At 39.1% G+C, this 144,179-nt stretch overlaps 5 protein-coding genes across 5 annotated transcripts in view; 4 read left to right on the top strand and 1 right to left on the bottom strand.

Annotated features, from left to right (window-relative positions):
- foxp3b (forkhead box P3b) overlaps positions 1 to 29,506 on the top strand; it is a 30,640-nt gene extending 1,134 nt beyond the window's left edge. Inside the window, exons 2-13 of the mRNA XM_053317169.1 lie at positions 4,057 to 4,147; positions 9,138 to 9,198; positions 22,394 to 22,484; positions 23,719 to 23,881; positions 24,407 to 24,499; positions 25,335 to 25,422; positions 26,182 to 26,256; positions 26,430 to 26,583; positions 27,265 to 27,341; positions 27,438 to 27,539; positions 28,591 to 28,712; positions 29,216 to 29,506. Coding sequence (XP_053173144.1) covers positions 4,057 to 4,147; positions 9,138 to 9,198; positions 22,394 to 22,484; positions 23,719 to 23,881; positions 24,407 to 24,499; positions 25,335 to 25,422; positions 26,182 to 26,256; positions 26,430 to 26,583; positions 27,265 to 27,341; positions 27,438 to 27,539; positions 28,591 to 28,712; positions 29,216 to 29,252 — 1,154 coding nt within the window. The 3' untranslated portion in view covers positions 29,253 to 29,506. The remainder of the gene's footprint in view (positions 1 to 4,056; positions 4,148 to 9,137; positions 9,199 to 22,393; positions 22,485 to 23,718; positions 23,882 to 24,406; positions 24,500 to 25,334; positions 25,423 to 26,181; positions 26,257 to 26,429; positions 26,584 to 27,264; positions 27,342 to 27,437; positions 27,540 to 28,590; positions 28,713 to 29,215) is intronic.
- A 1,656-nt stretch (positions 29,507 to 31,162) lies between these two features.
- Positions 31,163 to 36,034, top strand: trappc6b (trafficking protein particle complex subunit 6B). The gene is made up of 6 exons (XM_053317061.1): positions 31,163 to 31,335; positions 31,423 to 31,490; positions 32,622 to 32,739; positions 33,210 to 33,293; positions 34,584 to 34,677; positions 35,623 to 36,034. The coding sequence occupies exons 1-6, from the start codon at positions 31,255 to 31,257 to the stop codon at positions 35,652 to 35,654; spliced, it is 477 nt and encodes a 158-aa protein (XP_053173036.1). The 5' UTR covers positions 31,163 to 31,254; the 3' UTR covers positions 35,655 to 36,034.
- A 2,170-nt stretch (positions 36,035 to 38,204) lies between these two features.
- lactbl1a (lactamase, beta-like 1a) lies at positions 38,205 to 45,810 on the bottom strand. The gene is made up of 6 exons (XM_053317048.1): positions 45,705 to 45,810; positions 43,504 to 43,607; positions 43,261 to 43,418; positions 42,642 to 42,853; positions 39,339 to 39,444; positions 38,205 to 39,183 (listed from the first exon to the last, which is right to left on the bottom strand). The coding sequence occupies exons 1-6, from the start codon at positions 45,808 to 45,810 to the stop codon at positions 38,205 to 38,207; spliced, it is 1,665 nt and encodes a 554-aa protein (XP_053173023.1).
- Positions 45,811 to 57,781: 11,971 nt separating this feature from the next.
- On the top strand, positions 57,782 to 118,676 carry ephb2a (eph receptor B2a). The gene is made up of 16 exons (XM_053317041.1): positions 57,782 to 57,881; positions 88,412 to 88,476; positions 97,516 to 98,200; positions 108,265 to 108,420; positions 110,440 to 110,775; positions 110,864 to 110,988; positions 111,118 to 111,280; positions 111,697 to 111,805; positions 113,137 to 113,204; positions 113,399 to 113,521; positions 114,082 to 114,329; positions 115,489 to 115,704; positions 115,924 to 116,073; positions 117,731 to 117,924; positions 118,018 to 118,173; positions 118,568 to 118,676. Exons 1-16 carry the CDS (start codon positions 57,782 to 57,784, stop codon positions 118,674 to 118,676), a joined length of 3,003 nt encoding a protein of 1,000 aa, XP_053173016.1.
- Positions 118,677 to 134,912: 16,236 nt separating this feature from the next.
- Positions 134,913 to 142,609, top strand: lrrc38a (leucine rich repeat containing 38a). The gene is made up of 2 exons (XM_053317057.1): positions 134,913 to 135,540; positions 142,362 to 142,609. Exons 1-2 carry the CDS (start codon positions 134,913 to 134,915, stop codon positions 142,607 to 142,609), a joined length of 876 nt encoding a protein of 291 aa, XP_053173032.1.
- Positions 142,610 to 144,179: the final 1,570 nt, after the last annotated feature.

Genomic DNA, 144,179 nt, shown 5'->3' with positions numbered 1-144,179 from the left:
TTCCTCACACCAGGATCCTGATTAGCATTCATATACACTGTACAAGAAAAATGAGGCGTCTTGAGGCGATAATTTGAACAAGAATAATATAAATATCTAAAAGTAACTAAACTTAACAACTTCTACGTACCTTAAAGTAAATAACTCAAAGTATGCTCATAAGTTAAAAACTCTTTTTTCATTCATAAGATGACCTGAGTAAAAAAGTGCATGTCTAATACTAGTGAATTAATGCAAACAGCTGAGTTGATACACTATAATGAATAGAGATTGTACAGTGTGTTGATGTTGTATGGTAATTGGGTGTTGACACAGACTAAAATCAGAAGCTGTATTAGATTGCACATGATATACATGTACACTGGTTATTATGTTCCAGCTCTATGTATAATGAATAATCAATATAATGAAATCTATTTCATAAAAATATTATTTAGAAATCATTCATTGTACTTTCACAAAACATGGAATTTAGATCAAAAAAACTCAATTTAACATATGTGTCATGAGCAATATAGCTGTTACTAAGGTTCAATGATGAAAGGATGAAAAAATGATGAAATATGTAAATCGTGATTTTATCTCGTGTTTCCATGATTCATCATTCAAATGAGACGATTTGAAAACCACCGAATCTGATGTAGAAGTGGGGAGCACTTAACATACTACGATGCCACATTTCTTTTACACCGTATCACCCTATACGTTTCATTACTGTATCCAAACACTTTACAAAGACAGCGTTTGGACACTTTTCAAAATCGTAAAACAGAGATGCAAAAGAAGAAGTGAAGCAGAAACAACAAAAAAAGGAAAAAAGAGTTTCAAGCAAGTGAAACTGAATATTAACGGCCGCATGAAATGTATAAAAATCTTTTTTTTGGATGCAAAGATGTCAGCAGCAAAACTGAGTAAAGCACAACAAAGATAAATAGAATATGACTGAACCACATGTTGAATATAAATATAATAACGTTTATGTCACAAGTGTTTTGGCTCAGTTTTCAAAACGCTGAACTCATTTTATGCATTCAAATCTCACACAGCACAGAAAATGAAAACATCTGTATTAAATGAAAAATAGTCACTGAATTGTAATTATTGAAGCACTTCAAAATAAATGTTTTGAATAATGCTGTCAAACATAAAATGACGTATAAACACATCAGCATGTCCTGTTCTGACTGTTAAAATCAGATTATTTTAACTTTGTTTCTGAGTAATTTTTTTCTGATGATTTCAGTATAGTAAATCCATGAGTTTAAGCCAGTGTAACTATGGAGAAGAGGCTGGTCAGAGGAGAAGACAATTCAAAGGAGCCATAGTTGCAGAACTGATTCTCAATCGACCCAGAATCAGGTAGAGAATGAATTTAAATTGCAGGTTGTAAAATCTGTTCAATAGTGACACAAAATGAACACAGGCCTGAGTCTTTGACATTTCATCAAACCAGATGTTTTCTAACCTACTTTTTCATCTTTTATGCTGATGATTCAACAAGGAGAGTTTTGTTCATGTCATAAAAGAGTATAAGTCATCCATATTAATAAATATTCATGATGAAGCAAAGAGTCTGACTGGATTACTGGGAATCCTGCCATACATTTGAGTTTATTTCCTTTCAATCTAATTAAACATATGCTATTATAGTATAATAACTTATATATAATATATTGATATAATGTTAAAAACATACATTCCTTTAATATAATTTAGTTGATAAATGTATCTGAATCAATTCAATATATTAATTTATTACAAATTAATTAATTGTGGGACAGACTTTTCATTTAACTCAATTTTCTAAAATATATGTGTTGGCACCATTAAGAACTGTATGTCATTGTCTAAAGTGAAACATGTTGTCTGACCAGCAGAGCAACTGCTTACAACAACTTGTCATGTGACTTTTTAGCCCAGCAAGCAGCCCCTCTATGCTGTTGCTATTGGACTGGACTGTCAGCTAGACTCCAGCTGTGTTAAGACTCCAGCTGTGTAATGGTCCACCTCTGAATCATTTTAGTTTCAGTAGTGGATTGACAGAAAGAAGCTGTTTCACACTGCTGACAACAATCCAAACCAGATCCAAAGCTAAGATAAAAAAAAAAAAAGAAAAGGAAAAAAAGAAGAGCCCTAGATGCAACTTTTTTCTTGAGTTTTTTTTCTAGCTGATTTGGTTATAAAAAGTCACCTGTTATATATGATCATTCCCAATCATCTTAAAAAGTAGCTAATTGTGTTATTTTCTAATGTACTTTTTTTGTTGTTGTTTAAATGTGCACAAAGAAAAATATGCTTCTTAAAACAAAGCTCACACTGAAGTGTTAAAAATGGCATCTGTGACCATCACCTATCAAAAGTTGATAGTAGTCATTCTTCTGGCAAACGTTTTCCACGCTTGATTTCCTCAGAAATTGAAAGTTGCACTTAGTAACGGGTTGCAAACACCTCCACATAAGGGTTAGGGTTACTGTATAACCCTGGTCGAAACAAATGCTTAGTGTGTTAACCACGAATCAGCTTAAAGCTAAATACATATTCCGCCTCGTGCATTCATATTCACCTTTCCAGAAACTCCAAAAAGTGTCAACTAGTAAAGAAAATGAGTCTGCTGTCTGAGCATAAACACAGAGAGGACGTGCAGGAATCGTTTGCCACTGAGCAGAAACAGTTTCAGATGATGAACAGATGAGCTAACACACAGCAGGCACTCACTTCTCAACTGAACTGGATTATCAGAGGGAACGATAACGAGGATGGACTTCTGTGTGAAGGTTATTACAGCAGGAAGTCACATTTTATTAGATGAGTCATCGAGTGAGATATTCAGTATATAACACAATAAAACTTTTCCTCAGATGAGTTTCACTGACATATTCAAATAGTTTAATTACATGCACCCAGTTACTGTTATAACGTGTATAAAGACATCTCATATACAGAAAAAAGAACAGAAAGTGCAGGCCATTTGATAAAGTCCCCAAAACACAGGTTACCTAATAAGGTTAATAATAATTGCAGAACTTTCTAGAGGAAATTGACATTCGAAAAGGACTCAGGGCTTCCGCTCGGTGGCATTCTATGTGTGAGATGACCTTTGACAACACAGAAAATAACCTCAGAACAAGATGTTTACACCTTAGAATGTCATACAGCATGTTACTGGGCTTCCCCCCGCTCACTGCTTTTAATGCTTCCTCTTCAAAATTGCATTGGTGTACCATTTGAGGTTGTTGATACTGAAAATTACTGACATGATGAGTATACACAGAACAATCATTCTGACACCAGGAAATAATAATTGTCAAGAGTTTCAAATAAAAAATGAGACATTTATTGTCAAAAAGCATCAATTCTCATAATGCTTAATAAAGCTTAGCATACAGCTTCCACTACTTTTTTTAACTGAAAGCTTAACGACAGTGTTTGGAGTGAATTTTTAGACCTCATTGTTAAAGTAGTGTATATTACCAGCTCATCACTAATAGTGCAAGTGAATTGTGTTACTTGTATGTATTAAAAATGCAGAGCACACAGATAGTGATAGCTGATGTAGCTGCTTAAGCAGTGCTGTCATCACTGATTAATAGCTGTGATGTGTTAACACAGTGACAGGGCAGGGCAGAAGATAAGCAGTCAGATGATCAGACATGTTTTAACCTCTTAATCCCTAGGAATCGATCAGATATGCTAGTTTACTAGCCAAGCTTCTCCTGAACACAAAAGTATGTCATGTGTCTATGTCTCTGACTGTTTAAATGCACTGTGATGTGTTTACTTATGGAGAGACGGTCTTGCCTCGGCCGATGGGGGCTCTAGTGATGAACAGTTTAAAGGACGGAAAACAACTTGAGTCTTTAATCTTTATTTAATGAGGTAGTCTTACTGAGATCAATATCTCTTCTGCAAGAGATATGAGTACAGCTGGAAAGACAGAAATGATTACAGAGCCAGTATCACGTCTGTAATGATGTTTAAATTCATCACATAGAATGAGACTTTCATGTTTTATTTTTCTTCATAATTCATAACATGTGTATGTGTATGTTAAAAAAGGACTGAAGGGCAGTCTGTCCAAGATCACTTTTTACTGGTGTGGTATTAAGAGTGAGCCAGATCTGGGATCTGCTCTGACGTTCGTCTACATGTAAATGTAGATTTACATGTGAGGAAATATGTGATCTAGTGAAGCAGCTTTAGAAACAACAGTGAGAGTGTGTAGTTCTCTCTTGTTACAGTGATGAACGAGATATATTTTCTCTCCTGTAATGAAAGGCAGGGCCCAGTGGTAAACTGCATCAGGCTTTTTCGAGATGAAGGCAGCAAATTATATCTACATACTCAAGCACAGACATGATGGACTATGTGTGGTTTTCTGTCCTCAAGAGAAAAACATGAGCAACTCATTTTCATAGGACGGAACAATCTCAATTTCACTACCATTGTATTGGCGGCAGGGAGATGTGAGATAAAGGCATGTGTTCATTTTGTCGAATTAGCGGAAGGTCTCTGAAGAACATTAAAGGCACACATGGCTTGAATTGGAGAAGAGAGTATGAACAATACTGTATTATCAGCATAGCTAGAGCAAGACAGGTAAGATGTCAGTTATGACTTTATGACTGCATGTGTGTGTCATTGAGACCTATGAGTTGTATCACTTATCAGTTCATTTAATATGGTTGTTGTAGTAGATGATAATTGTTGTGACCTCATGGTAGCGATGGTGATTTATCTTAAGCTAGTTAGCATACTTTGCTAGACTCTGCACCTGATAGCTTGAGTGTCTGAATGCCCATTCTCTACGTTTGTATTAATTAGTGCATTGTTTACATGTCAGGGTAGATACACTGTGATAAGATTATGCAATGAATAGCGTTTTAAGATTTAGTGCATATACAGTATGATGCTGTATGATAGCTTGAATAATATTATTAGAACCATACACGTATAAGCTCACCCATGTTTTAAGCTGTTCCTCAAGTTCATTAAAGTCTTAAAGGGAGAAAAATCTTCTGTGTCCCTGTTTTAATAGATCAGAACAATCAGAACTAGCCCTACAGAAGAGATTTATACAGTTCTTTGCATTAACATATCCCATAAAACAGATGGCTAGTGCTAAGAAAGTAAAAGTCACGTGGTTTCTCTTAGTAACTGATCTCTGGGGAACACAGGAACATTACTCTTAACAAGTCAGTCATACTGAATTGGAAGAGAAAGTGTAGCTAACTGCAACTGTTTTGTTAGTGGGTATGAGTATGATACCTATACTCATCTGTCAGTTTGCCATGGAGACCTGGGGCTGTTTTGCTTGATAGGTATTGTAGAATAAAGTGACGCTGTGGAAATCCTGGCCTCTGACGGCTAGCTAGCTTTCCCAAAGCTCCTGCAAACTACTTACTGTCAGCTACCACCACACGACTGCAAGCACACAGTTTCTGTCATACAGATTGCCTCACTTTCAGTTTTACCCTTATTTTCTGTTTAGATCATCTGGATAAACTGTTGGCTTGTTTCCAATAATGTCTGATCATCTGACTGGTCTTACACATCTTCTCTCAGGTGTCCAAGCTTGCACACCCAGGGACCCTGCATGGCCCTCGCAAGTGCAAAAAAGAGAAAAGCAATTTGATTGGGAAAGTCCCGTTACTAACGCACTGCCGTACAGATCCAGCAGCGCACAACACTCACCGCATGTGCTTTTCACTGGTACTTTAAACACAGAAAAAACCACAAAACTTGAAAGTTCGTGACAAACAAGACAAAGGTGATTGGTTTATTGGTTAATAAGGTTTCAGAGGAAAGCACACCCAATGAAACAGGACACCTTTTTACCATATTTAGACAACAGATGGAATTATTGTATGAAGCGAAAGCTGACGTCGCCTCAAGCCTCAAAAAGACGAATTTCTTAGAAATAATTGAACTTTCACCACAGAACATTAATGGCACCGGTATAAGTCAACGTCTAATGACACAAATTCTCATCCCCACCCTGGGCTGAATCAGCAGAGTAAGCCTCCACATCCACACCTTTAGTGGAGGAAGGAGTGAATCACTGGCACATCGACAATATGATTTTCACTCTGAATCATTCAGTGAGAGGGTAACATCCTTTACTGTATAACATGCACAGCTCCAAGAACCTCGTCAGCAAAAGCAAAAGATAATTGTCGCCTCATCATTGCTGTGACATATTGCGGGATCAGAAAGTCAAAAGCTTTTCTCACACTGTCAATATTCACACGAGAACACAGTTGGAAGATCGTGCTGCACGTGCAAAAATGATGAACTGTTTCCAGCACGCATCCGAAATCCGTTATGTTTGATTGCAAACTGAAGCTATTTAAAGGAAGCGCTTACAAGTTTAAAATGGGCTTCATTAGTGAGCCGTGACATTGCTGCCACCTGCCTGGTTAAAAACGTTTACAGTATCTCCAAAATTGTCAGACATTGATAAAAAATGGGCTCACATTCAACTTAAGTGAATAGAACGAGGGATAAACAGACAGGATCATTTTGACACAGATGGGAATAATAAGTCACTTTAAAAGGTAAAATTCTTTCTTTTTCGCAGTTAGTTTTATTTAGCTACTACTAATTTGACTATGTTTTGACGAAATACAACTGGATTTGACCTGTTTTATGGTTCTGTTGAGGCAAATCAGAGCAACGAAGTTAGTAACGGTGGTGGATTTAGATTTGGGCGACATGGGCATCTTGCCTGGAGTGGCATGGGGCGCATGCACCAACAGCAAAACAAACAAAGAAACCATCGGTTTTCAATCACTTTTTGGTACGTCATGTCTCTTTATAATGTAACCATGTAGGTCAAGTAACCCTCGTTCTAGCTTGGGAACTAGAACGAGGGCCCTGCTGAGAAGATCTCACAGCAGCAGTAGGAGATGAAGAGAGGGGGAGAGGGGCAGGTGCACGTTGACCTCAGGTCGCTATACTGAAAGCCTGATGTAGGAGGAGCGCAGAGAATCTAGCGCACCTACTTTTGTATGGTAGGCTACTGATGCAAAAATCTAAATGAGTCACACTTCTAAACAAACCACAATTTATAAGTTTGTTGTTCTATTTGTGTGATATAGGATTTGTGCAATTTACTTTTATTCCTGTTTTTTATTAGCAGTATATTATAATTCATGACAATTTGATTCTTTATTTCATTTATATGTGTATTTATATTTACATACTAGAATTGTTTCCAGGGCGCCATACAAGCTGGAAGCACCACTGGTTAGTAACTTGTTACAGGATCTTTTCAATAGTTAAAAAAACTGGCTTCTTTTTCTGACATGAATTTCGATGTGTTTTGTAGTCTTACGCCCGTCCACACTCACAACACATGAATGACCACTTAATCCAGGCAGCAGTTACATTTCCACCTAAATGTATTCAACAAAACCATTTATACATTGCTGTCAGTAGAGTGACAGACCACACTGCTACTCTAAAAAACAACATGACAAAATTTCATTTTAGACATTTTTTGTATATATACTGTATATATATAATTGTATTCATATGTTACAATACTTTTGTAAACCTAATACCTTGGTAAAGCCATTTGAAGCACAAAAGCAATTTGTCCACAAAAGTAAAGGAATGTTTTCACATTAAATTTGAAACATTTCTAAAATTAGAATTCAGGTTTTTTTGACTAAATGATGTGTTGACACAGTGCTGTAGGCTGACATTGTGCCCAATATCGCAGAAAACAGAGATTGTTCTGAACATTTTGATACGAAGCACTTTATTTATTTCAAGTGCCTTTTAAAGGGCAAATTTAAGAAAATATATAATATTGAACTACACACACACACACACACACACACGCACACACACACACACACACACACACACACACACACACACACACACACACACACACACGCACGCACGCACACACACACACACACACACACACACACACGCACACACACACACACACACACACACACACACACACACACGCACACACACACCCCTCGGAGACCTCTGAGGATACCTGGCCAACACATTGGTCCCTTTGACAAACTCTTCTTCTCTCTTCTTCTTCTTTTGTTAACAGAAAACTTTACAGTGAGGTGTTGAGATGTTATGTGTGTATTCGCCTGTGCTGTACTGCAGTGGTCCTAAAAGTCTGTTAAAAAATCTAAATGAATTGATATGGATTCATCAGAACAACAAGAATGTTTAGAAATAGTTTAGTTACTTTGGTGAACCAACCTACCAACAGCTACACTCACAATGAACATGAATTAAAATGTTCCACAGCGGATTGAATGTCTGCAAACTGATTTAAATGCAGAAATCAATCTGGAAGGCAGGGGGACAAAAAGAGAGAAGTCATTCTCATTAAAAACCAATGTTGCTTCTCCTCATTTGATGAGAAATAGCAATAGTGAGAACTGTAACGCTGATGGAGACAAACTGAACAAATAGATGTTTACCAGAGAGCACAGCAGCGTTACTGATGTAAGAACACGTGGAGCGAGCAGACTAAACATGCACGCAGATGGAAAAAAAGCGGTTATTTTCTGTGCATAAAGCAAACTGAACTTTAGCTCAGAAACAACCTGTTCTTTTTTTTCTTATTGTTGTTGCTCTGGTACAAAACATTCATTTTCCTACAAACTTTTTTTTTTTTTCAGGTTGTCAGAGCAACATTTGGAAAGTTTTTTTTTGTGTGTGTGTGTTTTGATTTGCTGAAGGACAATCATGGTCTGCTCCGTCTCCTGCTGCCAGTATAAATGCTGAGTAGATAGATGACAGCTCTGATGTGAGAGTCTGCTGTCACCAGGTGAGTCTGAGCCTACCTTCACTCTACTGTCAGCACTAACTGCTGCTAAGACACCTTGATCCAAATAGATTCCTATTACATTTTTATAGTTTTTTTCTTTTAAACAACTGAGCTAAATCTAATCCTAAATCTGCACATTTTACTGCTCTTTTTTTCTTCATTTATTAGTTTTTTTGTTATTTTTTAAAACTTTTTTTCATGTGTTTCCAACCTGAAATCTCTCTGATTGTGAGCTCTGTCTGTCATTCTTTTCTTTTTTTTTTATTTAAATTTGCTAAAAAACATATTTCCTGTGGAATAACTCCCCCTCTGTGTCGTTTTAAAGTATCTCCCTTGAAGAAAAGGAAGACAGAGGCAAGCAGGAGTTTGTGCACGGCGGCAACACGGTAAGCGCTCGTCTTACTTTCACACCTCCAACTAGAACTGGGATCATTACTGAGTGATTAGCTCACACTGAAGAGATGAGACTTATATGTGTGGGATTATATTAATTGAGAGCAGAATAAGGTCTGTGCTGGTTTGTGTGTGTGTGTGTGTGTGTGTGTGTGTGTGTGTGTGTGTGTGTGTGTGTGTGTGTGTGTGAGAGAATGTGGTTTACAGGTCACACATATCCTAATATTTCAAATCATTCATTAACATAATGCACAAAAACAACAACGCCTTGTTCGGTTAAGGGAACCAAAACTCTATATTGATATGATATTTAAATCATGATCTCATTGTTTTCTGCTTCATTAAAAGGTGATTAATGATTCTAAACTCTTGCTGAATAGCTTCACGCATGTTAGCAGATTTTTTTGATCAAAAAGTTCGGATTAAATTTCAGCAGCAGAGCTAAAATTCTTTCACACATTCACACCCAAATGATCATGTAGCTCTATTTAAATAAGCAGAGTATTATTAAGTTGATCTATATGCTTAGGGACACTTTAGATATTATTCATCTTGTGAGAACACCCAAATTAAAGCAGGAGAGGGTGATGTTACATTTTGTGAATGCAGTAAAAAATCTTTAATTGAGATCGAATGGTATTTTATACAATGCAAAATAACATATGTAAATATGCTCTACTGTATATTTTTATATCTGTAAGGATGTTGGTAAGGAATATCCAGCATAGCAGAATCATCGGCGTCCACTTTGACTCTGATTTTCCTCATGTTTAAAAAGACAGGAAGGAGTCACATGATACATACGAGGGACAGGAAAGCATAAATTATATATAAACACATTTTTTCTTGTGCATTACAACAGAATTATGGGATTCTGTTCCCCTCCAAACTTATTCTAATGATGTGGTTGAACTGGTCACAGCTGGTGATGACAGATGTTTTGTTTTAAGCCACAAATACTGTAAAGTCTTTACTTCACTAAATTCAACTAAATAGCTCTGAAGCTTTCTTTTTTTTCAAATGCTCCATTAATGAAATCATGAGTATTCTAACATATTTGAATTTTTAAAAGCTTGCGTGTTCATATAAGAGCGAGGACATCCTGATGTCCCGCCCAGAGCAAGGTGAGAAAACTGATATTAATTTCCATCTCTACATCTCTATGTGCAGTGTGTATGTAGCTTAGCTTAGCTTCCACGAAGACTGGAAGCAAAAGGAAACTGCAACTCGAGCGATTTATATTAAGATTGTATTTCTTTGAATCTGGAGCCGCTCGTGCATTTTCTGGTGCACGACAGCATAAGATGCCATGAGTGAAATGCTGCTTTTTAAAAGTGAGAAAAACAACAGAGACAGATCAACCAGCAGGAACGGTTTTGTTTCTCTTTTACACTCAACACGTACAGCTCGTTACACTTTGTCGACCAAAAATCAACCTAAAGACGTCATAGCGTACGTTTGTTCTACAGCTAGGTGAAATACTCAATCCCTTTCTTGATGCGACCGTGTGAGCTATCTGAATGTTAAAAGTGCCTCATAGGAACATAAGAACAGCTGTGTACAGATGTGTGTATTCCTGTGCAGACTGTGTAACACCTCAGGAAGCTTCTCTAAAAGTTTGCAGCCATCTTCTGAGCACAGAGCAGGAAATGGGTCTGCAGAGGTAAACAGCAGCCCATCACCACTAAAGAAGCAGACATTCACCTCTCTAGTTCTAGTATCCTGCTAAAACCTCCAAACACAACACTTTCACATCTCCCAGCAGCAGTGAACTTCTCGCTCTACATTCCTATTGTGTCATATTAATAGTAGTAGTAGTAATGTGTTTATTGGGACCATGAGCGGTGTTAAACATACATTTTTAAAATTTGACGTTTTGTAGCAGAGTTAGATTATTGCTCGTTTTCTTCTGTAGTCCCTTCAGTAGGTCAACATTAACCCTTACATACTGTTCAGGGTCTCATTTGACCCATTTTTACATTAGAGAGAAGAAAAAGACACCTTCAAAACTCTAACCCTAAACCCAATCCTCCTCATGTAATTCAGAATATACACAATCAAAATATTTCAACTTTCTAAAAATGTTTTTGTGCAGCTGATACACTTTTTTTGTCGAGTGTTTGACTGGTATTTATTCATAAATACTGTTGATTCACTTGTGGTATCATTTATTGAAAGCATTATGTTCTTCACTTGTTATGTAACATCGGATCATTCAATCGTGTGATTATAAATATTTTTTCGCCATCAACAAAAAATGTAAAAACTAAAAGAATACACTCTCTCATTAAGGATTAACTACCAGTTTATTAATGACTGATGAGGTATTAATGAGGTGCAGAAATGATGTATAGAGATTAATTTGGAGTTATACTGTTATACGCCTGAATACACGGTCGCACATACAGTTGGAATAAAATATTTTATACCTCTTTCCATGAAATGATTGTGAAAATGTGATTTATTCTTGATTTATTCTTGATAGATAAAGTGTATATATTCTCAAAATTGTATTGATTGATCTCATTGCACCTGGTCAAAGGTGATTATTGATGTGTATAAATAGAAAATAAAAAGAGGAATGTGTCTGAAAACAAAATTATTCCAACTTTATGAACAGCATGTAATTAAAACACAATAACAAACAGTACAAAGCAACAAAAAACCCCCCACACAGGACACATACAAAATACAAATCTACACACAATAGCACATCACATACAATATATATAGTCAGTGGTTACAGAGCAGGCTTTTTAATTTGGTTTTAAATGTAGTAGTGACAGTATTATTCACTTTTCGTGTTTGAAACCAAAAGTGGTGTGTACATCTCAATGAAAGAGAAATTCAAGTGGAAAACTGTAAATCTGATAGAAGCTCGACAAGGCTGTGTGGTCACACAGCCTTTAAATGAAATCCCCGAAACTCAGATATGTCTCACCGCCATTTGTAAATCCACATTTAAACATTTAGAGCATCAGAACTGCAGCTGACAGCTGTGAATCACTGCTCAAAAACACAGTGATGTTTGCCCGTTAAGATACACTATGATAGCAGGGAGAGGTTTAAGTACATTTACTTAAACCTCTAAGTACTGTTTTTAACCCTTTATTGGGCCAATAACTGTATTTGGTAACCTCTGTAAACATCCAAAATAGCCCCCTCCCCCCCACCTCTCTGTAAGGTAACTATGTAGTTTTTATATATACCGTAGACTTGGATGTTTTACCCTAGACCAGCGAGGAACCATATATAGTAACTTCATTGACCTTGATTTGCAACATAACAATGAAAAGTGTAATATCTCCCAATAACTCCCAATGCTCCTCTACATTTATTCAATTCAATTCAATTCAATGCCTTTATTGTCATTGCACAGCAGTCCAATGGAATTGTGTGATCTCTGTAGATGATACACATTAAAACAGCAACAGACAATAAACATAAACCAGCAAACAATGACACACATAAAATACACTATGGGTAGAAAAAGAGAATATAAAAATGGCAGTAATGAATAAATGAATATAAATACAGATGCAGTGATAAATCAGAGCAGCAGTTCAGACTTAATTGCATGGTTGGCTCAGCTGAGGTGCATACACAGTACACACTAATGCAAATTTATAGTTATATAGTAACTAACAGCTTTAGTTACTTTTCAGATTCAAATCTTAGGACGATGCAGCATTATTTAAGATGAAACCAGCTGTTCCTAAACTTCACATTACAATGTCAAGATGAGAAAAAAAGTTCTCGACAATCAATCCAAATGTATGTATTATAACTTATGTATTGTATTTCATTCTTACACAATCTATTATCTGACATTCTCAGATTTATCTTATGACTCTCCTCAAGATCAAATAATAACCACAACGATTCATCAGTATTAATAACGTACTTTATGAAATATATATAATATCATCATAGCCTGACAACTTCTTTTACTTTTAATGCTTTAAGTAAATGTAGCTGCTGATACATTTTAAATGCAAGACTTTTTCACACCAGCATTGTGTCAGACTGTTCAAATACCCTATCCCATATCCATATCCATATCCCTTTCTTTCTGTTTAGTGCTTATCAGTGAACGTTAGCATTCTAACACATCAAACTTGGATGATGAACATTATAAAAATTAATGCAGTCAGCAAGTTAGCATTATCACTGTGAGAATGTACAGAATGTACAAATGCACAGCTGTATACAGATGTATCTGATGTAATAATGTAGCTAATGAACTTTCCCCCTGTCCCAGCTTGCGTGTGAACGGCCTGTTTCTCAATCTCACCTTAATTTAAGCCTTGAAAATCATTGAGGTTTCCTTTATTTGCGATGATGTCGAGAGGACGATACTATTAAAAAAAACACTGAGGTAAAGTGGTTTGAGATCATTGTCTTGAATTGTGCAGGGGAAGCGAGAGTGTTGATCTGGAGGATGTGTTGAAGATAATTTCATGTGTTTGGTCCATAAAACCAAAGGTAGACAGTTAGCAGAGCAAGTATGGTAGAGTCCTGTGGTGAAGTCTAGTATGGATGTTATATAAGAACCCTAACCCTAACCCTCTCTATACTGATCTCTTTATGGGCTGACTACACTTTAAGAGATACAGTACACATTGTGATATTAGCCAGACTGATTGGGTTTCGTAGGTTTAGTGTTGGTGCGTTGTCTTGGCAACAATCCTACATGTAACTACCGTAATGAATCTTTCTGCCGAACCTCAAGGGACAAGTAAGTAAAAAAACACTGTCCGTCAACACGGAGAGGCAACTGAAAGGACGGTAACGTCGGAAGATAATCACTAACTCATAACTTCAAACTGAAATCAAGAATACATTTGTAGAATGGGGACTGTCCTCCATCACTTACAGCATAGTCTATGAAGGCTGTGTGGTATTTGTAATGATTATAGTGACCAAGAATGAAACAAACCTACTCTGTCATTGGTGATACCTAACTACATCTCAGCAATAGAGCAAAATCTCTCATGGTAGACAAAGTTCAGTTGTCTCATATTCCATATAATTATCTATTATCATATAATCCTTCAGAATGAAGCAACCTCACCATTACAGACATGAGCTGTACAGTAGAAGTAGATTTACTTGTACGCTGTGTTGTCTGATGTCTCAAGGCATTAGTGTTGATAGCTTGCCATGTCAGAGGGGATGTAGTATGCAGTATTATAGTGATGTAGTATGCAGTATTACAGTAAAAGTACTGCAGTATTATGAGTGATGTAGTATGCAGTATTACAGTAAAAGTACTGCAGTATTATGGGTGATGTAGTATGCAGTATTACAGTAAAAATAGTGCAGTATTATGGGTGATGTAGTATGCAGTATTACAGTAAAAGTACTGCAGTATTATGAGTGATGTAGTATGCAGTATTACAGTAAAAGTACTGCAGTATTATGAGTGATGTAGTATGCAGTATTACAGTAAAAGTACTGCAGTATTATGAGTGATGTAGTATGCAGTATTACAGTAAAAGTAGTGCAGTATTATGGGTGATGTAGTATGCAGTATTACAGTAAAAGTAGTGCAGTATTATGGGTGATGTAGTATGCAGTATTACAGTAAAAGTAGTGTAGTATTATGAGTGATGAAGTATGCAGTATTGCAGTATTATGAGTGATGTGGTATGCAGTATTGCAGTAAAAGTACTGCAGTATTATGAGTAATGTAGTATGCAGTATTACAGTAAAAGTAGTGCAGTATTATGGTGATGTAGTATGCAGTATTACAGTAAAAGTACTGCAGTATTATGAGTGATGTAATATTCAGTATTACAGTAAAAGTAGTGATATATTATTATATATGACATCATTAGATTATTAATAGTGAAGCATCAGCGTTAGAGCAGCATGTTACTGTTGTAGCTGCTGGAGGTGGAGCTAGTTTATACTACTTTATATACAGTTAGCTAGTTTATACTACTTTATATACAGTTAGCTAGTTTATACTACTTTATATACAGTTAGCTAGTTTACACTACTTTATATACAGTTAGCTAGTTTACACTACTTTATATACAGTTAGCTAGTTTATACTACTTTATATACAGTTAGCTAGTTTACACTACTTTATATACAGTTAGCTAGTTTATACTACTTTATATACAGTTAGCTAGTTTATACTACTTTATATACAGTTAGCTAGTTTACACTACTTTATATACAGTTAGCTAGTTTATACTACTTTATATACAGTTAGCTAGTTTATACTACTTTATATACAGTTAGCTAGTTTACACTACTTTATATACAGTTAGCTAGTTTATACTACTTTATATACAGTTAGCTAGTTTATACTACTTTATATAGGCCTACAGTTAGCTGGTTTACACTACTTTATATACAGTTAGCTAGTTTATACTACTTTATATACAGTTAGCTAGTTTACACTACTTTATATACAGTTAGCTAGTTTATACTACTTTATGTACAGTTAGCTAGTTTATACTACTTTATATACAGTTAGCTAGTTTACACTACTTTATATACAGTTAGCTAGTTTATACTACTTTATGTACAGTTAGCTAGTTTATACTACTTTATATACAGTTAGCTAGTTTACACTACTTTATATACAGTTAGCTAGTTTATACTACTTTATATACAGTTAGCTAGTTTATACTACTTTATATACAGTTAGTTGGTTTACACTACTTTATATAGGCTACAGTTAGCTAGTTTACACTACTTTATATACAGTTAGCTAGTTTACACTACTTTATATACAGTTAGCTAGTTTATACTACTTTATATACATTTAGCTAGTTTATACTACTTTATATACAGTTAGCTAGTTTACACTTCTTTACATACAGTTAGCTAGTTTATACTACTTTATATACAGTTAGCTAGTTTAGTCCAGTGGTTCCCAACCTAGGGTTGGGGCCCCTCCAAAGGGTCAGCAGATAAATGTGAGGGCTGGTGAGATGATTAATGGGAGAGGAAAGAAGAAGAAACAAAGTTCTGATACACAAATGTGTTTCCAGGTTTTGGACTTTTTCTCTAATCTTTAATTTTTGCTTGAAATGAAAGCATGTGAGAAGTTTAGAGGGAAAAATCAGTATTTGGTGGAGCTGTTAACAACTTATAGACATCTGAAATGTGAGCTGACTACACACTGTTTTTTGGTTTCATGTTTAACAATGTGTTAAAGATAAAACCTTCTTATATTAACCATTATGTCAAATCTACATCTGACAAATATCTAAAACCGTCAGATGAACGTAGTGGAGTACTTGAGTAAATGTACTTAGTTACTTTCCACCTCTGGTAAAGTAGGCGTGCTTGTTGGATTGTTTGAAAAGATTTTCAGCGACACTTCCGTTGGAAATATGAGGGTTCAGGTGCTGTTTGAAGATCTTTTTATGCATTCTGACACCTTTAATGTTCACCTTTTATGATGTATGACACATTCTTCTTCACAACAGTAACACAAGTTTGAAAAGTAGAAAAAAAGACATTTTCAGATCCACTGCAGTCAGGATGAATGAAGCTAATAACAACTGTGGCTGTCAATCATTCTTTTAGGTCCATTACCTCAAAATCATAATATCATTATTCTCCCCAGATAAACCATGACATTGATTTTATGTTTCTTTGTTCTTCTTTATAAAAGCAGTATTGAAATGTAAAAATAATAATAATTGTACTTAAGTACAGAATTTAAGTTCCTCCAATGTAATGCTATACTTTAATGCTATTTTACTTTTTTTTTTACTTTTCTGATCAGCATTTTATACATAAAATATGATCAGTTTATAAAATATGCATTTTTATTCATTTGACATTAACATTTAACACTAGATTTACCTTGACAACATTCAGAATTGAGTTAGTTGTTAAAAGTCTAGTAATATACATAAATATTATATATGATAACCAGAACAAACTGAGCCATTTTGCATAAGTACTTTTACTTTTAATACTTTAAAGATGCAGTGTGTATAATTTCGTAACAAAAAGTATTTTTAATTTCACAATAACGGGGCTAAAATAATGAGATACCTACTTTTCTTTTTGGCCTATTCTCTGTTTTCATCTGTTTCTGTCTGCTCAATAAAACTAAATTTAAGCAATATTCTAATTTCAGCATTAAAATGTGTTACTCACCGCTAAATGCCAGTAAATCCTGCTGCCAATACTTCTGTACTGTAACTTCAGTTAGATTTTAAATGCAGGACTTCTACATGTAATGGAGTATGATTTCATTGTGGTATTGTGACTTTTACTGACGTAAAAGATCTGAACACTTCTTTCCCCACTGTGACTGTCCCTATGTCACTCATCTAATGATCTCATGAAGATATTATGCTCTATCTTGTAATCTTTCTTTCTTCAGAAGATAAGCGAAGGTGTCGTGACAATAACATTCTGTGTAGGCCCACTTCCTTTTCCTCCATTTATTTGAAGTATGTGCAGTTTTGATTTTGGTTTCTTGACAACATCCAAATAATTAATGTAATTAATAAGATACAACACATCAGAATTTCTCAGTTCTGGAGTAATGTCAACATTAATCTATCAAAGATGGAGACTGACATTAAGTTACAAGATTTATTTTCAGCTGCAGTGTTTCAAAAAGATTTATCTGACTTCAAAATAATTAGTTATTTAGATTCAAAATAGAAGATAAAATCAGTAGAACATACGGATTACACATTATGCCCTGCGTATTCAATTTAATTAAGTTCAGTTTTAAATATTCAGCTGAATTTTTGTGTATATTAAGATTTTATAACCGCAAGCACAAACTCGGATTAGCCAAATTCAGACTGACTCGTTGGCACGTACATCTACCCACATATTTAACACACACACACACACACACACACACACACACACACACACATTCTTCAGCAGCCTGCAGCCCTGCTTCCTGGACTCTGGTAATACATCAAGATTCAATACTTTCCTACCTAAAAAGTTGTTTTTATATGTCATTTAAGTTTTTGAAGTGTTCAACAACAGATAAATGACAGAAAATATGACATGATAATATCTTTTTATTTGAATGATTAAGCACTGAACACTTGGTTGAGTCATTTTAGATCAAATATCTGAAAACGTCTCCTACACACAAGTATCAGTGTGATTGGGATGTGTGATGTGAGATATGGAAGTATGTGAGTAATGAACCCACACATTTATAGTACCCGAATGAGGCATCTGTGCAACTTTCCACACTGTAATGTGGCTGATTACAATAAACAGGAAATACTTCTCCTAACCTATGTGTGGCTGACAGATGTTGACTCACAGAAACACCAACCAAATATCAACCATCGTGTAGAATCACTTCCAGTGCGAGTAGCGTTGTGACCAAAGATCTCCTCTTTTCTCACAGGTTAGATAAAGATGATGAGGAAAGCCAGAATCAGAGGTGACAGGTAGAAGCCACGAACATTTTTGAGCGCTCTCACTTTCTTCTGAATTCCTGTCTGTGGGTGTGCATTTGCGTGTTGTCAGCTGTTTGGTTGATTGTACAGAGTGTGCTTCCCTCCAGCCGTAAAGACATGTCTGATATGAAATGACACTGCTGTTACATAAGGTGTAATGTAATGTAAAAGTGATGGCTCTTTATTACTTTCTTAGAGAGATATATCATGTTCCATTAGAGCTTCTGAGTGCACCCATCACATTGTGACTACATAAGACTAACCAATACTGGAGGAAATGAACCTAAAGTATACAGGGGGTGGAATGCGGGGGCTGTCAGTCTCACTAGAAAGTAAAAAATGTCAGGATGTAAAGAGAGAGCAAACTGCTGTGGTGATGATCCTTTGAAAAAAAGATGTAAACATTTCTTTCATTGTTACATTCATTACATGAAATAGTCTGAAGTTCAACAGTATGAGAAATATGCCCGTTTGTTTCATTTTCAGAGTGAGATGTGATAGATTTTGCTCTCATGTCTTTTGTATAGAGCTGGAGTCTAGATGGGGTTAGCCCACTTAGCTCACCTGGCTCAGTCCAAAAGCTCCAAATTGCACCCACCACCACAATTCTACTGCTCATTGATTAACACGATGTAACCATGTTTCTGAAGCAGTGGTTCCTAAGCTTTTTATTTTTTAGGCCATGGCTCCGCTTCATAAGAAATATCGTGTCATGAAACTCCTCCTCACTGCTGGAAGACTCACAACAAATCGTGTTGTGTTACTATGACAACCATGATTGAGGCATTACTGCATATTTAGCATTTTTAATACAGTGATTTGAATATTTTTATTCAACTGCATGATGAATGTAGAATGATATGAAGAACTTTGTCGTCACTGTGGCCCTATCTCAAGGTATCCCAGGGTGCTGTGGCCCCCACTTTGGAAGCTGTTGTACTAAAGGGTACTAACAAATAACATATTATGTTGTTTAATTTGTCTTTTACTTTTACTCAAGCAAAGGATCCTAATTCAAAACAGTCATTTTTTCCAGTGGGACGTTCAGGGAGGGCAGTGAGTGTTTGGCATATACTGAACATATATATGGACAGTGTTTTGGCACTTTACTATGAGTACATAATCAGCTGTGAATAAGGATAAATCCCTCGGCAGAGATGGTATCCCACCAGAATTGTATTTATTGTCATGTGATCACTGTCTTCCAACTCAAATATTGCTACTTTCTTTGTTATAGAAAGAAAATGATTCTTTAAATTGTGTAAAGCAGTCTTTCTCTGAAACGTAGACACCAAGGTTTATAATAAAGTCCCTCCACTAGATTGGAGTTAATACATGCAGATCAAACTGGATACTATATGTCCACTCTAGCATAACATTAAAAAAAGCAACACTATGACTAACCAGACCTTAACCACAGCGTTATTATCACATCAGAAAACATTATTATTGTTCAACAGTGATGTGTGGCGGTTTTGGGAAAACACAGACACATAATGTTCTCATGCAAATGACTGCTGATGGGGGCCTCAGATAAGCCAACGCGTCTATGTGTCATTCTGGAGTCACATGGTTAAACAACATATTAGGTCTATATTAAGACTTGTTGATATGAGATCTTCTACAGCAAACCCACTGCTTCTGTTTTGACTAGCTGTCCTTGGTTTAGTCCTTTTAAAAGCTCAAAGACATGGCTGCCTCTGACATTCTTTTTTGTTTGCTGTCGCTCTGGAACCTGTGCCTCAGACTGTCTGCCAATTCATCATGCTACATATTATTGCTATTTAAGTTTATCTTATGTCTGGATTTAAAATGAAATGGCCAAAATCCATATTGAAGCCAATTTAAAGAGTACAGTCTAGACCTGCTCTATGTGTGCCTTGAGATGACTTTTGTTGTGATTTGGCGCTATACAAATAAAGATTGATTGATTGATTGATTGATTGATTGATTGATTGATTGATTATTTCAACATTCAGAATCTTACATCTCTTAAAGATCTTGAGCTGAAGTTAATGAAACACATTAAATATTAGGGTAATGGTGTTTTTTTCAACCCTACATAGCCATTTAAAATGAAATAAGTCACACACACAGGGTCAATTAGCTGTGTTCTTGCACATCTATTTTTATATGTATAAATATATATATATATATACATCACTGGTGTGACTATGTACTGTAGCCGATCAAAGCAAGACATGCTGCTGACCCATGTTAAATTCTGTTTTAAGACATAAAACAATTCATCAAATTCACCAAAAAAATTAAATACAAATTAATTAATATGACAGCTTTGTGCAACTGATACAAACAGAGTATCCCATACTGAAACACTACTCCAGGGACAATATAATCACATTTGGAAAAAAACCATCCAGGACCTTCGACAAACATTCCCAGTGGTTACAGGTGGTGTAGTACCATGCTGCACAAAAGTGGAGCAGCTTCATCTCCCACTCATTGTGCGAGACGAGACTGCTCTGTTGATGCTATCAGGGTGTGTGTGTGTGTGTGTGTGTGTGTGTGTGTTTTGTGTGTGCCAGGGCCTCCTGACAGACATGTTGTGGTTGCTCACAGGTGCATTGCTTGCTCTGGTGCAGGAAAGTCTTCACATTTAAATGTTTCAACCACTGAAGAGTTTAATGTGTTCAGTAAATTCTGGATTGTTCATCGCTCTTCCATTGTTCTCTTAAGCTAATAATCAGTTTTCATCACCAAAGTAACAAGAAGCTACCTGTACATGTTATGGACCATGGTGGAGATATTTCCCCTTGATATTAGTTAACTGGAAGTATAAATTAGCATAAAATTGTTACAATAATAATGTACCTGCCTGCACTGCAAATGTTACTTTCCACCTCCCTGCTGCAGGGACAAATTCTACATGGAATTCAAGAGAAATGCCACGTAATTTGAATGAATCCTCCGACATAATGAGACATCACATACTCATTTATTGCCTTCTCGTCTAGATCTAGAAGATCATCTCTCATCTCTGTGATTGTATCAGAAGATTAGTTGAGCTCAGCAGAATCAGATTTACCCTGAATTGTTTTATGTGTGGGTGACTCTATATCCACGATATAGTGCCCTGGAAAACAATGTGTTGCATTTTACATATATAAAAATGACTACGCCTGACAATGATGATTACAAAGAATCCAAAATCTCAGTTTACTGCTCATAGGTGTGTCGGTTAAATATGGAGGAATGAATGAATGAATGAAGAAGGGAGTAATATTTTTCTCCTAGATGTATCACACTGCCCTTCTGATATTATGTGTATTTTTGTAGTGTGGATGTGATGAGTTGTACATATGGGGTTTAACAGTTCATACTTTCAGTCTCTCCTCAAAGGCATTAACATGAAAAGTGAAAAAGCGAGCGTGAGAAGTTCAAACCCTGTCAACGTTTTTCTCTCCACACCTGCCAATCACTGTGTAATGTGAACATTTGTTGGATTGTCAGCTTTTGAAAATCTTGTCAGACCCCCCCACACACACCTGATGTGGTAAAGGGTTTTAAGGCTATGTTAAGACAAGCGCTCCTTTTGAGTACAGAGGCCTTGTATACTGTATTGGCAGGACTCAAAGACCCTTTGACTAGGGTTTACTGACTGTCCCTCCATCAAAATTCAAAACCAGTGTAACCAAGTGATGTGGAAAGTTGTAAAGTGGCTTTAAAAGAGATGCTTGCTGTATAAACACAGTGTACGACCTTATAGCACCTATAGAATAACGTATGATTTGTTTTTTTGTTTTCTCAGTGTTGGACCAGTATGGACAGCATGAAGCAGAAGCAGCAGAGACCATCAGTGCTGCGTCAGGTTTCCCTAATGACCTCCAGACAACAACGTGGTACGGTCCTCATGAAAGTCATTTTTGTGTGTACTGACATTTTAAGCTATTTTTTTCCAGTGTGCAAAACATGACTGGTGTACACATTTTGCAACTGGGCTTTAGAGACACCACAGTGTTTTATGGTGTTTTATCTGGTACTTACCAACCTAGAATTCAACTTGTAGCTGATGTCCTTTGCTGTGTCTCAAATCACATACTTCTGTTAGTACACTTTTGTGTACACTGTGTACACTGTGTACACTATGCACTTACTTGTGTAGTGCGCAAATATCAACAGGTTAGCATTGTCTCAAATCAAACAGGGCCATTGCGCACTTGCTGGAAATGAGCTAGTTAGCATGCTAGTGTTAGCATTCGTGTTATCATTTCAGTATCAAATCATTACAGACTGCTAAATTAACCCAAGAAACCTACTGATGGCTTATGTGACAACAGTATAGCAGTGCTTAGTGATAAAAACACATGTATAATTTACATTTGTATAATGCAGCGATGTTCACCATAGTTACAACGTCCTCGGCCGCCATTAGTCCCTCTCTTTCTGCTACATAGCCAAGATGGCAACCGTTGAGGGTGAGAAGTGTACATAGGAAATAAGGACTCAACTTTTTGACCGTTTTGAGTGTGAAGTGTGAATGCACTTATGACCTCAAAATATTATGTGTAAGTACAGAAGTACAAGATTTGAGACACACCACTTGTTATTATTGCTTATGGAGAAAAGTTCCTGAAGCTACATTTCAGCAGCTTTCATGAGATGGCACCAAATCAAGTACTTCCAGGGCTGTTACACACAATTGGGCAAGTAGATGTGTCATCATATGTCAACTACAACATACACAACAACATAGCAGTAACCACCATGTCACCATTTCACTTCCATGGGTACCCTGGTGAGAACTTTTGAAACTTTCGTAATGCTGAAAACTGGATAGCATATTTTGGATAGTGACATATGTTTTAGATGTGTTGTCTTTTCAGTGATGTATATTTGTAACACTTGCGGTTTTAATAACACAGTGGAAAAGCCTCCAACATTCTCAAAGGTTCAGGTTGTAGGAAGCTCCAGGTTACAGATCTTTAAGTCTCCGAAATGGAAAAAACAACCTTAGATTACCCAAAAGCCCTATGTTGTTAAATCTATAGTCTTAGTAGTGGCAGCTTCTTATATCTGCATGTATTTGAAACAGACCTCAAACCTAAATCAATACTCATTTTCTCCACTCTGAAGAAAACAGCACATCTCATGCCAACGCCATCTGCAAGGAGGAGGCAAATGCGACCCGGTCCTCTTCACCACACATGGGCTCCTCTCCCAGCCAAAGCCACCACTTGCTGCCCTCGAGGAGAGATGGTCCAAAGCAGAGCTCCATAGAGGCCAGGCTTCATGATAGGTGACTGAATGACTTATTATGCTAAAAATATGTTGAAATGAAAAACTGAAATATGTTTGCATACTGGAATTAAGTTTAAATGACTGCAGATTGTATCCTGGTGGAACAGTGGTCCAGTTATTTGGAAAACTAAAGGGGGCACGGCATCCATCCAGTGTACATGTTTTATGGGTTTGGACAAGGAGACTCATGACTGTAGTTTGGGATATCTTGTGAGGTGGTGTTTTGTTAGTACGGTACTGGTGTTGCTACTATGAGTTGCGATATTCGCAGCAGGACTCCGCCTGGCTTGATTGACAGGTGGAATGGTGCTGTGTCAGCACTAATGATTATGTGGATGCTGCACCAGGCTTTAGCAGTGAAGAAGGAGCTGAGCCCAACGGCCAACTTCTGTTACGTTTATAAATTTTACAATTGTTGACCTCAACAGCCAACTTGCACACAGCCCTCAACAACATAGAAGTCGTTCGGCTCTTACCAATGGTTCATGATATCACTGAGATATTTCTGTTCTGTTCCCTCCAGCATTTCAGAGGGCACCAGTGCTCTGTTTGTGAGTGGCCTCTGCCGCTGGCCTGGCTGTGATGCAGCGTCTGAAGATTTCCCGAGTTTCTTAAAGTAAGTACAGTGATGAACCCTTCTTTCACTGAATTAATCGTTCATGTGTTGTTGGGAATGATTATTTTTAAACTGCCATGAGCTATAGATGACTGAGGAACCACTATTAAACTGTGATCAGTTATATAATGTAATAAAGATGTACCATATATGAAACAATAATTAATTAAATGTATACCAAGTAGTGTTTTTGTTGCTGATCTACAGCAAGTATGTATATTTTTCTATAGTTATATAGATATGAGATTTTGTTTTGTTCTCAGACAGTTAAATTATATTTTAAAGTCAGATCAGTTCTGAAGGTGTAATCAGGGTCTCCTGGCATAATTCTGAATTTCATTGTCTTAAAAATTAACATTTACACAGTATTGTTTATGGGTTTGTAATGTTCTGAGATTTTCCCAGGAGGTTTTCAATAATGACGTTTCTAATAAGTATAAATGTAATTAGGTTATAATAACTTACTAGGAATTTCTTAGGTAATTATTCACCTGTAAAATAAAGTACCAAACCAGTAGGCCTACCAGTGCCAGCTATTTTACATTTAATTCATGGAAAATGTTGCACATACGTTTGAGTATACAGTATACAGTGAAAAGCTGTACACTGTATACTGTACTCTCTTATTAGTTGTATGCTCATAATAGAGAAACACTTGAGTAGCAATCCTTCAAATCTTTCAGTAAAATCCTAAAATGATTCACAGGAGAAGAAAACAAGCTCTAAAATACTCACAGAAAGCCAGTGTAAAGAGGTCACAACTGGATCATATGATGTTTTTTCCATAGTTTCTGTAGATGTTTTTCCTTTAACCTTGATCTATTCTGTCTTCTAGGCATCTTCATTCTGAACACAGTCATGGTGAAAGAAGCATTGCTCAGTGGAGGATCCAGCAGGATATTGTTCAGTGCATGGAGAGTCAGGTGAGGTCTAGAAAAACCTCAACTGTCTAATCCACCATGAATATTCTAATAACGAATAATGGCTGTCTTCTCCAAACACTAAACAATGGCTTTTAAGACTTCTGTTACTTTGTATATAATGTGGGCAAGAAACAATCAGTATAAAAAGCAGTTGAATAGTAAAAATGAAGAATAAGTAGCAGCAGAGATTGCATAAAGTGTTTCTACAGTGTAAACAACAGTTTTGGGGTTTAAGGTTCGTTACATGCTTGGACTATTTCATGGTGAACAGCTGGGTGCAGTAACTGTGTGCAGCTTCCTGAAGTCTTGTCATCAAAGCATGTACAGAGAACAAATCTAAAGACTATGCTCGCTCACTGTATCTGACGAGATGCTGCACAAACATGCTGGGTGGAGGAATAAGTTGTTCCAGGTGGTGCAGCTATGTACTTTAACCTGGTCTGTACTGAACACACTGACACTGAACATCTATGCAGTGATTTTCCAAAATGTTGAACTATATAACTTGAAGAATAACAGGTTCTGTGTGTATAGGCAGCTTTGAGCATTACTATTACTATTTATTAGTAGAATGTACAGTATATACGTTTGTTAGTTAGTTCCTTATATGAGCCATCACACTGTAACAGTACACTATGAAGCTAGTACAACAGAAACTAACTTTAACTAACTACTAACTTTATTAACTCAAGTCTCAAGTTGAAGAATTTGGTGTAAATCAAACATAGGCATTCTCTCTTTTTTTTCTTTTTTTTTTAGCTCATCCTCGAAAAACAGAAACTCATTGCGATGCAACTCCATCTGCGCCTCTCTGAACACAAATACACTGATTTGGTAGGTTAACCATGATCCCACTCAACTTCTTTTTCATTTGTTTCATCTAGCTTAACGTTTTTTTTTTCCCTTTTTGACCAAACTTAAACATTTATCATTATGCTTGAATCTTTTCAGCCTGTAGAAAAATCAAATGAAACTGTGTTCATGTCCCCCTCCATCACTCCATGCAGAAGGCAGCTGCTGATTGGCCATACAGCCTTCCTCTGTTCCTGCCCCAGGCACCTGTAGCAGAGGGAGACAGAGTGCAACAGTGGGGCATTAAACATCTGGAGGAGTTGACCCAGCATGGCTTCAGAGCTGCTGCTTCTTCCCACATTCTGCCAGGTAACACTGTCATGGCTTGTTTGAAGGGTGAGCTTTCACATACAGTTCATATCAACCAGCAGCAACCCATTTAGATTTTACCAGGACCTCTGACATCTCTATAGCATTTAAACACAAGATAACACTTCTTTTGGAAGATAAAATTCGGCATCAGGGTGGAAATTTAATGTTTGTTGCTGTTAATTAAAATTTAAGATAAAATTTGTGGTTCATGTTTTTATTGTACAACATCAGCCTCTGTGCACTATAGGCCCCTTGTACAGACCTCACCACACATGTTAATGCAATGGATGAAAAGGGTATTATTAGAAGTATCTGCTCACTAGATTTTGCAGTAGGAGAGAAAGATTCTTCTTCTTCTTCTTCTTCTTCTTATTATTATTATTATTGGGCATTAAGTTTTTTTCTCCAGTAATCTGATCAATTGAATCAGTTTTCTAATAATCTGTAATCTCAGTCTTTAAACTGTAATAGTCTGTCTATATGTCCTGTTTATACAGATTCTGAGTTGCCTGAACATTGTACTCTCCATACTGTCCTCACATGCTCTCAAAACACGTCTGTGCTGCTGAATTTGTCCCTATAGTTTCCTGCCAGCATGCTGTGGTGTTCGCAGACATGTAGCTCAATAGATCTGCTTAATAATCCTAATCTGATGGAAGTATCATGGTTGTTGTACAGATTTGGTTCCCAGTATGGAGTGTTACAAATACAATAACATCAGGCCTCCCTACACCTATGCCTACCTGATAAGATGGGTGAGTTTTTAAATGATTTATTGGTGATAAAAATGTATATTTATTTAATGTGAATTTCTCTGTTCATTATTTCTAATTGTGTCTGATTGTCTGCAGTCTATTCTGGAGTCTCCAGACAAACAGCGCACTCTGAATGAGATTTACAACTGGTTCACTACCATGTTCTTCTTCTTCAGACACAACACTGCCACCTGGAAGGTTTGAACTGCTCATCTTAAACATTTACTCTTCAATGATATGTATCATTACACTGTTGCAGCCTTATGGGAGATGCCGCAATTTTTTTAAAGGCACAGACACAGTTTATTTGATTAACACAGGCTAATAGGTTACAACTTGAATCACATCGCATTTAAGTTTGGTGAACTTACAATTAACTCACTAACTTACTAGTCAAAAGTAGCATAGCTGCTGAGGCGGTTATTCTATAGAGCCCCTGATTCACTGTGTGTCTGTTGTTTTTTCGCAATTAAGTTAATTGCACGTTTAGGAATTTGATCCTCTAGTACCTTAAAGAGGACCTGTAGCATTATCTGATTTCATGGTTCTTTAATGAGAGGAATAGTGTCATTACATGCTACATGACTGTGATATTTTTCTAATGGAATGTCATCTTTCTACGTTGCTAGCCAAACTCTTATAGAGATATATTTCTTCAATCATTGAGAGAAATGTTTAAGATCTTCTTCAGACTTCTATGTCTCCACACAGTCACTCTTTATTGAATAATCTAGTATCTATGAATATGCAAATAGTTTTATTTACAAAGGTTTAAGTGCTGGACACAAGATGACTTCTACTTCAATGTAAAGTGTATTCTCAGTGTTTGTGCACTAGAGGCTTCAAGTTTCCACATCACACTTGTGTGCAGTATAGTGGACCATGATTGGCTCCAAACTAGCTGAGATGCCACAAATCCTGCTCGTAGGTTTACATTTTAAACTGAGATTTAAGGTGAGCTGAGAGAGTCTTTCCTCCTTCAGCTGAGACTTAAAGCAACACATGATCACATCTTATGGGATGGATGGAAAAGATGGTAAAAATTCCTGTTTATGATTTAGTCAGCAGTGGGTTTTTTGGGAAATGTAATTCTAATTTTTCCACACATAGCACAGTTTAAAAGCCATGTTCTTGTTGTGCTGTGGTTTAGTAATATGTTTAAATAACAACAACGTAACAACAAAAGCGTCAATGTATTAACCATCTAACTACATATTTTACCTAACTTTCCTTTCCTGTCCCTTTCCAGAATGCCGTGCGTCATAACCTCAGCCTGCACAAGTGTTTTGTGCGGGTGGAGGGAGGGAAGGGAGCTGTGTGGACGGTGGATGAAACAGAGTACCAGAGAAGGAAGGGACAGAAGTATCACAGGTATGACTCAGGTGTCGGTTGTGGGCAGATATTGTGCTGAATCTGGATTTGTTTCACTCCAGTTTCTTCATTCAAAGGAATCCTTGAAGCTGCTTCAGTGCTGGCACTGCAGGAAAAAGGAGGGCACAAAGAGAAGTGGAAGAAAGGAAGAAGTAGGGAAGTTGTGGAGAAAATAGGGGGGATCAGGAGGGAAGACAGGAGGTAGTTATGAAATGTGGGTAGAGAAGGAAAGAGGTAGGGAGGAAAAGTAAGAACCAAGGAGGTAAAGGAGGAGGTATGGAAGCAAAAAGGAGGCTGAGAAGGAAAAGAAGTGTGGAAGGAATACAGGAGATAGAAGGGATGAGATGGAGGATGGAGCATGTGTCCTGAGTGAGCAGTTAAAATCAATTATTAAGCAGATTGAAATTCAACAGCAAATGTCTTCTCATATTAATAAGATAGTAAAAAATAAATGGCATGAGTGTATATTTACTCTGTGTGTGTTTGTGTGCGTGTCTTTTCAGGGACTGTCCTGTGAAGTGGCTCACATCGTATTATTGACCTCTGAACAACCAACAGGTGGCAGCACTGAGTTGTTCCTTTGTAACCCAGCATCTGGAGTCACGTCCGCATGTTCTGCTTTACTGTATACACAGCTGCATGATGAACTGAAGAATGTGTTTTGTTAAAAAAAAAAAAAAAAATGTTTGCCCTCTTTGTAATGTGAAGATATTTTGTACCTGGCAGCAGTTCTTGTTCTCTCTCTCTCTCTCTCTCTCTCTCTCTCTCTCTCTCTCTCTCTCTCTCTCTCTCTCTCTCTCTCTCTCTCTCTCTGTGTGTGTTTTGAAGTGAAATAAATTGAGCAAACATTTGTGGGTGTTTTGTCTTCAGCATATTCATAAAAATATGTAACATATTCATAAACTTGCATACTTGCAGGTATGTCTTCCCATGTTTACACCATCCCACGTAATCCCGCTGTATGGTGTGCAGAGAGCAGACTGTCCTGTACTTTGTCATCTGCTCTTTTTAGAACAATGATGTTGGCTTTCACAAAAACAATCTGAAAGTGGGTCATCAACCTCTTCAACTCCTCTCCCACACATCAACTGTAACCCATGTAAATAGTTCCACAGCAGCTGTTTGTTATTACCATACAGTGTTCAATGACTTGACGAAATGACTGAAATTGAACATACGTTTACATTTAACATATATATGCATATATATTGGCTGGCATAATGTACATCTGCACTGAGTATGAACTGGAAGTCATCTACTAATGTGGTTGAGAATGACTGAACAAGGATCCTGTGGGACTTCCAGATCCAGACTGACTGTGACAATACAGTTATATCAAAGGATCTAGGAGCAGACACTGAGACAGTGGGTAGTGGTAGTGTTCTTATGCTATGGATGATTAGGTAGATGGGAAGCAGCTGTGCAACAGGCAGCAGGTCCACTAAATTAGGCTATATAGATGTAGACGTAGCAATCCAGAGCGACAGAAACATCAGGAAGAAGGAACAAGAGAAGTTCGAAAAATATAAAGGGCTGAAAGAGGAGCTAGAAAAGATGTGGGTGAATAGGTAAGTAATGGGAGCACTGGGGACTGTGACCCACAAACTGGGAGGGTGGCTCCAGCAGATTCCAGGTACAACTGAGGTCTCTGTCCGGAAGAGTGCAGTCCTAGAACAGCTAAGATACTGCACAGAACCCTCAAACTCCCAGGCCTCTGGTAGAGGATCCGAGCTTGAAGAAGACACACCACTACCATTTTCAACAAATCTCCTGAGAGGATCCAAACCAACAATGTGTTAGTTTGCTCTACTACAATAGTCACCAATTAAATCAGACACCAGAGTCCAAACACTGAAAATAAATTTTGAATTCATTGCTGTATTGTCACTGAAAGTTTAAAATAATTTCATTACTAACTACTACTACACTGATTCCATAAATTTTAGACTTAACATATGTCCACTTTTAGGCCAACAGAAAACAACAAATATTAAGTTTTTCCTATTATTCTGCTATATTAGTAACTGTTACAGTATAGTCAGAATCTTATCCTAGTAGTGTGAAGCAGTGTTTAGAAATAAAATAAAAACAAATACCATTTACAGATGACATTTACAGAAACAATTGTAATTAAACAATTAACAGAATAAATATAATATGGAAAGTTCAATTAATGCAAAGTTAACTTTACTTATTTATATATTTATTTATTTTTGGGAGAGGCTGTGATAAAATAAGATGATAATGTAAGGTGTTTCTTTATTGACACCCCTTGGGAGAAATTCAAATTGACACTGCAGTACAGTGGAGGGAAAAAAGTAGCAGCATTAATGAGTAGTAATCTCATTAATGTATTTTTCCCAGTGTATTGTATGCAGTTCACACTCCAGCCTGCAAGTGTCGCTAGCGCTGCAGCAAGAAACTCATCGCTTCCTGTAAACAAGAACAACCTGGAAACAGCATAGGCTTTACTGTATATGAGTAGTAATGTTGTTATAAGTGTAATATCTTCTGATAAACCTCAGACTTTAGAACAAGAACAATGGCAGACGAAGCTCCTTTCCAGTTTCTACATAACGAAGTGATACAGTACATTTACAAGACAGCAGAAAGCGGAGAGACGGTAAGAAACGGCTTGTTTTATGAAGCTGAACAGTCTATTCTCGGTTCATGTCGGTTATTCATCACTTCTGCTTTCTCTTTTATTCAGGAGAATGGACGAAATATCACCAGACTGGAGAACATGGGCTTCAGAGTGGGACAGGGGCTGATAGAGAGGTAACAAGCTTTAAATCACATACAGTAGAATGAATGGACTGTGTTGTTGTGTAAAGTCAATGAGATTCTTATCAGTGCAGGTTGTGTGTCAAACCAACAATGAACTCACACGCTTAGTAGTATTAAATATATTTAATTCCCTTGTGTTGTACAGCTGTTGTTCCAAAACTATTCAAATCACGTGACGTCGGTGAGACTCAACAGTGGCGTCACGTGTTTTAACAGTTAAATCAAACCCACAGGCACACACACACACACACACACACACAGGCAGAACATCTTTATTGTCATTCAGTCGCACACACACAGACATGTACAACGAAATGAAGTGCAGTGCAAAAGAACTAATAAATAATAAAAAAAAAAACAATATAAAATCACATAAAAACAGTATAAAACAAACCACTCACTTGTCCACATAACAATATTGCACACCATCAATCAATCAATCAATCAATCTTTATTTGTATAGCGCCAAATCACAACAAAAGTCATCTCAAGGCTCTATACACATAGAGCAGGTTTTAAACTGAACTCTTCAGGTTTTCATTTTAAAGAGACCCAACATTCCCACATGAGCAAGCACTTGGCAACAGTGGCAAGAAAAAAACTCCCTTTTAACAGGAAGAAACCTTAGACAGAACCAGACTCAAAGTGAGTGGCCATCTGCTTCGACCAGTTGGGGTCGAGAGGAGGAGGAGGAGGGAGAGCATAAGAGAGAGAAGCACATTGAAAAAACAATCACCATTGAAATTGGAAGAAGAGCACTTGTCAGCTAGTTGAAGGCTGGCACTGAGCTCAGACTCTGACACAAGTAGGACTGTCACAATCAAAAATGATCAAAGTCATGTCTATGTATCATATAAGTCCATATATAGACATGATGATGTTGATAATTATGTTATTGTATGACAAGTTGATGATGTAATTATTGTGACAGGCACAAAGACAAGTACAGATGAACCCTAACCCTGTTTGTCATCTTGGGTTTCAGTTAAAAAACCCAAACCCAGCTGATACAGTCTGAAGAACTGTGTAGACTTCAAATAATACCCAGTGATACATCTGGCTCAGTCTGTGTGGAATGAAGGACTCTTGGGCTTCATGTGAAGACTTTTTCCTTCTATGCAGGCTGACAAAAGACACAGCGCGGTTCAAAGATGAGCTGGACATCATGAAGTTCATCTGTAAAGACTTTTGGACCTGTGTGTTCAAGAAGCAGATCGACAACCTCCGAACCAATCACCAGGTAACACTTGGCTCGACTCTCTGTCATTTATTGTCATTGTCAATGGGGAGAAAATCCATCATCAACTATTTTGATTACTATTTTAATAAGTTTCCTAATTTCGATGATGTGAAGCCTTCATTTGTCATACTTGATAGTAAACTGAACATGTTTGAGTTTTGGATGGTTCAGATGTCAGCATGAAATGATAACAGGCTTTTTTCACTACTTTTCTGACATTTGTCGGCAAAGTGATGAATGATTAATCAATAAAATAATTGCCATATCAATCAATAATGAAAATAATAGTTGCAGCCTTACATAATATGTTCATGTCATTCACTCAAAGCCTGCAGGGCTGTACAGGCTCAGCTATGATGAACTGAAATCATTTAGTTTTAAACAGACCACGCTGTGTAAATATCATCTATATAATATCACTGCTGTCTGCTGTGTAGATGATGTCAGATCTGCTTTGTCATGTGTTTCAGGGTATCTATGTTCTTCAGGACAACAAGTTCCGATTACTGAGTCAGCTGTCAGCAGGGAACCAGTATATGGAACACGCCCCAAAGGTGGTTTAGCTTCATTTTATTTGGTTGTGTGTCAATCATTGCTTGATGCTGTCCTGTGATTGGACTCATGGGGTAATGTGTGGAGTGCGGTGGTCAATGAAGTCACCCCCCACTTAGTTCAGCAGCCCCCTTAGAAGCTTGTCAGGCTGAGAAAAATGAAGTGACTTTACTTTTCAGTTGCTTCTGTGCAGATATTGCACCAATATGTTTTTATTCATGTGTTTGTATTATTTATTTGTTATTTGTATTTATAATGTGACTTAGTGTCTATTTTATCTACCTCTGGGTCTAGTTTTGTAATGAAGCTCTGCTTGACTCAGGGAAACGCATTCATTGGAAAAGAATTCCAATGTACCTGTACTGTGATGTACCTTTGCAAATGGCAATAAAACTCTAATCTAATCTAATCTAATCTAATCATATTACTGTCATTCAATGCCAAAAAAGTTATTGTGTTTAGTGTTTAAAGTGTTTCACTACTTTTTATACAGTTACTATGGCGACATCTGCTGGACAACTTTAAAAAAAAATATTGTGTATAATGTGGACTGATGCCGATACTCATTAGGGAGTAAAAACATTCCAATATCTATCTATTGGCCAATAATCTCATATATTCAGCATACATATGGATTATCAAACACTTACGACAATGGTATGTAAGGAAGACCTGATATTTTACAGTCTAACAATAAACTTTATTGTACTAAAACAGTAAACTTCAGTGGAATTGAATAATTAGAAATAGCTTGAAATATTGAAAAAATACAGATGAAAAATATACATATATTAAACTTGAATTGAGAAGAAGGATTTAATATAAATAAATAAAAAGCTCCCTATAGGGAGCTTTTTATTTATTTATAGGCTTCAATATATATAGTTGTATATATACAACTATATATATTGAAGCCTATCGGACAACATATACACCAATACCGTTTATGTGTGATATGCTGATATCGGCCAATAACATCAGCTGACCAATATATGGTCAGGCTACAGTATAATGTCCTGTAGTCCAGACAGAGAGTTTTAACAGGGATGAATACGTTAAAGTTTATAAAGTTTGGACAGGATCCGGATTCAGACAGCTCAAATGCTCTTTAATACAGTCAGTGATCCTCGCATCATAGAATAAATTAAATTGTTAATTGGATTCTGTGTGTTTTTCAGTACACCCAGTCACAATACTGTGTATTTAAACAGAGTAGACTCTATATCATGTCTATATGGATGTCATCTTTACTCATCACATGAACAAGTTACGGACTGTTTGTATCTCTGCAGTATCTGGCCTTCTCCTGTGGCCTGGTGAGAGGAGGTCTGTCCAACCTGGGAGTGAAGAGTATAGTAACCGCTGAGGTGTCTGTCATGCCTGCATGTAAGTCACCCATCACTCATCCAGCATCCAATCACAGACACTCAGAAAGATTACTCGTGATCATGGAAACAACAGTTTGATGAAAACATATTTCTACCACATTATTGTCTGCTGTTACTCCATCCACTGAGGAATGGGAATGGGTTTTTTGCTTTCTGAGTTGTAACATAATTGATTGATGGTGTTCCACTAGTAAAATCCTCACACCACCCTGTCTTTATAGCTCAGAATACAACCTACTACAAATTTTTTCTAGATGCCATAGAGAGGTGTTTGTAGTCTGGGCTTGTTTTAGGCCCTGTCCACGCCGCCTGTGCAAAATCTGAGGTCTCCTGGACCTTTGTATGTGGCAACATCATCTTGGACATTTGCAATATCTTTAAATGGGGTGGTCAGGATTGCCAAATGTCCAGTCCCATTTCTCCCAATCCCAATGACTTTCAATAGAAATTTAATAAAGTATCTACCTTGTTATTGACTTGGTATGAAATTGATCTATGTCCCATGATGGAGGCTGCTCTTAAAAGCTGATCTGGTTCTACATTCAATGGGTTTTCTTGAAAGAAACTAGCTTTCCAAAGGGTAAACTCCCTTTTGTAGGACAAATGGAGTGCTGGGGTACTCAGTATAAAATAATGCCTAATTGTTTTTATTATTTTGAGAACTACAGCTGTGTTTAAGAAAATGTGCTTAAGCAATTGAGAAAGCATGAAAGATCACATGTAGACCTGCAGCTTGCACACACAGACATACATGAGCCCAACATACTATAGGGCTGTTGTATATCTAATATTCTGTCCTGCCCACTGTTTGAATTGGATTGTAAAAAACATTACAGACACATTTAGGTAGGAGGAAATATGAGGGTTTATTTTTAGAATCTAGAGTCTAAAGTGTGGACGACCTTTGTCTTTCTTCTCTTTCTGTCCTTTAATATCTCTGCAGGTAAATTCCAGGTCATGATCCAGAAAATGTAGCAACTCCTGCAGAGGCTGCTCTCGCTCTACATTCTCTTTTGCCTTCATTTATCCTTGAGTTTGTGGCATTAAAGGGAAATAGTACCTATCTCCATCAGCACAATCTGTTTCTCTACACTTTGAGGTATAAACAAACTTTTGCCAATTCTCACTGTAATCGTCAAACGTCAGAGCCTCAGAGGAGTGTTTCCTGTTGACACACTATTACTTTAATATGAGAGGTCAAACACTTTCCAGTGGTTCTTGTTAAATGACTTTGTGATGGATATTGTCATTGTAGAAGAGCCCTCTGGTGGCACAATGATTGAACTGCATGATGTCAGTTTGAAGTCATACACAGTATGAACTGTATATATATGTCTTTATGCATATATATATATATATATATATATATATATGTATATGTGTGTGTGTGTGTGTGTGTGTATGTGTATACATATATGATCAGTAATATGAAAAAATCATATGTTAACCCAGCTGTTCTAGTTAATCTATGATCATAACGCTATTTTAAATTTCGTTTTCCAGAAATCCATTTTATGTTCGAAGTTTATCATGAGACATGTATTCTAATCATCATCTGTTTGTTAAATTATGTTTTATATTTTATTGATTTTTGCTATATATACAAAAACAAACATTATCCCAGAAGAAATTCATATGTTTAAAAAAATAATGAATAGCAGTATCTAGACCAAAAAACAGGGCCCAGAGTCCATCCACCAGCCCACCTCAGCAGATAACACAACATGGTGACTGTTGAAGGCAAAGCGAGTTCACAAGAAGAATATCTTCCTCACACATGCCAAAAACAGTTCAGATAAACAGATGAGTAAATGGATGAAAAAAAGTCTCCCCACAGTATGAAGACACTGACTGTAGCAATGATGATGGGCAGAAATCCTGCTGAAGCAATAACATGAAATTGTTTGTTTTTTATTGAAGTTGTTGGTTTGAACCTGGATGTCAGGTTGAGTCAGTTACAATAAATTCTAATGTGAAATAAGCTTTGGTTGTCTCAATCTCTGGTTTACATTAATGTTCATTTTCTGAGTAAACAAGCTTAGTTAGATATTCTATCAAACAGATCTCAGAAAATATAAATAATCAATCAGTTGATAGTGTGCACCACCTGCAGCACCAACAGGATACAGACAAGAGGTTCTTCTCTGAAAACAGTTGAGACTGAACCAAAATAGTGAAAGTGCAGGTTTACAACCTGAATATACACCAAAATAAGGTGAAATAGGTGAATATATGTGCAGAGTTGATGATAATTCTTTGAGTTTCTCACTATAGCGACCCAGTGAGTAATGTGTCATTCTTCTTGTTCCTTTAATGTGATGTTCTCTGTGCAGAATGATACCAAAGCACATTGGTGGACATTTAAAAAAAATTGAAAAGAGCCCCTAAGGGGACATGGGCAAAAACATACATATTTATCAGGGCCACATTTTATTACGTTCTGTGATGGAAATGCTAAAGGTGCACAAGTATATTTGCATATCAATGTTTACATGTACATTTTCGCTTGACACTTTATGGCAGAGATCAGCAATTTAACCATGAATCAGATTTCTTTCAGCACAGTTTATTTGGGGGCCTGCATTGTACAGGCACAGTGAAAACTTGTGTTTAAAAAATCTAGTTAAAAACCGTTTTAAGGTTGTACCTGAGGCCAGATGTAATTTCCCATCAGTACTCCACACAGTAAACAGAGGCCTGCTTCATTTATGGTTGACGCTGAAGTACTGTTATCAACACAAATCTGTCCTTATCTGATAGGACAAAATATGTTATATAACTATATGTGTATAAGAGGTTACAAGCTCATAGGGATTTAGATGAGCCTCTTCTTTACATTGTTGTCTGCTGTAGATTAATGAAGAGTCATGTAAAAGATTTTATGCCGTCCATTAAAAAACCTTAGCTGGCATTTGGGTGCCAGATGTTTTTGTTGAAGGACCAGATTTGGCTCATGGGCCACTATCTACCCACCACTACTTTATGGACACTTGAACACTTATAATACAATGAGTGAGTTTCATTTAGCAGTAGTTACATTATTGCTCAGAGAAAACATGTTTAAATATTTCCCAGATGGGTTTGAGTCTTGAAACATTTGACCATTTGACATTTCAAATCTGTTTTTTGCTCTTTCTAAGTCACACTGTAGGCACTTGAAAGTTGAAGAGCAATACTACTACATTGTCCATTAACCATCTTACTGAAACCGTTTATACAATAGTGTAACAGATTTGCTTTGCCTGTGCTAGTTATCTAGCAGAGGATCAACTTTCAGAGATTTCTCAGGCTGGACTAAATGACAAAATTGGTAAAATTATTATTGGTATTATGAGCAGTACAATATTGAATAGATAATGTTAAAATACAATATAATCACATTAACCTTAGAAAGGGAGACTTTCATCACACTGACCACACACAACCACTGACCACATAGTCAAATATAGCCATTTGTTTGCAATATCATGTCTTCCACTGCATTTGTCCTTGACACAGCCCCCAGCTGAAAACAAATTCCTGTTTTTATGAAGTAAAATATGGTTTGCCAGCTATCCTCATCACCTTGTAAGTGTTGAGTCCTGGGGAATCAAATCCCGGTGACACACCTTTCTTGTTGAAAACATAAAAGTTAAAGAGCTGTCTGTCCTGTATCTCCAGGGAGACTGAGGCGCTGTTAACCTTCAGCTTGCAAGGGTATGGGTTCTCAAACACCACCTTGAACACCCTGTCCTGGAGGTAGTCCAGCCAGATAGTTCTGTACTTGGACGGCACAGTTGTGTCCACCTGTGGTCCAAACTGCTGCATGACCAGCACTCCATCTGAGCCCACTTTAATCTCATAGAAAGTCATATTCTTGTAAGTGAAAAAGCCCATGTATGGAGCTGGGTCAGGTGGTGGTCTGAGAGTTCGTCGAGCGTCCCTGAAAGCGCCCTCCACTGCAGGGATGAGGTAGCTGTAGGCCTGCCTCACAAGGTCCTGGTCTGCTGGCCGAACCCCAGCCATCAGGATCACTAGCCCCAGCTTGAGCCGTGGAACCAGGGAGAGGGTGGTCGCATAGCCGTCCAGGTCGCCATCTTTTCTTACCACATCATAGCCAAGCTGCTCATTGATCTCCCATGGTGTGCCGGTGGAATTGGCAAAGTATCCACTTTGGCATTTGAAAACCGGTGTCATCATGGTGTTCAGAGTGTCCTGGCGTAGCAGCATCCCGCCGTATACACCGAGAAGAGCCATCATGAGCTTTGCCATGTCAGCTGCCGTGGAATACATCTGGCCCGCAGGTCGATACCAGCCTAGGTTGTAGAGGGGAGCTGGCTGGCCATTGCTGTAGACGCCCACAGCCATCTGTCTCTGAATAGTTGGAGTTATGTTGAAACCAGTATCCTCCATGCTGAGACGCTCCAGAATGTTTTCTGACACCCAGCTCTCAAAGTCAGAACCAGTCACCTTTTGTGCCAGGATGTTTGCCAACAAGGAGAAGGCAACATTGCTGTAGTGGCATCTGAGGGAAAAGAGACAGTCATGTCGTGTCAGGTTTGAAAGTTCCCTGTGGTTGCAAAGTACCAAATGGATCCTTGTTGTCAATAGTATTTCCATTTTTAACTGACTGTTTAAAGTAAGCAAAAATAGATCAAAACAGGAAGAACAGAGTCTTACTTGGTGCCTGGATCTGCCACAAGGAGATCATCCTGTAACAAATTAAGGGCCGCCTGCGTGTCTCCACTCCAAAGGAGATTAGTTGACCTTAATCTTCGGGGTAACCCTGTAAAAACATTAAATAATACTGTTTCCATGTATTCATGAATAAAATACTGCTTTAAAGGTGTAATGTGTAGAATTTGGTGGTATATAGTGGAACGGATTTGGCAGAAACAGAATATAATATCCATATCCTCGTCCATGAAGCCCGCCATGTTGCACTGCCATGTTTCTACAGTAGCCGAGAACAGACAAAACACGGGTTCTAGAGAGGGCCTGCTAGTTTTTGCTAGTTTTGCAGCCACCATAGATTCTCCCATATGGTTGAAATGGGAGGGGTATTCAGTTGGTTGTGATCTGTAACCTCACGACTAGATGCTACTAAATCCTGAATTAATTGAATTAATTTGCTCTGAAATTGTATTTGATCCTCCCTGAAAAATCCACTCTATATATGCTTCTGGTCATTGAGGAAAAGCAATTAAGTGCTCCATGAATATCACATCAGTTACCACTTTTAAATCAAAAACTTCACAACCGTACATGTTTAAAATAATAGAGAAATGAAAACACCAGCAATCAAGATGACATCTTCCTCAGGTAAATACTGCTATTTATATATCTCTGTCACATTAGCTTGGTATTTACGCATCAACTTTCTAAATGTAGCTGTCTTTATAGCTACATTTGTGAGAAGTGACCTACAGGCCCCACTGAAATAGAAATAAACTATGCCATGTTTCCAAAATAAGGTTAGCTGCAGAAGAGAAACCTGGAAATCTGCTACATAAATACACAGATTTAGAGTAACCAGGTTACTTAAGTGTATGTAAATGTGTCTTCCGGTTACGCATGTAACCTCATCTCTCTGAGTAACCTGGTTACCTGAGTGCATGCAAACATACTTTAGGTCTTCATTCTTACCATGGCTGTGAGGATTACAGTATCGGTTTGTTGTTTGGTCCACACTAAAACATTCCAGACTTTGCTGATCTTTGGCACACCTCTGACCTTTCATCAAGATGTCAAATCTTTCAGCCTCAATTATTGGATACCATTATATTTTGGCACACACTTGTTTTTCCCCCTTGGGATAAATAACTTGTGATCTGCTGACTTTCCATCTTGTGCTACCATGTCAACATTTTTATTGGTCTACTTTGGTTGTATGTTAATGTGGTATTTAACATTTCCAACAGTAATTGTAAAGTAAGTGATCTCTTATGCCCAGTAGGCTATCTGTCAGATTGTGACATGGTTTGAATCTGTGTCCTCAGACAGTTTAGATCAACTTCTCCTCAGCAGGGATTCCCCCTCTCATAATCCCTCCATTCCATTCTGAGAGCACAGAGCAGATTAGCTATATCTCCAGCCAAAGGTCAGTGTAATTATAGCTTCTCTCTATGTTCATGTGAACCCAGGTTGGTTAAGGTGCTGTAGTAGGTGGTAAAGACGTGTCCTCATCAGGATTAACACAGTGTTGAGCGTGAGAGTCCAGACCTACATTTTGACGAATGTGCTTCCTTCACAACCTGCTGTGGAGCTTTTTGACTGCCATGTAATGAAGTGACAGGAAGTGTAACCACCAGTTACATAATGTAACCTCTTTGCTATAAACTCACCACCTCAAGCAATGATAACCATCATTTTCCTTTTTCTACATTCATATGAGATAATAAGTGGTCATCTGTATTCATGACGGTAACATGGTAACCGTTGAGTCCCTGTCTGTAATTGCAGGGGCATCAAATTAGCCAGTCTTCTGTTGATTTAACAGGATCTGTGAATCAGAGTTTATTACTGACATGTATTCTTTATATTCTTCTCATTTAGATAGCTGGTCATTAATAAAACACGCCTGTCACACTCTGATTTAATTTAAAAGACTGGAAGAAATTCTAGCTGTGTGAAGCTCATAATCTAAGTTTTTCAGATTTGTTGATTCACGTCTAAACTCATTTTCCAGACTGTATTTTGCTATGTTGTACACAATTTAATTATAATCAAGGGTGTTTCTGCTGTATTGTCTTTGACCCACTATGTATACGTGACACACACAATTACTTAAGCAGTAACTAATTCTGTACTTGCTTTTTCAAACCCCCATGCATAGACAAGCTGCTATTAGATACTGATTATGTAATTGGCTGTGTATTTAATGTGTATTTGTAGGAAAACTATACCTACTGGGGCCAAATCATTCCCGAACACTGAACTTCTAACTCAGTACAACGTTAATGCAACGAATGATGTCGACCCTCAAAGAGTTTAAGATATTGATAATGAGATTACAGCTGAAAAAACTGTTGTGGCGTCACATCCTCTTGGTTTCTCTTCATAATGTTTGTTCAGTCTGCTGCTGAGCTTACTTCACATTCTGATAAACTGTCTCCATTTTTCATGTGCTTAATCGCATCATGTAAATGTACAGTGTTCATTTCAATGGGCCTGCACACAACCATGGTTACCACATTTTCTGAAACAGTCAGTCAGACAAACACATACACTTTACAAAGATACTCATTTCTGTGTCATTTCATTCTGTGTCTACAACAGAATGCAACACAATGAATACCTTTGGGGAAAGACTGCCTGGAAGTGTGCTCAGTGTTTCTCATTTATAAGATTTATCATTGTAAGACTACAAAGATTGAGAGAGTGAGATCAGGGAGCCTGCAGATATTACAGATAGTCTCCAGAATGAACATTACTGAGCTATTTAATTCTTGTAGGTTTCCTGAAGTAACATTAAGCCAAGTGATAGAGCTAATCTCAAACAAGCCTAATGTTGGTCCTAGCCTGATTTGACTGTTGTTTTAATTTTCATGTAGTTTCATGCTTGTGTTTGCCAATTTCTTTACTGAAATGTTCTTTCTCAGTAGCCAGTGACAACTCTGTCCCACTCATACCATATTAGATCAACAGAAAGCTGCAGTTGCTAAGAGTAGTTAGCAATTAGTTGTCCAACTAATCTGTGCAGCTGTGTCCATCTCATCCATCATTGGTACATTTTTGCATAATTTTGTTGAATGTAGCTATGTAGTAAAATGTTGTCCATTCTTAGTCCCGCCTACCAAGCTTCAATTGGTCAACTGTTTTTCTAATCAGTAGAAACCCTCATTATTTATATAGCACAGCATCAGACCTGTTGTAAACAATCACAGATGAGGGAATTGAATCAGAGGTCTGGAGTGAGACTACAAAGTTCTGCTTTTTCATGTAGATGAATCACTACGTCATTAAGATAAATAGAGTGGTTACCAGAGAGATGGCTGGCCATCCTGCGTAGGGTGAGCTCAGGCAAGCGGCTCCTGCCTGATGAGGATACTGGCCGTCCACTTTTCCCCAGCGGGTTCTTGATGGTGAAGTTGTCTGCGTACTTCCCCACAGGGTCATCAAGAGAGTCCACCAGGCCATCCTCCCACAGCTTATACAGCATTAGAGTGGGGAAGATCTTTGACAGGCTCGCAATTCTGCAATCACAGCAATTGAAATGAGCATCACATGCGCTTATTTCTATTGATTAAATAAATGTATCGTGGTTTAATTATGCATAGAATTCCCACTGCTGCTGCTGCTGCTGCTGCTGCACATATTTAAGCACTTCATTTAGTAAGTGGTTCAGTCTCATTGATGATGGTTCTTTATGAAGCTTACTTAATAAAATGAAGCGCTAATCCTAACCTCTACAACTAATTCTAACTGTAAGCCTCAACTCAAATACAATATCCAATAGAAGAATTAGACTATGTGGCCAATATAATACCAATAATATTAATAACTGTAGCAATCAGGCAAATCCTCACTTCCCTTCTATCATATCTGTCATATTATATGTTAATCTTCTCCTCACTTGTTCTACACACTGTGTGATATTCACCTGTACACTGTGTACTCATTGGGTGCAGACGAGGAAGGATCACTGATGTTTTTCTTGCCAAAGTTTCCATTCCACAGCACAGAGTCATTTAAAACCACAATGGCTGATATCGCTGGCAGCTTTGTAGTGTGAATACTCTTCTTCAGTAGGACATCTATCTGTTAGGAGAAACTTTAGTTAAGTCTAACTATATCCAGAAATTGGTGTGATAATTCCAAATATTGCAAATAAGAGGAGATTTACCTTTTCTAAGGCCAACCTCAGGGATATGATGGGATGTCTGAGGGGCACAGGCTCAGGGTAGCGAGGGCACATTTCTTCTATGGCTGCTTCTTTTGTAAGCATTTCTATAGAAAGAGGGAGAAAGTCTGTCTCATCATGTATGATACATACAGACACAACCTTTCTATCTGTCATGGTAGCATATACATCCCAACTGCACAACTATATGTGTTCAGTAGAAACTCCCAATCAATTTAAGCCACTGTAGAATAAACAAATGTGTACCAATCACCAACAAATTGAGCTGTTGTCAAGCCTATAGTCAAGAACAACAAATTATTATTTGCATTATTGATTAATTTGACGAATATTTTCTCAATTAAATAGTTTAGTCAATGAAATGTAATTGTGAAAATGGGCATTCACAACTACTCTGATGTCCTCAGTTTGCTTGTCTTGTTTGACCAGTAGTACAAAATCAAAAATAGATATTCAATTTACTGTCAAATATGACCAGCCACATTTGAGAGGTTTGGACCAGAGACCGTTTGGCGTTTTTACTTGAAAAATGATTATCAACTATCATCCAATTAATGATTCCTTTCTTTTCGATTGACTAATCGATTGTCCAATTATTGCAACTCTACAATAGTCAGGTTAAAAGATCAACTTAAATTACCTCTGGGACCTGTTCAGTTTTGCTTTCTAGCTTTCTAGCAGTCAAAATACAACATGTACTGTAAATAAGATGGCTTAGGATTTCTTGAAAGATGCATCATTTCATTACCTGTGTGGCTGATTGAGACACGAGTGATTCTCAACTTCATGGTACACTTCATAACTCAAATTTCGTTTAATGAACCCATAACTATGTTGGATGAACTAAAAGAAAGTGCTAAGTTGAATTTAATTGAAACCACATCAATATGAACCATATGTTCTATGAACATGTTCAATTTAGCCGGACTCCGCCCCTACACAAACACACTTGACTTTCCAAAACTGGCACTAAACCCTACAGTGAGATCAGCTCTATTATATTTCAGATTGGACTGATATCATTAATTAATGATCTTTTCCTTTCCATCAATAATCTATCCATCTTGTGTGTTATATGCTTTTTCTCTTGTCTGGTTAAATCTTGCCAAACCTCGCTAATATCAGAGCACTGATGTTTGATTATTGACCCTTTATGAGTCGTTTTATATAGGTGTTCTCCACTTTTGTCCCTGTAGTCTAATAAGCACTGCTTTCTATTTCTCCCACTATTCTGTTACAACGTAAAAAACAAATGCCAAGCTTAAATACAGCATGACACATAAATCCCAGCTTGTTAAAGGGTTGTTTCACTATTTCTGTATAGAATATTTTTTACTGACATTCTAAAGTTACAGTACAGGGTTAACATGATCAAAAAGGCAGAAAAACATCTGTCTGCTTGGATGATTTATTCATTTTGATGACACCTTAACATGCCTGTCCTGTTACTCTAACACTAATGCATTATATATGATCTGAAACAGTGTCATGATACGACTGTTGGGGTGTTGAAGTGTCCTTAAGCAACACCTGAACTCCAAGTGAATGGTTGGATCAGAGGCAAATTGTTGCACTGTGGATATTAGAGCTAGATAAATGTAGCCATTTAAGACTTAGTGTATTCTGTTATTTGTGATATATCAGTACTGAATGCAGTTGTGTACTGTAACAAAATTAAGTACTAAAAGCATAGTTTATAGAAGTTGTAATAGCAGACAGAAGAATCCAGCATGTACAGATCAGCTATAAAACACCCTTAATGTACACTCCATTAAAAAACACTGTCAACCTGCTCTCATTTTCCTAGGACTATGAGTTTATAAAGTTAGGTGGTGTATTAGTGTGTGTTATTGATTCCAGACAGTCCACCCCCCAACTAAACTAAACTGCCCCTGAGCCAAATTCAGATTCCTGTCACACTGTAAGGCAGTGACTGTTGTCATTATCCAGGAGCACCCTGTTCTGCTCAGCTCCTCCCTCCCTCAGCAGAGTTAAAGTCTGCTTTAACGGGGGCTCGTAATCCCGCTTCCCCAGCTTTGTGTAATCCCTCTGCAGCGCCCGCAAATGAGCAATTACACCAAAGAGGCTAGAAAGTAGTTCCAGGGTTGGGTGAGCCATACTGTATGTCTTTTAAAAGTTCAAAGCGTGGGTGTCGAGAGGGTGTAAAGCTAAATAAACATCACCTGTCTTCAGTTTCGGCATTCTGTACTGCCATATGAAGCAGCAGGTCATGACCACAGAGAGCAGGAAGAAGACGACCATACCCAGCATGGTCCATTTCACCTTCATCTTGTTTACTGCTTGCTATGAGCAGCTAGGCAGGTCTAAAAAAGAAATGTTAATGTTAGTAAAAAGAATAGAAGAATGAGCGTATAAAGAACATAAAGCACATTCCTACATTTGACTTTTTTCTTTCACTCCATATCTGTGTTGAGTTAGGGTTAGGGTTAGGGTTAGGTTAGGGTTATCATGACAATAACTTCCACAAAGAGCAGCAGCAGGTCAGATCATTTAACTCACCAATTCTTGATCTTGTGATGGAGAAAAATGCTGAATTTAATTTCCTGGAAGGTCCTCAGGGGAGAAGCTATAGCCGGACTGCATGGAAGTCAGCTGTACTGCTCCTGAGCAGTCACTCGTCACAGACCACTACCTACATGCACTTAATCCTTACTGTGATCCCAGGCTCCCACTCCGTCGTGACATCATAATCTGCAGGGAGATCCAGCCAGCAGAGCCAAATGCAAAGAAACCTGCTAAGCACTTATCCTCAGCAATCAAATCATCTCACATCCTCTGGGGGGTTAATTCCACACATCCATCACTCATCCAGTGCTGGTTGCTCTTCATCGTCTCATGGTAGTAGGATGGGGGGAGGGTTAAGTATTATATAGAAATGAATGAAGAGTTACTAGATATGAACAAGCACAGATCTAATGGTGATATGTCAAAAAAGTGAACTCCCCTCTCTTTATCTTCATCCTCCTCACTGTTAAAATCTCTTTGTATGAGGCTCATCTTTCTGTTGTGATTGTGGGTTAGAGTGGAGGATTAAGATATTGGTCTGTGTGAGTGGGTGTGGTCTTTAATTAATTTCCTGAAAGTCTTCACATGGCATCATAGCACCCTCCTCCTCTTCGCTGTCAACTTGTGTGTTGACATTAGGGTTATGAAGTAAAGAGTGTCAAAGTTCAACTCTGAAGTTAAGAGATGGCACATGAGCAAAGCAGATCCACCAGAGCAGCTTTAAGTGGAAACTGTAAAGCCTCATTCTGCAAAACATGTTTTGCTAGGACAGCTTTTCTCTGTGAAAAGAGCAAAAATCTGGAACTCTCTACTTGAACGCTTGAAATTTGCTGCACACTTCATCATTTTCAAGAGACTCACAAAATCCTGGTTAATTCAGTATTTTGTACCGTGTACCATGTTTTACTTTGCTCATCTTCGTTTTATTCTATGCTATATTGTATTTATTACATTGATTTGCTTGTTTTAAATCCTTTTTTACTTTTTTATTTAACAAAAAACATATTTTAATCTCTCACTTTGACAAAAGCCCTTCTAGGGACAGGTGTTGCAAATTAACATTCACTATACACTAACACTTTGATATTGCATCAGATGATATTTGCATCAGATAGGTGATAGCTGGGAGAAAGAATCTGACAGTGACAGTAACTTTTTTGAGGTACTTTTACTTTAGTTTTATACTTTTCAGATTATTTTCTTTACATGGAATAATGTGTAAAAATCTTATAAAATACAAAAAAATGTTTCAACACACAGCTTTATCACTGTGTGATGATTTGTTATTAATACTGTGTGTAATTTTCTCAGTGTATTTAATACCATCAACTGTACAACTTTCTTCCTTTTTTTGCGTTCTTAAAAGGATCTTTATTGAATTTTGTATAAATTACAAATACAACAAATAGATTTACAAGAAAAAAAGAGCCTACATTTAACAATAAAGTACAATCAGTGCCACCAGCACTGTGTCACTGTCAATCACTCTCTGTTGTATCATTACACATCTTGTTTTCCACAGTTTTGAACACACAATACAAATAATTAGTTGAATCAGTTGTGTATGGTTAGATAGCAATTTGTCATTAATAAAACAATACATGACAGAACTGTAACATACATCAACAGTTTTTCTCCAGCTACTGTAATGTCATGTCACCTCTAAATGATGTATTTGTGTGCAGTTATCTCTCCTAACACAAGAGGGCACTGTAGACAACAATAACGCAGCCTCTCCACTATAACACCAAGCAATCTGCATGATAATATTGACAATATTCTAGTAAAACTGTCAAAATCTTTTCCTCAAGAGCCCTTTTTTAAAACCATGGACTCTTACAAAAGCATCATTTCCTCCTGAAACATTTGGTTGCAATCCCCTCTGAAGGATACTTGGCTTGGGAAACATGTTTTTCCTCATATCCCTGTAGAAAGAATAACTCATAAGATTTCTTTTCAAAGAAATGACATGGTGTTTATGTAATTGCTTTTTTCCGCCATAATTACAAGCCAGAAGTTACTAGTAAATCCAGATAGAAAATCCACATATTAGAATTTTTTCAGGAAAACTCTCTATCAAGAATTAACATTCATCCCATTTAATATTCATAAATTAAAAAAAAACATTATTTCATTTTTATTTATAAATGAAGCTAAATAATACATTGATTCAGTTTGTCTTAAAATCAATCCAAGATGTGTTCAAATTATAAAGACTATAAAGATGATAAAGAAACTGAGATGTGATTAGTGCAGACTAAGCACTGACTGCATCATATCAGTAAAGCTTTGGCTTGCTGTGTGTGACACAGTTACATTAGTCATTAAGTATGTTGTGTTAGTTCATGGCCTGGGGTTTAGAAAACACAGTTTTGATGCTTAACTGTGCAAATTGTTTCCTGGAGCAGACCCGCGTCACGTCCCTGCAAAGCTCTGTTTTACTCTTTGGTTCAGAAGCCTAAAGGAGGTTCCTGACTTCAACACTCATCACTATCAAGTACATGTTAAACTGTAACCAGGGACTGGGATTGTTACCCAATAATTTATTGGCCTACAGGATGTACCCCAACCATGTGTGTGTATACCTCTACATGGTTTTGACAAAATATGTTTTGAAGAAAAAAATAATTGTCTTCTTTTTTTCTTTTTTTTTTACTCTTATAATGCACAGAAATCACAGATATGGGTAGGGCTTCTGAGGTGATCGGGTTTGGCCTAGAACATTTCTTTTCCATTTCAATGACATTTTTAATCTGGAGGCAATACGTTTCTTTCAAAATGCATTTGCTGTAGTACAAACAAGTAGAAAATATGCATAATTTTTAGAGGACAGGGTTGCTTATCTACATATCAAAAGGCCTTATTTTCATCATCTGAATAATGTAACAGGTAGCCTGTATGTCAATGAATAATGTATGTTAATAATGTAATGATATGTAAATAATGTTATGTATAGAGAGGGTGGATGAAAACCACAACCGCCCAACCACATTTTGGTCAAAGTCAGCACATACTTCATTTTATTTCTTGAGTCCAGTAAAGGTTTGTTGTATCTCTGTAGATATAAACGAGCAGCCAACGTGGCTGTTCATCTTAATTGGTTATTGTAGAGTAATCTATTTTAATGCCTATGATAATTGCATTCTTTGTTTTTCTTGCTAAACAGTGCTATTTGCTGCTGCTGCGATACGTATGTTATATAAATCTATCTGCAGGGAACACATCTCAACTGTGGCCTTCTTAGAATTAGTGGGTGGGATACTGGAGTGGGCGCAGCCTGGCAAGTCCATAGTTCTTCTGGGGGACTTCAACGCTCACATGGGCAATGATGGAGAAACATGGAAGTGGGTGATTGGGAAGAATGGCCTGTTTGATCTGAAACCGAATTGTGCATTGTTACTGGACTTCTGTGCTAGCCATAACAAAATCAGATATTCAAACATAAGTTGTTCATAAGTGTACCTGGTACCAGAACAGCTTAGGCCAAAGATTGATGATTTTTGTAGTTGTTTCTTCAGTTCTGCTGCTGCGTGTCTCGGACAATCGGGTAAAGAGAAGAGCAGAGCTGTCAACTGGTCACCACCTAGTGAGTTGGATGAGGTGGTGAGGGAGGCTGCTGGACAGACTGGAAGGACCCAAACGATGATGAGTACTGTAGGGCCAAAAGAGTGGCGACTCTGGTGGTTGGTGAGGCAAAAAAACAGGTATGGGTGGAGTTAGGGGAGGCCATGGAGAAGGACTTTTGGTTGGCAGATTGCTCAAAGAAGTTCTGGCAATCTGTCAGGTGTCTTAGGAAGGGGAAGCAGGGCTTATCCCTGGCTGTTGGTGTAGAAGTGGAGAACTGCTGAACTTGACTGGGGACATTGTCACCCTTGCAAGAATACCTAGGGGGTCATGGGAGTTCACGCATCTGGCCCACATGTGCTTTGTGGACTTGTGCTTACCTTGTCCCTTAGGGCACCTTGGGGGTGTTGCTGCCGAAGTATAAGGTACTGAAACCATTGCTGTGAGTCATTTGGTCCTTATATAACTACAGTAAGAGCCATGTCTGCCTTCTTAGCAGTAACTCAGAATTGTTCTTTGAGCTCCACGAGGGTTGTCCATGGTCACCGATTCTGTATGTGATTTTCTTTCATAGAGAGAATCTCAAGGCACATCTGGGGGGAGAAGCTATGGTCGCGAACTTTGGGTAGTGACTGACAGAATGAGATTGCGATACAAGTGGTCACAATAAGTTTCCTCCAGAGAGTGTCTGGGCTTAGCTTTAGAGGTAGGGTGAGGAAGTCAGACATCTGGCTGAGGCTCGGAGTAGAGCTGCTGCTCCTCAGCAAGAAAAGAAGTCAGCTGAGATGGTTCAGGTACCTGGTCAGGATCCCTCTAGAGGTGTTCTATGCACATCCAACTGTTAGAACACACTGGAGGGATTATATATCTCTCCTTGCCTGAGATCCTTTATGAGGACATGGAGGGTGTTGTTGGTGACAATATCTGGTCCTTGATAAACAGCGGAAAAATGGATGGATGGATTGATGGATGGAGTTTGTTTATTGTTGGAGTTGAACTTATTTGATCACTCAAACTTGTTGTTAGGTTGTTTTCGATACCAATTTGTTAGAGCTCGGGCAGAATAACCTCTTCATGTACATGTATGCATACACACACAGTCTGAGACCCACAGACTGGGAGAAAGACTGATGGGGAAGGAAAATGTGTGTGTGGTACGGATTCCCACAGCTCTCCACAGATACTGGATTCACATCTAAATTAAAAACTCATAAGCGCCATTAGTTGAATATATGGTTTGACATGTTATCCTGTGTCATTGATATTACTTGATACTTTTCAGGAACTACCCCATTCTAATTTTCATCCGTCACTTCTGATCTGTCTTATCCCAGCAAAGAGATATTAAGCTCATTTAATTAGCTACAGCTAATTTCTAGCGGATTTAGTTTTGAGTGGTTTCAGATTGACGAAAGCCAAAGGGCTGGCCTGTATCCAAAAATACCAGTAAAATACACTGATTGACTGACATACTGAAATATGCTGCAGCCCTGAGCCACCTGCAGGCTGAGTAGATAAAGATCAGCCTCACCCATCAGAAGCTGCTGTTACCCGTTCCTAGTCCGCAGCTCAAAAAGATGGAAGGAAAGGCTAAGGGGGGGGGGGGGGGGGGGGGGGAGTGTTGGATCAGCAGGAGGAGATAGATCCGATGATATAGAAGAAAATAAAAGCAAGAAAGAAGACAAGAAAATAGGAGCAAGTGCTAATGTGAAAGCAAATCAAACTCCCAAAATAAGGTGCTTCTAAAACCTTGGATTACAGAAGAGCTTCCTGAAATAGTGGATAATACTTCAATATCGTGGATAAAACCAAAAGCTGATATATTAAAACTTCTATATTCATGTCAGGACAAAAGTTTTTTTGATGCTGTTTTGCACGACCTACCGCTTCCCCGTCACCACCCAGTCTTCACACTCATCAGTGAATCACTTCATCAACCTCATCATCCTGATCAGTCTCAGCAGAAGTCAGATTGAAGTTAATTGTCACATCAACCCAACCGGTTGAGACAGATAGCCGCCCACCTAGAGTCTGCCTGAGGTTTCTTCCTGTTAAAGGAGAGTTTTTCCTTACCGCTGCCACCAAGTGTTGCTCATGTGGGAATATTGAGTCTTTTTAATTTAAATTAAAGAGTACGGTCTAGACCTGCTCTATGTGTAAGTGCCTGAGATGACTTGTGCTGTGATTTGCTGCGATATAAAGATTGATTCATTGATTGAAGTATTCAGCCACCACCACCTGTGTCTGGACTCCATTTACTTCATTCTTTGGTCTCTCCTGATTGAAATGAAACTTGTCGAGTTATTCCTTTATCAATCAAAGTATAGATTGGTTTGAAGTTTTTCACATCAGTAACCCTCTCTGTACGTCGAAAGTTAGGAAACAGAGACGTTGCATCTGGATAGCAAATGGGCTGACATGAAAATCAGATATGTTACATGTTGGTTAAGCCTCATCTGTTGACACAACAGACTTAGAGCTACCTCAGTGCTGCATGTGGCTGGCTCCATGCCTGCTCATCAGATTTATTTAATCAGCTGTCTTGTTAGAAAGACATGAGATTTTAAGAAGATGTGACTGACCCTGACTTTTTTTAACAGCCAGTCTATGATTTTCTCCCGTTGTTATATATCCAGTGTTTCCATCCGGCCCATTCTCCTGTTGAGCAGTGATTACAGACTCTGTTAGCTGGGACTGGAACCCCGACAGTGAGAGTAGCAACAGAAAGGCACCAGCTTTACTGCTCAATCTATGACCCACAAGTCAAGACAGATTATGTCTGATTGGGTCGCTGATGGCGCGTCTGACCTACAATCTGCTGCATTCTCATCGCCGTCTCCATGGGCAAAGGTTTCCATGGGAACAAGCCCTGGGCTCCTCTAATCTGTTGTTTTGCAGCCCTCACTCATCTGGAGGCAGGCTGGATTCCTTTTTGTCAGGCCCATATTCTTCTGCTCTATTTCCTTACTGAGCTCTCTCTTTCTCTCTCTCTCTCTCCCTCTCTCTGCTGCCAGTATAAGCTCCTCTCTCTCCTCCCCTCTCTCTTATTCAGCTCTTGTTCACTCCAGTCTTAGGTTATGAAATAGCTTAGACAGCAGTAGAATTTATGTGGACATGACAACAGTGCAGCTAAGTGCAGCTAAGGAACAAAGCTCTGCTCATATTATGCACTTGATGAGGAAAGCATCACATGTGGTGTAACTGCATACTGTGCAAGGATAATATAAGATAGAGAAAAGATATGTGTACTGCTGCTGTAACAGCCTCCACTCTTCTGGTTTCAGGCCTTCTAACAGGTTTTGGAGAATGGCTTTATTAGCATGGCACTCATGTTAAGGTCTGGCTCACAGTCAGTTCATCCCACAGTAATAGCCTAATGATTCATAAAAATGATGGTTGATAAAAACCATGAGACATTTGAGCCAAAAAAACCTGTTAGCTAAATGATAATCTGACATCAGCCTAGCACAATAATATCATGACTATTTTAGTTTCCTAGCCTCATAACAGGGCTGTTTATATTTTTAATTTAATTTAATTTAAATTATTTATTTGACAGGGACAATGCTCATTAACTGATTTTCATTTGTTTCCGCTGTCAAGATGTTAAAAGGAACCTTTACACATTTTTAAGTGTGTCTTAAAACAGCAGTTAGGTGTTCCTATGAACAGTAAAGAGTTTTTCCTCTCTGTAATTATTCCTCCTGTTCATACTGACTATTAAAAGATCTCTTGTATTTATTTTAACTGTTAACAGGATATCGTTGAGAACAAGTAGGATATATTTTCTTGCTGTATATTTGACTTGTTATTCAGTCAATGTGTAGATTACTGTCCTCAGTGATATTCTGGATAGAATTGGAGGAGATGGTCCTGGCAGCTCAGGGACTCCAACAAGTGTCCTCGCTGACAGAGGCTCAAGCAGCAGCAGCAGTTAGAGATGCCTTTACCTGCGTTGTCTGCACAAGTGTTTTTTCTTTTTAAATATTATTTTCTTTAAAACCTGTATTAGCTATAATTTAAACTTTTACAAAGGGTTAGGGTTAGGGTTAGATAAACTATGATGGACAATTGCTGATAATCTTCAGAAGGATTGGTCCCAGGTCAGGTGTTCTGAACAATCACAGATGTACATACAGTATAGCAAATAAACTGATGGTACCATAAACACAGTTTTGTCTACTTAATGCAGAAATCAGTACAAACTATTTACCTCTTTCCCTGAAGAAAACAGACATCCTTATGATTAAATATGTAATTAAAACAATTTTCAAACACTGTGGTTTTTAAAACTGTTTTCTGAATTAAATTTGCAGGTCTAATTGTTAAGCACATGGTTTCATCATGCTGCCTGATTGGCTGCAGCAAAAAAAAAATCTGCCTTTTGCCCAAAATGTGGCACTGGTGATTCTGGTGCTGACATACAATGTCTCACTGGACTCTCTGATGCATTGAAACATACTCTCAGAGTAATGTTGTACAGTATGTAAGTATGTACAATTTCATAGTTTTACTGTTTTTTCCATGAGTAACATTTCAAGTCTGTAGTTAAAGTGTTTTCATGTGCATATTTTTTAGGAGAAGGTAGAGAAAAGTTAAAAATATCTAATAATTTCCTCAAAAATGGAATATGAAACACTGAAAAAGCTTTTTCATGCTGTAATCATTCCTCCTCATTCTGACCATTAAGAGCTTTCTTATTAATATGCTTCCAATATTAGAGATGGGGACAAAATATTCCTCATTTTGTGCAAAATGAATTCAAAAGTTAAACTGAAGCTAATATGAGGCTTCAGCTGTCTTACCAACTGTGTACCTCATCATCATTCTGCCCACATGCCATCACTCTGAACAGCTGATTCAGTCGCTGTGGAATATCTTTGTTGCAATACCATGTGTGAGGCTTATCACCACATTCCATGCTGCCACATTATATTTCACTCATCATTACAGTTTATACGGCTCTCATTTACTCATACCTGAAAACTTGATGCTATACGTTACACTATAATACTAAAACATCTACTGTACCTGCAATTTATAAATGTGTGGAGTTGTTTAAAATACACACTGTGCAATAACATGTATAAGATAAGATAAGATACATTTATTGATCCCACAGTGGGGAAAATTCATTGCTACAGCAGCTCAAAAATAGTGATATAGAAAAAAACAAACATGAACAAATGTTTACAACAATAAAATTAAAAACTAAATAAAACGACCCAAAAATGTGATAATAACATACATATACATACATATATATATACAACAAGAAAAATTATAAACTAAATAAAAGGACCCTAAAATGTAATTATAACATATATATGTATATATATATATATATATATATATATATATATATATATATATATATATATATATACACATACAACAATAAAATTATAAACTAGAAAAAGAACTTAAAAGTGCAATTATAACATATATACAACAATAAAATTAAAAACTAAAAACTTTTTTTTTTAAAATATATGGCAACCAGCCATCAGAATTACAACATGAATGAACTTGTCAAGAGTAACACCCACAATCATACAATACTCCAATCACAACCCCCCGAAAACACCTGCACAGCGTGAAACCAACCTCCAATAAACCTATCAGTGTGTGTCAGAGGCTGCAGTGTTGTTGGTCAGTGGAGCGCAGATTCCCTCAGCATCAGATTGTGTTGTAAAGTTCATTGTAGCCAACTCGTGGTTAAAACATAAGCCTTGTCTTGGATGTGCATGTCAAACTCACTATAATATATATTTAAACAGGTTTTAGCTAGTGTACATGACCAGCTAGTGTATGTAAAGTAATCTATTACTTTACCCATTCAATATTTATTTCAGTACTCTTACTGCACTTCTTGTATCCTTGTTTATAATTTACACAAACTGTTTGAACTGTATATAGATATTGTATGTTGTCCATTCGTTGTTCTATATGTTTTTCACCTACATGCACAAGGCTTTGTTGAGGCTTGCTTTGGTTGTTTGTGTGAGTGTACCGTTATGAGCATGGGTCTAGGAACTGTGTGTGAGTACACTGAGACTCTTACCTTGCTCTTACCTCATTCTGGATTGACATTAAAACCTATTTTTGAGAAGTGTACTGTTAGTGTTCCTGGGGTAATATGGGAGACCCTGCTCTCTCACTATGTGCCTCTCTCCAGAAAGTCCCCCCAAGTATCCTGCCACCATGTGGACAGGGCCAGAAGTGCAGCTTTATTGGCGTCAATGATGAGGTCCCCAAGAGATAATTACATTTCTTTGAAAAGGAGTGACAGCAGTGATGATAAGTCCTCCTCTGCCTCCTCCATACTATCAGTCTCTTTCCTGTAAAAAACAGAAGAGTGTAAGTGTGCTGACATTTTGCAGTTCTAACATTTGTAACAGTTTAAAGGTCTTAAATAATATTATACTTTGGAGCTTTTCAAACTATGTAAAATGTGTAAAAGTATTTTCACATGCTGACTCTTTTCTGAAGTGAAAATGTATCAACTTAACAGTAAGAAGTGCATACAGTGTAATGTGAAATGTACAGTATGTCGTTAAAAACACTGTAAAGTGAATTCAGATATTTTCTTCTAAACACATTAAATAGGTCATAAATGTATTTCTAAAAAAAGGTGTAAAAGCATTTCAACCATTTAGATTTGAATTGTGGAGCTAGGCTTCACAAACTGTGTTTCAACATTTCTGTGTTCAGGATTTAGTGGGCGGGTCAGAGTGATTAGCATAAACCCGCCCCTGCTGCTGTAAGGTATAAATACATTCAGCGCACACTACTACTACTACAGTCTACAGTTAGGCGCCGAGCTAAGAGCTGAGCTAGCAGCTGATAGCTCTCAGACATAGCGTCCAACAGCGCCATAGAGACGCTCTGGCGTCCATGTTTCGGGTAGAGGTGGTGACTTTGATTGACAGGTGATACTTGGTAGGGGGCGGGGTTTCAGCGAACTCAATGGGCACGCCCACAGCGTTTGGGAGCAGAGAAAGAGGCTGATTTTTACACAACTTTGAAGCCTAATTTTATATATTTGGTGATTTTTTAATCATTCAAATTTGGCAGGGTGGTTAACAACACACTTTTCTGTGGTATGTCAAACTCAGAACACATATTTATTCTTACTTTACACAGACTTTAAAGAACAGGTTCCCAATTTTTAAAGGAGGACTGCAAGCAAGGTAAGATTACAGACACAAGTCTAGACCTTCATGAACATGCATCAAAGTTGCAAACAATGTTCAGACTATATCTATATCAGAAATACAATGTACTGAAACAATATATAAACAGTAATATTAACCAATTGTGTGACTACATGTGTTAAAGGACTGCTTCACAATTTTCAAGTGTGTCCTGAAGCAACAGTCAGGAGCCCAAATGTACATTATGTGTGTTTTTCTTGCTGTAATGATTCCTCCTGTTCATACTGACCATTAGTAGATCTCTTCATAATGTACTTACAATGGAAGTGATGGAGGACTAAATCCACAGTCCTCCTTCTGTGTAAACATGGATTTAAAAGTTGATGTGAAGCTAATATGAAGCTTCAGCGTCCAAATGAAATCTTAATGTTCTATGTTTCAACGTTACAGTGGTTTTAGTAGCAAAGTCTTTTTGTTACTATACTTCCACCACAGCTAAAAAGGCAGTAAATTCCAGTGAGACAGACATGTTTAACGATGCAAGAGCACCTATAATGAAACCATGTACTATATACAATATTAATGAATTCAGATGAAACTTGTTGTGAAGGTTGAAAATGAATAAATGAAAAAGGAGGAAGGAGCAGAAGAGGAGATAGACGGAAATAAGTAGTTAGGTTTTTTAATTTACAAAAAGAAAACAGGATCCACTAACAAACTATCCAGTGTTATAGATCATTATAACTGGCTGTAACGTCTACCTGAACACGCTTTGTTCCATCACATGTTGCAGCAGACTGATATGCAGTGTTTGTATTTCAGAGCTGATCAGTGGACACCGGTGTTTTTTCCCGCCCCCTGCCTTTTGGTTTCGCCCAACTGCAGCAGCTCCTCAGCCTTTATCCCTCTACTGCTGCTACTGCTGCTGAGGATGAGGAGGATGATGATGCTGATGCTCTGCGCCTCTGAATGAATCCGCTGTCAATGGCTCGCTGCTGGACGGCTGCTGCGCGATGAACGCATTGGCTTTATACAGTCAACTGCCTGGAATTACAATCACTATGGATATCTTGTGTTTGCTGTGGATGCTGCCAGCGGTGTGGGCTGCTGAAGGTAAGCCGGTCAACTACTCTTGTGTGACAGTGTGTGTGTGACTGTGTGTGTGTGTGTGTGTGTGTGTGTGTGTGTGTGTGTGTGTGTGTGTGTATGACTGTGGATATGCGCTGAATGTGACAGCGGCTCCATCATTAACGCACAGCGGAGACTATAGGACTGACTCCTGTGGATCAGTGTAGCGTTGTTAGGATGTGGATGTGTTTAATCTGACTACACTATCAACAGTGAGGCAGTAGGTTAGGCTGGAATTAATCTGTTTCTGCGGCTTTTTACTGTTTATTTGACGGGAATAATCATCAGCACCGCGCAGCTCTATTGGCCTGAATATGAATGATGAGCTCCTCATATTATACTCTCATTATTTTACATGCCTGTTCTCTTCTTGTAGACTTGGAGCTGATTCTGATCAGAATGAAAGTATAGCCTGGTGTGCAGGTGTGTGTATAAACAGCATGTGTGGTAATAGTCTGCAAAACGAGCAGAAGGCCTGCACCGGTATAAGAGCAGAACAGCACATAAAGTCGCTCTGTCTGCACTGCTCTGTAATCCGGTCTCATGTTTTTGGACTAATGTGGGCCTCTACAAAGTCAAGTTACAAAGGCATAGTGACTGCTCGTGCATATTTAGCTACTAATCTATACCCTAAATATGAACACAGTGCCTATGCACCAATATAAGCCCCTTATTATAAACAGCAAAAACTTTTATTATTATTTAAATGGTGTGAAATCTGCAGTAATTCAGTCACTACAAAGTCATGCTGTGCACCCAGACTTACTCCCAGACTTTTGTTTTAACCCTTACTGTTCATATACTGCCCCCTTGCATCTTCTGTGTCAATTCTGATCCGCTCTCAGAATCTCCTCATAAAAAGTGTTTATACCACATTTTGAACCACAGATGTGTTTAGAAAGCATCAATAGTGGATCTGACTGATCAATAAATGTGATTAAACCTTGATTCATGTTTCAGAGAGCAGAGAGAGTGTATTTTTTAGCTTTTACACCACTAAACATCTACTATCACACTATATCATGTCCTATTTGACCTAAGACATGAAAATATAACATAGACATAATGATGGAAATGTATTTTATGTCAAGTGAAAATGAAGTGTGGGGTTTATTGTAGAACCATTAGAGCCATCAGTCTTATTAAAACTATGAACTATTCATTTCACTAAAACACATGTCAATAGATACAGAGATAATTTGACCCACAACAGACTCAATGGACAAACATTAGCAGCATCTATACAAAAGTATAACATTTTAATATATTTTCATTATTGGGCATTTCGGGCCACTTTAGGAAAAGTCATCAATTTTCAGAACAAAAGACATTTGGGGTGTTTTTACAGCTGTTACATATCAAAACAGGTCAAATTTGACCTAAACACTATTTTAATTCATGTTAAATTATTGCAGAGACGCAAAAGACTAAAGATATTAAATGATGTCAAGATGAATTATGGAGAATTGTGTATAAAATGAAGCTTGGTTATATATGACTCAGTGACGCTATTGGATTAAAATCTCTTTTTTTAAAAAGCAAGATCAAACTGATAAATAACAAATATTGCAGTCAGTATGGGAGAAGACCATTTTCACACCCTTAAAACTAATTAATTGGTTAAAAAGGGGAAACTGGTGAAGGATTAACTGTGATGGGATGAGATACGCTTTATGCTGTAACATAAATGATTACTTCTCCAATCATGCAGACTGAGACAGGCTTAGACTGAATCACAGCTCACTATAAACTACAGGCTGTTGGCAGACCAGTTCAAAATACTGATATCAGCATTTAATACTAACAGCCAGACACAGCTGTGCTCAACTAACATCATGCAGTGCAGTTATGTTACCTGCATATGAGGAGCCATCATCAGCATCATTTTTGTTAAGCGGGCACACAGTTACATATACACACACTGTATTATCAGAAATGAATTAGGAAGTCTAATATAAAGGTCCACTCCACTTATTTTACACATTAACCCTAACCCTTTTTACCTGTTATGCTTATTACTACTTAGCCTGTAAGCTTTTGCCAATGTCCACTGTGGCCTGTAGGCCAAGTCTGGAAGAATAACCCTCATGATGTCAGAATTGACTTTATATGTGAGCTGCATTATGGGAAAAGCAGCATCTTTGGAGCTTGACCCATAGGAATGGAGATGTCAGCCTCTTTACATTTTTATGTCAATGAACTGAATATAAGCATAGGGACAAGGCATTGCAAGTAGGCTTTAAATAATGTGGTGTGTAGCATAGGTTCATGCTATATATGGTAAATGGACTGGCACTTTTCTAGTCTTTTTGACCACTCAAAGCCAATCTTCCAAATGGTGGATAACCACTCTATGCCACATATATTTGTCCTTATACAAATAAACATTAAAACGGAAACATAACATTAGTTTTACATGTGTCATAATATATTTATGTGATCTGCATCAGTAAACATGCATATGAGACAGTTGACTGATTAGTAGTACATACAGTAATGTAAAAAGAATATAAAATTCAAATGCTGTTAGTTTTGTCTTCCTATACTCTAAAACTGAACTTAATTCATTAACCTTATTTCAAACTTACAGTGACGCTTCAGAGTTTTACAGTCACTGAAAACTAAAACCTGCATGAAACTGTATTCCAGACACTGAGGAGTTAAATAAGGAGTTTGGCAGTTATGTGATTATTTAAAGGCTGTTAACAGGTTCTCTCTCAGACTGGAAACCAAATGATTGATTTACTATGGTCAGAGAACAGGCTGCCCAGTGACGATGAATCCCTGCAGGGCTGGAAACTTTTCCAATATCTTCACAGCCAATGACAGTCATTTTTGAGCAACACAATGTTATAGAAGTTTCATGTGATGTTGTGTCTGAGAGGAGTTCTTGTAACATCACACCATTCTCAAAGTTTCTCTCTGTTCTTTACCAAAGCCTGTTTATTCCTTTGGTACATGGCCAAAAGCATGTGGACCCCCCGGTGATGTCAACAGGGGTACTTTTGATTCAGAGCCAATGGGAAACAATGACATTTTAGACAACAGCATGCTCCCAACCTTGTGTCAACAAGAGATGCAGAGATGTTGATGAACTGTTTTCCCTCTGATTCCTGTACAAACTTCCTGTACAAAAATAAGACCCAATCCTCAACCAACAATGTGTGAGTCGATCCCTCAATATGTCTGTGTTTGATTGACATGAGCTGACAGGCTACCAGAGTGCTGGGAATGAGAGACAAAGTGAACACACCTGCAGCAACAAATCCTGGGCAGACAGTGATGAAGAGCAATGACCAAACCAGCATGTTACTGATGATAGCGGTGCACTTTTCCCTGGTGAATGTTTGCTTGGTGGCTTGGTGCAGGACAGGATGTGTGTTCATGTTTGTAAGTTAGATAAGAAGGAGACTTTTAGCAGAAAAGCTAATGTGGTTTCGGAATCTGTGGTTTTTGTGTATTATAGCAGGATGCTGTCAGGCTCAGTGTGACTGTCTACTCTGCCTGTGATAGAATGCCAACATTATCGCTTTATGCAAGATTTGAAAAGCTGTGTGGCAACCAGGTCTCCATATATGTAATTATACGTATATGTAGAGAATGGTATTCTGCCTGATTAATGCAAAAGATAAAATTATTATATGATATATAAATCTGTACTCAGGACAGATGTGTGTGCTGTAGCTGACAAAAATAGCAATTTCATTAGACTGTATTATAAACCCTACTATAAGCACTTCAGGGTAATGTGTTCAAAATAGCATGTTGGCAACAAGGGTGAGATGGATGAACCTTTGATAGATCCTTTAGTTAGCTTGTAAAAATTATTTTTATACATTAAATGTATAAATTTCAAGTCAAGTTGCATAGCCAAATAATGTTATCTGAGTTGAAGTAAAGGTAGTGGTTTGATCCCTCTGACTGATATATTATTATATATGACATCACTAGATTATTAATAGTGAAGCATCAGTGTTAGAGCAGCATGTTACTGTTGTAGCTGCTGGAGGTGGAGCTAGTTTACATTACTTTATATACAGTTAGCTAGTTTACACTACTTTATATACAGTTAGCTAGTTTACACTACTTTATATACGGTTAGCTAGTTTATACTACTTTATATACAGTTAGCTAGTTTACACTACTTTATATACAGTTAGCTAGTTTATACTACTTTATATACAGTTAGCTAGTTTATACTACTTTATATACAGTTAGCTAGTTTACACTACTTTATATACAGTTAACTAGTTTATACTACTTTATATACAGTTAGCTAGTTTATACTACTTTATATACAGTTAGCTAGTTTACACTACTTTATATACAGTTAGCTAGTTTATACTACTTTATATACAGTTAGCTAGTTTATACTACTTTATATACTGTTAGCTAGTTTATACTACTTTATATACAGTTAGCTAGTTTATACTACTTTATATACAGTTAGCTAGTTTACATTACTTTATATACAGTTAGCTAGTTTACATTACTTTATATACAGTTAACTAGTTTATACTACTTTATATACAGTTAGCTAGTTTACACTACTTTATATACAGTTAGCTAGTTTACATTACTTTATATACAGTTAACTAGTTTATACTACTTTATATACAGTTAGCTAGTTTACACTACTTTATATACAGTTAGCTAGTTTACATTACTTTATATACAGTTAACTAGTTTATACTACTTTATATACAGTTAGCTAGTTTACACTACTTTATATACAGTTAGCTAGTTTACATTACTTTATATACAGTTAACTAGTTTATACTACTTTATATACAGTTAGCTAGTTTAGTCCAGTGGTTCCCAACCTAGGGGTGGGGCTCCTCCAAAGGGTTCAGCAGATAAATATGAGGGTTGGTGAGATGATTAATGGGAGAGGAAAGAAGAAAAACAAACTTTTGATACACAAATGTTTCCAGTTTCCACTTTTCTCAAATCTTTGATTTTTGCTGAAATATTGGATCATTTGAACATTTATTGAAATGAAACCATGTGAGAAGTTTTAAATTACTATTACAAAGCTAAACACATTTATTTATCGTTTTTATTGCCATTGAGTGAATGGGTAATGGGTAAACAAGGAGATACTGTCAGACTTTGTTGGTTGTGTATATCAGCCTGTAGACTGATTTTTACTGGAGACGAGAACATTGAAAATCCAACAAATATGGGGTTTTTGTGTGCTCCCGAGTGCCTTGCATCTCTTCCACTAGTGTCAACAAACAACCAACATAACTCAACACAACAAAAACTATACAATCCAACTAGAAGCACCCTGCAGATATTAGCTCTCCAGCTAATGAGAAGGCTTGCTGCCACCGTCGACCACAACACATTTCACAACAAAACACGGTCACATGACCAGTCGCCCACTCCTCAGCACACACAGCTAAAACATTATTTCCTCAACAAAGGAGCAGAAAACAAGCTCCAGAGCAAAAGCAGAACATAAATGACCCCTTTAGTTTTTTCTGTTGGTAGTCCAAAGGTGGTAATAAGCACACCTTTCACAACAAAACTACATTGACACATCCTGTTGTTTCCCAGCCACAGTGTGTTGCTTTCTGGCCACAGCTCACTAGGCCTACTGGTGTTTATTAAACAGGGTTTGTAAAAAAAAAAAAAAAAAGTTAGTGATTTGCAGGTCAGGTCAGGTTTGGGTGTTTGATTAATGCGTATTTTTACAGGTTGGGCGGTGCGGATTTGTTCTCACCAGTCAGTAGTCACAGCCCAACACAAGCGTCTGTATGTGTGTTTGTGCGTGAGCGTACGGTAGCGGGTGGAGTGGGGGAGGGTGGCATCACCTGCAATAGTTTCATACTACGAGCATGCATGCAAGCATACAAGCGTAACATCCACAGGAATTTCTGATTTCAACAATCATAACAGTTAACAAGTCATCTGAAATGTGACCACTCTAGTGAAGTACAAGTACCTAAAATTCTTCCTTAAGTACAGTACTTACAGTTACTTTCCACCACCGACAATAATAAAGAATAGAAAAACAAAACATTCTCAGGATCCTTCTCTACTGACATTAACAGCCAACCCACAGTATGGAGCCAGTTCAGCCTCTTTTGGCTCGGCTGCCATCTTCCCTTTGCTGCTTTATGTAACTCAGACCTGACAGTTTTAGCCACGTCACAAGCCATCCAGTCAGCACCAGCCTGGACTCTAAGTCAGCCCTTCTCTGCTTTGCCTTCAATCTTCCATTCATTCACACACAGGGTTATTTCTACCTGGCACATTTACAGTGGTGAAGCACAGATGTTAACCAAGTGTTCATTGACCAGTGCATCATGCCTCCTCGCTGCCTCTCAGCTGGAACTGCGTCGCAGATAATTGCAATATCTTGCACCAGTGTGTGTCGTTACTGTCATTATCACTCTGTTGTATTTTTTTTAGAGATGCTCTCACAATACCAGCGCTGTGTTACATGATAATTGTTTCCTTCTCAACAGGGAAGCTTGTGATTAGAGACACACTGCTGATAGGAAGCACGCACCAGGCTTAGTCATTTATTACTGAATTTTTATTGTGGGTCATCATGTGAAAGCAATGCAAGTGCTCTTTGTGTGTTATCATTTCAGAGATTTGAATTCTATTTAATTATTTCAGTTTTGGTCCACCAATCTTAATAGAGGCTGTTTCACAATGGAAAATATACTGCAATGTTCTTATGCCACTGAAATACTTAAAGGCTAATTCATTCTTGATAAGAAATGAATATGCAGTACATAGGCTTGGTGTATGTTATGAGTGTGTGCCACGAAAAAAAAACCTAAAATTTAATTATATATTTTTTCTGCTGTGGTGCTGTCCCACTACAATTGCATGTTGTAATCTATCATTTCAATGTTAATAACCAGACCAGCAGTTTTTAACACCAGAGATCAGGCTGATGTTGGACCTGTCACAATAACTACTTTTATTGGACGATATATTATCTCAGAAATAATCAAGATAAATGATATTATTGTTATTTGAACATCAACATAATTTTATACCACTGATATAATGATAATATAAAAGCATAATGATATAAGAAGGGTAGGGGGTGTGATTGGAGAGTGTGTGCTCCACTTGTGTAAAAACACAGAGTGTCATGATGGTTGAGGACAGAGTTATTTACCTTGAATTCTTCTACAGTCTCCACTCAGGACCTACACAGTGAGGAATGGAGGACACTACTTGTTTAGACAATGTGACATGAATAGCCTCTTAGCTGCTAATGTGAAGTGTGGCAATATTAAGGTAAAAAAAAAATCAGAGTCATGTTCATGTGTCATGTCAATATATAAACATGATAATGTTGATAATTATTGTGCAATAAGTCGATAACATAATTATTGTAACAGGCCTAGCAGATGTTTTTACCTGCTGCTTTTAAGCCCATGTGTGATGTCAACATGGATATGGATGATATGAGGTGCTGAGGTCTCGGGGTTTCTTGCTGCTGTGAGTTCTGATAATCTGGTCTTCTATCATCTATCAGTGTGAGGTGTGTCTCTGAGTCTGTGTGGATTCTATTTAATTATTTCAGTTTTGGTCCACCAATCTTAACAGAGGCTGTTTCACAATGGAAAATATACTGCAATGTTCTTATGCCACTGAAATACTTAAAGGCTAATTCATTCTTGATAAGAAATGAATATAATAATCTGGTCTTCTATCATCTATCAGTGTGAAGTGTGTCTCTGAGTCTGTGTGGATTGATACATTTGAAATGGAGGCAAATCTGTTCTGTGAGATGGGTGAGTGACAGACGTCAAATGTGCTTTGACATTAGTTCCAAAGCTATAAATCAAGCATCAGCAACTGAAAAACATGCGTCGTAGCTTCAGTTTTGAATAGTTTCTCATTTCTTACACTAAAGGAGAAGAGACTTTCAGTGTATCTTCAAACGTATTCTATGAACTCATTCAACCTAACATTTGTCCTCATTCCTTAGAGGCAACACTTTTCTTTGTTCATGGAAAGAAGCCAGCCTGGCCTCAGTGGCCTTTGCTGACATTTCTCGGCGGAAGTCAGTTATCTAAGCCAATCAATACTCAGCATTCAGCACAGTGCTCTTTCGCCTCTGGGAGCAGTGACAGAAAACATTGAGCATCAAAACAGCCCATGACCTAGTTCTTCACTGGCCTATGGTCGCTTCACCAAACTTGGGAATTTCAACTTGATATCTGTGCTAGCCTGACAGAGAGCCACAACAGTGCTTCTCTCTCCACAGTCTCATCCTGATGGATTATCTTTGTAAACTCCCCACTAATAATTAGTCATTTTTATTTAATTTTTAGTGTGTGTACTTTCTGCTATTGCAATCTTATCTTTCCTTTTTTCTCTCTTTCCCATCTTTTTAATATTTGTTCTCCTTTTCTAATTAAGTTAGCCATGCCTTAGAGAGTGCCCTATTCAAGCTCTTTTTCTTATTTCTTTTTTTTGCACCTCTCCACCTCCACATGTGTAAACAAATAAATAAAAAAACAAAATAACAATCAAATCACATTAAAGGCCAAAATTACTCTAGTAGCATTTACCTTAAGTAGGTGTGTCTTTTGTCTAGCCTGTGTACCTATTTGTTCATTTGTTGCTGCCTCAAGCAAACAATAGACCAGAAACCTGTTGTGTTACATGTGACAACTTTATCAGTCTTTATGCAAATTGTTCATTTCATTTTCTTTCGTCAAGTTAAAGAGTAAATTATTTTATCCTCCATCACTTCCATTGTAAGTGCATTATGAAGGAATCTTCTGATGGTCGGTATGAACAGGAGGAATGATTATGGCAAAAAAACATGCTTTACTGTTCATTTGGGCTCCTGACTGTTGCTTTAAGCCAATACTTGAAAAGTTTGAAGCTGTCCTTTAACACATATAGTCACACATTTGGTAAAAATCAGTGGTTAGATATTGTTTCAGTACATTGTATTTCTGATATACAGTAGGTGGTATAGTCTGAACATTGTGTGCAACTTTAAACCATGTTCATGAAGGTCTAGACTCGTGTCTGTAATCTTACCTTGCTTGCACTCTTCACTGCTGCTCACTCACCATTGCATACCTTGCTCAATGAAATCTCAGCACAGGTTATGTAGACATTGTTATGTTGACATTTTTTAATGAAAAAACTTCCACATTCTCTGATCTGATCCCCCAAACACATTTATTTAGTCCTATGTGAGAGTAAACATCAAATAAAAATCTTTGGGGAATGGACTGTTGGTCAGGATGAAAGAATACATTTGATGATGTCACTGGGCTTACATAAACTGTAATCAATATTTTTCACATTTTATAAACCAAACAACTGATCAATTGAGAAAATAATCAATAGATTCATCAATGCTGAAAATAATTGTTAGTTGCAGCACTGCAGAAGACTGTTGAAAATAGCAAATTTGAAATTAGAAAAAGTCATCAACAGCATTTGCATATCTTCATTAGATACACATATACACAGAAGCCCTTTTTAGAGTATTTAACATTGCTGGCTGCTTTAATTTATACGTGATGACTTTTAGTCATTCAGACAGAGGAGACTCTTGATGTTGATGTTTTCACAGTTTCATCCAGACGTGACAATGCTCGTGTGATATTTAGCACCCAGTGCATGAAAGTGAAGAAGGGGTGGGTTAGAAATGTTATGATAGCAAGGGAGAAGACTGTTTCCCCCCTTCCAGGCTGCATCATTTTAAACTAGGCCCGAGCTTAAAAGGCCAGGGGCCCAATGGTCCTTGAGTGAAAGTGTGAGGAGCCTATTGTTTTTGTAAAGATTATTATTATGAGTGGTGCAAAGGCCTTATTGCAATTTGAAATTGCAAAGTGCTAAGGGCTTGTTATTATGTCAAGAGGACTGGAAGACACTCTCCTAAATGATAGTGTTATGATACAGGTAAAACTGGTACAAACTATTTTATGTGGGTGAAAAATATGAGAGTAAGTGGCACTGTGGGTGATAGAGGCTCTGATTGAATCCACTTTATCTGTAAAACAAGATAAAAACATTTCACAATAGCAGCACTTTCAGCTGGGGCACAAAGAGGGGCCAAATGTAACCAGCTGATTGACAGTCTTAAATCAAAATCTAGGGGTATATTAATGGGCAGAGAAAAGTTCTGAAAAATAGTGTGTCCTCGCATCCTTAACCATAATGTTATGGTGTAATACTAACTCTTTCATAATAATGTAATGTACTTTTACAGCTAATATTGTTATTTATTCAAAGCTGTTTCTTTCTGAGTAGTAGTGTAAAGACAAGCAGATTGACTGTCAAAACATTTACAGAACTTAGGTACTTTGCTTATTATAGATGTAAGTGTGCAATGTGTAGGCTGAGACATTATTAATACCTAGTAATCACAGTTAAAAGCTATATATTTGTGATTGGATATAGTCATTTGATACATTTTGCATCTAGGCTCAATACAAGGTCTAATATGGGACCATGGTTCTGTGTTTGTCTGCACACGCATGTTTCAGTTGACAGACTTATGCATTATAATTACAAAATTATCAAAACTATGCAAAACAGCACAAGGAAGAGATTGATTCTTTTTACAAGACTTCTTGAAGATTTTACTTGACTGAACAGCAAGATCTATATTCATAGATAGTAGAGAAGAACCTGTGTAATTTGGATGGTGGCAGTCAATTTCAAAAAGCTCACTTCTATTATGAAAAGAAGTAAAATTGTTCACATAAATAACATTTTTGGTATTGCAGGAAGCTTTCAGCCAGATATTGAGGTGACGTAAGTATTCCAGCTCCTAAGCAGAGAGTTTTGAGCGTTCCCTAAGGAGGAATATGTTCTATCGAGTTTATGAACTTTGAATGAAATACTGCCTTTTCTACTGGGATTCAAGGATTTTGGATTATTAGATGCCAAGTGCTTCCTACCTGTTTTAATGGGATCCCTTTTCTCTGAAGGACAGCAAACTGACTTCCCCGCCAATGCCCAGTCTTTCTTCCATTGAATGCCTTGCTCTGAAATGTAAACCTCCAAATTCTATGACAGTGTTTCTCAAATAATCTTCTCATCTATTGATCTTCATACCCCAGTCAAGACTCATGACCTGTGGAAAGTAAAAACGGCTGGATGTGTCCATGAACATCAATGGACTTCCTCAAAGTCCCTTAAAGATGCTCAGTTCCAGCCTAATTAATAACAATCCTGGCATCTCAAAGCATCCTTTTCCCACCAATAAATCATCTCCTGAAGCCACAGTCATCCCCCCAATTGAGGCTACAGAAGAGCGATGTAACAGCTTCATTGACTCTGTCAGAACCATGGTCAACAGCATCTGCTCTCTGATGTCCAGCTTTTCCTCTCTGTCTCCTCCTATTCTCAAATCTCTCTCTGGGAGCCTGCCATCTCTCCTTCATTTTACTGGCGTCTGGCAGAACCACATGGAAGAAACCCTCAGAAAGATGAAACCCTGTACCTGTGCCCCTTTCCTACAGCTCTGCTCAAATCACACACACTCCAATTCTTAGTCCCCATTCACTAAAACTGTCAACTGCTCCTTTCAAACTGATAGTGTTCAATCTACTCTCAAGGTTGCTGTTATCCGCCCCTTCCTCAAGAAGCCCACCATGAACTCAGACATTGTTGCCATTAACAGACCAATCTCCAACCTCACTTACCTCTGCAGGGTGTTGGAGAAGGTGGTTGTTTCTGAGTTTCAGAACCACCTAAAACACAACAACCTGTCTGAAAAATGTCAGTCAGGTTTTTGTTAGCACACAGCACGGAAACAGCACAGGGCTGTAAATGACCTGCTGATGGCAGTTGATGCAGGGTCGCCTTCTCTTCTGATTCTCCTTGACCTGAGTGCTACATTTGACACTGTGGATCACATTAGCTGTTAGAGTGCCTCCACAGCAACATCTGACTGTGACCATCAGTCTTAAGTGGTTTCAGTCCTTCTGGGAGGACTGGCTAGAACTCTCCCCGTCACCTGAGGTGTTCTCAGCCCTATCTTACTAATCCTCTATATGCTCCCCTTTGGACATGTCATCAACAGACACTGGATATATTTTCATTGCTAAGCAGATGATACACAGCTGTACATCAAAGCTGCCTCAAGCCCTTCTGCAGTCATGTCACATTTTAGCACATATTGTAAGGAGATAAAGGATACATTTCCTGTAGTTAAACAGCAGCAAAACTGAAGCTGTCCTTAATGGCACTACACGCCAGATTCGGTCACCTCCCCCCATACGTCATCTCACCTTTGAAGGCCAGGACAGTCCCCTTTCCCCTTTAGTTACTGACCTGGTAGTTAAGTTTGACCCTCAGCTTACTTTTGATGACCATATAGTGTTGGGAAGAGTTGGCTAAGCGTATCTATGCAAACCTTCTTTCTATCATCTAAAACATATTTAAACTCTGCCCCACTCTAACCCTGTCAAATACAGAGAATCTTGTCCATGCCTTGGTCTCCTCAAGACTGGACACACACAAAGCCATCAACGGACATGTGCCCCTCTACATACAGGATCTAGCTAACCTATCTCACAATGGTCTACTGTAATCCCACACCCTCAGATCTGCAAGCAGCCTCCTCCTCTGGGCCCCCAGTACTAAGCTTCACACCATGGGGGTTGAAGCCTTCTGCTCTGCTGCACCATGCTTGTGGATCAGCCTTCCTAACCATCTGAGAGCAGCACAGATCCTAGACAGCTGAAAGCTGAAAGCAGCTTTCTTTCTTAAGGACATGCTTACTTCTGGGGCTACTTCTGTGTCAGCCACATACACTCCTCACATAGGATGTTTTTTTTTTTATAGATTAAATTAATTATTCTGTCAGTTAAACCCCCACTGTCAATGCTCCAAGTGAAGAAAATCCCTCCAGATGAAACCAAGTTCCACAAACAAGCCAAACACACTCTAATCTTCCAAACTAACGTTCAGGCAGGAAACTGGAAACAAATGAGGAAAATAACAACAGCAAATCTCTGTCTGGAAATCAGTTAAAAAAACAGACAGGAGTCCTGGTTTGAACTAATATCACAGAAAGGGAGGAGGAGTTGTTGTTGGTGTTTCACCAGGTCTCTTCATTGTAGTACCCTGCCAGAGAGGCTGCACTGGTGACATATTCTATACATATAACATTGAAACTATAGTGAAAGGTGTAGTAATGCAGGTATTTTGTCAATATGACTATAAACAGATCATTTTCACTGTCTATTTTTGCCGAGAACCGCTTGCGTCACGTGGACAAAATAGGCGATACCCCGACACTCTAGATCATGCGCCACAGCAGCTTCACATGAGCCTCAGGTCTCACACAGACTCTGTAGCTGTTCTAATCTGTTAACATGGGCACTGAAATGAAAGAGAGGTTCCATGACGCACACGCGATGGTGACACACCCTGTATGTCCCAGCCCTTACCCCTTTTTCCCCTGTAGAGGACACACCAGAAATGAGCATTTAGCTTTATTGTGCTGTTTGTCTTTCATTATTTAATAGTTAAGAATGGTTGACTGCATTCTTGTATTTACTTCTATTGTTGTCAAATACATTTTTTAAACTTAACATTGTATTTAAGAGCAGTACATGAGAAATATACTTAATTACTGACTCAGTTTCTCCATTGCACACAGCCAATAGACTCAGTGAACCTGGAACTTCTGGGGCCCTGAGACACTTAGTCTGCTGGGTAGTCCAGTCTTGGAAGAGATACTACAGTAGGAGATGATGTTTCTATAATTAGTGTGCATGCATGTGATGCTATACCTCTACCTTGTGAATACATCATATCTACAATACCATAATAGTATTACCTTAACATCATAAGATGGGATGCATTTAAGCTGAAGTCAAATACCTTCTGATACCTAAAGAACGGAAAGTAAATTTGGCTGATGTGTCCCTGTGGGTTTAATCCTGCATGGCGTACAGAGCGTGGTGCAGCCTACACAGATTATGTGTGCTGGACTTAGTTGGCCCACTCTCTCCTCCTCTTTGCCCTACTTTTCATTGAATCCTGCATAGAAAGGCAGAACAAGAGCTCTCTCTATATATATATACTGCAGGAATGCAGGGACAGATGGAGCCAGTGGGAAGGGGAGGGAGTCATTATTAGATAGAGAAAGAGAGCTCTGCCATGTTTAGTGTGTGTTGATCAGAGCAAGCATCAGGTTTTACTGATATGCACTGTGTGTATAGATGTATATATGTTCCATCCATAATTCATACAGCCTGGAAAGACACACCAAGTGAAAGTGTTAGTGCTAAGTGCTAAGTTTTAACCAGATGTCAGTGGTGATATTCAGTGCTTCCTTCATGTCAAGTGATTTCCAGCAACATATTGTCTCCATTCGGTTGTGTTCCAACTGCAGAGACTGAGGAGCTGCCATGACGAATGTCTAGTCACGAAAGGAGGGCAACATATACTAATGCACCCCCGCCCTCACCAGCCCACACTGTCCCCATTTTCCTGCTCCAGCTCACATCAGCAGTTCCAGCCAATGGCGGCCCGCCTGAATGTTAAATGCACTGCTGCAGCAATGCCCTTCATTATTAACCAATATATTAACTCAGGTCTTTTACACTTCTCTCTCTTATCTCTTTGATCATGGCAGGTTTCATGTTTGCGATTGTGAGCACCTGGTGAAAAAGCTATAAATGATGCAGGCCCATTAAACCCAGCATACACCATTTCATACACATGAACTGGTTTTTAACAGAAGGTGTGGTGAGAATGTGGCACCTCACGCATACTACACATACTACACATACTACACATACTACATAGAGGCCAGAGCCAGATGTTAGTGATGTCATAAGACAGAGGTGGAAGATAAGGTTTAATTATCACAAATTGTTATTCAGTTTGGTAAAAGGTAAAATTCCAATATTTCACAAAAAATGAATCCAAATGTATCATAACTTTACTTTTTTCTGTTTTACCACATAAATGATCACCTCACAGTCTCAGATTTATCTTATGACTCTTATAAAAATCCTCAAGATCAAAAAAACAAACATAAATTGCTGATTATGCATCGATTCATCAGGACAGTACAGGACATGTGCAGCAGGCAGCATGTTGATATGTTAACAGCTGATGATGGGCGTGTCTTCATCCATTTATGGTTAATTGTGGGAGTCAAATTAAGGCTTGTGCATGTACCACCACTTCCACAGTGACTGAGATTTAGAAAATGACCATTTGTATGCATGGCTTTAAAAATCTTTGTACACACACAGAGAGTTTCATGCAGCTGGTCTCTGCTGTCTGGTTGGATTCACTCACTCAGTTTGATGGTAGAGATTTGACAGGAAATGGGAATGGGAGAAGAACCTGTATTTGTTGTTTTATAGTGTTGATAGTTAGTGTTGGTTTTCCTCCAATAGAAATCCATACTTTGTAAAAAGATGGAAATGGAAAAATATTTCTCAAAGTAAGGTATTGAAAGACCTTGTCTTCTCTGTAATAGTAGTCTATTCACCTCTTATATAATGTACCAGTTTTATATATATATATATATATATATACATCTTTCTATGAGGAAATGCATTCACAATATTTTTCTTATGAAAATGTATGCATTCTGGATGTACTCATCCTCTGTACTACAGAGTCTATAGGGTTAGACATGGAATAGCCAGACTATCATTTGTACTAATGAACACGGCCTGATCCCCTCATCCCACTCACCCACACACACACTCACTGATTATGGCCTACTGTTACAATGAGAATTGCTACAGTACTCTTTGCACCTTTTTATATTGCATATTGCACTATGTTGCGCTTATAGATTGTTTATGTTGTATTTATGTTGTTTTTAATTGTCTTACATGTTGTTATGGCTCAGGGAGTGCTATCTAAATTTTGTTATATTGTTGTGTGACCCTAAATATAATAACAATAAAGCTACTAAACTAAAAAAATGAAATGTATCTCATTATTATAGTTTAGTTTATGTTATGTTGCACAAGTTAAAATTTACACAACAAGTGACAGATAATGACAGATAATATAGAGTGGTGGAAGAGGCAGAAAACCCAAATGGGCTTTTTTTTAAAGCCTCCACCTAAACAATGTTAAAATTACACAATATTACAGAAAATGATATGGCTACATAGAACAAACCAAATAATTACAATATATGTATATATAACAACAACAAAAAAGAAATAAATTCATGAATTAAATAAAAACAATAATAACAAGAATTATATTTGCTATTGACTGTTATTGTTAATTTTTTGACATGCATTTGTATTGAAGAATGTGAACCTGTTGGAATCTAATCAGCACCTGATTATTTGACCCTTACATTATTAATTCATGTTTGATTAGCCTGTTGAAGCTGTCACTGAGTGTTTATCTATGGAAAAAAAGATATTCACAATCACTATATTATGGTCCAAGAGAACATTTTATAGAATACGCAGCATATAAAGTTATGCATAAATGTGTATCAGCTGTACAAAAATAAAAATATGAGACATTTTTTTGTATATTCGGGGACACATTAGGAAAGGTGCACCTAAAAGAAATGTTTATATGGTGTTTTTACAGCTTTCAAATGTAAAAATGGGTCAAATTACCCTGAACAGTAAGTAAGGGTTAAGTAAACACCCGATTCCTTCCTCAAATATGGAGCAAATCTGAAAAACATTCAGGTACTACTTTCTCATTTTAAAGCAGCGCTGAACGTCACTATCACTGGTTAAAATGACAAACACTGCCAGTGGCAAGTCAAGTCAGCTGATGTTAATTAGGTGAGTAATTCAATAATAACTCTATTATGCTAATGTCCAATTGCAAGTGTTTCTGTAGCTTCAACAACTCAACAGAGTGAGAAGTCTTCTCTCTAGAGGATCGCATCAGGAGTATCGATATAATCTTATTTACAGTTTTCAGCCCAGGACCTTCAGTATTTAGTACTGCGAAAAACAAACTACTTTAAATTTAATCAAGACTAGAGTAGAATCTCCAAATGATCTTTGTCATTAGTAAGAAAATGGTGTTTTAACTCATCTTTAGTTCTTTATAATTGCTTGATGACACGGTAAAACACCACAGGCTGTATTACTGCTTCAGCACAGAGATGTGCTCATTCAGATCTTGAGTCTCCTCTGTCCCTCCTGCTTCCTTCCTGGCTGAGTCTGTGGGAATTCATTGCAGGTCAGTGCTCATGGCCTCTTTATTCCTGTTTAGCGGCGGCTCTGACACCTGGCTCGCCGCTCTCTCCCAGCTCCTCATTAATCGCTGCTGATACTAACAGGAAGCGAGCACCCGGAAAAATGGGCCATTTGGACACACCAGTGGCTGCTCGCTTTTGATTCTGAAAAACCAATAAAAGGCCGATATGAATAACACAAAAAACAGTTACAATTTACATTACCGACATATTTCAGGACAAAAAGATATGCTGTGATCCTCTAGAAAATCTCTGTCACTGTAGTGGCAAGTCAGATGTTGCCAATAAGTTTAATGAGTATGCCACAAATTTAGCATTGCACTCACAATGGACAGTTAACAAAATACAATCATCCAAATCAATGCAACAGAACTAAAGGTATCATCATTTTGACATCACTTGAGGCAGTTTATTAGATTTCACACAGCTCCCTCTGGAGAATCAAAGAAGGGTTAGGGTTAGGGTTAGGGTTCATACTACTTTTTACACCTGGATACATGCTGGTGTGTAGAATCACTGGAGTTCCCCTTTATTTAATAAATGTATTTGTTTCATAACTTGCCTGCCAGCCTCTTTTCTGGAGCAGTCTAGCCTTGTGAGTCTCCAATGTGCTGGCTGACTTAATGGAATCATCAGAGGTGAAGGCACAGTCCGTTTTTTTGTTTTTTTTTTCTTCTCCAGACTTTCAGACTGGCTGTTTCTACTCTCGCAGTGGGGGGTGACAGAATGGAGGCTAGCCAGACCTCCTGAGAGACCATGGCTGACAAGATAACCACAATTAACAGCTAGATGTGAGAACATTTAAATGGCCATTGTCATTGAATCTTTTGAAAACAAGTCAGGAGAATTCCATGTCATTATGGACAGAGACTCTCTCTCTCGGGTTTCACTTATTGACATTGGTGTATTCTCTGTTTTAGTCAAGTATGAATTAAGTGGTCCAGTCTTTCAATAAGTTATATAATGTAGCTGAGCTTATGCTTTCCTGAAGAATGGTCTAATTACTAAAATCCAGACGAACAGCACTGTAATCTATTGGAAAACAAGATCTTTGATCACTGAAATATGCATGAAAGACTGTAGAAACCGTAGAATCTAAAATATATTGTCTGAGGACAATTATAGTTGCATGTTAGTACATCAAGACTACAATTTTCTTTTAATTTTCATAGTGTAATCAACTGAACATTGTCTAATTTTATTCATCTGTTAGCAGTGTCAGAAACCATTTTAGCAATTAAAGTAGTCAGAAATAAACAATTCAATTATGCTGAAGAGCAAATGTTAAAGTCTGTAGTTTCTGAATGTTTTATACAATATACATTCTACTCATAATAATTACAACAATAATTACATTATAGGCTTATCGTACAATAACGTAATTATCAACATCATCATGTCTGTATATGGACTTACCATATGATACATGGACATGACTTTGATAATTTTTTGACCTCAATATTGCCACACTTCACATTAGCAGCTAAGAGGCTATTCATGTCACATTGTCTAAACAAGTAGTGTCCTCCATTCCTCACTGTGTAGGTCCTGAGTGGAGACTGTAGAAGAATTCAAGGTAAATAACTCTGTCCTCAACCATCATGACACTCTGTGTTTTTACACAAGTGTAGCACACACTCTCCAATCACACCCCCACCCCTCTTACATTATTATGCTTTTATATTATCATTATATCAGTGGAATAAAATGATCTTCAAATGACAGTTATATTGTTTATCGTGATTATTTCTGAGACTATATATCGTCCAATAAAAGCAGTTAGGGTTAGCAGACCATGTGTTTCCTGGAGAACAAATGATTTTTCATTAAAGACCGTGTAAAGTGAATTCAGACATTTTCTTCTGAACACATTAAATAGGTCATATATGTATTTCTAAAAAAAGGTGTAAGAAGCATTTCAACCATTTAGATTTGAATTGTGGAGCTAGGCTTCACAAACTGTGTTTCAACATTTCTGTGTTCAGGATTTAGTGGGCGGGTTTATGCTAATCACCACCGCGTTAGCTGCTGTAGAGGTATAAATACATTCAGCACACACTACTACTACTACAGTCATTTAGCCAGTTAGCCGAACTAGCAGCCTAGTTAGCCACCGAGCTAGCAGCTGAGTTAGCAGCAGAAAGAAAGAGGTGGTGACTTTGATTGACAGGTGACACTTGGTAGGGGGCGGGGTTTCAGCGAACTCGGCAGACACTCCCACAGTGTTTGGGAGCAGAGAAAGAGGCTGATTTTTACACAACTTTGAAGCCTAATTTCATATATTTGGTGATTTTTTAACCATTCAAATTTGGCAGGGTGGTTAACAACACACTTTTCTGTGGTATGTCAAACTCAGAACACATATTTATTCTTACTTTACACAGACTTTAATGGTTGTGGTGTGAAGCGTCTTCTTAATGCCCAAAACACACCCAAACACACCTGCCTGAGCTAAGCTGATAAATAATCCTGACTGGACGCTTCAGACTGGTCCTCAACTCTGAGCTCACAAACTGTGTCTTTATCTTATCTTAGTTTCTTCAACTTCTTTGTACGCACTTTTAAACTTTTAAAGCTTTGTGCACCTTTTGTGGTATTAAGAACATTTTAACTTTTTCAGTCAGTATTTTTCCTTTTTTAAGTTTTCGTCCAGCCATAGAATGACCCAAGCCTAAGTGATGCAAGCTAACGTAGCTAGTTTCCATTTTTATTAGAGAAGTTGCTTTTCCCTTCAGTGTCGGTCTGTTCTTTAACAGCTTTTGAGTCACATACTGCATATTGCTATCATCCCACATTTAAGATCTGTTATTCATTTGATTATTTTCTTCATTGTGCACTCCTTATTAATGCTTAATTTAGTCAGTTACCAGTAGGCATGTAGCTCTATGTTATCAGTGAGAAGAAGACTGTCTGTGTGCTTTAGAAGTACGAGATAGAGGCCAGTGTATCTAAAAGAATTCACACAAATGAGACTGATTAAGGAGTTTATTCTATTCAAATTGAGGAGTTGTGCCCCAATCAATGAGTGAAAAATGGAACACAAAGTAATAACCTAACGTTAGTGTAAGATATTTGAACAGGCTACTCCCCCTATTTGAAAGATGAACATCATTGCATTACTCATCATCATTGAGGAGCACTGCTCAGCCTGGGAGAACGATTGTATAATGTTTGCATTTCGTCATCGTGGTTAATTCATCTAGAACATGGAGACTATATGATTTTACTGGGGGGTCTTGAAGACGTGGCCAAATGAGCAAGTTTGTATGAAGTGTCTTCTGTTCATTTGTAGTCCATGTGATTGGAGCTGTTCTGAATGTCTGAAGTCACACATCCTCCTTGATGTCTTTCTATCGTCATGCTGTTGCACTGGCTTGTTCATGTGTAAAATGACAGGAGTAGGTATATGAAGATGGAAGGAAGCAGCCTTGATGTTGTTGATGACAGTGGATGTTTCAGATACTGGTAAATCCTGCACCAACTGTGTCTGAAGCAAATTGAGGTTTTTACCAAGTAGAGCAGGGGTGTCAAACATGCGGTCCGTGGGGCCATAACCGGCCTGCCGAGGGGTCCAATTCCGCCCACTTTCTTTCCTTCCTTCCTTCCTTCCTTCCTTCCTTCCTTCCTTCCTTTTTTATTCCTTCCTTCCTTCCTTCCTACCCTCCTACCTTTTCATCCTTCCTTCCTTCCCTCCATCTTTTTAATAATCCAGCCCATATGAGATCAAATTGGTCTGTATGTGGCCCTTGAATGATAATGAGTTGGACCCTCCTGTAGTAGAGTGTAAGAGCTACAAGTTTATTTCTATTAAAGTCATTTACTGATTTTTTTTTGTTTATCTTTTAAATTTTGTTAATGTGTTAATATGTGCACACTCCAAATATGGTGAGGGCGCTGTAGAACCTAATGTAATACTCAAAACTCAATAATAAATGTGATAAGACCTGGTAATGTAATATCTTCCTCATAATGGAATAAAGTGCATTTCCCAATAATGTCATAATCTTTGTACCGATGATGTAATGAACTATTACATAGCAGGAGGTTGTTACATTATTGGGTTAACCTTATTTTTGCAGAACCTAATAATGTAATCATTTCCCAATATTGTAATAACATTATTGGGAAATGCACTTTATTACATTGTCAGGAAATGATTACACTATCAGGTTCTACAGGCGCTCATGGTAGGGTTGTGTGTTATGATGATATATATACAGTAGTGTGACCCCAGAGAGACCTGAAATGTCTATCCTTTAATATTTTACTGTAAATCACTCTGTTTACAGCAGTATTTTCCATCATTCGGAGTCAGTCATTGTTATATTACTCCTTTTACTTGTGAAGATTTGATTACAATTTTGTCCATATTGCTGGGTGATATGGACAAAATCAAATATCACGATATTTTAGACCAAATACCTCCATATCGATATTACAACAATATTATAGAGATGACTGTCGATGCTTTCACAAAAATATTTAAACTGTGAAATCTTTGATAAATAATCATCAGTAATGTAGATATAATGACAAAGTGGGTAAAAAGTAAATAACAGAACAGCTAGAACAGTCTGTTAAGTTCAGAAAATACTGTACTGTACTGTAATGCAGCTTTAAAATCAGGAAAAGACAACTGATGACATATCACAATACTACGATATCCAAAATCTAAGATGATATCTAGTCTCATATCACGATATCGATATAATTTCAATATATTGCCCTGCCCTACTTACATTAACGTGAGGAGTTTAGTTGTTGTCAACTCTCCATCGCTATCTGTCTCTCTGCTGCTGCGCATACAGAGGAGAAAAAGCAGAGAAAAGGAGAGAAGCAGCAGTGACAGTGATAAATGACAGCAGAACAGTTATTTATGTTATTTACCACATTTCCTGCACTCCTTTCATTTCATCTCAGTGTGAGAGTGTCTTAGCTTTTATTTATGGTTGTGTTGCTCTCCTCCACTCTCAGGAGGCTCTGTTCAAGGCGGGAATGCCACTTCCTTATTTTCACCTCATTGTTCTGTATAAAAGGTACAGACACTGAATGGGGGGACAGAGCTGCTCCACCAATAAGCAGTTACAGAGTTAGTCACAGAGCTGGATCGACTGACTGTTGTGTTAGCAGCTGTGATCGAGCGAGCTAAAGAGTGAATGAAGAGAGCGAGCGCTTACAGCGAGAAAGCCAGCAAATCAGAATCAGCCATGGAACAACTATTCATTAAATGAATTAAAATGTGTACTGATATAGGTATCATTATCAGGATATGAAATGACCTATATCAGGAAAGGTATCATTATCGAGACATATGGGGAGATTTTGATGGCCCAGCCCTATGTATGGTGAGGGAGGAAGATCTTTGACTTCAGCCTCAGCCCTGATATCTCAGCATGACATACTGCATCCACACTCTCTATGTATTCAAAATGATAAGAAATTGAAATAGGGGTTAATTTGAAAAATATAACTTGGCAATGGACTTGCATCATGCCATATCAGCCTCTGTGACACAGATTTTTACATCTGAAACCTTTGTGTCATGGAAGTAAACACTAAATGATTGCAGTAGCCCTTTAACCAGATCCAGTATGACAGCTCAAGCTTGCAACTGTTTGCATTTGTGTATATGGCAGGAACTGACTGTTATTCACATCACTGTGTGTGATTGATGCCTATTCTCCTCCCACTTATACATTTCTTTTTACAACCAACAGTCTGAAACCCAAAGATATCCAGCTTACATTGATAGAAAACAGAGAAAAGCAGCAAACCCACAACTTTACTTTAAAAAATAAATGAGGGAGTGAAATGATTGAAAGAGGTCTGGTTTAAATTGTTCATTGCAATAATGAGAATTATTATAAGGTGTGTCAATAGGAAATGCTAGTTATGGTTCCTGTGCTCTGCCAGCTAAAGAAAGCAGAAAGTGAAACCAGCCTGTTTAAGCATTCAGTGATTTCCTTCTGCTCTGTTTGTAGGCTAATAGCTACTTTTATGCACAGACTCATTGAGGTGGGAAAATTGTGTGTGTGTGTGTGTGTGAGTGTGTTCAATTGCGTGCATGAGGAGTGGATCATATAGGAATGAAACAGACATCACTAAGTCTTACTGTTGTCTTGTTTCATTAGACATGACATGAAGGCAGTGATGAGTTATGAGCTGTGATTTTTAGACATGTGATGATCTCTGACTCCTCTCAAAGCCTTACCTAACAGCTGACTGTCAGGATGATGTGTATAATTAAACATGTGTGGGAAATTCCTCTGTGATGGGGGGGTCAAGGTTAATTTGAAAATGTAATAGATTACAGTTTACTAGTTACTCCATTTAAAATGTAATAAGTATCCATCCATCCATCCATCCATCTTCTTGCCGCTTATCCGGGGTCGGGTTGCGGGGGCAGCAGCCTAAGCAGGGAAGCCCAGACTTCCCTCTCCCCAGCCACTTCGTCCAGCTCTTCCAGGGGGACCCCGAGGCGTTCCCAGGCCAGCCGAGAGACATAGTCTCTCCAGCGTGTCCTGGGCCTTCCCCGGGGTCTCCTACCGGTGGGACGTGCCCTGAACACCTTACCAGGGAGGCGTCCGGGAGGCATCCTGATTAGATGCCCGAACCACCTCATCTGGCTCCTCTCGACGTGGAGGAGCAGCGGGTCTACTCCGAGCTCCCTCCGGATAACTGAGCTTCTCACCCTATCTCTAAGGGAGAGCCCAGCAACCCTATGGAGGAAGCTCATTTCGGCCGCTTGTACCCGCGATCTTGTTCTTTCGGTCACTACCCAAAGCTCATGACCATAGGTGAGGGTAGGAACGAAGATCGACTGGTAAATCGAGAGCTTCGCCTTTCGGCTCAGCTCTCTCTTCACCACGACGGATCTGTGCAGAGTCCGCATTACTGCAGACGCCGCACCGATCCGCCTGTCGATCTCCCGTTCCATCCTTCCCTCACTCGTGAACAAGACCCCGAGGTACTTGAACTCCTCCACTTGAGGCAGAATCTCATCCCCGACCCGAAGAGTGCACTCCACCCTTTTCCGGTTGAGGACCATGGCCTCGGATTTGGAGGTGCTGATTTTCATCCCGGCCGCTTCACACTCTGCTGCGAACCGATTCAGTGAGAGTTGGAGGTCACGGTCTGATGAAGCCAACAGGACCACATCATCTGCAAAAAGCAGTGACCCAATCCTGAGGTCACCAAACCGGACCCCCTCTACACCCTGGCTGCGCCTAGAAATCCTGTCCATAAAAATTATGAACAGGATCGGTGACAAAGGGCAGCCCTGGCGGAGTCCAACTCTCACTGGAAACAAGTCCGACTTATTGCCGGAAATGCGGACCAAGCTCTGACACCGGTCATACAGGGAACGGACGGCCCTTATCAGGGAGTCCGATACCCCATACTCCCGGAGAACCCCCCACAGGATCCCCCGAGGGACACGGTCGAATGCCTTCTCCAAGTCCACAAAACACATGTGGACTGGTTGGGCAAACTCCCATGCACCCTCAAAGATCCTGCAGAGGGTGTAGAGCTGGTCCACTGTTCCACGGCCCGGACGAAAACCACACTGCTCCTCCTGAATCCGAGATTCGACTATCCGACGGACCCTCCTCTCCAGCACCCCCGAATAGACCTTACCAGGGAGGCTGAGGAGTGTGATTCCCCTGTAATTGGAACACACCCTCCGGTCCCCCTTCTTAAAAAGAGGGACCACCACCCCAGTCTGCCAATCCAGAGGCACTGCCCCCGATGTCCACGCGATGCTGCAGAGTCGTGTCAACCATGACAGCCCCACAGCATCCAGGGCCTTGAGGAACTCGGGGCGGATCTCATCCACCCCCGGGGCCCTGCCACCGAGGAGCTTTTTAACCACCTCGGCGACCTCCACCCCAGAGATAGGAGAGCCCACACCCAAGCCCCCAGGCCCTGCTTCCTTACCAGAAGGCGTGTTGGTGGGATTGAGGAGGTCTTCGAAGTATTCCTTCCACCGATCCACAACGTCCCGAGTCGAGGTCAGCAGTGCACCGTCCCCACCGTACACAGTGTTTACGGTGCACTGCTTCCCCCTCCTGAGACGCCGGATGGTGGTCCAGAATCTCTTCGAAGCCGTCCGGAAGTCTTTTTCCATGGCCTCACCAAACTCCTCCCATGTCCGGGTTTTTGCCTCAGAGACCGCCCTAGCTGCGCTCCGCTTGGTCTGCCGGTACCTGTCTGCTGCCTCCGGAGTCCTACAAGCCAAAAAGGCCCTATAGGACTCCTTCTTCAGCTTGACGGCATCCCTCACCGCCGGTGTCCACCAGCGGGTTCGGGGATTGCCGCCCCGACAGGCACCGACCACCTTGCGGCCACAGCTCCGGTCAGCCGCCTTGACAATGGAGGCACGGAACATGGCCCACTCGGACTCAATGTCCCCCGCCTCCCCCGGTACATGGTCGAAGCTCTCCCGGAGGTGTGAGTTGAAACTCTCTCTGACAGGAGACTCTGCCAGACGTTCCCAGCAGACCCTCACAATACGTTTGGGCCTGCCAGGTCTGCCCGGCATCCTCCCCCACCATCGGAGCCAACTCACCACCAGGTGGTGATCAGTTGACAGCTCCGCCCCTCTCTTCACCCGAGTGTCCAAGACATGCGGCCGCAAGTCCGACGACACGACTACAAAGTCAATCATCGAACTGCGGCCTAGGGTGTCCTGGTGCCAAGTGCACATATGGACACCCTTATGCTTGAACATGGTGTTCGTTATGGACAATCCGTGACGAGCACAGAAGTCCAATAACAGAACACCACTCGGGTTCAGATCAGGGGGGTCGTTCCTCCCAATCACACCCTTCCAGGTGTCACTGTCGCTACCAACATGGGCGTTGAAGTCCCCCAGCAGAACGAGGGAATCCCCAGAGGGAGTGTTTTCCAGCACCCCCTCCAAGGAGTCCAAAAAGGCTGGATACTCTGAAGTGCTGTTTGGACCATAGGCACAAACAACAGTCAGGATCCGTCCCCCCACCCGAAGGCGGAGGGAGGCCACCCTCTCGTCTACCGGGGTAAACTCCAACATACAGGCACCAAGCCGGGGGGCAATAAGTATTGCCACCCCTGCCCGGCGCCTGACACCAGTGGCAACTCCAGAGTGGACGAGAGTCCAACCCCTCTCAAGGAGACTGGTTCCAGAGCCCTTGCTGTGCGTCGAGGTGAGGCCGACTATATCTAGCCGGAACTTCTCAACCTCACGCACCAGCTCAGGCTCCTCCCCCACCAGAGAGGTGACGTTCCACGTCCCTAGAGCTAGCTTCTGCAGCTGAGGATCGGACCGCCAAGGTCCCCGCCTTCGGCCGCTGCCCAGCTCACATTGCACCCGACCCCTTTGGCCCCTCTCACTGGTGGTGGGTCTGTGGGAGCGGGGTCCCATGTCCCTTTTTCGGGCTATGCCCGGCCGGGCCCCATGGGGGAAGGCCCGGCCACCAAGCGCTCGCCTCCGAGCCCCACCCCCAGGCCTGGCTCCAGGGGGGGGCCCCGGTGACCCGCGTCCGGGCAAGGGACACGAAAATCCAATTATCTTGCTCGTCATCGGGGTTTTCTGAGCTACCTTTTGTCTGGCCCCTCCCCCCGGACCTGTTTGCCATGGGAGACCCTACCAGGGGCATAAAGCCCCCGACAACTGAGCTCCTGGGGTCATTGGGACACGCAAACCCCTCCACCGCGGTAAGGTAGTAGCTCAGGGAGGGGATGTAATAAGTAATGTAACTATTTCAATGACTTCATCAAATGACTATTGTAACTATTATATTTGATGACTTTGATGACTGTCATTTAAAATGTATTCATTAGTTCATGTAGATTTTGGAATATAAAATAAAGATATTTGATGAAAAAAGTCCAAAGTCTGACATGAGCTTAATTGGTACTGTGACTCCATACATAGTTACTAGTTACTCTCCAACACTGCTCACATTATGTGGGGACAGAGAAAATGTTGAACATTAGTTTTGGCGACAGAACTGTCAGTGGGATTGTGGTGTTTAGCAGGACACCAGAATTTACAGATATTCTAACTGAGCGAAAAAACATGAACTCAACTCATCATGGTTTCTACTCTCTACTCAGTTTGTCTTTGTCTTCATCCAGGATTAACAGCTCAAACTACATTCAAAGAATCCAAATATCTGGATGAGAATTAACAGGATTATTTAACCATGATCAGCTTTTATATGAACTGAAAAATCACGATGGATCCTGATTGGGAATCAAATGAATGCAAAGAAAGTTACTTTATGAACTACTTTTAGATTTATTTCAAATCAAACGAAGTGCAATGAGCCTGAGGTAACACAACGTCTACTTCAAAAATAGAGCTGGTCTGTAGTAAGCTGCCACACATTTCACATGTGCTGTAGTGAATGTCTTTGTTTTAGCTTCATCCACAAGTCTGTGGCTATTTACACTCTCCAGAACAGAACTCTGCCCCTTAAACGCGTCACGATTAATGCTTTAATACTGACAACTCTAATTATATTATCATTTTCTGTGTTCCTGCATTGCTACTGACCTGCTACTGTCTATTTTCCACAGTTTCCACACTCTGATCACTGTTAAACTGTCACATGTCAACAGTGAGTGACAGTGATGCTGCTGTTAAAGCATCTCTCAAAGCAGCTTTAAATACATAAACATACTTAAGTGCAGTGAGCTGTGCGGTTAATCTTTTAATAAGGTTTAGTTTTCAAATGACAAACTTCCATTTAGATGTCAGATTAGAGACCATATGTTCTGTTCCTGTAAGTCCTAAATACTGTTCAAATTCTGCCCCTCACAATGACTCTCTATACCAGAGTTTTTGCTTTCATAAATATCTCATCAGTCATTAATAAACTTGTGATTAATCTTTACTAAATCTGTCAGAGCAGAAAGAATAAAAACATTCATAGTCACAACGTATTATGATCCTGTGTTACATAAAACTGAATGATTTCAGCTTAATTGAATGAATAGGTTAGGGTCAGGGGGTTAGGGTTAGGGTTAGGTGGTTAGGTGGTTTCCATTTCTGTGTATTCTGGGTCATTTTTTTGGTAAAAGCCAGACAATTTCAGGCTAAATTATTGAATAAGTATGTTCAGTTAAGTAAGATAAGTAGTTCATGTTTTTTTTTGTTTACTAATGTGATAATGGGTCAAAAAATGACCTGAACAGTACGTACGGGTTAACAATCTTTTTGTTGAGTTTATATCTTAGGCTCTGAGTATCTCCAACTAAATGTGGATTGGTTATTTTGTAGTCTATAAACTGTCATATTGTATTTGATCATGAGGGTGGCACAGTGATGCAGTGGTTAGCGCTGTCGCCTCACAGGAGCCTCAGGGTTGGAACCCACCGACCGGCTGGGGCCCTTCTGTGTGCCGAGTCTGCATGTTCTCCCCGTCCCTGCGTGGGTCAGGTTAGATTGCCTGTAGGTGTGTATGTGAGTGTGAATGGTTGTCAGTCTCTATACATATCATCCCTGTGATTGACTGGCGACCAGGATGGACCCGCCTCTTGCCCAATGTCAGCTGAGATTGGCTCCAGCTCCCCTGCGACCCTCTGGAGGATAAGAAGCAAAGAAAATAAATGAATGAACTCAGTAACTCTTCATTATAAAGGTCATCATAATTGAGCCTGACCAATACTGGATTTTTTTGGCCACCAATATTAGGGAGTAAAATAATTCCAATATCAATATACAGAATAGATAAAAACACATTTTTTTCAAATGTAATGAATGAAATTTTACAGTTTTACAATAAAATATATAGTATAAAATGACATAAAAATCAGTGCAATGAAAAGCAAACTTCTGTGGGAATTGAATCATTATACTGTAACTAGCTATACATTAAAAAAAAGAAAAAGAATATCAATATCATCAAATATTCATAAAATGCAGCCTGTATTACTTTACTAAAAAATTAAAATATATATATCGGCACATCAGCTGACTGATATATCAGTATGGCTCTAATCATAATGATTTACCAATAACCTGCATGTTGTTATTTACAATCATAATGATATCAATATTCTTTTAAATCTTAAACAGTAGCATGACAGCAGTCACCTTACTAAATTTATCTAGCACTTATTGTACCTTGTACATATTAAACTGGCCAACACTGTGCCATTAGTTAAGCATCATTCAACTTGTTGGTGATGTTGCATTGTGTTGATTCGGTTTGCTCACTGTGCAACACAGTGGAGTCACTGAGATTGACTTTTTTTAAATAATGACTTATTAACCTTAATCATCCAATTCTGTGTTAGACCTTTTTTTCTTCTTTCTTTTCTTTAACTTCATTCCAACTTTACACTTACTTGGAAATTATGGTCAGTAGGCCTCATTTAAATGATATTATACTTCATTTTTTAGTTTTAAAAACAGCAGAAATGATGAATTATTTTAAGTAAATTTAAAATCAAAATTGAACAGACTGGTGTATGTCAAACTTTATTAAGGATTCACTTTTGAAACCACTTCAAATTTTTTGAATGACAAAATTGACCCCAGTCCGGTTTGACTGTTTATAATAAAGCATAAAGTACAAATTATCAACCAATTCCATGAAAGTAGAGATGATTATACTTGCAAAGAATGTTGTATGGAAACATCCATGTGATTTTTCAGGCAATTTGATGAAATAAATTCATATTTCTGATATAAAAATAATTTAAAATTTGATAATACAGTTAAAGAACCACATCACCTTTTAGCTCCACTGTTACTACAAATCTGCCATGATATCTCTCTACACACAGACACAGTTCATAGTGCAGTGACTCTCAGCTGCTGGGTTGTTAATTCTGTCAACTTCATCAAAAACAACCAATCATTGCCTCTAATGTTTTTTTTTTTAATGATGTAATTGTAAATTGGCTCAAAATCTGTTGTGATGTCACAAATCATGCTCACAGGTACACGCCCCAAATCTGATTATTGGAGAGAAATTCCTCTTCAGCAGATGAATTAAAAAAAAAAAAAAAAAAAACACCCTGCACACAACTCTTTGAAACTCAAACAAATAAATCAAATATCAGTGAAACATATTTTTGAGTGGAGAGGGACTTTAAGTGAAGGCATGCTGTGGTATAATCTATGACAGGCAGGGGCAGGCTGAGTATTATAATATTGAGTCATATTTGATGGAAAGCCAGCTGTATTATGATACATTACAAAGATATATGAATATGGACAGAATGTCATGTGATTTGTTAAGAAGGAAATTTAATCTTTCTTCAAGGAAACACAGTTATATATCCTCGATTTTTTTGAAATCAGAATTATAATTTCTATGTCTGACCTTTTCATTTGTGTCTCCTGCAGAGGTGCTAATGGATTCAACAACAGCAACAGCAGAACTGGGTTGGACCATCTACCCATCACAGGGGGTGAGTGGAGCAAACCAACATTCTTTTAAAATATGTAGCCTACCATAAGGCGCGTTTCCACTGCAGGAACTTCGGGGTAATTTTACGGGGCCAGCCCCGTTGGTGCGTGTCTCCACTGTAGGAACCTCCCCCACAGGGCCATTTACAGGAACTTTTACAGGGGCCAACGGAGTACCTACTCCAGGGTAGGTACTCCGTTTAGCCCTGAAAAGCTCCTGGGTGGGGCTTGAGGTAAACCCGGCGCTGATTGGCTAAACCTAGAGCAGGCTCTGACGCCATCAGAAAGCAACAAAACAACAGGCATTTTTAAAATCCAGCAGAAGGGGAGCATTAGCGTAGCAGACACCGCTGTAAACAACAAGAAAACAGCAAGAAGATGTACAAACCAGAAACGCGGCTACTGCCTCAACTCCTTCCATCCTTCTTCGTTGTTGTTGTGTTGGTGTTCATTGTTGTTATGCTTTTTGTGACCAGCCAGGGTGACGTCACAGTCGAAACTGTCAAACAACGATTACGTTGCGATCGAAACTCATGACGTCGCCGAGGGGTCCTACTCTGCAGTGGAAACGCGGCTACAGACTGTATAAAAGTCACCCATTGGTTTGTGGACTGCTGCTCGGATGCCAATAGTTTCGAATCTAGGCAGCGCCATCTTGAAAATTTCAGGTGCATGCAGGGAAAAATAAAAACACGGATTCTACTTATATGGGCATGAGGCGGGGCCATGGGCGGGGCCAACAGCGGAGCGGGGAGGTTGCGAGGGCCAAAATTTCACAAATGAACATCATACTGCATTGAAGAAGGCTTTAAACTAGCGATTGAGACCATAAACACATTTTGAAAACGTTTACTGAGGTTAGAAATCAAGTGAGAAGTTGGTGAATTCTCCATTGACTTGTATAGAGACGGTCGCCCCCTGGTGGCCTTTTGCTAGAATGCAGTTCTAATTTACTTCCGCGTTGGCCTCATTTCAGAGGACTGGAACTCCCCGCCTGTAGCCAACACTCCAATGCATATGTGATACAGTGTGACAGCAGCTGCACGTTTGATCTTTTGATGGATGGCTGGAAACCCTCACATCGTGCTCTTTTGTTGGAATTAGCTTCAAACAAAAAGACAATGAGCTCATCAGTATTTTACTGTCAGTTGAATTGAGAAGTATCCTCTGAGGATCATCAGCAGTCTAGAGCTGCAACAATTAGTCGATTAATTGATTAGTTGCCAATCAATTGCCCACTATTTTGATAAACTGATTAATCATTTTGAGTCATTTTTGAAGGAAAAAAGTAAAAATGATCTGATTCCATCTCCTTAAACGTGATCTAGTTCTGTTTTTTTTTTGTCTTATATGACAATAAACTCTCAAAACACAATATCTGTATGTTTGGAAACACTGATACACATTTTTCACCATTTTAAAGTCCAAACAACTGTTCAACGTCTTCCAAAAACAAAACAAAACAAAACAAAACAAAAAAAAAAAAAAAAAAAAAAATATATATATATATAGGCTATATATATGTATATATGTAGGCTATGTAGGGCCTGAATTTCAGACTGGCCGAAACCGCTGTGTCTGACTGTCTGACTTTGACCCTGAACACACCTGTAGCTCTCTGTATCTCCTGCTAGCATAACACAGAGAAGCTATCAGAGCTGGGCGGGCGCAATCAGAGCCTATTAATACAGCTGTGCGATCACCTGCTCACTCTCTTTTTCTCCTCCTGGAGTGCGTGAGTATTTGTTCAAGACTGAGACATTTTATGTGGCTTATCAATATATACGTACTTATCTGCCTTCTTCCTACAAGAACAGCTTGTTGCTCACAGTAAGGAAGAGTGTGCGGATTTTTGGATTTTTGTCTGGAATAGTGTGGCGCTGCGGGGAGCCTCTTTTCCCGTGAGGGAGAACGCTACCTCACGTGGCTGGGTTACTGTTGTGGTCTTCGGCCAGGTGATGACTGACTGTACTGACTGAGTCCTGATTGTTTTTCGAGCTGAGAGGAGCCACTGCGGCCGGGAGGTTGTACGCTACCTGAGGCTTTTATCCACACCTGTCGCCTGTGTCTTTCTGCTGAGTCCGAGTGGCAGTCTTGGCTTGCCAGACCATGTCAAAGGACGGCGATTGTGAGGTTTTTCCCTCTCCAGCCATTGCCCTGGGCCAAGCTGGTCTGCGGGCGGAGAGCTTATCATGCCTCAGCGTTGGCGGCCAGGCTGGCGTGCACCAATTCTTTGTTGCTGCTTTATTTGGAGGGTCTGCTGCAGGATTTGGCTTCAGCAGCCCCGAGTGATGAGATGACGGAGATGCTCCGTGTTGCGGACATGTTGCTGCGGAGCACCAGTGCGCATGCCCAAGCCCTTGGCCAATCAATGGCCTCCATGGTCCAGGCACGCCGCCAAGTCTGGCTGTCACAATCCAATCTGTCCGACCAGGATTGCATTGCTGTGCTGGCAGCTCCAGTGGTGCCAGGAGAGGTCTTTGGTCCACCCTGTGAGGCTGCCTTGGAGCAGTCTCGTAGGGCGAGGGAGCTGACGCACTCTGTGAGGGATGTGCCGGCCTCACGCTTGCGTTGAGGTCGTGGATCCTTTCAAGTCAGCTCTACAGCCTCCAGGGCGCCGCAGCCTGCTGCCCAGGGGTTCCCAGTCCGGGGCGGCCCGGCTCGCCAGCGTTCCTTTCGCTATGAGTGCAGTGGAAACTCTGGTCATAGAGGTGGCAGACCGGGGTCAGCTGGTGGCCGGCGCTGACGGTTGTCAGCCTCCGGCTTCACGCTTCACTCCTCAGCACCTTGCTCACTGGCGCCAGTGTACTCGGTGCCCTTGGGTACTAAATACACTGGAGTCAGGATACAGACTAGACCAGTACGCCGTCCTCCCGTTCGGCCTGTCCTTGTCTCCTCGCACCTTCACAAAGTGCATGGAGGCAGCGCTGGCACCTCTCCGTCGCCAGGGCATTCATATTTTGAATTACCTGGACGATTGGCTGGTCCCCGTCAGAGCGTCAGGCCCGGCTCGACACCTTGATGGTGTTGAACCACCTCAAGAACCTGGGGCTGGCCTTGAACAGGTAGAAGAGTTGCCTTGTTCCATCAAGGAGGGTGGAATATCTGGGTTTGGTTCTGGATTCGACCTTAATGAGAGCTGTCCTCACCTTGAAGAGGACAGCGGTGCTGATGGACAGCTTGTCACAGTTGACTGTGGGCAAGCACATCTTAGTGAAGTGTGGCCGGAGGCTGTTGGGCCTCATGGCAGCAGCGTCCCAGGTGGTGCCCCTGGGGTTGCTTCACATGCGGCCGCTGCAGCGTTGGCTTGCCAGGCACAGAGTGTGCCCTTCCGAGGATGGCCTGAGGGCTATCCTGGTGTCTGCAATTTGCCTTCCGGCACTTGCGTGGTGGACCACAGCCCTAGGCCTCAGGGAGGGAGTTCCACTGGGGCCGGTGTGCTCAAGGGTGACCATAACTACCGACGCCTCAAAAGCAGGCTGGGGGGCCCTATGGGAGACCCACCCGGTCCGGGGCCTGTGGGGTCCCTTTTGGAGAGGGGCTCACATCAACCTGCTCAAACTGGAGGCAGTGTATCGAGCCTTGGTGTATTTCCTTCCTGCAATTCGGGGGAAGCATGTGTTGGTTCGGACCGACAATTCAACTGTGGTCGCTTACGTCAACCGGCAGGGCGGACTGCGGTCGGGGTCCCTGCACGACTTGGCACACAAGCTCCTCCTCTGGGCTCATGCACAGGGTGTGTCCATGAAGGCCATCTACTTGCCAGGGGCAGTGAACGTGGCAGCAGACCTCCTGTCCAGGGGCGGCCCCAGGCCAGGGGAATGGCGGCTTCACCCGCAGATTGTGGAAGCCATTTGGTCTTGCTTCGGAGAGGCCCAGGTGGACCTCTTTGCCTCACGGGAGACCGCCCATTGCCCACTATGGTACTCCATAGCAGGTCCAGCGGGAACATTGGGGGTGGACGCTCTTGCGGGCCAGTGGCCCCAGGGCTTGCTGTATGCATTTCCTCCCTTTCCCCTCGTACCAGCCGTTCTGGCCAGGGTGGGGATGATGGAGGCCAGGGTTCTGCTTGTGGCCCCAGATTGGCCACATCAACCATGGATGGCAACTTTGCAGAGGCTGCTGGCAGGGACCCCATGGTGCCTCCCAGTCAGACCGGACATGCTGTCACAGGCTCAGGGACAGCTCTGGCACCCGAATCCGGGGATTTACAGGCTGCATGTCTGGCCTCTAGATGGGAGCCGCTCAGCAGTTTGAGTCCTGCTGTTATGGCTACCCTGCAGGCAGCCAGAGCTCCCTCTACTAGGGTGCTTTATGCTGGCAGATGGAAACGGTTTTGCCTGTGGTGTGCAGAGAAGGGATGGGACCCAGTCTCTTGTGGGACACGGGCAGTCCTCTTATTTTTGCAGTCCCTGTTGGAGAAAGGATTGACAGAGTCCACCTTACGGGGCTATGTGGCGGCTGTATCTGACCGTCACATCCCTATTGAGGGTAGGACAATGGGCTTGCAGCCCCTTATTAGCCAGTTTTTGAATTCAGAAGGCTAGTTTGGCCTCAGTCGAGAAAAAGAGAGTGAGCAGGTGATCGCACAGCTGTATTAATAGGCTCTGATTGCGCCCGCTGGGCGGAGGTGTTAATTTGCTACATTGTCTCCTGAAACAGCTCACCCTCGGAGAGAGTGACCCATACGGTGGCGTGTTGACCTTCATTCATAGAACCACGGTTACCTCTGTAACCATCCGATATTAAGTTTAAGGAAACAAACACAGACAAGCTAACAGTGATATTAAGTTTAAGGAAACAAACACAGGCCGCTGGTTAAAACATAAATCTACATCATCTGAGGCAGAACCTGCTCAGAAAAAAACAGCAGAGCCCGAAACACTAATGAAAACAGCTCCATGTGATGTCACCATGAACAACGGTAATCCTCAGACAGGTAACTGTGACGTTACTATAGTAACAAGGTTCAGGCTAATCGGCTCAGAGATATGAACAGCTCCAACTAAACAGCTGATATTAACGGCATAATGTGTAAAATGCTGCGGTGCTGCGCGTTTTATCAGCTGATGTTACAAAACCTCAATTTTAAGTCACTCAGATGTTTCTCATCTAACAGACCTGAAGAGAGAGAGAGAGGCAGATTCAACAAAAACGTGATGCTAATGCTACTGAAGCTGAATATCATACTTAACTGTATAATACTATAGCCTATAACTTGTAATTACCATAAAATGTAGTTCAGAGAATAAGTTAACTATAAAATAGACTCAATGGTTTAACTTTAGCGATCTAATTTAATCCAATACAGCAGCTCTGCTATTTATTCTACATTTATGAAGTTCATACATTTTTTGACAAGAAGGTGAAAATTCTGCTTTATGTTCATTATTGAGAGATTGTGGTGTATTAGGGTGCATTATATTGAATGGTGTTCCTAATATTTTGTCCACTCCATTAACATACAAGAGGAGTCACACCACCACCACTTAGTATAACCTCAGTAATAAACAAAGTAGAATTATCACTCTTTTGACAATGTCAACAAAAACTGAAAATGTATAAACTTCAAAAAAAGCAGAATTTATAGCAGAGCTGTTGTATTGGATTGAATTATATTGTATTGCATGTGTTCCTAAAGAAGTTGCAGGTGACTGTAGTTCAGAGAATAAAACTACTAAAGTGTATACTCAATAAGTAATTACTATATAATATAGTTCAGAGAATATCTTAAATTGAAGGAAAGTGACAAAATACAACCCCCCCCACTGCTCCCCACCACCTTAACTAACACATTTTCTGCGGGAAACCCTGCAACTAATCGATTAAGCGAGGCACTAATCGACACATTTAATCGATAATGAAAATAGTCCTTGGTTGCCTTACAACAGTCCATGTTCCAGTTTAGGGAGACTGCTGTCTCACTGTTTACAGATGAAAAGGAAAGATTCTGAAAGCAATGAATACTACAAAGTAAATTATGTTTATTTAGTAATCATTTTACTTTTGACTTATACAGCTTTGAAACCGATGGCTTCCTTATAACTTCCTGTTACAACAAAATGATGTATCAATTTCTTCTGTATCAACTACCAAAAGTAGTGCACCATCATCATTAAAGGATAGGTTCACATTTTTACAAGTCTAGATTGTATGTACATTGATTCAGTTTTTGGTAGCTGTGATCCTTCATCCTGTCCATACCAGTGATGAAGACATTCCCTTAATGACAGGATTCCAATGTAATTGATGAGGGACAAATTCTACAGCATCCTTTTCTTGCCTATGACAGCTCACACAGAGCAAGAGACATATACATATACTGTATATAATTCAGTTTAGGCCTTCCTAATGTGCAGGTCTGTGGGCCATGTGAGAGAAACCAGAGCAAGAAACATAACATTAATATACAGTGTTGAATTGGGGCACACTGTCTCTTTCCTCCAACATGAAATATTCCTCCATATTTAAATTAAATATAATGATTGCATCTAAAATAGACATGTACCTTTTTAAAAAATATATGTGGCTTTATGCATGATCTATATGTAGGCTACTGCATACAGGACAATATATGCAGTAGATACATAAATAATCAACTTTCAGATATGACTATTATATAACACTTAGTGAGAGTGTCTCAGAACATCTGAAATATCCTCTGGCTGACAGAGAAACTGACCTCATCAGAAGAATAACACTATCTATGTTTGTGTCTCCTTGACAAGTGACCTTGTGTACTCAAACACCAGTGAAGAACCCATAGTCATGTTTGGGCCACTCTCCATAGATTATGACTCATTGAATGACACACAGCTGATGAGACTCTAAGAAAAGAAACAGATTCATTACAAAAATTAAAATAAACACGTAAAGCCAGTAAAATGAGAACAGTATTAACTTGTCCCCTTCAGCACAGCTACTGTCCTTTAGCCTTTGTTAGTCATCCATCATTGGTGTGTGTGTGTGTGTGTGTGTGTGTGTGTGTGTGTGTGTGTGTGTGTGTGTGTGTGTGTGTGTGTGTGTGTGTGTGTGTGGTGTAATACACATACATTAGAATTGTATTATGAAGGAATGTTCTCATGGTCAGTATGAACAAATTTGGGCACCTGACTGTTGTTTTCAGAGAAATGTGAACTCGCCCTTTAAGGAGGACTGACATTAAATCATGATGGAGGAAATGCTGGAATTTAATGACATATATAACAGCCAATGCATTAAAATTCTATATAAAATATACAGAATCTTTGTACAGTGATGATGTTGAGGAGCTCAAAAAGACAAAACAGTCTAAATAATGCATTTATTTCACTTTTACAAGAGAAAAGGCTTGAAGGCTTGGATTAATAATCTCCAACAGAACAAGTGTGAATGTGTATTGCAATGGTCTAAAACCATGGAGAGCTACTGTCCTGCATGTTTTAGGTAGCTCCACCACTCTAACACACCTGATTCTAATTCTAATCTATAATTATTAGCTCATTATCAAGCCCTTGATGAGCTTCAGCTGCTTGATAATGAGTTCATAATTAGAATCAGGTGTGTTAGGGTTAGGGTAAACACCTTAGAAATTCATTATCAAATGAAATAACTACTCTGGATGGCATTACTCTGGCCCCCAGCTCCACTGTAAGGAACCTAGGAGTTATCTTTGATCAGGATTTGTCCTTTAATTCCCACATAAAACACATTTCAAGGACTGCCTTCTTTCATCTGCGTAATATTGCAAAAATTAGACACATCCTGTCTCAAAATGATGCTGAAAACCTAGTCCATGCATTTGTTACTTCTAGGCTGGACTACTGTAATTCATTATTATCAGGCTGTCCTAACAAGTCTCTAAAGACTCTCCAGCTGGTCCAGAATGCAGCTGCTCGTGTTCTGACAAAAACTAGAAAGAGAGATCACATTACTCCCATCTTGGCTTCACTGCATTGGCTTCCCGTAAAATTCAGAATAGAATTCAAAAACCTTCTCCTCACCTTCAAAGCTCTTAATGATCAGGCTCCATCATATCTTAAAGAGCTGATAGTACCTTATGTACCTACTAGAACACCGTGCTCCTAGCATGCAGGTCTACTTGTGGTTCCTAGTATCTCTAAAAGTAGAACAGGAGGTAGAGCCTTCAGCTATCAGGCTCCTCTCCTGTGGAACCATCTCCCAGATTTGGTCCGGGGGGCAGACACCCTCCCTACATTTAAGAGTAGGCTTAAAACTTTCCTTTTTGATAAAGCTTATAGTTAGGGCTCTTTGAGCTCTTGACTTATGCTGCTATAGGCTTAGATTGCCGGGGGACTCCCATGATGCACTGAGCTCCTCTCTCCTTCTCCTTCTCCCTCTCTCTCTCTCTCTGTCCATCCATCTATATCCATTAACATTCATGTTCTATTAATGCATTCAATAACCTAAACTTCTTCCCCGGAGTTGTCTGTGCTTTCTCGTCTCACAGGTAATCTGGGCCTGTAGACGTCTGGATGACAGATTCCAGTCCCGGACCTTCTAGCTCCATTGTTGATTTTCATTGTGCTTCTCTCCTCTATCCTTCCTTTCTCTCCTCTCTACCCCAATCGGTCGAGGCAGATGTTCTCCCACTCTGAGTCTGGTTCTGCCTGAGGTTTCTTCTTGTTAAAAGGAAGTTTTTTTCTCGCCACTGTTGCTCATGTGAGAATGTTGGGTCTCTTTAAAGTTAAAACCTGAAGAGTTCGGTTTAGAACCTACTCTATGTGGAAAGTGCCTTGAGATAACTTTGTTGTGATTTGGCGCTATACAAATAAAGATTGATTGATTGATTGATTGAGTGTTAGAGTGGTGGAGATACCTAAAACATGCAGGGCAGTAGCTCTCCAGGAGCAGTGTTGGAGACCACTGTATAATCTACCTTTAGAAACAGCTGTTGGAGAAGGGAGTTTTACATTTGGGCAATCCAATGGACGACTGACCTTTAAGAATAACTGCTACTGCCAAGATATTTATAGGTTACAGGTTTTGTACATGTTTTGTGTGTCATTGTATCTGTAATTTTTTTCTCCTCTCTCTTTTAGTGGGAAGAAGTTAGCGGCTACAACGAAAACATGAACACCATCCGAACATATCAGGTTTGCAATGTCTTCGATAGTAGCCAGAACAACTGGGTACGCACTAAGTACATCCGTCGGCGTGGTGCTCAGCGCATCCACGTCCAGATGAAGTTCTCAGTACGTGACTGCAGTTCAATACCCAACGTCCCCGGCTCCTGCAAAGAGACCTTTAACCTGTACTACTATGAGTCTGACTCGGACACAGCCACTAAAACGTCCCCGCCATGGATGGAGAACCCCTGGGTGAAAGTGGACACTATAGCAGCTGATGAGAGCTTCTCTCAGGTCGACCTCGGGGGCCGCATCATGAAGATCAACAGTGAAGTTCGGAGTTTTGGACCTGTTTCACGCAATGGCTTCTACCTCGCTTTCCAGGATTACGGTGCCTGTATGTCACTCATCGCTGTACGAGTCTTCTACAGGAAATGTCCCAGCGTGATCCAGAATGGCGCCCTTTTCCCTGAGACTCTGTCCGGAGCAGAGAGCACCTCCCTGGTGGCAGCCAGAGGGGTGTGTGTTCCTAATGGCGAGGAGGTCGATGTTCCCATCAAGCTGTATTGTAACGGCGATGGGGAGTGGATGGTACCCATCGGGCGCTGCATGTGTAAAGCTGGCTACGAAGCGCTGGAGAATGGTACAGTCTGCAGAGGTAAGGACTTAAAACTGGAAGACACTTCTGCTTAGTTTTTTTAAATTTTTGGTCACAACAGACATGTGGCTTCTTAGGCATGCTGTTTACCCTCTTATTTCAGGGGCAGAAGATTGTATTTAGTCAGCTGAAATGTTGGTAATAATCATTATCATACAGTTCTAACCACAATAGCAGCATGACTCCAGGGATAAGTATGTAGGCAGTTTGGTCTGTCATACGCTTTGGTGCACTATCAACAACGTCATTTTAATTCCATCTACAACACTAGACCTGTAACGATACCTCCTTTTTATTGGATGATATTGATTCTTCTGCAGTCTCCACTCAGGACGTACACAGTGAAGAATGGAAGACATTAAGGGCCCTATCTTGCAGTCGGCGCACAGCGGATGGCGTGCGTGGCGCATGTGTCTTTGTTAGTTTCCCCTGGCGCAGTTGTCATTTTCTCTTCCTGCGCCCACGTTGTCTAAATAACAAATGCACTTGCACTAGTCTGTGCGCCTATGGGCGTGTTGGTCTCAAAATGAGGTGTGGTCAGGCACATTGGTGGCGCGTTGCTATTTTGAGGCAGAGGAAAGCGATTGCACTACTGACCAAAAAAAAAACAGGTCTAAAGTCACTGGTGCTTATGTTACTGTTATTTAAGGGCCGCATCATCAAGAGTCCAATATGCTCCTATATAGGGGGGTATATAGGCGCAGACACTGTGCTTGTTACCACACAGACGCACAGCAGCACACAAACATGCAAAACATTACACATAAAAGGATCATAATATTTATCAGATTTAATTAATTGTAAAAAAATGGAGAGCACCGTTGTGGACAGTCCTAACAACCTATGAAAGCATTTGATGCTGCACAGAGCGCAGTGCTATTACACACAGCCACTCACTGTTTATTAAATCAGCTGATGACACCAGACTGCTGCAGTATAACCACACACACCTCTACACTCATCACACTGGTTGGTTATATGTCCATATTCTTCCTTTATATGAATTAAATGTGAGGTTAGCAGCTCATCAGCCAACTTTCCTTTCAGCAAAAGTAACTCATGTTATTATTGAAATGCATTGCTGGGTAAATGTGCCGTTATAATAGCAATCCACCATTGTGAGAGCGCTCCTTGATATTAAAGGGAATGGGAGATGACACTCTGATTGGTTTACCGCGTGTTACTCCCAAAACACGCCTATGATTAATGAGGGGACTTACACCCCCTCCCGTGCCCTCGGACCAAGCACCGAACTTGGGGGGACAGAGCCTTCTCCACTGCCGCCCCCACCCTCTGGAACTCACTCCCCAAACCCATCAGAGACTGTACAGACCCCCATACCTTCAAATCACTCCTAAAAACAGACCTTTTTAAACTGGCTTTTAACCTGTAAACTGTTCTTTTAGCCTCTTTCCATTTTATATCTTTTTAACCTTCTACATTGTTTGTTCTTTTCATTTTATGTCTTTTTTTAACCTTCTACATTGTTTACTCCACTTTGTTCTATATTTTTTGTGTTCTCTGTAAAGCATCTTTGAGCACTTGTAAAAGCGCATTATAAATAAAATGTAGTATTATTATTATTATTATTATTATTATTATTATTGTTATGTCCATCCCTTTTAGACCATGCGTCTGGTACAGTGACCATTTTTCCGCCGTTAAAATAGCAAAAGTGGATTTGGATACGCCCCAAAGGCACTTGCGCCACGCGCTATAGATTGTTAAAATAGGGCCCTACTTGTTTAGCCAATGTGACATGAATAGCCTCTTAGCTGCTAATGTGAAGTGTGGCAATACTGAGGTCAAAAATGATAGTCATGTCTATGTATCATATGATAAGTCCGTATATAGACATGATGATGTTGATAATTACATTATTGTAAGATAAGTCCGAATTTCACCCCAAGATCCTAAACTGCTTATATTCAGGTGACTTCTGCTTCTTTTGACTATGCAGATGATGGCTGGAAATTTGTTTTACCTTTCAACAAAAGCAACTGCTAGCTTAAGGGAAGAAACTCAATTTTAAACTGTGTCTTAAAAAAAAACAACTAACAAATGGATAATAGTGTTATATTAAAATGCAGCCTGGATTTGGATCGGAGTATTTTCGGAGATATGCAATGATTCGGATTCATTTATATTTGGGTTCCAGGTCTTGTCTTGTGCCTGACAGCTGGGCACATTACCCTGGTATTTTAGTCTCTATCTGATGCATATCATTAATCTTTACTGCATCTTGGCTGAGTGAGGACTTCACATGTGACATGATCCTTTTTGACACACAGCAGAGAACAATACTTCATTTGATGGTCTGCAGATGAAGGTCAAAGGATTTTTCTAACTAAAAACTCTCCAGCCAGGACTCAATTATCCCTGCAATGCTTTGTGGGATTAAGCTTTGCGGCTGAATGGGGAACTGCTGCTGATGTAGGAATGTGAAGTTTAATGACACACATGGCCTATGATGTGATAGCCCCCTCTTTTTAAGAAGTGTGTGTTTCTGTGTGTATTGTATAAGGATCATGTTTACTCTACTGTAGTTTTCATCTGTGAAATGATAGTCTCATTTTCATGGTGTATATTTAAATGTATGTCTTTATAGCATTCAGAGGCCAAAGCTGTTATGTTCTATGCGTTTAGTGGAAAGGTTCTGCTTGGCGTTATATGGCCCTAATTGTATTCTTTACTGCATAACAGCTCATCATTCAGGAGATGGATTTAGTTGCCTCATCACTAGAATCTTCTTCACTACCTTCTAGATTTATTTAGATGTTGGTCTACACATTTTTATGGTTTCTTCCAGCTGTTTTGTTGTTGAATTAAGGTTAAATGAAGTCCCCAAATTGCTGTTATTTTTTTTCTTCCAAGATCCCATAGATATATAGGCTTACATGTAGATTCCACATCTGTGGGATGTGCCTCAACCATATAGCAGCAGGTAATCTGTCCTCTGTACATAGAGAAATGCCAAAACCATGGAATGATTATATTTCATAGAACATTTGACTGTCACAAACATGTTGAATTGAATATACTGTGGTCACTTTGAAAGATATACTTGATTGGTGAACATATTGTGGAAACTCCGGATGGCAATAACAACTATCCTTATGTCTTTGATTGTGAGCAGCTTTCACAAATTGAGACATACCACATACATGCTAAGTCTGTCTAGCAAATATGCCAGAATTAGCCCAAAGGCTAGTTTTCATCTGTTGTCCCTGGCCAGGTGTGAGTTGGCAGCCTAAAATCAAGAAACAGATTTAAAGGCAACAGTTTTAGCAACAGGTCAGTTTTGTAAGGTGATGGGTTTATCCAGATTAGTGCTGACAGATTTGGAGACTTATGAGCCATGTTGTCTAGAAAAAGACCTGTAAATGGTAATGTCCCTGATGTGGATTGGTACAGCGTTCCAATCATGTGCTGCTTTGATTGAGAAGGCAGATTGTCTAGCAGCAGATTTTCACAGTGGTATAATGTGGTTTCCTCTTGATAATGCAGTGACTCCTCTAGTGATCTGATTTGGATTTACTCATCGCCTAACAAAGCTACTGAGTGGAGGAGGAGCCAGACCATGAATTATTTTGTAAGTGAGGCATATGTTTGTGTATTTTATTAGGTTTTCCCAGCTCAAAAGATTATATTTTTCCCGTATGTTGCAGTGGTGAAAGCTATAAGGTTTCTTGTCAAGAGTTTTCATGGTGTGTGTATATGTGTATGTACAGTATGTATATGTATGTATGTGTGTATATATATATGTATATATATATACATATATATATATATATATATATATATATATATATATATATATATATATATATATATATATATATATATATATATATATATATATATATATACACACACACACACACACACACACACACACACACACATACATACATACATAATGATTCCAGTGGTCTCAAGGTTGAGCTACTTGCCTGTGACCAATGTGTTAAACAGTAAGTTAGTATATGATCATGGCATTCATGTACACTGTAGCTGCCTCAGTTGACACACAATTCCTAATGTATCTAAAATTTTCCAGGTTGTACTTTACCCTGTTGCAGACTTTCTTAATCTGAGTTTTAAAAGAAAGATAAGAATCTATCACGATCCCAAGGTATTTGACCTCTTTAACAATTTCTAGTCTTTGTCCAAGTACAAGTATGTGTGGCTCAACAGTATTATTGGCTTTCTTAGTAAAATACATGCTCGTGTTTTTGACACTTTTAGTTGTAGACGTCAATGGTTTAACCATTCAGTAATATAAGTCATTGCATTAGTAAAGATGGAGGCAACCTGACTTTTTGTATTGCTGTGTACATATATTACAGTGTCATCCGCGTACATTACAGTGTCTATCTCAGGACAAATCATTTACATATAGGCTAAATAGGAGTGGGCCCAATATGGATCCTTGTGGGACACTAGTGGAAAAGCTGAGAGCAGTAGATTGATGATTATCAACTCTAACAATTTGCGATCGGTTGGAGAGGTCAGACTCTATCCAACTAAGGTCATCTGGTGAGAAATTAAAAGAAGATAACTTAGACAGGAGGACAGCATGATTTACAGTGTCAAAGGCTTTCCTAAGATCTAAAACACAGCCCCAACAGTAATGCTTTAATTTTCTCTATAAAGAAGCAGCTGGCCGTCTCGGTGGAGTTTTTGGCTCTAAATCCAAACTGCATTGGATGCATGGAAAAGGTGTTGTTCAGGTTGTTCTGCAACCCATTTCTCTGCTATCTTTGATGTACTGGTAAGATACTGATTGGTCTATAATTGCAGGTAGAGAGAGGGCTACCAGATTTTAGAATCCGTGTAATGATAGCTGTTTTCCAGGCACTTGGGAATACTCCCTGGGAGAAGGACTGATTTAGTATCTTTGTGAGATGTTCTTAAGTCTTTAAGCATGGAAGTATCCCAGCTCAAACACATCTTTTGCTTTGGATGTTTTTAGAGCATTAATTATTCTTAGCACATCTACCTCAAACATATTTCTTATGTGAAAGGGTGGTTTTGTATCACCTGACAGAGGAGGTAAAGTTTGTGAAGCTGCCTTAAAGAAAGTAGTGTTCATATGAGTTGAAGAGAAAGTCTGTGCAAAAGCATTCACTGAAATAATGATTGTTGATGATGTAATGAATACAACTTTAACTGTTGTATATGGTTATTGTGTGTGTGTGTGTATTTTCACATATCAGTAATATTTAACTTATGGTATGCATTTCAAATTCCAGCCCTATTTCATCTCATTTCTTCATCATACACAATATAGTCTTCTCTAGGCCTATTATTATTCATGCATTAGACCCAATTAAATCACGTGGTCTTCATATGCTTGTTGAGCCGTCATGTGACCACATGAGAGTTTGAAAGTAACTTGACCTGAACTGCTGAATTACAGATCTACTTTTTCTGACTGGATTAATACTTACTAACAAGTGATATTAATATATGATGACTGATTGTAGGATTCAAGGCGGCTAATTTAGGGTTGGCTAGATGTGGTGAACATGTAACGTTAAGTGCAACCCCTGTGCGTCCAATAGCAATATGTTGGCTGATTATACGGTTGGTTTGTACTCCGTGTTGTTGTCAAGGAGATGGCTAATGTTACTGTTGTGTTGATTTGCCAGGACTAGATTTTAACATAACTGGCTTGGATTTGTCTTGAGATATCTTGAAAGAGGATTTAGGAATGAAGACGAGCACTTCACTTTGTCATTAACATGTTGGATGTTTACACTCAATTGGCACGGAATCATCTATTTAGCGGTCAAATCTTAGGATAATATTAATAACTTTGTAATTTTACTAAACGTAACCTTAAGGTTAACATTAAAACATTGTTTAACAGATATCACATGCACTTCCCGTGACATATTACACCAAGATAATAAAATCTAGATGCTCTTCCCATAGTCAACCAATTGCTTTGAAATATTTTATATATGTTTGAGTTGTTAGGGAGGGTTTTCTTTGTGTAGACATTATACAGCTTCTCAGTTGAAGGTATTTCAAAAAATCTTTTTTACAATTTTATATTTACCTATCATCTGTTCAAATGACGTAAATTGTCATTTTCAAAAAGATTTTCAATTAAGATAATTCCCACTTCATCAATAGTTTGATATACCAAAGTGATGATTTTCTCAGCAAAGGAAGGCTTTCACCCTGTCATGTGGTGTGATACTCGCCAAGTTTCCCTTACTATAGTTATTCCATTCCATTCTTGGTAGACTGGGAACCCCATCCTTATTAGCAGTACATAATTTTGTTCTGTTTTAAAGAAGAGAAGGGAAACTCAAAGGTAAGAGATATGTAATACAGTTGTATTTGTGGAACTCTTAATATTTTTAGAATGTTTATTTTTTACCCAGTAGTATAATTCAATTACATTTTAGGAGAGTTTTCTGCCATTATATTTTTTAGACCTGAGGTAATCCTGATGCCCAAATACACTAAACTTGAAGGAAGCCATTTAAACCACCAATTTTTCCTAATAGTTAGTGGGCACTCCAACACACATTTTCCACAATGTATCCTGTACCCTGACATAAGAGAGAGAGACCATTGATGTCTCAAACAATATGGTAACATTGTTTCTGTGTTTTTTGTGGTTAATAACAAAACATCATCTGCATAAAAAAAGTAATTTATGTTCTGTTTTCAGAACATAAATGCCCTTAATTGCATTATTGGCTGCTGCTCAAGGCTCAACTGCCACCACAAAGATCAGTGGGCTCAAGGAAAACCCCTTTTTTGTTCCTCTGTAGAGGGGAAAACTCAAGGATGTCTTCCCATTTGTTAACAATGAGTGAATACAGCAACTTAACCCACTTGGTGCAGGTGAATAAGACTGGGCAACTGTTTCTCCAGGCCTCTTTGCCAATATTTTGGCATCTGATAGAACAAGATGGTTTACCATAACTTTTACTCTTTAACAATACACTGGAGTAATCTGAAGTCCAAATTTTATTTTTTTAATTAAATTGCTTCAGTTTGGTTCAGTTGTCTCAGTTTGGTTCAATATGGGGAAGACTGCAGACATGACAACTGGCCAGAAGACCATCATTGATACCCTCCTATAGGATGGGTAAGCCACAAAAGTTCATAGCTAAGGAGGCTGGCTGTTCACAGAGTGCTGTGTCCAAGCATATCAATGGAAAGTCTAGTGGAAGGGCAAAATGTGGCAGGAGAAGATGCACCAGCAAAAGAGATGACTGTGGGCTTCAGCGGATTATCAAACAGAGAAGATTCAAGAATCTGGCAGAGATCCAGAAAGAGTGGAATGAGGCGGGAGTCACAGCTTCAAAAACCACCACATTCAGACGCATCCGGGAGATGGGCTACAACTGTCGGGTTCCTCGGGTCAAGCCACTTCTAAACCTGAGGCAACGTAGGAAGCGTCTCAACTGGGCCAAGGAGAAGAAGGACTGGACTGTTGGCCAGTGGTCCAAGGTCCTCTTTTCCGATGAAAGTAAAGTGTGCCTTTCATTCGGGAATCAAGGTCCAAGGGTTTGGAGGAAGACGGGTGAGGAACAGAACCCAAGCTGCTTGAGGTCCAGTGTGAAATATCCACAGTCAGTCATGATTTGGGCTGCAATGTCCGGTGCAGGTGTTGGTAAACTCTGCTTTCTTAAATCCAAGGTCACTGCAACAGTCTACCAGAATGTTTTAGAGTTCAGGACTTCATGATTCCTTCTACTGAGGATCTGTATGGAGATGCAGATTTCATCTTCCAGCAGGACCTGGCCCCTGCCCATACCGCCAGAAGCACCAAAACCTGGTTTGATGCTCATGCTATCACAGTGCTTGACTGGCCAGCCAACTCGCCGGACCTAAACCCCATTGAGAATCTATGGGGTATTCTCAAGAGGAAAATGAGGGGCACCAGACCCAACAACAAAGAAGAGCTGACAGCAAGCATCAAGGAAATCTGGGCTTCCATAACTCCCAGGCAATGCCACAGGCTGATTGCCTCAATGCCACGTCGCATCGAGGCAGTGATTAAGGCAAAGGGATTCCCAACCAAGTATTGAATATTGACATATCATTTTGAAAGTACCATATTTTGATTGATTTGATGTGATCCTAATTTCTTTCTTTTTTTTCTGCAAAAACTGAGAAGTAAATAGTGATTTCTTCACAGTATTCTAATTTTTTGAATTCCTGTTTTCGTGGGTTTTATGAGCTGGAAGCCCAAATTATGTAAAAATAAACAAATAAATACTTGAAATCGTTTAAATTGTGTGCCCTGAATCTATAATCTATGAAAGTTTAACTTTTTGAATGGAATTATGGAAATCAAACAACTTTTCCATGATATTCAAATTTTTTGGAAAGGGTCTGTAACTCACACAATAGTTCACAAAACTAAATCCTGGAAAGGGTATTTCAGTCATCAGGCTTTTGACGAAAGACAATCTGAGGCAAAGTGAAACTATGTCTGATATTGTCAACGACAACTCTCAGAATGGCCAGGTATACCATAGCATACCGCAGTCCCTTCTCCTTAGCTGCTTTTTCACTCCATCTAGCTTCTTGCATCTCTGAATGATGTCCTGTGACAGTCTTGGAGGAGCGATACCGGTTTGCCTTCTCATGTCACTTGTTCCTTCTCTCTGGCTGCTAGCAACATTGACTTTCTGGCAACGAATCTCAGGAGACACACAAGAAAAAGCCAGTCTCTGCTGCCTCGTTGGTTCGGTGAGAGAGTTCAATTTCAAAATCCTGGGTTACCTCAATATTCACTGCTTCAGAGGTCTACCTCTGCAAGAACCCCTGCATATCTCACCCTTCAGCGCCTTCCACCACACCCACAATATAAACATTATTGCAACAGCTGGCATCTTTGAGAGGGATTATTTTCTAATGGAGCTTGGAGGAAATTCTTGTCTGCCCAAATATCATAAATCATAACTCCCTTGAGAAGCTGATGCATCAGTTTTCTGTATTGAAAGAAATTAAGATGTATCTTCATATTTTCAACAAAATAACTACTTTATCTGAAGCCTCAGCAGATTATATAGGCCTATATAGGATTTGGATATTATATATTTAGAGTATATTGAGGGTGTCTGTTATTTTGACAAATAAACTATAGTGTATATCAGTTTTGGTAGGATGTGAAAACTTTTAACCTCAACATCTCAAAACCACTGTGAACACAGGTGGAACTTCATAATTCTAAGGTCACAAAATATCAATTACACATTTATCATTGCAGTGTCAGTGCAGTGACTTGGTCTACCTCAGACTGAAATATGTGCAATGGACCATTTACATTTAAGAACTTTTGTGTTTCTGTGTGTCTTTTATATCAATGCAGTTCAGTTCAGTTATTTACAGTAGATTCACCTTTACACTACACACTATAATTCAATTCATTCCTGTACCAATGCAAGAAATATGAACTTTTAAAGCTTGTGATTTGTTATTGTGTGTATGTGTATATATATATATATATATATATATATATATATATATATATATATATATATATATATATATATATATATATATTGCTTTTGAAGTCACCATGGCACAGGTGGCATCTGCCATTATGCATTTACACAGAAACAAAAAATGGATGGAAAACAAAACATTGATAGTACAGATTTCTTTCTTTCACATTTTACTGACTGATCATCTTATGTAAAGAGTACAGACAGTATCCTCTGCTCCACATGCATAACATGTTTTTTGTTCCTGTGGACAGCAGAACTGACAGCATCTGAAGGAGGCCCAGTACGTGTCACTTCAATGAGCTGACCTTTATGAGATGCAGATGTCTGTGCTATCATGACTAAACATATGCTGTGGGGAAAATGTAGAGATGGACTAGACCTCAGACACAGTATTTTAGGCTAATACTAATACTGATGTTTTTGATACCGAAGCTGCCGGCAGCCAACATGATATCAAGTTGACATTACAGATTAATTTCATCAGACACTTTGTTTCTAATCTTATTGTTCTCATCACTTCTTTCTTTTGTCTTTTGTCCTCTCTCTTCTCTGTGCACTCTCCATCTCCTCCTCCAGCTTGTGTATCAGGCTTCTTTAAGGTTGCACAGGGAGACCACCGATGTCTGCAGTGCCCCATCAACAGCAGAACTACCAACGAGGGAGCAACAAACTGCGTCTGCCGCAATGGCTATTACCGCTCCGACTCCGATCCTCCACAGATGCCCTGTACTAGTATGTATACGCCAGCTGTCAATGTAATGCAAATTGTAAGATTAAAAATACTTATCCATCTATGCAGTCTACAAATTACAAAGCATTGGGCTGTTTGAATCTATATCACTGGGGCTAGTTTACTCTTAAATCATTTGTAACTCATGAATATTGAGGTTTATTTAACCTTGAGGTTTAATTTATGTTTCTGCAATGACTGAGACTGAACTAGGAGAGCCAAACAGGCCTTAAAGTCCATGTAAAGTAAGAATAAATATGTTTTCTGAGTTTGACATACCACAAAAAAGAGTGTTGTTAACCACCCTGCCAAATTTGAATGATGAATGAAAAAAATGCCAAATATATGAAATTAGGCTTCAAAGTTGTGTAAAACTCAGCCTCTTTCTCTGCTCCCAAAAGCTGTGGGCGTGCCCGCCGAGTTCGCTGAAACCCCGCCCCCTACCAAGTGTCCGAAACATGGACGCTATGTCTGAGAGCTTTCTGCTGCTAACTCAGCTGCTAGCTCGTTGACTAGTTCGGCGGCTAACTCAGCTAACTGGCTAACTGGCTAACTGTAGACTGCTGTAGTAGTAGTGTGCAGTGTGCTGCACACTACTACTTTAAGTTTCTCAAATTACATGTTTTTCTGTTTTATGTAAAGCACATTGAATTTCCATTGTTTATGAAATGCGCTATATAAATAAAACTGCCTTGCCTTGCCTTGCCTTGCTGACTGAATGTATTTATACCTCTACAGCAGCAGGGGTGGGTGGTGATTTTCAGACCCGCCCACTAAATCCTGAACACAGAAATGTTGAAACACAGTTTGTGAAGCCTAGCTCCACAATTCAAATCTAAATGGTTGAAATGCTTTTTACACCTTTTTTAGAAATACATTTATGACCTATTTAATGTGTTTAGAAGAAAATGTTTGAATTCACTTTACACAGTCTTTAAGTAAAAATCCATCTCTCCAACTATATTCTATCTTCAAAGCTCATGACCATATTTTGGGCTGGAACGTAGATTGGCTGGCAAACGGAGAGCTTCACTTTTGGACTCACCTCCCTCTTCACCACAGAGGGAGGGGTCTTAGGTCAGACATCCATTGGCACCCCTGAGTGGACTGATCTTTTCATTTGAATATTTTATGACAATCTTAATCATTTTTTAATGCTTTCTCTTCCAGACAGCCTCTCTTCACACCATGATAATCACAAATAGAATAGGTGACCAAACCACAAGTCAGGCAGAGCCCAACACAAACTGAGAACATACTTGAGAATGTGGACGTACTTAATAAGCCAGTCTACATCCACACATGCAGACTGAAGGGCCAAACTCCATGACCCCTTCAGTATAATGGTAAAGAGTGAGGGTACTGCCCCTCCTGAATCCATGGCTCAGAAGTGAAGAGAGAAATAAAATAAATGTGACAGGAAAGGTCAAGAAACCACAGGCTTATGCAATCGACCTCTAGTCAATTTAAGAAAAAAAGTAACAAAAATAGTGATGAATAGTCACGATCTAGCAAAATACAAAAAAAGTACAGAATATGAACAAGACAAAATTCTTTGTGATCCAAGTATAACACATTTGCTTCTGTAGTTATTCTTGTTCCTACAGTTGAATACTAGATCTTCACTGTGCAGAATGATGTACTGTATGTTCAGATATTTTCACACTCATCTGCTAAAGGAGAAAAGTTTCTCAGCTCATTGAAAAATGTGAATCTGTGAATATGATTGTGACATCACAGATAATTTGCAAGCTAATCGTGGTCCTATTTTCAACTTACAGAAGTAGGACGTGGGAACTTGAAACCTCCATTGCAAGTACACTTTACATTGAAGTAGGAGACATCAGCAGGAAACCCTTTTTAAAATGAATAATGGGGGTATATAAACCTCTACCTAAAAAGAAAATTGAAGGGGGAAAAGTATTTTTGGTATCTGTCCTACTGTTGCCTGCTTGACATGTGAAGTATCTTACCTTGTCTAACATTACATTATTCTCTCTCTCTCTCTCTCTCTTTTCCAGCTGTTCCATCAGCTCCACAAAACGTCATCTCCATGGTGAATGAGACTTCTCTGAGGTTGGAGTGGAGCCCCCCGCAGGAGGGCGGTGGCCGGGAAGATGTCGTCTACAACATCATCTGTAAGAGCTGTGGCAGTGGGCGTGGTGGCTGCACTCGCTGCGGAGACAACGTGCAGTTTGTGCCTCGTCAGCTGGGACTGACAGACACCCGTGTCCACATCAGTGACCTCCTGGCTCACACCCAGTACACCTTTGAAATACAAGCTGTGAACGGCGTGTCAGAACAGAGCCCTCATTCACCACAGTACGCATCTGTTAACATCACTACCAACCAGGCTGGTGAGTCGATCGCAACACTTTGCCAGACTTGGCAAATAAACTTTTCCTCAACAGCTGTTAACTTTGCTTCCTTTTGGGTCATTCTCAGCTCCATCAGCAGTGTCCATCATCCACCAGGTCAGCAGAACCCCGAACAGCATCACACTGTCCTGGTCCCAACCTGATCAGCCCAATGGAGTCATCCTAGACTATGAACTGCAATACTATGAGAAGGTACAGCAGTGTTGATGATAAAGACTTTGTCACAAACTCCCGGAGATAATTACCACTGAAGTGACTCATTAACAGTATCTCATTCATCTTTATTTACTGACACATCATTATCTGATGTGCATTTTTTAGAACCAGGCAGAGTGGAACTCATCTCTAACAAGGAGTCAGACCAACACTGCAGTCATACGGGGCCTGAAGCCTGGAACCATCTACGTCTTTCAGGTTCGGGCTCGGACTGTCGCTGGATTTGGCCGCTTCAGTGGCAAAATGTACTTCCAAACCATGACTGAAGGTATGAGTGCCAATTGGTTTACTGGCCAACTAAGTCTGTACATACATTCAACAGCCAATGCAATCCAATACAACAGCTCTGCCACAAATTCTACTTTTACAAAGCTTATTATTGTGCTCATAGTAGGTGTTGGTGTACTTTGGTGCATTACATTGAATGGTGTTCCTAATATTTTGTCCACTCCATTAACATAGATAAGGTGGGCAAAATATTAGGAACACTTTTCAATATAATGCACTTCAGTAGACCACCACCACCCACTACAACCTGACCTGCTACCACTTGCTAGTCAAAGCTTCACATCTTGGCAACCTCTGTGTTAGGTATATACTTGCTATTGACACTTTTTTGAAGTAGAATCTTGTGTCAGAATGGTGTTCAGTCTTCATCTTCATTTTCTGTCTTTTGCCTTGTAGAGGAATATAACTCCAGTATCCAGGAGAAGCTCCCCCTCATCATTGGTTCAGCTGCTGCAGGAGTCGTCCTCATCATTGCCATCACTGTCTTCGTAATTGTCTGCTGCAGGTGGGTTGGTAATGTTGCAAGCCATGAAATGATATATTAGCATATGTTATCTTGATTGTACCGAACCCCAACAACTGTTCAAGTACTGTCACTGTCACAAAATAAAAATGAACTAAAAAAGAACTTTAGTGACAATTCTCTTTTGGTTAGTCACTACAAGCAACCCCTGTCACATTACACGTAGTCATTGAGTCAGTGATCAATGACTACATTAGTGAGATTCATCGTAGTGATCTACTTCAGTTAGCTGCATCACTGTACTGTGTTACTGTCAACAAATCATACAAACGTTTATCGTTGCACACCTGGACCTGTTCATGGAGAAAGTGGATCATATAACAGACTGGAAAACTTTATGGCCAGATACCTCCACAGCCACTCCAGCCAACCCCTTAGATGACAATAACCCTAACCCTAAACCTAACCCACAAACATGGACGATCTGCTCCCAACTGAAATTGAGATCAGTGTTCTACAATCCATTAACTGCTTGTAACAACACAGTTTAAAATAAAATAAATGCACTCTAGCTCAGAATTTGAATCAAAAGAGACTCACTCCAATCCACTGCAGACATCCTCAGCAAACATAAAGATCTAACAAAGAGCTCAGGAGCTCAAAACCTTCATGCACGTGGTCGAGTGGTTAAGAGAGCATGATATACGCAGCAGACCCTGGTTCGAGTCCCGGCCGGTCGACCTTTGCTGCATGTCACACCCCCCTCTCTCTCCCGTAATTTCCTGTCTCTTTACTGTCAAATAAAGGCGTCTATGCTCGAAAAATTCTTTAAAAAAAACCCTTCATGCACTCCCATAGTGAGTGGGGTAAAAGATTGTGCGGTCCATTTACCTCAGAAATCTGAACTTGGAGCTGGGAATGACGTCACACCCAAGTTTGTATTGTTCCAGTTTACTGAAGTCTGAAAACCAGTTTTATCCAGGTTAGCCACTGATTGCAATACAATACAAAATACATTTTGCTGTGTTTTCCTCGTACAAGAAGTTGGACAATGCTGTGTGTACAACTGATTTAATGAGATACAAATGAGACAAAAGTGCTAATAAACAGGATGTTACTACGACATTCACGCTGTTGAGGTCGGGGCTGGTGGTGTACGCCCGACTTTCCGAGTCGCAGATCAGATTACGGGGGCGTTCCAGTTGAAATTTCCGACTAGGAACTAGGAAGATAGTTCAAAGGCATTTTGAGTTATGAAATTGGTGTACATTCCAGAGGATCCCTCACTGTACACTTAAAAATAGACATTACTGTATGTACTCAAGAGAGATTTGCTATCAAAAAAAGTTTCTGTGTATGTTTGTCATTAGCAGGAGGAGTTCAGCAGAGAGACCAGAATCAGACTACACAGACAAACTCCAACATTATACCAGTGGTCACAGTAAGTAACACTTTTTACAGTACACAGTATGTTACAGGCTGTTGGCATAGTTGAGTCTAATCATCAGACTCACAGCTGGCACAACTGATGGATCAGGAAGTATATTCAGATTTCAGGATCTTTTAGCTCTGCTTTTATTTTTTCTGCTTTGGGTGTATAGCTGTTGCTGTCCTTTTTTTATCTCTCTATTGAAGTGTCACCAGGAATGAAGATCTACATCGACCCCTTCACATATGAAGACCCTAACGAGGCAGTGAGAGAGTTTGCCAAGGAGATCGACATTACCTGTGTCAAGATTGAACAAGTGATAGGTGCAGGTGAAGTAGAACCAGTCCATCAAAAAGATGATGATGTGGGTGAGGTTTTCAGAAGGTGTCTGGACTTATTGGAACTCTTCAGTGCTTGGTACTTCAGGCCATATCCATGCCACATGTCATATTACTGTCTAGCAAGATAAGAACACAGCTCATGTATCATTCTTATCAAGATTATGTCATAGAAAATTCTGATAGTGAGACTAGTTCAGTTACTATGAATTTCATTATTTTACAATTACAATGTAAGTTTTAATTTAGTTTTTTAACTTCTATTCTTCTTTCTGTGTCATGCCAAACATCTGACACATTCCACATGGGATTACAAGACACCACTATTTTACTAAATATATGTCTTCTGGTAATACATAAGCAAAAGATTCCAAATGAACTGTTCATAGAAAAAAAGAGAAACAAGTTTAAAAACAAATAACATTAATAATAAATAAAATGGTAATACTGTAGCTGAAGTTGAAATACAGTAAACATTTTGGGGTGAAAGCTGTAGTGTTTTGACTTTAATATCATTCACCCTCTATTGTCTGCCTCCATCTTCTTGTTAGGTGAGTTTGGGGAGGTTTGCAGTGGAAACCTGCGGCAACCTGGGAAGAGAGAGATCCTGGTGGCCATTAAGACACTAAAGACGGGTTACACTGAACGCCAGAGGAGGGACTTCCTGAGCGAGGCATCCATCATGGGCCAGTTTGACCACCCCAACATCATCCACCTGGAGGGGGTAGTGACCAAGAGCAGCCCTGTGATGATTATCACCGAGTTCATGGAGAACGGATCCCTCGACTCCTTCCTCAGGGTAAAAACACTGACAGATGAACAAGTTGATCCTGATCTACACATGCATCTCATTACACTTACTGTAATACTTTTTCAGATCAGACCAGAGAGTGAAGCTAACAGCCCCTACCACCATTATAGCTCTCAATACACAACACGCTAGAATACACAATACACAATTCCTAGAATTAGATTGAGGTATTTTTTGTGTACAATTTCAGATTGATACCTAGCCAGCATGTCCATATGGGCCCCATAAGGGTTCAATTTGGGCTGCAAATGTAGGTTTGTCCGCAGTTTCCATGGTGACCCCACTTGTGTTTGCCCATATGGTCTTCAAGTGGGTTCTGACCTGGTTTCAGGTGAGGCCCAACTAGGTGAGACCCGTGCAGGCCCCATATGTTTGCCCATATATGCTCTAAGTGTGACCAGAATGGACCTTAAATGGGGCCCATTTAGCCAGCCCACATAGGCTTCACATGTGGGTCCCATGTTACTGAAACAATATGGTGCCCATACAATTTGTCCTGTTTATGCCCACTCCCACTTAGTATACACGTAGCCCACATTTAACCCATGTGTGGCCCACATGGACATGCTGGCTGGGTAATGGCACCACAGGTCACCATAAATATTCATCAATGAAAGCTATGATGACTCAAAAAACAACTTATAACTAAAAAATATCAGCCTTTATCTGAAATTTAAATCTACAGGAAATATAACTGAACAGTAAAGTGAGTGCAAATAATTTTAAGGTCATCTGCTTATCACAAAACTCAGTTTGATGCCTTTTGATGTCTTTCACAGATAATCACAATAAAAATGTCAGTTTCTTTAATGGTTTAACATTTAGAGGAAAAAACAGTTGGAAATCAATTCTGAAAAACGTCTGTGTGATGTAAGAATGTTGAGCTACATTATTTTAGTTATCCATTAGGAAGTACTTATGCAAAAATGATTTGTTGTAACAACCAATAATGCTTAAAACAGATTAGGCAAGAGACAAAGATTTGATGAGATGTGTTCCCAAGTTGGCAAAGATACATGTGGTTGGAGAGTGGATTTGTAGGAATTCTGTCACTATACAGTCCTATCATCCAGTACATATAGTGTTCAGCCATTTGTATTATTCATCACAAAGTCAAAACATTAATTTGATGTTTTTTTCCTTAAAGCAAAATGATGGCCAGTTCACTGTGATCCAGCTGGTGGGAATGCTGCGCGGCATTGCAGCTGGCATGAAGTACCTGTGTGACATGAACTACGTCCATAGAGACCTGGCAGCCAGGAACATCCTGGTCAACAGCAACCTGGTGTGCAAAGTGTCTGACTTCGGCCTGTCACGCTTCTTAGAGGATGACACTTCAGACCCCACCTACACCAGCGCTCTAGTGAGTCTTCATCATACACTGCAGACACACATGATGACACACTTGATGTGAGAACAGCAGAATACGATGTTCTTGTAAAACAAAAATCTGAACTGGTTTGTTTACATTTTTACTTTAAGTATTCACAAGTGAGCTGAATTTGAAATGTTTCACAGCATCAGTGATGGAATGATACCTGTCCTCATCTTTCTGTTCACACTTGCGTTTCCATGTTTCCAGGGAGGTAAGATTCCCATCCGGTGGACGGCTCCAGAGGCCATTCAATACAGGAAGTTCACCTCCTCCAGTGATTGCTGGAGCTATGGCATAGTCATGTGGGAGGTGATGTCATATGGTGAAAGGCCCTACTGGGACATGAGCAATCAAGATGTGAGTAAACAAGCAACATTTGTATTTTAGCACATTGACATTTTGTAGAGTAGCTCAGGTCATTTGAGCATATAAAAAAAATGATTTCATCAAACAATACATCCACATATTGAGTCAGGTATAAGACCTGAAGATATACAAGTTGTCACTAAGAACTAATAATAAGCGTTATGTCCATTTAACATAAGGGTTAAATGGACGAAATGTAGCTAAAATGTAGCTAATCTCAAACAAATACATGTTCTTTTGATTGGATGTGGTTGGTGGCTGAAGGAGGAAAGTCTCTCTGAGCTCACTCTAAACCTCAGTTTAACACAAGCAACCACATGCTTTACATGATTTGTACGTACATTTTTAGACATTTTTATGTAAAAAGCATATTAGACACAAATTAGTTTTCCAAACAGAGTATTTTTATGTGTTAAAAGGAATCTTTAAAAACTGAAGGTTCAGGCATTCAAATAAAAGATAAAAAATCATACATCAAAATCTGAATATATGTAGAAATGTGTCCTCTCTCATCCAGTGTAACTTAGGACATAGGACACGTTTTTTGATTAAATTGCCCAAAAGGGCAGAGCATGCTGTGTCTCATTGACACTAATATTATCTGAGCTGTGAATCTGCTTGTCAACAACAGAGATAAAGGTGATACACACACATGGCTGAAAATGTTGGTACTCTTCCATTTCCTTTTTTTAAAACTCAATTTTCTCTGAAACTTGAAACTGGTAGATGTATATTGTATAAATACTACTAAATATTACTTCCTGTGTAACTTCAGTTTTAAATATATCACACACATACTTCACACTTTATACACACGCACACACACAATCTCCTCTTCATCAGTTTTTTCAAAATAAAAGCCCTGTAGAGCAACTCTATCTTAACCAGAAGCTCTTGATAAGGTTTGTTTTTCAAAATAAAAGCCCTTAACAGTAACTGTATTTTATAAGGAAACTAGGGATGACCTAACTCTAAAAAAAAAAAAAAAAAAAAAGCCCCAGGCATATAACAGGAAGAACAGGAAGTTCAAGGTGAGATTTGTTTTATCTTATGTAGTAATTCATTTCAGATTTCTGCATTTTCAGCAGTGCTTTGCAATTCATTCTCCTTCCTTCATGTTTTTCATTCAGCTACCACTGTTGCATACCTTAAGCTACACAAACCATTCTAATGGACACTTCCTCTCCTCTTTATGAACATATATGCTTCATTCATATTAACCTTTTTACCAAATTTATTTCAACAGAAGTGAAAAACTTTGACAGTATTACAGTTTTAGATTCCAGTTATGCAGCCCAACTTCCAATTCTAACAGTTCATTTCACATTTTCACATTTCATATTTCTGTATTTTCAGCAATGTTTTGCAACTCTGTTCTTTAAGCCAATTCCTTTTCTGTTTCAAAATGTTTAACAATCCAGTCCACCTCTGTGATGTCCATACAAAGCATTTCTTTTTTCTGCCAGGTTTGGCCATTTTCAAAGTAAAACTTTTTTTTAGCTTTTTTAGCAATGTATTTCAACACTTTACTTTTATTATTTTGTATATTTCTTTGCTTTTCTGTATCTCAAAGACTGTTCAATCACCACATACCATTCATTATCTCTGTGTCATTCGTTTTGATTACATGTATTGTATTGTTTTGTAGGTAATCAATGCCATAGAGCAGGACTACAGATTGCCGCCCCCTATGGATTGCCCTAGTGCATTGCATCAGCTGATGCTGGATTGCTGGCAGAAAGACCGCAACAACCGGCCCAAATTCAGCCAGATTGTCAGCACCCTGGACAAGATGATCCGAAACCCCAACAGCCTCAAGGCCATGACGCCACTGTCATCAAGGTATAGCAGGAATGGCCTACATCACATCATACTCAAAACGTCAAATTTCCCATGGTTCATATGTTCTTCTTTTGTTTCTGCTTTGTTCTCTAGTGTTCACTTACCTCTGCTGGACCGCAGCACACCAGACTTCTCCTCTTTCAGCACAGTGGACGACTGGCTGGACGCCATCAAGATGGGCCAGTACAAGGAGAACTTTGCCAACGAAGGCTTCACCAGCTTTGATGTGGTGTCTCAAATGACCATGGAGTATGTTAGATACTTTATGTTAAAGACATGATGGAAAGAGGGATATGGTAGTGATACAAATCATCATGAGCATTGTTTATTCATTGTGATTTTAGAACATTTGAGAAAACCCTTATCCAAAGTGATTTGGAGGGAGCACACATACAGTCATTCATACTGTATTCTTAAGAGAATATTATAGAAAATAGAGATTCAATAGTGTATTCCCTAAAGAGACACAGATGAGTTTTGACAGTTTTTTCAGCCCTGGCTAGTGTGTGTCAAGCTCCAACAACCTCCACCTATAAACTTAGGGACTTCCAGAACTCATAAAATCCGAAATGTTCAGGATTTCAGGTGTTAATGTAGTTTTCTGGTGTAATGAATTGAACTGACTAATGGTTTCCCTTTCCAGTGACATCCTTAGAGTTGGAGTGACATTGGCCGGCCACCAGAAGAAGATCCTCAACAGCATCCAGTCCATGAGGGCCCAGATGAACCAGATCACTTCAGTAGAGGTGTGAGCTCACAGACCAGGAGCACACAGGCTCTGTTTACTGTAGGAAAGCCAGCAGCCAACCAACCCTGCATTCTCCTGGAACCTCTGAGGAGGGCTGACAACATGCACACTCCAACCTCAGCTTCACCCTCCCTCCCTCTAAAATCTCTCCAGAAGCTTCCATCAGTCTGCAGTACAGAACAGACGTTTGGTAGTTTTCTTGTTAGCTGCTATGTGGGGTGGGTGGGTGGGGGGGGGTTTCATGTTGTAAGTGACAATAACCACAGCCACCTGGACCAGTGTTCAAAGTGCTCAGTCTGTGCCTATTTAGAAACATACTTTATTATTCTATGAAATAACTCCCCATACATGGCTCCACTGCCACCAAGTCTAAACATTTCATTTAGATTTTTTTTGTACAATGCGGACTCAATGTTGAATACGAAAATGAGAAACAGAACAGTAAAATCCAACTTAATGGTTACTGCAAGATGCAAGAAGCTGGGAATATCCATTACCTTTAATGGAGCACATTTATTTACCAGTGCTTACTGCTAGCTCTGTCACACAATGATGTTGGTTGCGCAACATTTAAGTTAAGTTATAATCAGTATAATTTTCATCATATCAATCCCCATATTTAGTTCTATTAATGGAGACGGCTCTACAGCAATAGACATTTAATGTGTTTGCATTCTGTAATTGGCTCTCTGTTTGTCAGTCTTCATTGACCGAATGGATTCACAGAAAACAATGCACACACATACTAATTAATATACTTCTGATGTTAAAGACAAAAACCAGTACCAGTGGAAGAAATCTAGTTAGTTCGGTTGCCTTTCTGACAGAATAGCAGATTAAGGTGTGTTTTCATGTACAATTTGTTCTAGAACTCTCTCAGAGATCTGAGTTTAAAACACACCCGCTGTTACCAGTAGTAACCACAGGTGCCGCCAAATCAACCAGGACTCAAATCTAAATGATGAAAGCTTGAACGAACCAAATGTAACAACATATTCAGAGTTTATTAACCTGCTTTATACCTTCAAAATGTGTGGGAAATCACAGCATAAAGGGAGCTTGCCTGTCAGATTGTCTGTAGCGACGATGGAAAGCTTGCAAGAGTCCTCAAAATAAACATTGTATGCACTCACTGAAAGAAGATTGTGAAAAAATGCATATTTCTCACTAGAAATTTTATTAAAATGCATTTTAATGCCAAATATATCTTAAAATATTGCATTTTCCACTGAGAATACAAAGCAGTGCTAGCGACAGAAGCTTGACAGTCACGTGACATGAACAAAAGAAAAAAAACAAAAGTGTTTTACACTGTGAACCAATCTATAACTGGCTGTCAATATCCACCACAACAAAGGCATATAATGTGATAAGGCCCCATAGAAGCAGCAGCAGCAGCAGCAAACAGCTGTGTTGTGTGCACTGGTCAGGTTTCAGCACAGTCCCTGCTCTCTATGTGATGCTCCAGCTGTGCTCACTTTGACTGCTGTTAACATTACAATTCTGTTATTTAGACAGTGGTTAAGTTGGGTTTTACTTATTGTATTTATTGGCTCCCAGAGTGGAATGAAGTGAGCGGATTTGCCCTTTAAAAGGGCTTTTTAAAAGGTCATCACAGATTTTAAATAGCTGTGCTGTCAAAAGCTGCTGATGTTGTCTTGACTGGTGAACGGACGTTACAGACAGGAAAATCAAATGGCAACAAATCTACAGTCAACCCACAGACTTTAAAAATGGCCTCCATAATGAGTCCTGTGTGCACACACAGGCATGCCTACTGATAATAGGTTCTTATTTTTTACACGTTGTCTTACCAAGACAGTAACATTTTTAACTTTTAAATACACTCCAGTCACCTGAAATGGACCATGTGTAAATGTTAATCGGAGCATCTACTGTCTGTCATTCACTGTGATTTCACTGTCCCATAGTTTGTGAAGCTGTGTAGAGTTACTGTCCAGTCCGGGTCAGGTTTGGCTCAAAAATCAATGCGTTGCAATCCAAACTGTCCCAGTTCATGTGTTGTGGAGGTAAAGATATTTTCAGTTGTTAAAGAGAAATCAGTGTTTCTCATAGTGAAAACACACTCATGTACATATCAATATACTTTGCTTTATTTTAAGATACCCCCCCCCCCCAACAAATAGCTTAATGGTGTTTATTACAGTCTAGTCCCCACTCTATCACTAATGTGCAATCTTTGTGTGACTAAGTATCTTCGTTAGCTTATACACTAGCTTATTTTAACATGATGTGCAATAGTGCCCCGAATTCAAAAGTTTCCTCTCAGCAAAAGTGTGCATGTATTTTTAAAAGTGAACACATGTTGTACAGAAGTGCATTACATTACATTCACCAAAAAAAAGAAAGAAAAAACATCTCATAAACAAAACAACTGTACCTCACATAGTTCTGATGTGTCTGATGTTATGGGCTTGAGTGTGAATACACTCAATTAGGACAAAATCTCAAAGACAGATACACATTCAATACACTCAATAAACCATTTAGCCTTTAGCATTCAGTTGGGATTTGCTGGGATTACCCCAACAACCTGCAGTTCATCTGTTTCTAGGGCTACACTGATCAGCCATATGAGATAATTATAACACATGGACTATAAAAATGAAGCATCATTAATTGTGGTGGTCTCATCAGTTAGAAGGGGGCCCACAGTGTTTTATAAACCTCTGTGTTTAAATATCTCTTACACAAGATATTTGTCCACTCAAAACATGAGACTCAAACAAAATCATGACATTAAGATACTGTATTTCAAGTCATAATTATTAAAATCCAGAAGTCACAACAGTTTTCTCTCTTACATGTATTCAATGTACTTCCTTAACATAAGCACTGAACTGAGAATAAATTTGGGATTTGGGGACTATTCAGCAATTTAAAGTACTACTGTCCTGAGCTGTACAGGTTGGAAGAATGTTGCACTTGTGGACGTATATCTAAATGGTAGCATGAGCAGAATTTGAAGCCAGGGTGTAGTTTTTTTGTTTTTTAATACATCATCTTGCCACTTTTTTATTCACTGACTGGTTAATCAATAAGGTCAGTGACATGTAGTCCCTTTTCACTTTCATAGAAAAGAATAACTCCTTGATAATTGCACAGGATTGGTAATGTATCTTCCTTGACAAAGTGTTGCGCTGTGCCGGGTGTGATTGTCCATGATAACTTCCGCTGTATGCATAATGGATGGATTATTGAACAGGTCTACCAGGCCCAGGCCCCTAACCTCAAGGGTTCACATGGGGCCCTAAGATGGAGCTCATATGTGAAGAAGCTGTTATAGAAAGTTCTTCTGAGAACTTAAATCAAGGATGTCCAAACTATTCCATAAAGGTCCATGTGGCTGGACCTTTATGTGGCTTAACAGTTGCTTGGTCGAATCATGTGCTCTTGATTGGTTGGAACAAAAACTTGCAGACACACAACCCTTTATGGAATAGTTTGCCTGACCAAAATGAATAGTGTCAATATTCACTTTGAGGTTCTCACAACAAGTCCTAAAAACTAAACTACAAAATTTGTCATTGCCTTCCAAAACAGTCGTTTTCTAACTTGGTGTCCTAATTGGTAGAATTACATAATTTGTCAGTACTTTCCAAAACCATTACACTTCCATCATTGTTACAAATATCATGTACCTGCTGACTGCTGTGGTTAAGGCTTGATTAAGTTTGTGCAGCTAAAACTACATCATTACAAATAAAGGAAGATTGTGGTACAATTTGGATTAGAGGGGTAGACTTTGTGGCATCATAACAGTGTTACATTTGATCCACTTTTGCTTCTGACAGATACAGTATGAGTCATAATTCACAGCTGTAAATATTGGTTTTACTATATATTTGAACAACTACTGTTGTTGTTGTTGTTTTTCCAGTTTATCCTCACAATTGACAGTACAGGTCTAAAATTGAAGCCAGCAAAAACGACATATGGTTACATTTACACCATCCCAGCCAGCATCTCCATATGGCCCCGTAAGGGTTGAATTTGGACTACAATATGGGTCACACATGGCTTTGTCTGTAGTCTCCATGGTAGCCCCACCTGTGTTTACCCATATGGGCTTCAAGTAAGTTCTGACTGTGTTTCAGGAGGGGCCCAACTGCGTGAATTACACATGTGTGGCCCATACAATTTGCCTTGTTTATGCCCATACCTGCTTTCGCTTATGGGACTCACACAGTCAACCCATGTGGGCTTCACATGTGGAGCTCATGTTACTAAAACCATGTGGGACCTGCAAAATTTGCCCAGTTCAAGCCAATGCCCACTCAGTACCCACGTAGCCCACATTTTACCCATGTGGGACCCACATGGACATGCTGGCTGGGCTCTAATGATCTAGTACAATTATGACTCAGGGAAGTGACTGTTCAGGTGACATCAATATAAGGTGACTTCCCCATCAGGAGGTGGCAAAAAGTGGCCTTTGCAGCAGGAGACCACTGATCGCCTGCTGCTTCCAAACTAGTGTGTTTCTCCACAAAAGACACCACCACTTGACTCAGCTTTTCATTGCAAGAAGCAGTGAATTTCACCAGTGTTTGCTGCAGCTTGGGTGTCCAAACCATGATCTTTCCGTAACCCTAACCAAGTGGTTTTTGTGCCTAAACCTAACCAGACCTTAACCACAGCGTTGTCACATCATAAAACATAATTATATTATAAAACAGTTCTTTTGCTCCCCATCCATCCTCTAGAGGGTGCTGAAAACACTTGTATATGTTGTTTAGGGAGTCATTGGAAATAGGCCTATTCTGCCATTTTGGTATGATAGGGTGTTGGTTTCTCTTATGAGGACAGTCTTCTCAAGTAAAAAGACATCATGAGCTCCTTCAAAATGAGTGTTTCTGCTCTCAGGTTGTCTATGGGATGTACAGGTCCTCAGCTCAGTATTGACACCATGCAATATGGGCCCACCAGCTCTACTAGGCCAGAGATCCATCATCTGATTATCTGATTCCACGTGCATAATTCCTTTATGCTTTAAAATGACCCTGCTGTGGTGAGATGCTGGGTATTGTAGTTGTCCTCACAGACGGTCTCAGCAAACACTCTGGGCGGGGGATTCTTAAGAGAACATCATTTTTAGACTTCACAGAAACGGTACACTCTCAGAACTCTATTTTGTTGGTTTTTAAAAATGTGAATTTTGATAAAAAAAACTGTGCTTTTTATAAATGTTATGCGGTTATTATGATAATTTATACTTCACAGTACAGAAAATTGATTTTGCACCTTGAATCGTGTAGTCTGAGTGATTCTTTTTTTTGGTATCAGGAAAATTGGTATGTTATACCTCTTCCTTCTACTGTACTAGCACAAAGTTTACTCTCTCACTGTTAATATACTGTATATGACTAATCTTGGACTTGGTCTTTGTTTGTAAATGGTCAGCTTTGTATGAGGTACAACACTCCTGATTTTGTTATAGCATCCAAAAGCACCCCCTAAATCAAATGTCCTCCCAGCTGACAATTGATGTTTTGTAACTCATTACTATTTTAAAATGAGGGATTACATCTCCCACTTCTGTCCCAGCCAGCATGTCCATGTGGGTAATAGGAGTTAAATTTGAGCTGCAAATATGGGTCCCACATGAGATTGTCCGCAGTTTGTCCATGGTGGTCCAAATGGGTCTCAGTGGGCTCAGAATGAACTTTAAATGGGGCCCATTTAGCCAGCCCACATGGGCTTCACATGTTGGGCCCATGTTACTGGCACCATGTGAGACCTGTTAAATTTGCCCAGTTGAAGCCCATGCCCACTCATTACCCACATTAGCCCACATTTAACCCATGTGGGGCCCACATGGACATGCTGGCTGGGATTCTGTATAGGTTAGCATTGATAGCTTTTCTTTGTAATCACAGTTTTTGAAGAACCACAACAACAAAAAACAAAAAAACAGCTCTGCAGGTTTGTGCTTGTAATAATTGTTCATTTCATGTGTGGGTTAATCTGGCTCTGCACACTCATTTACCTCCCTTATGTCAGTGTTACATGTGGTGCACAGTGAGGTCATGAACTGGAGTTTGAAGAAAATTGAACTGAACTGCTTTACTTGTACAATATTTACTGTTGCATGCTTATGTTTGAACATATCCCATATGCTTAACGGACTGTACAAGACTCGCTCACCTCAAAAAGCACATTAGACACCACTGCACACTGTAGGTATACTCTGTGCTCTGTGTCAAACTCTCGTCACACTGCTTGTTTGGCAATAGCGATTTCAAACTAATGCTTCATGACTACAGCATAAAAAATGGTGCTTCCACATCTCATTTTTACGCTCTTCCACATTTTTTTTCTTTATTACCTTTTATATTTAGGATATATGTTTTTCAATCACATACTAGTCTGCACTATTGTGTCATACCACAGAATGTGTATCATTGTCATAACAATGGTCCTACATGTTTTACAGGCGCACAAAAACACACACTGTACATAAACACATGGTATGCACATCTCAGTGTTTTGGCACATTGGGCTTAAGCAGCACCCTCACACTCTGTTATGACACATAATTGATATTATTTGAGGTTTTTTTTCGCTGGGAAATCTTCAAATCGCTACTCTTTAGAGAAGAAAATCAGCATGGTTCCAGTGTGTATTCTTTTCAATCACTCAAATCCCTGTATTAATAATGTGACAATAGAATCCGAATAGTTCAGTGGCAAGGATTTCAATATTTGTCCTCCTTCTTATAAAGAAATAAGAAAGAAAGAAATCCTGAACCTTGGCTTATTGTGTAGCTGAACAATGAGAAATACATGAATAGAAGTCTGAATGAGGCTCTCAGTGACATATGAGTTGTCACATAGGATCCTTATTTCAGCATGGATGAATGTGTATCATGAACATGGGCTAAATTGGGTTGCACTAAAATCACAAATATTAAAGATTTAATTTCAAAATGACATATTTTGACTAACTGACAAAGTGAGGTTGTTGAGATTCGCACTGATCTGGATTATTCTGTGAAGAACTGCGGCAACTGAAACCACCTACTACATCTGTCTGTTAATTGTTTAGCAGAGAGACACATCCACTTATTACAGTTATCTTCCTTCCGCTTGCTATTATTAATATTTGCTTTTTATTTGTAGAGTTTAGAGCTGGACTACAGATTCACTGCTATAAGCACTGGCAGTGTCATCTCTGTATGCAGGGTCATTCACAAACACAGAGAACAGAAATGATGCTTCCAGTGTGACCTCACTTGAATATGACCTCTCTATGTACAGTTTAAAAGAGAACCTTCATTTTTGTAATTGTTTCGGTGTGTGTGTGTGTGTGCTGTGCTTTGTCCATATGCTGGCCCATGTTTGAGCTGCTCGACAGCTCGTACATCGCACAGTACTCGCATAGAGCTGAAATGTGGTTGTTCTGGTGAGAGGTGTCCTTTTTTTCCCCCTCTAACTGGAAATTCTGCATACTGGAAATGCGCCTATTGCCTTTCTTTCTGAGTGAGATGTTCAGATGGACGTCTATCTTACTGTATGTATGTTCAGTACAGAGCTGGTGGAATTCAAAAATACACCACCAACACCTTCTTACCTCATGTTTGCACACAAGCAGAAAGTAAAAGCAACAGTTTCTGATTTAAGCAGACATGCACAGTTACATGCTGGGAATATTTCCCCCATGGTTAGAGTCAGTTTCCAGATATGATCAATCAACATCAGCTTTGGTTTTTGCTCTATGTACAGATATAATGTTACCAAATAGAACCCAAGCAATACATTAGCTGACAGATATTACCACATACGTAGGACAGTAAATAACAAGAAATTCCAGCACAGAAATGCCAAAGACAAACAGAGTCTGCATTATAAACTTTGATTACCAGAAAGAACAACGTATCTGGTCACAAATTATATGAATAGTAAAATTAAAAATTTAAAAACAGTGCTTTACATAATGCATTCAAAATATGTTAAAAAAACAGAAACAAAAACAACAACAGTTAAACAATAAAATAGCAATTAAAAGCTCTATGACAAAATAGTAATATTATTCCAATGCTTGAAATTATAATCTGTGTCTGATATGGTTTTTACATTTTACCTTGTTAACAATTTTTAAAATGTCATGTAAAATCCAAAATGTATCAATACTGTTCATTTAAACAGAATAACTACTCAACACAAAATATTTTCTACTTCATTATAAATGTATATTCCTCCTTCAGCTCTGTACTTCACATTCAGACATGAGACTGATATGCATCTTTTCATCTCAGTCTCAAAAAAGAAAAAGGATAACAGTATTTCCAAAAATGTTGCATCACCATGCATCGCTACAGCTTTGGCAACTCTGTATGTAATATAGAACAGCTGCTTTAAAGCAGTAGTTCTCCAGGAGCAGGGTTGGAGAACACTGCTTTAAAGTCTGAAAGTTATTTAAAAGTCTATATGAAACCATCAAAACGCCAGGGAAATATAAGTCAAATGTAACTCTCAGAAAAGAACATTTCAGCTTTATGCAGTACCTTTTCCCTTTAGTGACCCGAGGTGGCCCTGAAAACATTTCTACTCTGTGTACACAGGAGTAGTAAAAAGATATTTCCTGGACCCTTTTAGGTCCAAAGCACATGGGACACAGGGATCAATGTTAGATTCTGGAGGGGTCACCCACTGCCAAACACGCCTCCCTCCTCAGTCCTTACCACTGTGATCTCACTTGGATTTTTTTGTTGTTTTTCTACTTTGTTTTTCTGTATAAATGTATATTTGATGGTATACTTGTGAATGATGTATCGATTTGAATTATTTGTAATACTGTTATTTGTTTATTTTGTAAAAAAGAGGAAAAAAAGAAAAAGAAAAGTAAAGAAAGAAAAGAAAACAACAAACTGAGTTTTGTAGCAATTGTCTTCAATAAAAAAAAACACACACTGGTGACGCAGCATTGAACTCTTTTACATGAACTGACTTCATTGAGTTCTGCTTGGATTATGAAAAGATAATAATAGGACAAATTATTAAATTAAGTATATATATATACTTCTTTTTTTTAGTGATTTTCTCTTATTTGTATACTATCTAAATATTATTTATATACTGTTGTCAGATGTCAAATATGGTCAGAGTTCTAAAACTTGACATGAACATATGTAAGTCAAAAGCTGAGGGTGTTCCATGTACAGTTGGGCTGCACAATATATCATTTCAACATCATCATCGCAGTGTGTGCTAATGCAGTGATTCTTAACTCGGGCCACAAGCGCCACCTAGAGGGCCGCAGAGAACTTTCAGTTTTGCACGGCCGCGGGACTGCATAGGTTATCAACTGAAGACAACAGAGATAGGCTGTTATCCATGAGACGCTCAGTTACAATGCAGCTTCCGACCACATGGTGGCGATAATGCGTCAGTCAGTTGTTTAACAAGCTCACAGAAGAACAGAAGAAGACATCCAGCTAGCCGCTCACTTGTGGCAAAAGTGATGGAGACCAATTGGTACAAAAGATAGATGAATGGTGTAGGAAGACATCTATGTCAGAATCGGACAGAAATGAATTCATAAATCTACAATCTAAACTAGACCAGTTGTACTTGAGGAAAGCGTGAGGAGCATATATAAGATCCAGGGCCAAATGGATAGAGGAGGGAGAGAAACACACTGCATATTTCTGTGGCTTAGAAAAAAGAAGACAAGAAAGAAATGCAATTAATGCACTAAAAATAAATGGTGTAGAATGTATAGACCCCAAACAAATATCTGAAGAAGTTTATAGATTTTATAAAGAATTATAAAAATCAGATGCTCTTTTTCAGAGTATTAAACATCATATACCGACAGTCAGCACTGATTTCAAGAATTTATGCGATTCGGATATTGAATTATATGAACTGGATATGGCAATCAAAAAAATGGCTTTAGGGAAAGCACCAGGGCAAGATGGTCTATCTGCAAACTTTTATAAACATTTTTGGGAAGATATTAAAGAATTATTATTTTTTGCGATATGTGAGTGCTGCAGGAATAAATCTATAACACCTACGATGAAGCAAGGTCTAATAAACCTTATTCCCAAACCTGATAAGGACAAGAAATATTTAAAAACCTTGAGGCCTATCACTTTACTCAATGTGGATTATAAAATATTTGCTCACATTATAGCTAATAGGCTTAAAGAAGGAATCATTCAGATTATTAGTGAAACACAATCAGCATTTCTAAAAGGTCGTTCCATCCACAACAATATAAGGTTAGTGTATTTATTTTAGATACTTCACATCACTTTGACTTTGAAACCAACTTTAATGACATTATTAGTATGTTTTATAAAAACATTAATAGCTCGGTGATATTACCATTTGGCACTTGAAGGGCATACGTCAAGGTTGCCCAGTGTCTCCCCTCCTCTTTATTATGGTGGCTGAAATGTTAGCTATTATGGTTAAAAATTGTGAGGACATTATGCTGCTAAATGTCATGAGAGATTCATTAATCATAGAGCCAACTAGCGGATGATACAACCTTGTTTCTTAAAAATGCAGCTCAAATTCCAAATGCCCTAAAAATTGTTTCTATATTCTCCCAGGCATCCAGCCTTTACTTGAACTTAAATAAATGCCAATTGATGGCAATTCATAATCACCCCACAACTCAGATTGAGAATATACCAATTAAAAATGAAGTTAAATATTTAGGTATTACTGTTTCCAAAGATTTGAAAATTAGAGAGAGGGCTAATTTAGGAGATTATGTAAAAAAAAGTAAATCTAGTTTGAATATTTGGTTACATTGTGTAAGAAGTTTCATTTAGCACATCTTAATAATATATTGTAGTCCAGACATGCAAAAGGCTCACTAATGCATACATTATGCATTGTCGGAGTTTCTGTAAATATTTTAAATAACCTCATTATGCTTTCTTATAAAAGGATTAGTATAGGTTTTTTTCATGTGGATCTGTATTATGGTCAATTTATGAGTATTCTGTGACCACACAAATAAACACCACTCTACACACCTAACGATCACATAATGAACATTTGTAAAAGACAAACCAGCTACACCACGATAACATTACATACAATAAACAACGCACTGAGTCTCATAAAAGAATCACTGATAATAACACCAGCCATAACATTAAAATCACCTGCCAAATATTGTGTACGCCCCCCTTGTGCCACCAAAAACCCTCTGAAGATGTCCTCTGATAACCTGGGCCCATGTGATGCCCATGCAGGCTGGCTAAATGGGCCCAATTTAACGCCCATTCTGAGCCCACTTAGACCCCATATGGGCAAACATATGAGGCCTACATGGTTCTCGCCCAGATTGGCAAAACCTTCCTTTGGTTCTTCTGCAGGATGCAAAGTTGACTTGTGTAGTTATGGTGTTGTCAATATTCCACATGCTGTAAACAAGGCAGAAATAAAATGCAAAAATGAAGATTTATTGTTCCTATCAAACTACAAAACAAGAAGTTTCCACATGCAGTCCTGTACCTATCTACACACTATTCAGTTGCCCTAACTGACTCAAAAGAATGACTTAAAGAGCACACCACACATGCTCAGACAACTGTTGGTTACTTTGCTCATGGGAGACCGGCAGGGTTGGGCCTGGTTAGTACTTGGATGGGAGACCGCCTGGGAATACCAGGTGCTGTAAGCTTTTTTTCTCTCAGCTGTCACCAAAGGAGGGCGCTGTTGCTCCACCACCGCACACAGGGCTTTGAGGAACAAAAGCTGCAATCATTCCAGCTGTGTCTGTATGCACGCCAGAGAGGTGGCACTGAGACGCCTCACTTTCCGAGTAGTTTTTAGGGTTCCAGTTCTCACTGTTACAGCCTGTAAAAAGCCTGCAATCATCTTATAAGCGCGTGTACACAAATAGCCTGAGAAACAAGGTTGCAGTCCTTCCGGCTGTGTGTTTTTCTCCACAGAAAAAAACAATTCCTATGAAAGTAATGTTAAAGGATAGCACGTATTTGATGGCTGAGACACCATTATCCGCCACTCAGATGGTGTGAGGAACTGTCAGTGGTGTCACAGCATGTTTAAATGGGCTTTCTGCAGCCTGTTTCGTCGCTTACGGCCACACCACCCTGAACACACCCGATCTCGTCTGATCTCGGAAGCTAAGCAGGGTCGGGCTTGGTTAGTAGCCTACTGGCTCACATTATGTGACTCCATTGGAGTCAGGACAGTCTAATGGTAGCACAGATACAACCTTAAGGATATAAATAGATGCAAAATAATAATAATAAAACAATAACCTTAATTTGATCTAAAGATTCCTCAGTGTAAAACAACTTAATGAGAATATAAATTGGAATGTTAAAATATTAAAATACTGCAATTGCAATATAGCAGATAATACTAATGTACAATATGGCTCTGACATACAGCCAGACTGTGACTTTTATTTCTTTCAAATAACTGCCACTGCCACTGGACTGACTTAAATTAGTAAGCTTTGTGCAGTACAACCAATCCTGTGCTCCCCTGCCTCCTCTTAATGTGGCACTTAGTATGACCCACTTTCCATACATGATACAGATCACAGTGTGAGCCCTTCTACATTTATTTCTGTTATCTGTCATCTTTTTTCTCAGAGCAGAGACTCTATGGTTCAGGAAGACTCGAGGGATATTTATATAATTTTTCATTTTTTACTGACCTGACATCACTGGCGAATAGAAGATTGAGGGATTTTAGATTTGTAATCCATTGATTCTACACTAAAGTAATTCACATACACGTTGAAACCAAATTACTTAGAATAACCAGATATAAAAGAATCATTGAAATGCTTATTTGCTTTACTTTATCAGTAAACAACAACAATAACAACAAGTTAACATGATATCTCAGGTTTACTTGTGCTTATGTCCACAAGCATGTGTGGCAGCCAACACAACACTGCTTACTATTAAACCAATAGAGAAAAGCATTGTTTTTATATGAATAATAAATCAGCTGATTGAGAAAACAATCAAGGAACAAGGAAGTTATGCTTCAAGAAATGATTATCCTGGGGTTGAGCATAGCTCAGCGGGTAGCGCACCCGCCCCATGTCTTGAGGCTATAGTCCTCGTTGCAGGCGACCCCGGTTCGAATCCCGAGCCAAGCGGTCTTATCCTGCGTGTCATTCCCCCTCTCTGCCTCCTGTTTCCTGTCTCTCTACACTGTCCTGAACATTAAAGGCAAAAAAAGCCCGAAAAAATATACTAAAAAAAAAAAAAAAAAGAAATGATTATCCTGTTGCCTTTGTGTGGACCATGCAACTTTTGTCCTTGACCCGGTCTGGTTTGACTGTTTATAATGCACAAGTTATGAATTATCACCTAATTCTGTGTTAGACCTTTATAGCCAACTTCACTCCAACTTAGTACCACAGGTTTTACACATATATTTGGGAAAGGTGGTCAATAGGCCTAATTTAAATGAAATTATACCTAATTTTTGAGTTTGAAATATTTTAACTACATTAAAGGTCAGTGGGAAATTTGATGATTTGTTGATGGATTATCAAAAACTGGTATATGTCAAAGTCTAGTCAGGTTACTGTTTTAAAACAATTTCATATTTCTTAATGGCAGCACATAAGCTGTGCAAACAGGTGATGGGTTTGGACAGTGGACAGTGTCATAGATTGGACAGGATGTTTTAACACCTTATTATCTTAAAAACAAAACATTAATTTTAAGTTTGAGTTGGGTTGGGTTGTGGTTTTTTAAAGGAAACCAAATGATGTGTTTAAGTAGCCTTGGGAAGGAAAGCTCATGTTTTATTTTCAAATTAGTATGGCTAGTGTTTAAACTCAAATTAAAATACAATGCAACTTCTTTTGGGTGTGAGCAGTGAGTGATAGGATGTATTGGCAGCTAGCTATAAGGTTGCAGATTGCTGAATACCCCTCCCCTCCCCCTCACCTTGCAAGCAAGCACCAAATTTGCAGAAAATGCCTCTCTAGAGCTGGAGTTTGGTTTGTCTATTCTGGGCTACTGTAGAAACATGGTGGTGCAACATGCAGGCTCCATGCAAGAAGACTTGCTCTCTATGTAGATATAAAGGTTCATCTAAGGTAATGAAAACACAATGATTCTTATTCTCAGATGATTATACACCAATTAAACCTTTCGTATGAATATTATGTTCCATTCTCACAAAGTCTGTTTCACTAGATGCCACTAAATTCTACACACTGCACTACACATAATGCTCATCATTTTTGGTTCATTTTCACCAGCTGCTCACGAGAGGAGAGGAAATGAAGAAGGTTATGGATAAGTAGACCACGAAGGCTGTAGGCATGTAGCTACTTCCTAAAACAAGAAAGTGGCTGTTTAACTGTTCCTAAAACCTTACAAGTATTTGTGTAATATGGCATTGTGTCTTATAGGCGTAACTATATTGGGCAGTTATCATCCTCTATACCAGAGAAAATTTCAGTAAAGCAATGTTTGTGGAAATTGATGTCACTTCCACATTCATAGCATAATACATGTAGATGGGTCAGTCAAAATGAGGGTGGCAAAATGAGCAATTCAAAAATTGCATCAGGTTTGTTAAAATGTACATTCATTTGAAATGACATTAACCAAAAATAAGACTGAATGCTCCTGAAAATGTCAAATGGCGTTACCACCAAAGAATGACACATATTAAATATTTTATCCACCTAATAATAACTTTTTTTAATTAAATGGTTCCTGATCTACATGATTCCACAGATTTAATTAATGTATGTGTCATTATTATTATTATTTATTTATTTATTTATGTATATTTAGAACAATTGTATTCTATTAGCTTTATTTAATATAAAAGTTATAATGTAAGATCATGCCAAAACTAGTTGATATGGTGTTTTATTGAGAATTTACTGTTTTTAAGCAAGTTGAATTATTTGGTAGTATAAATAAGTTTTTATGGTTACACCACTTAGACATTTTTACCATAATCCTCTAATAAATTTGATGCTGGGTCCACAAAAAAAGAATGTGTGCAAGTTATTCATATGTTTATTTTCTCATTTTAACTCTTTTAAATTTGACTAAACCACATAAACACAAAAAAAATAATATTTCAATTAAGTTGAATGTGACACAATCTGAACCAAAACTGACATTTAGACATGAACATAGCTTCATTCAGTGGTATTAGTTGCAGTGTCACCGTGCCGGATTACATCAGTCAGCACAGCTGTTTATGATGTCATGTCAGCCCCTTGTGTGTGAGTGTAATGATACACGTGAATCAGCCTGCTAGGAGCTGCAGACTGACAGCGTCACAACATAAGTGACACTTCCATGGCATGGAACACATCCGCCTCCTAGTTAATGTTTCAGAACAAGTGTCGTGTTGACAGGTGGAGAAACTAGCTCTTTCCCTTCCTCATCCAGCCAGCGAATCTAAAGTGAGAAAACGAAAAACAGATAGAGGAAGGAGGGAGGGAGGGGAGGGGAGGTGGGCAGCAAGGAAACGATGGTGATTCCAGAGGACTGCGTGGGAGGCTGCTGTTGGCTGCACGTATGTCATTGCGTCACATGTGAGTCACAGATGATGATGGCATCCTCGTCTTCATCTCTGTCTGTCTGGAGAGGGAGCATTTCCATCAAACATCAAACAACACCGACACAATATCAGTCAGTGAGGATTCCCGCTCTGGTTCTGCTTGACTTATGACAGAGGCGGTTGTTTACCTCACTAGCTAACTAATGAGACACAGAGGGTTGTCCTGTCACTCTACACACACAAACACAAGTCTCGTGGCTTACCCCGCAAACCCTGCCCCCCCCCGCCCCCCGCCCCCCCCCCGTCTCTGCTTCGTTAGCTTCTGTTCACCTCGCTGTTAATCCTCTCCTCTTTCACATCATCCCCCTCCCTTCGTCACCGCTCTCTTGCACGCTCTCTCTTTTTTTCGCTCCTCCCCTCTCTTCCCTCAAAGCCAGCAGGCTGCTACTTGATCCAGACTGCTTGTTACACGATCTCCTAGATAACAGCGCTCTTTGCTATTCGATGGCTCTTCAGGTTGTTCTCTCTTCGCGGTGCCAAGAGCGCAAAATCATGCCAGCCCCGGGACCCTGAACCTTCATGATCTGACCTTCCCTTTCCCTTCCCCTCCTGTGATCTTAACCTGTCTTTCGGGTCTGTCTCCCTGACCTCCCACCTCAACCCCCCCCCGGTCAAGATCCCCTCATCCCCATCTCCTGATTAATGCTGCTGCCCCCTTGACAATGTTACCATGCATTAATTGGCTGCAGCCTTTCCTTGCCTTGATCTCGTCCACCTTGCTTACGCGAGGTCACAACTGTCCATCCAGCTGTTTGTGTCCTGACCATCACACTGTGGACTGCGCTGGCAAAGGTCTAAGCAGAGTTCCGGACTCCATTCCTTTAGATGTTCGCCGTCTCCTGCTCTCCAACAACTGGATTCCCTGGATCCCCTCTGACTTCCTAGTCCTCTACAGCGATCTAGTCTACCTGGACCTCAGGAATAACTCCCTTTCCCAGTTGGAGCCAGGGACACTGAGCACCTCTTCCAGGCTGGTCTTCTTGGACTTGGGCAGCAACAACTTGACAGAAATCCCTTCAGGGACCTTTGGGGAGTCCAGGAGTCTAATTAAACTGCGTCTGGGGAACAATCCCTACTTAAGCATGGTAGGCAGGGATGCTTTCATGGGGTTGACCTCTTTGAGGGAGCTGGAGCTAGAGAGGAATGGTCTTACAGAGCTGGATGTCGGGGTCCTGGAGCCCCTGCCCTCCCTCCGGATGCTGCGTCTGGAGGACAACCCCTGGCTCTGCAACTGTCACTTTGCCAAACTTTTTGAATGGCTAACACAGAATCGCCACAAGCTCCCAACGGGTAAGACATAAGTTGATTAAAGTACAATCCTAGTCCCACGCCAACTTAATCCAATCATTTTAAAAGAATCTCTGTTGTAGTGTTTTGTAGTTAGAGATAGACTTAACATACATGAAAGTAACTACAGGATTGGGCTTCTATTAAAAACAAATCTATTCCCAGCTGAGGCAAAGATAGAAAACATACAGAGACATTGTTTTTATTTGTCTGGACTGAGAAATGAAATGGTCCATGTTGTTAACACAAGTCATACTCTTCAATAGTTAACTGAGTGAGTAAATAACCAAATACATCTGAAATGTTCAACAGCATCATCACTTTCATCATAAATCATTTCAGATGAACACTTGTGTCTCTGGGAAATATTCCATTTCTCTTTTGGATTTGGATTATTCTTTATGATCTCTGCAAACTATGTGGCATGATTATCCCTAACGTACTGTTCATATTCTACATCCTCACAGTATGTTTGGTGAATGTTGACTCAGTCTAAGAATCTCCTCATAAAAAGAGTCTATACCACATCTTAACTCTAGATGTGTTTAGAAAGCATCAATAGTGGATCTGACTGATCAATAAATGTGATTAAACCTTGATTCATGTTTCAGAGAGCAGAGAGAGTGTATTTTTTAGCTTTTACACCACTAAACATCTACTATCACACTATATCATGTCCTATTTGACCTAAGACATGAAAATATAACATAGACATAATGATGGAAATGTATTTTATGTCAAGTGAAAATGAAGTGTGGGGTTTATTGTAGAACCATTAGAGCCATCAGTCTTATTAAAACTATGAACTATTCATTTCACTAAAACACATGTCAATAGATACAGAGATAATTTGACCCACAACAGACTCAATGGACAAACATTAGCAGTACCTATACAAAAGTATAACATTTTAATATATTTTCATTTTTGTTCATTTTGGGCCACTGACAAAATGACAAAAGTCATCAAATCTCAGGGTAAAAGACATTTAGGGTTTTTTACAGCTGTCAAAGCAGATCAGATTTGACCCTGAACAGTATGTAAGGGTTATCTCAAACTGTTCTGATCAAAAAAGAACTGCACAGACAGACAATTGAACTATTGAACTATTGGTGGCAGTGGTGCCTAAAGGTTAGAGAACTTGTGACTGGAGAGTCGTGGTTCAGTTCACCAGGCTGGCATGATAAATCTGGGTGGGTGAAAGTGAGGAAGCAGCACTTGCCCCTCTCCCATTAACACCACTGAGGTGCCCTTGAGCAAGGCCCTTAACCCCAACTGTTCCAGTGCAGCTGAATGACTCCACAGTGCTTAGATCAGAATGGGGTTGTACTGGGCAGCTCCAGTTATGAATGTGTATCAGTGTGAATGTAACTAGGGCGTTGGTGAAAGAGATAGCAGCATCTCTGTCAGTGAAGTTGTCTAAATAATGTCACTGTAATAGACATTTAATAAGTCCTAATAAATTAATAAATCCAGTTAGGATTAGGGTTAAGGGTTAGGGTTAGGGTTAGGTTTAAAAGCAGAGTGACATAAAAGTCAATGAATCCTATATGTGCATTTGTATAAACTCAATCCACTCTTGGCATGTAGGTGTGTCTGCTATAATTCTGGTGCTCCATGCTAATAGTATGACATACATTATAGCTATGTCTATAATAAGGGTGGGGCTAAATCTGAATACAGTGTTCAGAAAAGAACAAAAAATGATTTGTTTTCTGGAATTTCAAATAACATATCAACAGCACCAGTTGAGCTGTGGCTGACTGGTCAATGCAGACGTCTGTGGTCAGGGAGAAGAGGTTTGAGACCTGGTGTGGGAAAAGTTTACTTAAGAACATTTACTTTCATTTAATATTCTAAAATGAGTTGTGTAGTAAAAACAAAGACAGGATATTTGATTCTGAAATTCAAGTTATTTTGCTGCCTCAACAAAGACAGATACAAATACAAATGTTGGCCTCTCTGCACATCCCTTGTCCACACTACTCACTGTAGTTTACTCAACAGTGAGTATTAAGTTGAGCTTTCAGACACTCACTAATCGTCATCATTATCCTCCATCACTGACAGCTGTGGAATCAAATTACTGTCATTTTTTGCATCTATGAATGATGACACATTGCACTGTTGAATTTTGTGTTATTTTGCACTGAAGCTGACTAAAGTCATTTCATCCTTCAAAACGTATTTAGTCATTTGACTTTTTAGTGTCTAGTTAATAACAGCAACTTGCTTCAACACTATGACAAACAGAGAAATGACACGCTGTTGGTTCTTAACTGTGTCACGATGGGTCTTGAGTTTTAAATAACAATGATGACATACTGTGAACACAGTCCCCTACTGTTTGGATCGGTCGAGCCAAAGGTGAAAGAGCAGCATGCTTTATTCAGCAATACAGCACATTTGATGCCATGATACCACAACACTGACACAGCTACCTACATCTGGACTCCTTTCTCACAGTATAAAGACACACTATCCACCTTTACTCCACAAACAAACACGCACGCACACACACACACACACACACACACACACACACACACACACACACACACACACACACACACACACACACACACACACACACACACACACACACACACACACACACACACACACACACACACACACATTCAGTTTAAATAAATGGCTAAAGCACTCATGTAAAATAACTTGAAAAGAACTTGGAATCCTGTGTAGAGTCACATTTACTTTTAATGTCTGTGGTTCTGGCTGCTTTAAGAATGGTGTATGTGTTCACTGATGGATATGCAGTATGTGCCTTGTTCTTTGTATTATCTGTGGCTGTCAACATGTGTATGCTATGCACACCAATCTTTTCCCCCTGAGCACACACATTTACACAAATGCTTGAACCATGTATTTCTTCATGCGTGCGCTTTTACATGTTTGTGCACACACATTTTTGTCATGTGGACCAGGTGCATATGAATGTATATATATGTGTTCATATGCCTGTGTGTGTTCCTGCATGTGTATAATGAAGATATTTCAGTGGCTGACTCCATTTACTGATGCCCATGTGTTTGTATTTTTGATTTACTATATTTTGGTTGTGAATGTGTATGTTTTTGTGAGTGTCTGTCTGTCTGTCTCACGCCTGTGTGAGCATCAGTCTGGCTGCTTCTTGTAGCACCACGTGACTGGAATATCACCAAGCGATGAGGTCACTGAGTCCCTTTTCATGTGGAAAACCCCTTCTGGTCTTACAATGACTCACACACACACACACACACACACACACACACACACACAAACACACACACACACACACACACAAACAAACACATACACACTTGACAGTGATATCTAGTGACTCTTGGGTACAGCAGTACTACATTGGAAGCAGGATAAAATGGATGTGCCTCTCTCTACACAGTGGACAAAATGTTTTCTAGGTGTTACAATGCATTAGTACAGAAAACACACTACTATGTTCACAAAGCACGGCTTGTAGAAACTATAAGAAATATAAATCCAAAATAATATAATGTTTTGGGGAAAACAGGCTATATTTGATGTTTAGCCTTTGAGTTAAAATATGTATATAATAATAATAATATCTCCTGTGGTTCCTAATATGCGGATATATTCTGGCCTGTTGGTGCAAGAAGTTATAGAGTAGCAATGCAGCTCACACAGACAGTCTTCATAGATACACTGTAGACTTGCTGTAGGCTATGCCGGTAGTAATGTATAACATCTAAACAGTATGACTGTGCTTCATGGCTACAGTAGCTACACAGATACCACCATGGCCAACCAGACAAAGCACCTAATTGCTCCATGGCCCCACAAATTCAAAGGCTCCTAGGGCTCCATGCACACTGTATGTCATCTGGTTTGTGCAAATGTAATTGAGATTTTGTTAGGGGTTATGCACCAGTGAAGCAGAAAATTAAACAACACAAATTCTTAAACATGCATTAATGGATTCACTATGGCCACAATGGGGAAGTGAAAATTGGCTGCAGTCAAAGCTGCATGCAGTGATGTACAGGATCTCACACTTCACGCACATCAGACGCAGCGGCAGCCGTGGTATCGCAACTAGAAGTCAGTTGGCACAGATCTGAATTGTCAGGATTATCAGATGCTGTGTGAATGTTATTTCCTGTGTGCAATGAAAAAAACATTTCATAATTAAAATAGGAAGAAAATCTATTGTGGCGCAAATGCTCGTGGCTTATATGAATAGATTTCACTGGACCCACAAAATCCAGGAAAAATTGTCGTACATTTTGTTTGTGATTCCTATGGTTCAAAGGTTATGGACCAAAACCTAAAATATGTTGTTATAGCACCACCACCTGGCCAGGTGAAAATAAGAACATTAAAAAATCACATGATCACAATCTCTTATCTGAAAGCATAGTTCCATTCACATCACTGACAACTATAATGACATGTCTTTCATTTTTATTAAAACTATAGCTTTTGTATGTTTATTGCTTTGAGATCAATGAGAACTTTTCCTTCCTGTCTACTGTGTGAATCTGTTGATCTGGGGGAGTGAGCTGCTGCATACAACTGCTCTTACAGAGATAAATAAAGCTGTATTGAATTGAATTTAGAAGGGCAGTAGTCCATGACAGAAATAGACAAAGCAGTATGTTCACTATGGGGCCTGTGAAAGGAGTACTGAGTTCCTAAGGTCTTCCTGAGGTTGTAACTACTGAAATTACTCAACAGTGTTCCAACTTGCAAATATGCTTATTGTGAACCAATAGCAACTATATTCACTGCTGTGTTCGCACAGCTGTTTTGAAATTACCCATGTTACTTTAAGGGTTCTGTAATTTAGAGTTTGGCATGATCCAGCTAGAGAGCATGCGATTGTTTGTGTGTAGGTGTATCAAACAACTGTGTGGGAGAAGAGCAATTACAGTTTAAGTTCAATTGTATAGGCTCTGCCATTGTTGTGTAAGAGCACTAAAAGCAGATCTAAAAAAAAATCTTAACAAGACTTAGATACCAGTGCATCTAAGTTACTCCAGACAGGTTGGATTTGTCACACAAAGTTTTTCTCCCTGAGTTGTCTGACCAGGCATAATATGACAGTAGGTGCCAGTCAGTGGTGGACAGTAACGAAGTACAAGTAATTCGTTACTGTACTTAAGTAACTTTTTAGCGGATCTGTACTTTACTTGAGTATCATTGTTTTGTGAGACTTTATACTTTGACTCAACTACATTTGGAAGAGGAAAATCTTACTTTTTACTCAACTACTTTCCAAAAACCTGTCGTTCCTTTCAATGTTCCTTTCCACAACATGCATGCATGACCAGCTGCTGTGACAGGTCCAAATGAACGTGCACCGCAAGTGTACCAATCAGAACACATCGTGTGTCGAGCAGTTTTGGCCCGGCCCCCTACCTGGCTACTTGTCCCAACTTGCCTTCTCCTCCATCCATATCTCTATTAGCATTCATTTGACAAAGTTTCGCTGTCCAGTAGCCGGCCCTGCCAACACATGGAAGTTAAAGAAATATGTGTCTAGTGTGGTTTTCCCCCTCCCTATTAATTCCTAATCAGGTGATTTCCATTTAGTATGATGTGCTTATGATAATTTCAAAAGATATCAATACCAGATATCACAAATGGAAAACATTTTGTTTTCAGGGTGGTGTTAGTGGGCTTTTTAACCTTAAATGACTTGATTGAGTGTATAAAGGACATACCAAGACATTGGAACTACATTACACCAAATTACTTTTACTTTTGATACTTAAGTACATTTGAATCCAAGTACTTTTATACTTTTACTCAAGTCGACATTTAAAGGGAGCACTTTCACTTTTACTGGAGTAATATTTTACACTAGGTATCTCAACTTCTACTCAAGTACGTGGTCTGTGTACTTCGTCCACCACTGGTGCCAGTAATGACTGGCAGTGTGAACTGTGCTGAAAAAAGCTTTTTTTTCTCTTTTCACTGTCTTGAATGATGACTTTTGTTGCACTTTTTTGACTATATGACGATTTAACACAGTTCTTTTTTTTTTATCAAACAGAAAAATACTTTTACAAAATAAACAAAATTGTATTACAGGAACTAACGTTCATCATTTCATGGCAAAGCAGTGTCAGATCCAGTTTGATTGTAGCATTGCGCTTTCTCAAATTACATGTTTTTCTGTTTTATGTAAAGCACATTGAGTTGCCATTGTGTATGAAATGCGCTATATAAATAAAACTGTCTTGCCTTGCCTTGCCTCTTGTAATGGCTGGCTTAGATTATTTGCACTAATTGTTTGTGTAAATGTTTACCTTAATTTATCTTATTGGTTAGAAAATGAAATATTTTGTTTTCACAGGAGAAAAAAAGGAGAGGACTTTTGGACTTTACAATACAATGTCATCTAGCAACACATTGTGTTGGCCAGTCAAATATGCAAGTGAATATTCCTGCTAGAATACATTGTCTAAGAAGTGATTTGTCTATTTACCTCAATATTGTTAAAATAGTGATAAATGATAAAACTATATATTTTTCCAAAAAAGTAAATTTTTCTATTCATTTAAATATAATAATGCTATAGTGTTTTGCATTGGGTAAACCCTCTAACTCATGGACGTGTCACTTCAACAGTTCCTGGATTGATTTAGGCTATCTCAACCTGTAACAACACACGCATACCAGTGCAGCTTCTTGCACTTTTAATGCAATACTTTATTAGGTCTGAATGCCCACTTACAAATGAGTTCTGAGCCATGCTGACACAGGAATGACTTTTAAAAAGGCCAGTATCTCAGTTGTTTGTCAGCTAGTTTACTTGTTGTGTTCTCTCTTACCAGGTATGGAAGGGATAGAGTGCTCCCTGCCTCTGGATGGACGCCGTGTTCCCCTGAGTTTACTCTCTGAAGAAAGTTTCCGAGAGTGCAGGGGTATCCTCAGCCTCACTGACTACCTCATTGTCATCTTCTCCGGCATCTCTGTCTCTATTGCAGCCATAGTGGCCAGCTTCTTCCTTGCTTCCACAGTCCACTGCTTCCAGCGCCTCAGCAAGGGCAGCAAAGGAGATGAGGAGGAAGGGAATGACTGATGGGGGCAGGGAAAAGGACTGCATCAAATGCAAGTGTTTCACAAAAAAAACTCTTGCTCAGAGGTCCTCTTGGTATCTTGGGATAAAGCTTGACCAAACATGAGAGCAAGGGATGAGGGGTTGAGTGAAAAATGAAAGGAAAATGCCACACCAAGAAAGCTCATACCATGTCAAACCCAAGATCATACTTGAGCTATCCTGAGAATCACACAATGGTTTGGGAGATGTCAGCTATTCTTGAATCATTGTGAATAGATATTGCATTTACTGAATGTAGCGATTTCTACTTCTGTGTACAGAAACAAATGTAGAGATACTGATCAGTGATGGCTTTTGTTAGAAACAAAAGCTCTGTAGCGTTGCACAGTGATCAAGGCATTCTTATAAAATGTATGCATATGAGATGAGATTGGTACATTTATTCTATATGGAGATAGAGGGACAATCATGTGAGGTAGTGCTTGGACTACAAGAAATAAAAGATCATGCAAGCATTGCCAGGGAAATACAAATAATGTCTCCAACAAGTGAAAGAAGTCACAGTAGGAGCTGGCTGGTAAAAGCACAGTCCTTTGTAGTTGGTCCTATTCTGTAAAGGTCTTCACATATCTGACAATAAAGACCCAACCCAAAAAAGACCTGTGGCTTATGCCAGGGTCAGACCACAGGATATTTTTATCTTTTGAGATGGAGATGGTCACTGTGTCATGTTAGGCAATCAACAACATCTCTCCTCTTTTTTTTTTCTTGCTGTTGATCAGCGACAGAAACAACATGCCACAATAGAAGAAAAAAAAAGTCAAAGCAGCTGAGGTTTGCATGTAAAGTAATTGTAGAAAATGGTTGATACTTTGACCCATAGTCTGCAATGCATTTCAGTTACAAATGTATGGGTAATCTGAAGTCTGAGTCATGAGAGCACAATCTGCTACATTTCATGGGTTTTTCTGAGGTTCAGAACTGCCCAAGACCTCTACTGAGAGGGTGCACAGGAACAGCTGTTGGCTATGTGCCTTGGCCAACAACATATTGGTTGTTGAAAGAGAATTATCAGGATTTGAAAACAATCTTTCTGTGTTCATACACTCTCAATTTACACCATAGCTTTTATTTTACATGTTATTTTATTATATTCCAGTACAGCAACAAATGCTTCATTTTGAATCTCAAGATATACAGTATTTAAAACTAAATCTGGGAACCTTAAATGGTGTCAGGAGAAATCTTTAAAGGTATCATCAGTAACTGCTGTCCTGTTAACATTGAACGTTACATAATTAGTAACGATTCGATTAGAACAGATGCCTGCTGTAATGGCCTGAAGCAATCAAACTTCCAGTCCAACTAATTTGCAACAGAAAATTTGGACGTTCCCTCCTCACAGAGCCTTACCCACAGAACCTACATGCACCAGTTTGCATTAGGTTTGCTTCTGAAGGCAAAGCCTACCACAGGCTACATCATGTTCATTCAAGACTATACAAGAATGCACAGGAGAATGAAATTGTGTTTCCACACCTGGATGTACAACAAAGAAAAGAGATAAAAAGTATACACAAGATATAGTGTC

This window comes from Scomber japonicus, chromosome 4 (assembly GCF_027409825.1).
Source record: "Scomber japonicus isolate fScoJap1 chromosome 4, fScoJap1.pri, whole genome shotgun sequence".
Lineage (NCBI taxonomy): Eukaryota > Metazoa > Chordata > Actinopteri > Scombriformes > Scombridae > Scomber > Scomber japonicus.
This window is presented reverse-complemented; position numbering and strand designations above follow the sequence as displayed.

Excerpts from the sequence above, each read along its gene's own strand:
- trappc6b (XM_053317061.1), top strand. The coding sequence starts at position 31,255 with ATGGCAGACGAAGCTCCTTTCCAGTTTCTACATAACGAAGTGATACAG. Across the intron at positions 33,294-34,583 it reads ATATGGAACACGCCCCAAAG|TATCTGGCCTTCTCCTGTGG; the intron begins GTGGTTTAGCTT and ends GTATCTCTGCAG. Across the intron at positions 34,678-35,622 it reads GGTGTCTGTCATGCCTGCAT|GTAAATTCCAGGTCATGATC; the intron begins GTAAGTCACCCA and ends ATATCTCTGCAG.
- lactbl1a (XM_053317048.1), bottom strand. The coding sequence starts at position 45,810 with ATGAAGGTGAAATGGACCATGCTGGGTATGGTCGTCTTCTTCCTGCTC. Across the intron at positions 43,419-43,503 it reads TGAGGTTGGCCTTAGAAAAG|ATAGATGTCCTACTGAAGAA; the intron begins GTAAATCTCCTC and ends TTCTCCTAACAG. Across the intron at positions 39,445-42,641 it reads GATGGCCAGCCATCTCTCTG|GGTTACCCCGAAGATTAAGG; the intron begins GTAACCACTCTA and ends ATGTTTTTACAG.
- ephb2a (XM_053317041.1), top strand. The coding sequence starts at position 57,782 with ATGAACGCATTGGCTTTATACAGTCAACTGCCTGGAATTACAATCACT. Across the intron at positions 108,421-110,439 it reads TCCACAGATGCCCTGTACTA|CTGTTCCATCAGCTCCACAA; the intron begins GTATGTATACGC and ends TCTCTTTTCCAG. Across the intron at positions 117,925-118,017 it reads ATGACGCCACTGTCATCAAG|TGTTCACTTACCTCTGCTGG; the intron begins GTATAGCAGGAA and ends TTTGTTCTCTAG.
- lrrc38a (XM_053317057.1), top strand. The coding sequence starts at position 134,913 with ATGTTACCATGCATTAATTGGCTGCAGCCTTTCCTTGCCTTGATCTCG. Across the intron at positions 135,541-142,361 it reads TCGCCACAAGCTCCCAACGG|GTATGGAAGGGATAGAGTGC; the intron begins GTAAGACATAAG and ends CTCTCTTACCAG.